The sequence below is a fragment of the Phocoena sinus genome, chromosome 8 (assembly GCF_008692025.1).
Source record: "Phocoena sinus isolate mPhoSin1 chromosome 8, mPhoSin1.pri, whole genome shotgun sequence".
In the NCBI taxonomy this organism is placed as follows: Eukaryota; Metazoa; Chordata; class Mammalia; order Artiodactyla; family Phocoenidae; genus Phocoena; species Phocoena sinus.
The window spans coordinates 81,701,988-81,846,166 of NC_045770.1; positions in this window are offsets into that span (position 1 = coordinate 81,701,988).

Below are 144,179 nucleotides of genomic sequence, written 5' to 3' on the forward strand. Positions count from 1 at the left end.
CAGGGTCAATTTAAAACAGTCATGTCACCACTGCATCAGTTCTGGAACATGATTTTGGACATTATTCCTACTGCATAGCCTCAAAAATCTAGTTTTTATCCTTCTAGGAATCCAGTGAGCTACAAAATATCTTTCAGTAAATTTATTTTTTTGCTTAAACAAGTTTGGATAGTTTTCTGATATTTGTAATAATGATCACTGGTTGAAAACCATTAATCTTGTGTACTATTTATTAGTATTTAGTTTGTTCTAGGCACTGTATTATTTATCTTCATTATCTCATTTAACAGTCACAAAAATAAAAAGAGATGCTGACTATGATTATCCTCATTACAGATGAAGAAAATTAAGCTGAGTGGGATTAAGTTGTCCAAGGCCACATAGCTAGCAAATGCTAGACCAAAGACTGGACCCCAGGTTTGCTTGATACCCACTGCCTATGCTTTTAACCATTGTCCTATAAAAGTTACTGACTGATAGAGTTACATTAATATATTCCAGTGGTACTGTACTTTAAAGACTTACCAGAAGTAGTATATTGTAATAAGTAGTATGATTTTAAATTGATACCTACAAACCTAAAGTCTGAAGAGCTAATTTGCAGATCTGGCTTCTCTCTATCACATGAACTTAAGCCAGTGACCCATCTTTCTGAGCCCAAGATTTCTCCTCTGTAAAATGAGGGGTTGGATCAACTAAGAGTCAAGGTCCTCTACAGCTATGCCATTCCACAGTTCCAGCTAATTAGAAGCCTCTCCTCCTATCCATCCTGTTAAGAAGGAAATGTGTAAAAAAGCTATTAACTATCCACGGAGCTTTGAAGTTGTTCTCACATCCACCTCAGCCCTCTCCTCTCTGTCCCTGGATGGAGTTATATTCTGATTAAAAGTCCAAGGAACTTTTTATGTGCAACCCAGAAAATTTAAGGTCAGTCTTCAGAAGCTGTTGTGTAACTGCTTGTTGAAAATCAATAGTACATGTCCTGTATTCAGGGACATACACACACAAATAAGCACAAATCACGTAGGATGACCTCTGGTCCTTTGATTTCAAAATGGAAATGCCAAAGTGTTATATTTTCTCAATGTCATCTCGTAACAGCAGGGCATTCCATGGGGCAGGCTTTGGACCCAAGTATGAGAAAGGTCACTATTGTTGAATTCCAGGATTTTCCCTGGGGCTCCAGGTGTCACTATTTAGCCACGTTGTCTTTGGCCTTGAGCAACCAATCAATTCCCATACAGCAGTTCCTTATTCATTATAACTGCTATGTCAGCTCTACTATTACTAGTATCTTTATCACCCAAATTAGTTTTCAGGACCTACTGCCAAACTCGGAACTATGAGTTAGAGACTGTGTCATCTCACAGTAGTATTTGGAGATAGCTGACTACTGATAACAGTAAAAATAGTAATACCTATACTATTTATTTCATCTGTGCCAGGTATCGAGATAAGAGGTCTATACACTGGACCACATTTATAAGCATGGCAATCTTATGTGATAGGTACTATTATTATCAGCTTTATTTTATATTTGGAGATAGTGAGACTTGGAGAGACGGAGTAATTTCCCCAGAGTCATATAGATAATATTATAGGCCTGCCTGCCTTCAAGGCCTATGCTCTCGATCTTCTCGTTATGGAGATAATACTACCCACTGAGAATCAGCTTGCCTAAAATATGAATGAAATAAAATCTTGTTTAGAAATTCTAACAAAGTTGCCATGCTCATCCTTTATCCATTACTGGAGAGAGTTTCTTTTTATCTGAGAAGGCCATTTTCTTAGACTGAATTTTAATAGTGGGAGATACATGTGGATGTACCAAAATAGAATGGATAATAGCAATGATGCAAGACCAAAGAGAATATGAGGACAGATGCAGTGATTTAATTTCAAGTCCAGTCCCAGAGTCAAAGGCTGGATTGAGGAGCAAAGGCAAGATCACTTACTAGGTATCCAAAGGAAACATGCCAAGTGAAGAAAGAACTCATGAAATCATCAATTAGCAGCGACAGTTTTTTGTTTGTTTTTTTTTTAAGTAGCTAGAAACTGGTACTTATTGAGGAATTACAGAGTTGTTTAACATAAAATCAAAAGATAGCCTTGTGGGTTCAGGACTGTTTTTGAAGAGCTCGGGTCCCACCTACTCACTGAGGCATGACTCGGTATCTGAAAGGGTGAGCTGGACCACAGCTGGTAAAGAAGGAATAGACAGACTTCACAGTCTGATGAAAAAACATTTATAAAGACCCTTGCAATGTATAACTAAGAAAAATGGGATTCTTAACACAACATTTTAAATTAACTATACTTCAACAAAATAAATTAAAAAAAAAGAAAACTGGGATTCTAAATTGGTCAAGCCCAGATTTTGGCTCAAATACCTAGAGTACAGAAGGGCAAATAATCAGGTTTATAAAACTTCATAGATACCACTATTAAATCCCATTCTGCAAGCAAGCAACTGTCTGCTGGGAACTGCCTGTTGAGTAAGCCCACCCAGGTTGGGAGTGAGGGAGTTGGAAAGGGTGTAAGCAAGGTACCACTTGCAGACACCAGGGTCTGATTGACGCAGATTTCTCCCATTGTACAGCTTATTCATTCCTACTTATTCAGTGGTAAATAATATTCATATATATTTTGGGTTCTGAAAATGTAATGGTGAACATGATAGACAGGGTTCCTACCCTCACTAAACCTACAGTCAACTGGAAAAAACAAGAAAATGAACAGTCAGTGCCAGACAAATGGGATGGGTGCAGGGTACAAGGGGACCTAAACCAGAACTAGGGGGGTTGGCGATGGCTTCCCAGAGAAAATTACACTTCATATGGGTCCATGGTGTAAGTAGGAGTGATTCTGGAGAACAGAAGCAGGGAGTACAGTGCTCTGAGATGAAGGAATATCATCTGGAAAGACCCAGAGTCTACTGAAAGTCTGATAAATTTTATAAAATGTCAAAGTTCAATATGATTGGAGGGTCGTTTACAATGGGAAAGTGGAAAGAGATGAGGGAGGCAAGATTCATGGAAGGTAGCACAAGAGAGCCTTCTAGGCTTATATTAAGTTTGAGCCTTTTCCTGAAACCCATGGGGAGCCATTGATGGGTGCCAAGGAAGGAAATGACACGATCATATCTGCATTTTAGAAGAGAGCTTTGGTTTACCTCTGTGCCATGTTAGTTTGAATGGCACACATTATTGCCCTGAGATAAACTGATGAATACCTTTAGTCACCCAGCATGAGCTAATAAAATTAACTTTCTGAACCTTTGAAGCTGAGGCAATTCCCTCAAGATGATACCATCATAGAAGCAGCTGGGTGCTCTTACTCTTTATTACCAAAATATAATACACAATAACAGTGACTTGGGCTGTCATCAGAGCACAGATGATCAAGTGCTCTATTTAAAAATCCAAACTCTTCATTTAGTTAATTCTGATTCTAAACGAACCAATGGCTCACATAGTTGTTGTTTATAGACAAGAACTGTGCTCAAAATAGCAAAGGAAAAGAGACAACATTAGCCCTTCTGGACCAAAATATTTGATGGCCTTACTCTTTTAAAACAGAACCCCATATAATAATGTATATTACTCATTTTTAAGGGTTTCAGGCACTATTATAAATACTTCCTGGACATCATCTCATTTAACTTCATGATAATTTTCTGAGGTTGATACTAGTATTATTGCTATTTTTTTTTTTTTTTTTTTTTTTTGCAGTACGCGGGCCTCTCACTGCTGTGGCCTCTCCCGTTGCGGAGCACAGGCTCCGGATGCGCAGGCTCAGCGGCCATGGCTCACGGGCCCAGCCGCTCCGCGGCATGTGGGATCTTCCCGGACCGGGGTACAAACCCTCATCCCCTGCATTGGCAGGCGGACTCTCAACCACTGCGCCACCAGGGAAGCCCTGTTGCTATTTTTTTAGATTAGTGAACACAGATTTAATGAAGTTAAATAGCTTCCCGAGGACATGAAGTTAGCAAGCGGCAAAGCTTGTCTTCAAACCCCAGATCTGTTCTGTTGCAAAGCATGTGCTTTAAATCACAATTCAATCCTGCCTCCTTTTTCATAGACTGATGTGAGAAATGTCACAGTGCTAACTTTCCTACCTGGGGATGGAGGAAACCAGTGCAGAAATCTGTCAATTTTAATGCCGGTCCTTTTTGAGCTCAAATGTGAACGTGCTCTAAAGCTTAGTAGGTCAACTCTATTGAAAATTAAAAATATATGCAATTGTTAATCTCTGCATTTCCCACCTGAGCAGGCAAGGACCTGGAAACTCAGACTTTTAGATAGGGATTTTAAGAATCAGAATTAAGAGTGTATATGTGTGCTATAGGGATGGAATATTATTTAGCTTGTATCTTCAGAATGAGAAGAAGTTAGAAAAAAAAACTCAAAATGAAAAAGTACCTAATCAAAAGAGAGACTAGACAAAAAGACAAAATTTTAGTTCAAATTAAAAATGAAACAGTTGGTATCAGCAAGATACCCTGAGCAAGTTCTTATAGTTGGGAAGGCAGAGAGATATTCTGTAGACAATCACCCACACATAGATCCAGGCCCCCTTTATAGAAAACATGAGTTGGTTTGGACTCATCCTTCAGTCATATGCAGGAGATTTACATGTGATGGATTGATAGAAAGGTTTATGATTCACTTCTATATCATGGAAGCCCCTTCCTAGAAGATTAGAATCTTGGGTATGCCAGGACATTTTCTAGAGTCTAGAAAGTCCCATATAATGTAAGAGCCAGTAGAGGAGAATGGTTGAAAACAAAGTCTCTAGAAGCTGATGTCTTAAGTTTGACACACAACTTCGACACTAACTGTGTTCCTACAGCACTTAGTTCATCTTCTTTTTGCTTCAGTTTCCTCATCTATAAATTAAGGATAATAATATTTTAATATCTACATTATAACACTGATATAAGGAATAAATGAGGAAATCCAATGAAATACCTAATATAATTCCTCCTCATCATCGTTGTCATTACCATTGCCATACTTATATCTGTATTCTGTGCTTATCAAGGTAGATCTTCAGAGTACATAATTTTGATAAATAGGATAGAAATTCAAGAGAAAAAAAAATAATACATCTAAAAAGTTCAAGGATCTTGAATAAGGCCAGTGTAACTTAATGTACCGCACAAATGAGAAAGTGCTGAGATGGGGTTGTAGACACAGCAGGGATCTGATCAGGCAGGCCTTGTGATTCTACAACATTCAATTTTATTCCAAGGGCAGCACAAATATCAATAAATGATGTTCATTTCCCAGTGGGGCAGGCAGGCAAGTAAATAGATATGTCAGTGCAGTGTAATGCTGTGGCAGAAATTAGAACATGGCTTTTGGAGCAAAGAGAAGGAAAATGTCACTCAGCCTTCAAGGAGCCTTCCACACTTTGAAAAAAGAGAAGGCACATATACGAAGACTAAATTTTCATAAAAAGAAAGAAAAGAGGCCTTGCTTTTATCCACATCTTATTAGGAGATTTTTCCATTCTTATTGCATACAAAACACTGATAATCTGGTTCACTATTGTAGTGAACAGCAAATTTGGATTATATCCATGACACTAAAGAGTATGTCAGTGTACCTGTTGGTTCCTCCAGCTTTCTCACCAACACATCTCTTGCCACGAAGTCCCTGCTGTTGGAAGGCTCAGAGCTTTATAACCTCTCATATCATGACAGGTTAGAAGGAAACTCAAATCCATTAATGGTCCACTGGGCAGAAATAAGCAAGCAAGCAGATGTAGATTGCAACAATCTCAAAGGAGAAATTAGAGTTGGTTACTTGTTTCCACCGATGAGCAAATGGAGAGAATTGTTTGTGATAGGTCAAGAATTTCTGAGAGCCCCTGAGATGCTGAAGGACAGAAGGCGCCATCTCTAGACTTTTTCTCCAGACTGCTGTCATTCTGAAAGCACAGTTGGCCAAGTATGTTGGCAATATTGGCTGGAAAGTTTATCCCAGGCTCAGACAACAGTGAGTATGGTCCCAGAGCTCAGAGGACTGGCAGGGCCATTATACTGGATGACATCTGGCTCTTGCATTAATGAAGAGCGTTTGAGTTTTTGCCTCTTAGCCAAAGCTGTGCACCAAAGGTATTTAAAAGCTTAATACATTTTAATGTCAGGAGGCAGATAGCTAAACTCCATAGCAGGAACAAGATTCCAAATCAAGTAAAGACATCTCACATAACAATTAAGCAAACACTTTAGTCTTTTCTCTCACCACTTCCAATGAGTCTTCCATTCTAGTCATTTTAGCCTGAGCAGACCTCCACATACGACGTGCATAGTATTACCTTCCATCCTTGACTCTTGCTGGTCACCCCTCCTCTCTAGTTGTCAAAAATCTTATCAATCCTTTCAGATCTAGTTCCAGAGACACCTCATCTATGGAAGAGGCCTGGATTACTCTACCCTGGAGTGGAGTAATTGCCTACCTCAGGACTCCCTTAACCCAGTTGATAGGCCTAGCAGGAAACCTTCTGAACCAGACCCTGGAAGATATAGCTAATACATAGAAAAAGGCAACCATCATAATATATATTCACAAATAATCTTTCAAAGAAAATTAGCCATTTATAGCTTTTTCCATTAAACATATGGTCACTGGTTTGTTTTGTCTTTAGTGAGCACTTGTTAGCAGAGAGGAGGTATAGGTATTCATGTTTTTTAAAAAAAATGCACGGAAGAAAAGCTTAAGCTAATGAAAAGATCTTTGTGACTTTTGATATTTTTTTTTGGAAATGGGAGAAATGTCAACAGTAAGATTTCAAGTATGGGATATCCCAGTATAGCCTATAGAATGTCAGTGTTTGTTCTACACATATGGGGACCCAGTGACCCAGATTCTTTAATAGCCTCTGTTCAGCTCTGTCCAACCATATTTAGTATGCTTCATCCAGATAGGGACCGAGCCTCCCGCATCAGGCAGGGAATGCTGAACTACCTTCATCTTTTGCCTGACTGATCAGCTGGCAGACAGACAGAATATTGGACTTAATGTTTGGCAGACCTGACAAGTTCCACTGGGAAAATATAAGCCCAGTAGAAATATATACATATATGCTGTGCTTAATAAGTCCTAGAAAGAACAGTCCTCTGTAGGAGAGACTAAAGCAGAATCTTTCTTAGAACCCACAATTGACACTCATTTGCTTCTGCGACACATGAGGGCTAGAGCACTGTTATCATAGCAATCAATGGCGAGTGAACTCATGCATTTCAGGACTTTATCTCACCAAAAATATCTTCCCCATTGGCTACAGGTGTGTACACATGACAAAGAGCTGATTGTCCTGCTGTTGGATAGGACAATGTCATCCCTGCAAATGACAGCTCAAATCAGATGCTTTTCTCACCCTTCTCCCCCAGCTCTAGCCAAAACCCAGAAAAAGAGGATCTGATAGGAGGATATCATCAAAGACAAGGGATTTAAATACATATACATAAACACACACACACACACACACACGCACACGCACACACACACACACAACCTGAGCCCTTATCTCAAGAGAAAGTCAGCTGTTTTTTAAAGGCATCTTCTTTAGACTGAACAAAACAAATAGGATTAGATATTTGTATCTTTATCTTTAAACAAATTTTCCTAAAATATACATTCTTTGAATGTGAGAGAGTCAACTAGGAGCATTTGTGCCCACAACAGGAAACTGGCAACATAAAATGTATTCCATAGACCAACAGGATGACTTTTATTGCAATCCATAGCCCTCCCTGCCTTAGGGCTAGAAGCTAGGACCTGTTTGAAGCTTGCTACCGGTTTATCTTTTCAGAAGGCCAGTTAAACATGGAATGTAGAATCTGTGTATCTCCAGCAGCCCTCTTAGCCAGAGTCTTGGCTTGGAACTGATTAAATTAAATCATAAATAAGAAAGCTTCTTTAATGCTAAGTACCAATTCAATAATATATTACCAAGAAAACCATAAGATGATAAAAATTATTGAGAGTTATGGTTAAGATCTTCAGCTCTGTGGGCTCTGTAATCAATAGAGATTCAGTCCCAGGTCTGCTACTTTTTAGCTGTGCAAACTCTGTCAAACTTAAGCACTGGCTGCCTCAGTCGTAAAAGGTGACGGATAATAATAAAATCTACCTCACAGAGTTCTTTTCTCAGGTTTAAATTTGTGATGAATATGAAGCTGTTAACACAGTGTCTGAAAAGGAATAGTGCTTAATAAATTATCAGCCAGGGTCCCATTTGGAAAAACATGGCTCACAGAGGTTATAATAATTTGAGGAAAGTTCAATAAAGGGACAATTTTCAAAGGTGTGCAGAAGGAAATCACAGGACATAATGCAGGGCTGTTCCCATTGTTATTGGGTTGGCCAAATAATTTACGGAAAATCCCGAACAAACTTTTTGGCCAACCCAATATATGGAGAGGAAAGAAGGTACTGAGTTATTTGACACAGAAGAGAGTGAGGAAGAGAGAGCAGCCTTGAGAAGAATTAAAAGCTTTGACAGAGGGACTCTCTAGCCCCAGGAAGTCTCGTGTAGAACTCACTCTTTTCACTCTCTCCAGTCCCTAACTCCGTGCTCTATTCACCAACCCAACTGGAACTTAGAAGGCAAAGAAGCCCATTGATATAGTCTAGAATTCAGCAACTTTTTGTTTTTTCTAAGAGTCAGAGAGTAATTATTTTAAGCATACAAGTCACAGGCTCTCTTGAAAACATAGACACTATGTAAACAATGAGTGTAACCCTGTTTCAATAAAACTTTAGGTAATCAGGCTACAGCTTTTTGGACACCTGATGTAGGTCATACAAATCAGATTCCTGATGCAGAGAGAAGATTGAAAAATAGAGGAGGAGGGCAGATAGAGGATCTCCAGCTCAAACAATGTTAGCTGTTTAGCTTTTGTTATGCTTGCTCCTATTATGAATACCATTTTAACTACATATGGATTGAACATACTGGAGTATTTTCTTCAGCTGTATAGTGGCTTTTGCTTAACCATGACAGTCTTACACAGGTCTACCACAGAAAGCTACAACGAATCAAGGCTATGTAAGCTCCATGAAGGTGGAGACTACATTTTATTCACAACTGTAAATCCTGAGCCTAGTTCAGTGTTCTGGTGTACTGCAGGTGCCCAGTAAATGCTTGACAAATTAATGAATCATAAAGTGTATCAGATGTCCTAAGAAGGATGAGGCCATCATTTTACATTGAAGTATAACATACATATAAAAAAATGCACAAATTTTAAATATACAGGCTCAAATTTTAACAAAGTTAATACATCCATTTAATCACTCAGATGAGAAAAGTCCTTTTCAGATATATGAACTGCAAATATCTTTTCCTACCATGGCCTGTCTTCTAATTTTCTTCAGTGTTTTCTGAAGATCAAAAGTTTTTATTCCAATGTTGTCTCATTTATCAATTTTTTTTCTTTATAGTTTACTTGTATGGCCTCTTTAAGAAATATTTTCTTTCTCCAGTAACATTAAAATATCCTCCTATGTTAACTTCTAGAAACTTGATTGTTTCTCTATTATAAAGAAATATATTCTAAAGAAATTTTCTTTGTGTATGATATGAAGTAAAGGTCAAGATTTAGGCTTTTCTTATGGATATTAAATTGGTCCAGAACCATTTATTGAAAAGACCATCTTTCTACTTATTGCACAGAAATGTCACCTTTGTAATAGTTCAAGTGACTGTATACATTTCAGCCTCTTCTAAAGCTTTCTATTCTGATGCACTGGTCCATTTGCCTAAGTTACCTGTTGTAATTACTGCACCTTTATAAGAAGTATTGACTCAAACTCTTCAAGATTGTTTTGACAAATCTTGGCCTTTTGCATTTCCAAATATATTTTATAACCATCTTTTAAGTTTCCACCAAAATATGGCAAGTATTTTTTATTATAATTATATTGAATCTTTAGACATATTTGAGGAGAATTTTTATTTTTATGATATTGAGATACCCGGTACCTGGATATGGTATATTCCCCATAAATTTGGGATTTCTTTAACATTTTTGGGGGGGAGATTCTTTTATTTATTTGGTTGCACTGGGTCTTAGTTGCAGCTCGCGGGCTCCTTAGTTGCGGCTCTCTTGCTCCTTAGTTGTGGCATGCAAACTCTTAGTTGCAGCATGTGAACTCTTTGTTGCAGCATGCATGTGGGATCTAGTTCCCTGACCAGGGATCGAACCCGGGTTCCCTGCATTGGGAGTACAGCGTCTTATCCACTATGCCACCAGGGAAGTCCTGGGACTTCTTTAACATTTCATAGTTTTTTGGGCTTACACAACTTACAAATCCTTAATCAGAGATGTATCCCTAGGTATTTCGTGTTTTAGGTTCTATTATAAATGTTATCACTTTTAAATGTTCTTTAGTGTCAGATGCTGGTGTATCAAAGCACAAACTTTTTGTATATTGACCCATTGTCATGCAATTTTACTGAATTTAAAATTAGAGACTTTTAGATTTTCAATGTTATTAGTCTGCTCAGGCTACCATAACAGAATATCATGGACTGTGTAGTTTACACAACAGAGGTTTATTTTGTCATAGTTCTAGAGGCTAGAAGTCCAAGATCAAGGTGCCAGCAGGGTTGGTTTCTGGTGAGATCTTGTCTCCTGGTTTGCAGATAGCCATCTTCTCACTGTGTCCTCACATAGCCTTTCCTCCGTGTTCATGGAGAGGACAGTCTCTAGTGTCTCTTCCTCATTTTATGAAGACACTAATCCTATTGAATTAGGGTCCTTCTCTTATGACTTTATTTAACCTTAATTACCTCCTTAAAGGTCCTATCTCCAAATATAGTCACATGGAGGCTAAGGCTTCAACATATGAATTTTGAGGGGATACAATTTAGTCCACTTTGCATAGCAAGATGTATAGTAATAGGTCAAGATCTTGATTCATCAGAGTGAATCACGGTGGCAGCCTTGACCTTCAATTTTTATCTCTGTAGGCCCATGAGACTGTCAAAAAGTTCTGCTGAATGTATTAGCTTCTTAGCAGCAGCTTCCATCTCAGCATCTCACTCTCTTCATTCATGATTCTTAGGAATCAGTTAATGTATCCAGAAAAAAAAATAGCTTAGTGTATCAAGTTCACTCAACACAATGTTTCCTTTTTCTGAGAGCTTAACCCCTCAGTCTACATGCCTTGGTAGCTCTCTGATACGTTGAAATCAATTACATTAATCACTCTATCTAGCTTTTTCAGTTGTTTTTGATGGGTTGGGTTGTAGCCTATAAGGTAGCCCATTATAGCTAGAAGCAGAAATCCATACAAATTTTAATTGAGGAGATGTTAAGAGGAGGTTAAATTGAATAGGAGCTTAATAAGAATTATATAACATAGAGGGAGGAATAAATATTGCAGAGAGGTAGAACAATATTAGGAAAGTTTCAGGGGCAAAAATGAGTCTGTGGTAGTAGAGGGTATGTGTTAGAGACAAGATCTGGCAGGCAATCAATTACTGATAGAGGACCAAATACTGGGCTACATGCTGGTTGAATATAAGGACACAGTGCCTGGCTTCTGGGAGTTTGTATCATTGAAGTAAAGATAATAGATGCTACAAATTAACTATAAAGCAAAGTTTAATAGATATATGCCTTATAATGGTTCTAAAAATTTTAATTCTAAGGTAATTCAGAGAAGGGAAAAACCAAGAAAGGCATTTTAGATGGGACAAGAAAAACAGTTTTTTTGTTTTATGTTTGTGTTTTTTACAAGGCAAAAAGGAGGAAATATGCAGCATATAGGATAAAATAAAGAGAGGAAGCAAAAAGTATGATATAAGGTAGTGGTTCTCAAACTTCAGCATAAACTAGACTCACTCAAAGGGCTTAAAATGCAGATTTCTGGGCTCCACCTCCAGGAGGACTAGATAATTTGCATTTCTAACTAGTTCCTAGGTATGCCCATGCAGCTGATGCTGCTGGTCTGGGAACCACAATTTGAGAACCACTAGTAGAGAATAACTACTAAAATAATTATAAAAGAATGTGTTAATAACAGCTAATAGAGAGGTAGCATTGAATAATAATTTAAAAAATACTTGCTTCAAAGAATTGAAATGTGTTTCATCTGGCTGAAGCAATGGGCATAAATACAGAGTTCTGGCATGTGAGATCATAAGTAATTTGGACCCAGGATTACGAAAATATTTTCTAACTGACTAAGAAATGTGATGGCCATGCAGCTAGTAAGGAGTATAATTACTTTGTAAAGCATTTTTCCTGAGCCAGCATCCTGCTATCTCCATAACTTTGTAAATAGTGTAATTTCCCTATCTAATATGCCTACTAAAATTCAGCCTGATTAGTTTAAGAGCTGTTAGTAGCACTCCATAATTGAATATACTAATAACTGTAAGGAACAAAATTACTATACAGCATTTTGTTATAATCACATACCATATGACTATCATTTTCCATCAACTGCATTCCTAGGATAGAGTTTAGTTGAACCATCACTTATGGTGGAATGCATCTAGGTGAAACAAATTTCCTTAAGATCAGAGGAAATTATTTAATAAAAGTGTCAACTTATTGAAAGGCAAAATGGAATAGCTCTGGTTCAGACATCCAAGGTAAAACTCAGTGGCCATTGTGGATGTGATTTCAGATATGTTCCTGTACTGCCAAGAACTTGAATCTTCCGTGCTGTGTCACACTTGGATACTACCAGGCATTCTCAAAGCAGTGTCTGCTGGTGAAACTGAGCAGGACCCTGTGAGTTCCTCTATCAAGTTTATGATTAACCTCTTTATCTTTTTCTTGTCGAACACCTGTTCTCCTCAAGATTGAGCAGTATCAAAGAAAAGGAAGGAATCCAGCAGGACCTTATGGTGTCTGCCAGGGACAGACCTCTGCCCCATGTCCTCTGCTTTAGGTCCTCTCCAACGTACCCAGATAATAGTATCTCATGCACATTTCTTGAGTTTTTCAGATGCTAAAAACCAAATAGAAGAAATTAACTACTGGATGATCATGAGCACTAACCCCCAGACCTACTTGCACCTAAGGATTGATAAAGTTAACCACCCTGTTACCTCAGCATCAACCAATCAGAGAATTGTGTATGAGCTGATCACATACCCTGTGACCTCCCCTCCCTTTCCTGACCTTTAAAAATGCTTTGCTGAAACCCTTTGGGGAGTTCAGGTTTTTGGGGGGAGCATGAGCCACCCAACTCCTTGCATGACCCTGCAATAAATCTTTCTCTGTTCAAAAGAAAAAAAAAAATGTCAACTTAGAAAAAGTCAAGTTGATATTTAAAACATTACATTTATATGTTTCTGGAAAGTTTAAAAGGAAATATTGCTTTGCAATAAAATTAAAATTGAGGTAAACTTACAAATAATCAACATACTGCTTCTGTGAAGAAAAGGTTATGTTCATTTTAAGTATTGAATAGAAGTTCAATTATGGGGAAAAATTTTCAGCTTCATATTCTTCAGTCTTTGCCTGGAAAAATTAGGTGTCTTCAATAATTATGTGCCCATTTTCTTTAAGTGAGATGCATGTGATTGTTTTAGGAAAGCTAGACATGTCTAAAAAACGTGCAAATACTGACAAGTCTCATCGACTGTCCTTCCAGGCTAGTTTAAGAGCTGGTAATGGGTTAATGTACAGCATGTCTGAAAAGTCTTATATAGACAAAAATCACAGTGGAAATTGCCAGAACTCAGTACTTTAGTACATTAACAATTTGAAAAAAGGTAATGAATCTGAAGATAGAAGAAATGAAAACCTGGGGAAATGTCAATTGTGATAACATCAATAATGAAATTCATTCTATTCAGGTATAGATGAGACTTGGTGAGCCAAGTCTCTCAGCTCTTTAAAATGATTCTAAAAGTCCAATAGTTTTCATCACCTTCAACCTAGGTCAGATCTGCTAGCAATAAAGGAAAGGCAAATTGGATTTCTAAGCTTTAAGCACCAGGTCACCAAATCCCCTACTGGTTCTTGGTTTTTTAAAATAATTGAATGTGTGATTTTATTAAGCAAACATTAAAGACAGAGGAAGTAAAAGACTCCACAAGATGCTGTGTAAAACATTTTGATTTAATCGAAATAGAATGCTCTGCTTTTAATAGTAAGGCAGCAAATTGTTTGTGGTTACCCAGAAAGAATTTGAAGATCCTGGAATTTATTACCTCCTTCAATACTGAGTAAGGCACAATGTGTCCTCTAAGAATGTTTCAGTCTTTGACGATCAAGCAAACACAGTCTTTTGGGCCTCCTGGGGTTGATGGGATACCCCTCCCTAGGGATCACAGTTGAACTGCTACAGCTTAACAAGCTGTCAGTTGACACTTCTGTTACCATTTTCCCACAGGGAAAAACAATCAATCCATAAGATACAGTTCCTTCTCTCTCTAGCCTACCCAGAAATGATAGAGTTGAACTACATGTCTATTAATTGCAACATTTGTAGAATAGCTTTATGCTTTTCGCTCTTAATATCAAAGGCAAATTAAAAATAATAGATTTTCTCTCCACCTCAAACCAAATTTAACCTCTATACCACAAAGTAAACTTATTTTACTAGTATGGAATCCTTGATGGATGCTTTCTGTGTTTCAGAGTTCTTCAATATGCAAAGATGCCATATTCTTACTTTCAAATCAAGATATGGCAAACTATTTCTTTAAAGGGCTGTATAGTAAATATTTTAGGCTTTGCACTGTACATGGTCTATGTCATATTTATTCAACTCTGCCATTCTAATGATATTTAAATTGGAAACAGTCTGACCAAAATTTGATGTCTACCACTGCATTAGGTGACCTAGGGTAAGATATTTAATATCTCTAGGTCATAAATTCATCTGTAAACTAGAATTTCTCAAAGGCTGTCTGGGAAGACTACTGAGTGTCTAGTATGTTCCAGAGACAGTACAACACAATTCTACACAGTGTGTCATCCACCCAACAGTGTCCTGGGAGGTATTATTAGCTGCTAGGAGACTAATCTCATGGGAAGAGATTCAGTGAAATTAGTTCTGGGTCACACAGCTAGCAATTCAGAGCTGGGATTCTGAACCAAAATTTCTAAGATGCCAAAGTCCTTTGTTTCTTCTAATCTGTGATACGGTTACTGAACCAAACTTGGGTCTGCTCACCCAATGCCCAGCAAAGCCAATCTACTGACACCTGGTTGTGCTGAAGGAAAGTACAGCATTTATTGCAAGGCACCAAGCAAGGAGTATGGACAGCTAATGCTCAAGAGATCTGAACTCCCTGATGGCTTTCAGGGAAGTGTTTTTAAAGACAGTAAGGCAATGTGAGGGGGAGGATCACAGGGTGTGTCATCAGTTCATGCACAATTCTCTGTTTGGTTGATGGTGAGGTAACAGGTAACAGGGTGATGTTTCTGGAATCTCAATCATCAACCTTCTTGTTCCAAGCAGTCTGGGGTCTACATGCTGGTGGTCACCATGCAGTTAACTTCTTCTACCTGGTAGGGGTTTTAGCATCTGGAAAATAACTCAAGGATATGGCTCAGGATATTATCTGTAGCCCTTGAGGAGGAACTAAAGGTCCTTGACTTTGTTTTATGGCTAAACTATTATTATTTTGCCTTGTTTGAATATTTTCCTTCGTTTCTGCATTTTTCACTTCTCTGAATAAATTTGTTCTTTGGAACCTGGGGAGAGCCCAGGAGGCTAAAACTTTTCTACAAACTAGAGATGGGGGACACAGAAATGGAGGCTGTCCCTGGGAAGGCCCTGCAGGGTCCTGTTCATTTTCAATATCTGGCTCTTGCTATACTTCCTGTTAGGAATGAGAGAATATGCAAAAACTGACTAGCACATTTTGTGGCTTGTATTAGGCACTAAACAAGTGTTGGTTTTCTTTCCTTCCCTAGAGAGGCAATCTAAGGCTTGTTAATGGCAGCTCCAGAAACATTGCCTGATAAATCTTCCTGAGGAGAGGAGAGAAGGGGGAAGAAAGCTATCAGATAATATCAATAGCCCTGAGTAGAAAATTCAGTAGTTTCTAGCTCTCATGTAAGAGTAGTTTCTGATAGGCAACAAAATAGGGCTTGAGACCCAAAGCCTGGCTGCATCCATGAAGGTTCCACAGAGAATACATGTCCATTAAATTTTCAATTCCAGATCCCATCTCAGGTTGTAGCATTCTCATTACTTTCAGTGGCATCTGTTCAGTATGCCGAGGCATTAACTGTATGAAGTTTCTCTCCTAAGCTTGCATTTGGTCCCAGCAGCCCAGAAATGAACCAGAGTATATGACAAGGCCACTGCCAGAATAGGAGACATCTGCAATCAGGACCCTGATTACTAGACAGTTCTATCTAAGCCCCCAAATACAGCTGCCCATATAGTATCCCTTTACCCTTTCCTTTTTTAGAGAAGACTTTTCAGGGTTCAACATTCCTAGCTAACCAGGATCCAGTGGGCCCCAAAGAACTCAACTACAATGACACAAGCCAAGTGGTCATTTTTATTAAACACTGAGACAAAGATATTGTACCAGTCATGGTGAGCTGGGCTGTGCTGAGCCAATAAATTAGGCCTGAAATTTCAGTGATGTAATAGAACAAAGATGTTGTTTTCTGCTCTTATAAACTCCCATGCAAGTTGGGTGACTGGAAAAGGTGCACTCCAGCAGTGACTCAGAAACCAGGGAGTTTCCACACAAGCTCTTGGATGCTTTGGTCCAGAAGTGATATACATCATTTACACTTATGACCCATCGCCCAGACCTCTTTTTATTGCAAAGGTAAAGGGTAGGGGGTAGAACAGGTGGAAATTCAGTCAGCAGTAAATGTGTGTGCCCAAGACGTGCCCACTGACACACAGGTGGAAATATACCTCCATCCAATGCAAAACCATTTAACACTCTTTCATATTGTCTTTAATTCCATTGGAGGACTACAGTGTATGATGAAACACTATTGAACATCTCATTATGGCAACCATGAATCACCTCAGGCTTGGCTGAATTTGCCCTGGCTCTTGTCCTTTGCCAAATTAATACTTAAGGAATGAGGAATGGCATGTCTGTGCTGTTCCATGAGGCAGACCTAAGACCACTGGATATTACTAGGTGATGGGTTTGTCTTTATCTTAGTGGGAAAAGTTTTGTATTGGGCCTGATCTATGTTTTTATTCATAGTAGAGAAATAAGGAAGGGAACTCTGGGTTGCAGATTAGACTTCTTTCCTAGGAAAATGGCAAGAGGGTTTAATCTGGATATCAGGATCCTCAAAATAGGGCCAGGGGAAGAGAGCTTGCCTTCCATTCTGCTCTGGTATAAAGTTAGGTGAATCTCAGGCTCTTACCTGAGGACAGTGTTAGAGAAAAACAACAAATGATCTTCTAAGCAAGAGAATCAAAGGAGAGTTGAAGAGTCAGGAAGATATCAAGGTCAGAATAGGGGAATCTGGACAAATTGCTCTGATGGGCTAGCAGTTACAGCTAGGATTTTTATTTCTTCAAACTGCATGTGTAGAGTAAGACCATCTGAAGGAGTCAGGAATAGCTGGGCTTACTGAGTAATTTTAATTAAAAGATCTGAGAAAACTAAGAAGCCTCGAGAAGACAAATGTAGGTCACTCAGGGTATGGAGATTAAGGACCATGTCCTTGTCTAGATACACAATTTTATTATAAGTAAAAGAAACTGATCATCCAGCCTATGAAGTTACCTTCACCAGAAGGTTTCTAGTCCTCTCCTTGGGAACATGAGATATTAAATTCCTACAGAGAGTTCCAAAGGAGAAAACAAAAAGGTATCTCTTGTGGGGTAAAAAATTATTATGGGGAAAGCAAAACACCTGTAATTGGCACAGAAAGAACTGTGGCCCTCAGGGGAACAATAGGAATAAGGAAGGCAGCAGCAATACTTAAGATGCAGCTATTCATCTAGAACTAGTCCCACCAGTCTGTTGGGAGTCAATGGTGGTGATGTTGGCAGCATTGCAGAACAATAAGAGAGTAGAGGGAAGGGTTGCTGCTGGATTTGGGTACCCAGGATCCAAACTGAGCTGAAGTTACTTGTATGTCAAGGATAAAGAGTTGACTTCTCCCATCACTGTTATTCCTAGGGCTTACTGAAAAGCAGGAGTCCAGAGGTGTAATTGAATGCTCCTTGAGCTACCAGCAATAGAATGAGTTGCTATGAGAAGTACTGAGATTACTGTTAATGCAAATACTTACCAAAGGGAAGAATGACCACCCACCCAGGTTACTGTAGAAAACTTCCTGCTTTGACTGAGAAATTGTGGAGGACAGCGAAAGTCCCTTCTAACATCTGTTGAATTGCAGAGAGTCTGTTTCTTATGGGGTTTAGTTATGTCAGATGTGTGTGTGTGTGTGTGTGTGTGTGTGTGTGTGTGTGTGTGTATTATTCCAAGATCTGTAAACCCATGGTTGTTTTGAAAATCAAAGTGATAACATATAGGAAGGTTAAACAGGGAGAGATAAACATGCTGAGCACACTGCCTGATGTATTCAGTCAGAGCTTTTATCCTATTTCTGTCCTTGTCATCAGGCACAGCCATCCTATCAAATAGCTGCTCCCAATCCACAATGGCAGTGCTTCTTTCAATGACAGTCTGACCCCAGGTATTGATTAAGAGCAAGGCTTGAGATTAGTTGGCTAAGCTACATTTTGTGTTCACTGTAAAAAGCAACAGGCAGAGACAAAGCTTGTAAACCCCAGTGCACCTCTTGACAGCTGAGCCTCTGAGCTCTCTCTGGAAGCCTGTCCCATTTCTTCTCCAGAAGCACCATGATTCCCTTCCCCACCCCAGCCTAGCACCCCATCTACCACCACCACAGAATAGGAGACCACATGTCATGACTGCCTTTGGGGCTGGGGCCCAACTGCACAGCAGTTCTTTCCCTGCTCAGTTCCAACCCCTGCGCCTGCGCTGTAGCTTCCACTGGCACTCTCTGGTAGGAAGCCTAGTAGGAGAACAAAAATTGGAAAAGAAGGGAAGTAAGCACTCTGTGGATTCTGACTGGCACTAGTGAGCCCCCGCCTCTGGCAGCTTCCAGAAAGGAGAGGAAGAAAGTATGGCTGTGGGGAGAAGCCAGAGGAGCTCTTTGTTCCCTTTATTAAAACGAGTAAAACAGGAACCTAAATGACACAGTTGCTCTCAGAGATGATGCATTAGCTCACTAGCCAAAAGATGTGCTGGGTCACAGGGAGTTCTTCTTTCTCTGCATTCATAAGAACTTAATATCTAACTTCAGCCCCTTGTATTTGAAGGTGCTCCTAAAATTCACTCCTGGCATTTGATCCCTCTCAGGAGGATCAATTAAAGATTCCTAATGTTATTTTCCTTTTCCTAGTTTTCAGGGTACAAAGAGGCAACCAGCCTGCACTGTGGAGTAATAATTGATGAGCCAACTCACTTCTGCCAGAAGCTGGGAAGAATGGAAACAAGCTCAGAAAATAGGATTCAGACAGGAGACGAGAAAGGAACATTGAAGCATCTACTCGGCAGCTGGTTTTTCCATACATCATCTCATTTAGAGCTCACCACAACCCCCTGACATGGGCGTAGCAGTGATTCATTTATACATATACATATATATATTATTTTCCAGATTTTTTCCCTTATAGGTTATTACAAAATATTGAGTAAAGTTCTTTGTGCTCTACAGTAGGTCCTTGTTGGTTATCTATTTTGTATATAGTAGTGTGTATCTGTTAATCTGAAGTTCCTAATTTAGCCCTCCCCCCTCTTCCCCATTGGTAACTATAAACTTGTTTTCTATGTCTGTGGGTCTATTTCTATTTTGTATATAAGTTCATTTATCACTTTTTTTAGAGTCCACATTTAAGCGATATATGATATTTGTCTTTCCCTGTCTGGTTTACTTCATTTAGTATGATAATCTCTAGGTCCATTCATGTTCTAGCCAGTCTTAATTCAGGACTCCAACTCCATAGTTAGTACCTGGGGATAAAATACTTTAACAGTCAGCTATACCCCAAGAGGAAGAGTTTGTTTCGAAAAAATAAAACTTGGAAAAGAAGATGAGGTCATTAGACCACAGTTCATGTGTGTTCCTTGCTCTTGCCAAATTGTTCTCTGTCCAGAGCAGAAGTGACTGTCAGTCAAATAGACCAAGAGAGAAGATTTCTTCTCCACATGGTCTTTAGCTTGTTGCTAAATGACTGTAGTTGGAGAGAAAGTTCTTCCTTCTTTCTATATACAAACAAATGCATGCACACATATACATACATATTAAAGAGTTTGAGAAGGGTAATCAAAATGAATATTATATACTTTCATCACCATCACCATAGTCATTGTTGTCCCAGGACAAAGCCTAACTAAATGCATAAGAACTTTCCTTAACTACCAATTTTGGCAAATATTTTAATTTTCTCTGAAACAGGACTCTCAGTCAGTTCTAAGAACCAGAAGGGAACTAGACTCTTTCAAACATTTTTCAAGTGTCACCAGGCAGGGAAGACTTTTGAGGCCCCTGATAAATGTTTATCTCCCTTCTTTCCTTCCTTCCTCCCTCCCTCCTTCCTTATTTTCATCCTCCCTCCCTCCCTCCCTCCCTCCCTCCCTCCCTCCTTCCTTCTCTCATCTTGCTTCCTCCAGAAAATGTTTACAGAGTACCTACAAAGTGGTAAGTACTAGACAAGACCCTGGGGACAAAACTCTCATCAAAGTCAGATATACCTGTTGAGTGAAACTTTGACAACTAGCAGGGGAAATATGCATTAATCAAGTGATCCCACAAACCACTGTGAGGTTACAACTGTGGCAGGCGTAGTGAAGAAGAGGTGCACAGGGCTTTGAGAAGAGGCATTGGTCAGAGAGACCAAGGACAGCTTCCTGAGGAAGGGACACTTAAGTTGCAATCTAATGGATAAGCAAGAATCAACTTTTCAAAGAAGGTAAGGAACATGCTTCAGGCAGATGGGACAGCATGTGCACTGGTCCTGTGGCAAGGGGGATCATGGCAAGTTGGAGGGAATGAACTGATGCCCAGAGTGGATGAAGGACAAATACAATATGGAGGAAAGGTTTGTTGCAAGATGAGCCTAAAGAGATGACTAGGAACATAAAGGGACATGTAAATTATTGTAAGCAGTGTTCCCTGAAAGCCTCAGAAGCATTCTAAGTAGGAAATGACATAGTCAGGTTTGTGTTTCTAAAACGTTACTTTTACTTAGATGTGAAGAACTGATTCTCTCTGTGGGGTGTCTGTCTGTGGTAGGCAGTGCAGGTAAGCTCTCCTGCCCACCTTGTGCCATGAATTTCTGTTCTCATTGAATTTCTATCACCTCTTTCATCAGCATGCATCCTGTGGTTACAGTTCTCTCTCATCCTTTGATCCCCACATTGGACACTGCCCTGCCTTTCTTGGTCCTCCAAACACTGCTGACACCACAAGGCGGTGTGTAGTATGTTTTCAACTAATGTTTAGTGATTACAGAAGGGATTTTGGCAGAATACAGAAGAGGCAAAAACAATATTGAACATGAGACTTTACGTTTTTAAAGTTCCCTGGAGAATTTCTACCAGGATTGTCTCACTGGCTTTCTTTCACCTTCAGCTTTCTCACTGCTGTCTGGATATGGCACCTTTTTTCCCCACTGCAATCTTTCTCTTCTATCTTCTCCCAAGTCATAGGAACCCCGCCTCCAAGATCCTGTCTTCCCCTCACCAGCCATCAGAGGAGGCTCAAAATTCCTGCTTCCATTTAGTGGGGAACAGAACAAAAGATGGAAGACTTAGTTTTTCATAACAAGCCCAGAGAGAGGTCTTCCTAAGCGAAGAGGCAAATCTCTTCCTAGAAGGAATTCTTCCTCACATAGCCCAACAGTTCAAAGCACAGTTGCCTTTTAAAGTAACAATTATTTTCTGTCCTTTGCATGTGCAGGAGTCATTTGCTTCTATCTTACTCACTGAACTCTATCCGATTATGCCATATCAACACCAGAATGCAAGAAGGATAAGGGATGTTTAATAAAAAATGACTGTAGCAGATGAAATCCATAAGATAAGAAATCAAATGGTCATCATCAAAATGTAGAAGAGAGGAGATAGCAAACATATCCTTATAAGCAAGTAGACAAAATAGGTCTGTGCGTGAACTTAGAGTTGGAAAAAAAACACAAATTTGCTGCAGGAAACTTCAGCTCCCAAAAGACACTGAGAAGTGACAGCATAAACAGCAAATAGAGGCAGAAAGGAAGGTAAAAAAGAGAGATGAGAAATATGAAGGCTGCCAAGATGAAGAGAACAATTTACCAACATGTGTGACATTCCTCTCATAAATTAACTTCATTGATGGGCTTAATTGTTTGAACAAATGGGATGGAGCTATTTTCAGAGCAATTATTTATCTAATCACCAATGCCCTTACAGTGAAGGGAACAGAGAGAAATCATGCTTTCCTGAGCTTCACCATTTCAGTTAAATGTTTACACATTCAAAACTGACACTAAAAGATAAGGGTTCAGGGCAATAGAGTTTAGGTGGCTGCAGGTGGGTCCCTCAAAGAAGAAACTCACCTCCCTGCCCGCAAAGAGCTGCTTCCTTCTATTCAGACCCCTCCTGCATATATATCTATCCACATGAGCCTGAATCAATTTAATTTCTTGAAGATGAATAACTAGGCTCTAGCATTAGAAAGCCTAGGTTCAGCTACTGGCTCCATCATTGCCAAGCTGAGTGACCTTGGCCAACTTACTAATCCTTTCCAAATGTCAGTTTCCTATCCTGTAAAATGGGGACAATAATAATTATTACCTCATAGGCCTGTGATGGTAAATAAGGAAAAACATTGTAACACTTGGAATCATGGCTATCAGTGTTAAAGTATCAGTTTTAGTTATATTACTAATTATTCTTTTTATGAGTGAATAGATGAACTGATGTAGTTAAAGCACAGTAATTCCTCCAGATATGTTAGTCTTATGAGCTCCTCCAAAAGCAGATCGAGGAAACGATTTGAGGGCAGGAGGTTTATGTGGGAGGTACAGGGATGACCTATAGGGAAACAATACAGTGTCCGAGGAGGGAAGACTGTCAATACGAGTCGAGTTAAGCCAGTCATCACATTGGATGACTAAAGCTTAATCCTGCAGGGAATCCCAGGGATATGTTTGTATATCACTTGAAGGTTGAAAGAGTTGGTGTATTTATACATTCACTTGCATCAGTAATTGGTTGAGGGTTCTAATTCCCCAGCACGTCTAGCCAGCTGTTAATTATCAGAACAGCTTCCTGCAAAGAGCCCTCAGGAAAGGAGATGCATACACTGGAAGTTGGATGATGTCCAGAGCACTGACTGGACATCTGAAGTTAATAATAACTCAGGGACTCGAAGACAACAGCTTTCAAAATACAGCTCTGAACTATGGCAGGTGATTTCCTTGTAACCCTAAAATGTAAGTGGCCTTTGAAGTGATCACACTAGGTGTGTTCCAGCCAAGCTGTCACTTAGCAAATGTATTGACCCAAAAGAGAATTATATCATTTTTTTTTCAAAAGTAATATGGGACAAAGTATTGAATATAAGTGTCATTACAATATAATGAAATGGAAATAATTTGGGGTACAGAATATATGTACTTGAGTCTTGGCTATGTTGTTTACTTGTTTATGACTTTTTGACCAACTTATGTTTGGGGGGAGTCTATCCTCCAACTCATTAAACTAGAAACAATATTTATCATTCATGTGATCTTATATTAAAGTCATTTAAAGATGTCAAAATGTTTTACAGCTGTAAGGCATTCTTACAATCAGCATGTCCAGATTACTGAAGCTGACACTTTCAAATAACAAACTTCACTTTGGGGGCTATTCTTGGTGGAAATGTTTGCAAAATACAAATGCCCTGTAAACTATATTTGATAAAATTATTGGATTATTTCTCAGAGCACTTACCCTGCTAGAGCGATGATCTCTAGACTATTATGATATATCACACTAGTTGCTTTCATGTTTCCTTCTCCCTCATGATTATCCCTCCTTATTGCTATTAGTTTCTATGGCAACTAAATAACTAATCTCATTAAATCAGTAACTCAACGTAACACCTAACACCTGAATAAGCTCCAACGAGCTTGAGGGTATGCACCACATAAATAAACATTGCCATATCTATTTTCCTTGCCGCTCAGAGGAATTTCTCACTTAGTTTCAGATTCTTTGCTGTATTTGGATAGTTGAGGATTTCAGTAATCTGATCATTTCATAAAAAGTAGCATTATACTATACACTGACTGTAGCATTAAAGAAGGTGAGGCACCTAGACATTCCTCTGCAAATACCTCGTTCATTCATTCATTCACTCATTCAACAAATATTGCCCTTCACCCTGCCCCGAAGGTGTATCCTGCAAATATAGTAAGGAATCAGACTCTTACCTCACTGTAAAGGAAAATGTAGTTTAGAAATGAAAATAAAGCTTGTACAACTGATTATAATTTTACTACATTCTATATTATTCACTGTGGCATAAGACAGTTGCAGATAAAGTGCTTTGGAGTTTAGAGTTCAAGGACAGAAAAAATACTTCTAGTTTGAGAGATCAACAATTTAATGAAGTAGTTGATATATTAACTGATTCTTCAAGAATAAGTAGAATATGAATTTGGGAAGGTAGAGGGAAAGGCTATCCTAGGCTTAAAAAAAATGCATGAACAAGGGCACTGAGGCAGCTCCTTGGGAGATGTAGAATGTGGAATGGTAAGTGGTCAGTTCGACTTGAGATAGATACATTAAGAAATTTATGGGAAATAATTTTCCTAAAGAAAGCGTGGCCTGAAAGTAGAAGGCATTGAATGCCCAACTAATAGGTGTGGACAGGAACAGCCACTGAATCATTGTGAACAGATGTGGGCAGGACTCATGGCTATACTCAGGGTATTACTGTATTTGGTAGAGTGGGCACAGGCAGGAGTAGGAGAGACCAGTAAGCAAGTGTTAGGAAGAGGGGGGAAAAGCCATGAGAAGAGAGTTATTGCCCACTGGGAAGAAGAAGCATAAATGATGTTCCCTAAGGAAAAGACAGAGGAGGGATGACGAAGAGTCTTGGGACCTTGACAAAAGTCCCAGAGGGACCTTTAGTTTCAGAAGTCCAGAGGGACAATCTGGATCACTCAGCTCCACAAATCATGTCCTTCTCTTGGAAATGAAGTTATCTATTATGAACTCATTCTGCTTTCCCCTTGTCTCTCATCGAAACATTTACCTCAAAATAATTGCTCCTTAGTCATCTCTCAACCCAAAGAACAAGTGCATGAATCATAATTTCTATTTTACAGCAAGAAATAAGAAGGTATGAGAAGTTCTGATATTTACTTATCATTAGAAGTTCAGGGAGAAGTTAAAATAATAACCAAGGATATTAATGAAGAAAAACAACTCTAAACAGAACAACAACAAAAACATGATCTTATTTGAGTTCTAATAAGGTATACGGTAAATAATAGGCACCCTGTGGATGCAACATAGGTGAATTAATAAATGATTAAATGAAGGGGTAAATAAATTAATGAAAGAAGGACATGCACTCTTGAAGCAATGAACAAATGAGCTGTTGGAACAAAGTTCTAGATGTGACAGCAATGTTTCCTCAATCTTTTATATTCATATTTTTTTTCCAAAATATTATATACATAACAAGCCTCAATCCATTCAAGTCCAACTTTATTCAACCAAGTCACGATTATCCATGTGTTATGATGAGCTATTCACTTAACATACATTTGAGCAGCAACTATGTGCCAATCAACGTATTAGGTGTCATGGATACAAAGACATATAGAAGGGTCTTAATCTTGAGAAGTTTACAGTCTGGAGAGACAGTTATTGAATAATAATTATAAACTGTGATAGGAGTTAAACGTGGACATTTTTTCAGGCTGCAATAAGACTTCTGTAAATTTTTAAAATGAGTTCATTTATACTAACTCTTTAATATGTAACTTTCTTTTTTCAGTCGGAGGATGGCAATAATAGTGCTTGACTATTCCATAGATTGTAGGATTGTTGTGAAAGCCTTCTGAGTTTAAAACTTGAGATGCTCCAGTATGAGATGCTTTTATTATTATTACTATTCATTGGAGATTTATGGCACCATTGTATCAACATTTCAGATAGGCTACTAGCAAGTCCTTTCAGATCTAGGAATTAATGAAAGCAGTACTCATTGACCAAAATCTCAGAAAGTTTTCTCCAATTATAGAAGTTGAATGACTACTTTAAAAGGAGAAAATTATTTCACTAGAATTTAAATCTGCCCCCAAACTTTTCAGACGGATGATTTTCTCTGAGAAATGATAGATAACCAGACCTTCAAAATGTGTCAGGCAGTGTAGAGAATAAAAAAAATCGACCACTTAAAACCTAATTATTTAAAATGGTAGATAATAGAACGATCTTGCTCCAGATGAGGACACTTCAATTCTGATTATATTCAAGGGAAGGAGACTTGCAAATCTGGGTTGCATTCCTGTTGTAGCTGCTATGGAAAACTTCTTGGAGTTTATGCACAAAAGCTCATCACCAAGAAAAGCAATGCTCTTTTCTTGGTTGAGTTGGGTCTTACTTGCTATGTGCGGGCTTTCTCTAGTTGCGGCGAGTGTTGTGGTGCACGGGCTTCTCATTGCAGTGGCTTCTTTTGCTGTGGAGCACGTGCTCTAGGCACGCAGACTTCAGTAGTTGCAGCACGCAGGCTCAGTAGTTATGGCTCATGGGCTCTAGAGCGCAGCCTCAGTAGTTGTGGCACACGGGCTTAGTTGCTCCATGGCATGTGGGATCTTCCCGGACCAGGGATCGAACCCGTGTCCCCTGCATTGGCAGGCAGATTCTTAACCACTGTGCCACCAGGGAAGTCCCTGAAATGCTTTTTAAACAACATACTTTATCAACTGAGAATGAAATTCACCTCTTAACACTGATAAAGGGCATAGCATGAGTACACTTGTAAGAAGCAGGAAGAGGTGGATTAGGTCTCCAGATTGAACTAGTAAACTCGATTGCATATTGATTGGGTTTATCATTCATGCTATTAAATTATCACAGTGAAGTGAAAATTAAACAGAAAGAGCAACTTCTTCCTCTCTTATTGTCAAACACCATCCATCACAAACACATTATATGTTGGATCTGTACCTGGTAATTATCCTGAAACTGATGAATCTTTGAAGTTGGAACCAGAAGGAATCTTGGAACTTGTCCTCTCCATCATGCCACTCTCTCCGTCCTCTCCTCCACTTCATGAATGAAGAAAATGCCAACAAGGAAAGTGGAGTTACTGTCCCAAGGAATCAAGGAGAAGAAACTACAGGGCACCAAGCTTCTACCAAGTGCAAGACACTATCTATAGGTGCTTTGTGTCCCAAATCAGCTTTATCAGGCTGAACCCCTGAGGTCAGGAACTGTCTGAATTTTTGCTTTTCTTTTATTCTCACTGTGTGGCATAGCACCTGACACTTAGTAGCTGCTCAATAAAGATATATGGCATGGATGAATAACTGTTAATTAAAGACAAAGCTACAGAGCAAGCCAATGGCAGCATGTGGTCTTAGAGTCCAGTTTTCCTGCCACACAGACCTAGATGCATTTCATGGTACCACAGAGCTGTTCCCAAGTGTTGGTTTGCAAACTCAGGAGCTTCCCGGGTGAAAATATCCCCCATACACGAAGGGCATGGAGAGACTGAAGAAAGAGGCAGACCACTCCAGACTGGTAGGTGGAACATTTAATAGCCACTGATTGACAGGATCCAGCTCTTGGGTCAGCCGGTGGCCACGCTCTCTCAATGACATCCTCCAATACCAAGCTTTATAACTGGGTGTTTGCTACCAAGGATGAGCCTTTTGAGAGGTGTGAGTCCTATTAAATTTACTGTAAGGTAAATATGCACCAAAAAGATGCCTGTCTTATTTCAAGTTAAAACTTATTTTCTAGATTTTTGGTGATATCTTGTAATTGTCTCTCAACATTTCTTTTGAAGCTACACTTTCCAAATAGTTTGACCAATGTAAAGTCAAGAATCACAAACAATCCAGTCTAAGCACCATGCCCACAGTGGTTTAGCAAATTAAGAGACAGTCCCCAAAAGAATATCAATAAGATTAAATAACCCCTAATATCTCATTCAGCTTTAACATTCTATAACATTGTTTATATTAAAAGTTTTGAAAAAAATGAGGAAAATAGAATCAGGAAAATAATGCATGAGGATTTATTCATTATTCATGATAGTAGTAATAATAGGAAGCTGTAATTACATAGCATATAAAATTTACACAGCAAACTTATATAAATAAGATTATTGTGATGATTAAAAAGTACACAGAGCTACTTAAAACAAGACCTGGCACCTAAGGAGAATCAAAATGTTTGCTATCCCCATTATTATTATTTATCAAGGTAATAATCACATTTGGAATTTCAAGTTAGTAAACCACAGGTAAAAGAATCAGATGGACTGGATCTGAAAATTGGTTCCTCCACTTTCTAGCTGTGTGATCATGAGAAACCTACATAACAATTCTGAGTTGCAGTCTGCTCAGCTACAAAATGAGCGTAATAACCCATTCTCACGGTTGACACGAAGGCTAAAAAAGATGATAAAAGAAATACCTAAACTTGTGCTTGGCAGTATAAGGACAAATAAGTGTTGCTCTTTCAATAGTTTTATGATTGTTATTATTAGTTAATCACAACATTTATATAGTAGTTTTTACTAGCTCCACCCTATTGAAGAGGAAACTGGAGCTTATAGAGGGAAAATAACTTGAACAAGTTCCTCTTAATGGATAGGACTGGAATGATGATACAGATCTACTGAGCAGTCCAATTTCAACTTAGACAAAACTGCATGGCAGAAAATAGCCTTCTCTTGCCACCACTTGTGGGTGAAAGCTCATGGATCTGTGTAAACTGCCTCAGCTAATACCACTGACATTTTTGTTGGAGATTTCCAGAGGCACAGTGCCTTAAACAAGCACTTTTCAGAAGTATGTGTTATGGAACAAAACTCTCTGTTATACTCAGGAAAAAAAAAAAGGAAGGGGGATGGCGTCGTATCTCAAATTGAGAATTGCTCCATATCTTATTCACGTGTTGTAAATTCACAATACACATTAGCACATCAAAGGAGTCCTGCACGAGATACTTAAAAATAAATTACACTGGGGCTTCCCTGGTGGCGCAGTGGTTGAGAGTCCGCCTGCCGATGCAGGGGACACGGGTTCGTGCCCCAGCCTGGGAAGATCCCACATGCCGTGGAGCGGCTAGGCCCGTGAGCCATGGCCGCTGAGCCTGCGCGTCCGGAGCCTGTGCTCCGCAACGGGAGAGGCCACAACAATGAGAGGCCCACGTACCACAAAAAATAAATAAATAAATAAATAAATAAATTACACTGTATTTAATCCCACATTTAATCTCAAATCCCTGAACTATTTGAACCCAGAACACCTATGAGCTGCCACGGAACCCACTTTGGGAAACGTCACCTTCCATGACGCTAGGACTTATAGATACATTGGCAAAATATTGAGATAGATAATAAAGAGTACGGCAGATCTTTACTTTCCTCTCAAATTCCACAATGTATATAGATACCTGATCTATCTGCACATGATTATCTTTGAGATTATTAAAAGCTTTGTTAAAAGTTTTGGGCGGCAAAAGTGAGAATGAGAGTTAAAATGAAATACTGGACTAATGTCAGAGAGTCTAGGTTCTCATCATCTCATCATAATTTTATAACTGCAACTTTGTAGCTAACTCGGGGTAAAATCCAATCCTTGCCACTTAATAGTCATGTAGACTTTGGGCAAGTCTCAGAGCTCTACAAGCCTCCACTTACTCATCTACACAATGGGGATAATAATGAATGTGTTTGATGGTTGCTACCAAGATGAGTGTGAAATGGGGCTAATATCACCTACACAGAATTACTATTGTAAGGATGATGATAATACATGAAAAGTGCCCATCAGAACCAGAGCATGGTACATATCCAATAAATTTTAGCTGTAACTTTAGCATCTTTCATCTTCACTTTTTTTTATCAGTAAACTGGAGTTGATACAAACCTGCCCATCATTCAGGGTTGCCCCCCACTCCTTCATTCGCTTATTCATTGTTTCTTTTTTCTTTCATTTATTAAAAATTTGCTAATTATCTGCATACATTGGGGTAAGCACATGGCAGAGATGAATATGATGTATTCCTGGCATTCAAAGAGCATACAACCCAACAAAGAAGACAAATGGGCATAGCATACTCACTACAGAAAACGTTTAAGGTTATAAGAGAGGTGTGTGAGAGATACAAGGGATGCACAACAAAAGGGGGGAAATTATTCCTGCCATAAAGGGCGAAAGGGAAGTTGAGAATGTTTCAAAGAGAGAATCATCTTTCAGTTGGACTATACAGATTGAAGAGAAGTTCATAAGGCAGAGAAGTAATCATTAAAATTGCTATTATTTATCAAGCCCTTAAAATATGCAAGGCATGTGGAGATTTATAAATCCAAGTGGCAACCAGGGCCTAGAGTGGAGTCCCCATCTCAACCACCTTAATAGGCATATTCTGGGAGGTGAACGGTTGCTTCATCCCTAAGTGCTCCCCATAAGAGCATTGACATCACCACGCCTTTGGTCTTGACAATTCATTGTTCTCACTTTGGGCTTGTTTTAATTCTATCCCAATCTATACTTTGACAAAGATTTTCAAAAAAACTGTATGGCATCTGAGGAAGAGGATAATTATGAAAACAGGATAATTTCTTTACTTCTCTGTGCATTTCCTAATGCGTTGTCTTCATTAACACACCTTTTTGAATTATAGTTGTCTCTACTATATGCTACTTTAGATCATTATTCTAAATTTTAGCATTTTTCAATTTTAAACTAAAAAAAAACAAACCTACATTCTCTCTTTAAACTATGCTGAATACACAGTTCATATGTTGTTGTTTTTTGTGTTGTTGTCTTTGGTTTCTGAGAAAGGAGAATGCCCTCTTTGTGCTAGGTACGTGTAACACTAATTTTAACTAATGTCTTCCACTTCATTAAGACTGAAATTACATTGGCTTCCTTGGAGTATTCCTTGAAGGGAATTAAATTTCCAGGGAGTTCATATTCTAAAGTTCCCTTTTGGTTGTGATTCTTGAGTCTGCTGTATGTTGGTTCCCTGGTCTGAGTCTTACCTCTGAACCCACCTAACTCTCCACACTTCCTTTCCTTGCCAGGAAGATTTGAGGGTCATGGTGAAGAACTCACATAGGAAATAGCAAATAACTTAGCCAGGTATCAAGGCACTCACCTGAACAAAGGTCTTTTAAATAATATAGCTTATTGTCCTTAAAAGACAACTGCAGGGCTTCCCTGGTGGCGCAGTGATTGAGAGTCTGTCTGCTGATGCAGGGGACGCAGGTTCATGCCCCGGTCCGGGAAGATCCCACATGCTGCGGAGCAGCTGGACCCGTGAGCCATGGCCGCTAAGCCTGCACATCCAGAGCCTGTGCTCCGCAACGGGAGAGGCCACAACAGTGAGAAGCCCGCGTAACGCAAAAAAAAAAAGACAACTGCATTTATAACTAACACTTTCTCCTTTCTATTAATCTCTTCTTTTTGTAATATGAGGAACTGAAGACAACTTCTTATTTTCCAACTTATTCATGAATTCTTTTGACAAATGTTGACTGAGGACCTACTATGTGCCAGGTGTATTTCTTGGCACTGGTGATACTTTAGGAACAAAGCAAACTACCTACTCTGAACCTTAGGGGTTTTTTTTGTTTTTTTTTTTCATTTGTAAAGAAGGTATTCTGCCCATTTTTAAATCATGTTGTTTGCCTTTTTGGTATTTAGTTGTATGACTTGTTTATGCATTTTGGATATTAAGGGCAGAAGAGCTGAAGAGAAATATTTCCAAAGAAGATATACAGATGGCCAACAGACACATGAAAAAAAATGTTCAACTTTGCTAATCATCAGAGAAATGCAAATCAAAACCACAAGTATCACCTCATACCTGTCAGATAGCTATCATCAGAAAGACCACAAATAACAAATGATGGCGAGAATATAGAAAAAGGGAACCCCAGTACATTGTTGGAGGGAATATAAATTGGTGCAGCCACTATGGGAAACAGTATGGAGGTTCCTCAAAAACCTAAAAATAGAATTTCCATATAATCCAGCAATTCCATTCCTGGGTATATACCTGAAGAAAATGAAAATACTGATTTAAAAAGATATATGCACCAGAATGTTCATATCAGCATTATTTATAATAGCCAAGATACAGAAGCAAGCTAAGTTTCCATCAACAGATAAGTGGATGAGGAAGATATGATATATATAAATGAAATGGAATATTACTCAGCCACTGAAAATGAAATTTTGTCATTTGCAAAAACATGGATGGACTTGGGGGGTATTATGCTTAGTGAAATAAGTCAGACAGAGAAATAAAAATACTGCATATTACCACTTATAGTGGAATCTAAAAATAAAGAAATGAATATAAAAAACAGAAACAGACTCACAGATATGAAGAACAAACTAGTGGTTACCAGTGGGGTGGGGCAAGGTAGGTACAGGGGATTAAGAGGTATGTACTACTATGTATAAAATAAGCTACAAGGATATATTTACAGCACACAGAACACAGCCAAAATTGTATAATATGTTTAAATGGAGTATAATCTATAAAAATATTGAATCACTATGTTGTACACCTGAAATTAATATAATATTGTAAATCAACTATACTTCAATAAAGAAAAAAAACACATTTCCCTGTTGCCTTCTATTGTAACTTAAGTGCTTTGGTAATAACAAAAATTTATATCCAGCACATAATAAAAATCAATCTTAATTTTAAAAAAAAGAAGTGAAGGTAGAAATAGCTACTTTTAATATTTGTTGTAAGGGTTAAATAAGATCTGTGAGTAAAGCACACAATAAAGTGTCTGACATATTAATAATAATAATGATAATCACCACCAAACTCAACAATAACATTAAGGGGAACTTTAGACTAGGGGAGAAACACTGGGGGTAAACATTCCTTACATTCTACCAGTGGTGGCAAGGTGATTATGATTAAGAGACAGATAATAAATAACCAAAACGATATTACAGAGTATGTAAATACTAAGAAGACAAAGCATGGGGAAGTTGATAGGGCATGGGAGAGCTGCATGACAACAAATTGTACAATGAAACATGACATGCCCAGGAAGTACTTATAACTACCATTGTAAAAAATCAAGAGGACAGAACGCTTATAGGGACAATCTTTCATGCTTGGTAGAGAGTTATAGCAAAGAGTAGTTATAGGGGGATTTAATCTTTCATATTTTTCTTTTGGGATAAGTTTGCTTTCTATGAAAAAAGATAATTCACTCTAAAATTGAATGATGCAATTATCACGATGAGTACACATACACTGACAGACTCCAAAACATACACCAAATTTGAGGCGAGAAACCTGCTAGCAATTGCAATCTTGCAACCTCAGATACAAGGTTTTAGAAATCTATGTGATCATGGATCCAAAATGGCAACCTACCAAAGAAAGGCATGGCCCATCTCCTTCAACAGCTTTTGGTGCCAATAGGAACAACAATAATAAAACAGCCACCAACCCTCCGTTTCTTCCTAGAAGCAATTTCCTTCTGGTCCATTTGCACCTACTATAGTATTTGTAGAGCTAGAGAGAATTGACAGACTGGTTCCCTGGACCCAGGTGTGCTTTGAGAATGAAATCTCTGCCCACAGGTGGGAGTTAAGAACAGAGCAGAGAGGTGGGTAGACTGTTCATCTGGATGAGACTCCTGCTGGTATTTGCTAGCCAGAATATCTTCTCCTCAGCTTAAGGAATGGAGGTGAGGAAGGGGGTTAGAAGGATCTGGTGTTTCACTAGATAAATGAGCTGGCTGCAAAAATGCACTAGCATGCCTGTGAAAAGAGTTCAAGCATACAACCAAGACAGACCAACAGGAGGCTTTCTCCTGAGTGTGACATTTTGGCTGGGCCCCTAACAGTGCCCCCAAACTTTCTTCCTCTTGATTTCTCTCTCTCATTCCTCACCTCCATAGGTTCCCTTGAAAACTTGCTCTGAGGTCTACTATGTCCTTCGCAAGGGAATATAGGAGTCAAATTCAGTAACTTAGATGACTTATCAGTAAGTCCCTTTCACTTTCCTTCCACTGTGACCCAGAATCTCAGCCCTAGGAAATAAACTCTTATTTTTGGCTACAATTCCCTTCTTAGACCACATTTTGAGGAATCTTTTCCCATCTTTCTCCCCAAGCCTGAGCTTCACCATTGTATCATTGCTGCTGTATGATTAGTAGAAGGAGTAGTAGTAATATTTATGTGTCAGACATTTATTATGTGCTTTATACATATACTCTTCATTTAATCCTCACAAGAAATATTCAGGGTAGTTATTTTCACTCCCAATTATTTTTTACATATGATAACTAAGGAGCAGGAGATAACTAACCTGCCTAAGTTGAAGAGCTAACAAATGGAGGGGCTGAGATTTACATCCAGGTGTGTGCAACATAAAGCCAGTGTTTTAACCAGAATCATATTTTGATAAACACCATATTGACTACTCTATTTTTCTATATTATTATTTCCAGTTCTTCCTAACATATAGGGTCATGCTACATGATCTCTGATCTGACTCCTGCCAAGTTCCCTCATGCTTGCATTACTACACATTGCTGCCCGTTGAGAATCCTTATTGTGGTAACCTGTTCCCCCTATAGACCTTGAACGTGCCTTCCTAACATCTCCCAATGGTCAAAACCACAGGTGCTTACTGCTCTGGAGAGCATATATTCTGCCCTCTGGACTCTCCAACTGTGCAGCTGCAGCATGTTCACAATGGTATCTATTTCCCATTCTGGTCCCTGCCTATCCTTCCTATTCTGCTGCCTGCCAAGTTTATTCATCATCCATCACATGGCATAGACAACGTTGACAGCTACATTCAAGGACAGGGAAAAGTCATTTTTCTCTAAGCAAGGCCAGAGAGAAGCCACATCAAGTAATCTGGAGGTATATACTTCAAAAGGTAAGATTAACAAACTCCTTTATACCTAAGCATAATTTCGATTGTCTAGTTTTTTACTTTTAAAAAAAAATTTATTGGAGGGTAGTTGACTTACAATGTTGTGTTGGTTTCAGGTGTACTGCAAAGTGATTCAGTTATACATATACTCGTTCTTTTTCAGATTCTTTACCCATATAGGTTATTAGAGAATACTGAGTAGAGTTCCCTATGCTATATAGTAGGTCCTTGCTGGTTATCTATTTTATGTATAGTAGTGTATGTTCAACCCAAGCTCCTGATTTATCCCTCCCCCCTCCCACGTTTCCCCTTTTGTAACCATAAGTTTGTTTTAGAAATCTGTGAGTCTGTTTATGTTTTGTAAATAAGTTCATTTGTATCATTTTTTAAATTAGATTCCACATATGAGTAATATCATGATATTTGTCTTTGTCTGACTAACTTCACTTAGTATGATAATCTCTAGATCCATCCATGTTTCTGTAAATGGCATTATTTTGTTCCTTTTCTATGGCTGAGTAATATTCCATTGTATATATGTACCACATCTTCTTTATCTATTCCTCTGCCAATGGACATTTAGTATGCTTCCATGTCGTGGCTATTGTAAATAGTGCTTCAGTGAACATTGGGGTGCATGTATCTTTTCTAATTATGTTTTTCTCTGGATATATGCCCAGGAGCAGGATTGCTGGATCATCTGGTAGCTCTATTATTAGCTTCTTAAGGAACCTCCATATTATTTTCCATAGTGGTTGTACCAATTTACATTCCCACCAACAGTGTAGAAGGGTTCCCTTTTCTCCACACTCTCTCCAGCATTTATTGTTTGCAGTCTTTTTGATGATGGCCATTCTGACCTGTGTGAGGTGATACCTCATTGTAGTTTTGATTCGCATTTCTCTGATAATTAGTAATGTTGAGCATCTTTTCATGTGCTTTTTGGCCATCAGTATGTCTTCTTTGGAGAAATGCTGATTTGGATCTTCTGCCCATTTTTTGATTGGGTTGCTTGTTTTTTTGACATAGAGCTGCATGAGCTATTTGTTTATTTTGGAGACTATCACTTGTTGGTTGCTTTGTTTTCAAATATTTTCTCCCATTCTGTGGGTTGTCTTTTTGTTTTGTGTATGTATTCCTTTGCTATGCAAAAGCTTTGAAGTTTCATTAGGTCCCAATTTTTTATTTTTGTTTTTATTTCCATTTCTCTAGGAGGTGGGTCAAAAAGGATCTTGCTGTGATTTATCTCATAGAGTGTTCTGCCTATGTTTTCCTCTAAGAGTTTTAGAGTGCCTGGCCTTACATTTAGGTCTTTAATCCATGTTGGGTTTATTTTTGTGTATGGTGTTAGGGAGTGTTCTAATTTCCTTCTTTTACATGTAGCTGTCCAGTTTTCCCAGCACCACTTATTGAAGAAGCTGTCTTTTCTCCATTGTATATTCTTGACTCCTATATCAAAGATAAGGTGACCATATATGCATGGGTTTATCTCTGGGCTTTCTATCCTGTTCCATTGATCTATACTTCTGTTTTGGGGCCAGTACCATACTATCTTGATTACTGTAGCTTTGGAGTATAGTCTGAAGTCTGGGAGCCTGATTCCTCTAGTTGCGTTTTTCTTTCTCAAGATTGCTTTTGTTATGCAGGGTCTTTTGTGTTTCCATACAAATTGTGAAATTTTTTATTCTAGTTCTGGACTCACTGATTTTAAAACATATAACATGTAAAGCAAATTAGCATATTCCCTGCAAAATGCATACTTTTTGAAATATATTGAGGAAGCAAAAAGTGGTAAGAAATAATATTTAATAACATTTCTTACATTCTATACATATTTCTAGGCACTTTTTTTTTTTTTTTTTTTTTTTGCCGTACACGGGCCTCTCACTGTTGTGGCCTCTCCCGTTGCAGAACGCAGGCTCCAGACACGCAGGCTCAGCAGCCATGGCTCACGGGCCCAGCCGCTCCACGGCATGTGGGATCTTCCCAGACCGGGGCACGAACCCATGTCCCCTGCATCGTCAGGCAGACTCTCAACCACTGTGCCACCAGGGAAGCCCCTAGGCACTTTTTATATATTACTACTTATATTGGAAATCACTATATCTGGGTTCTGTTTGAAGCTACCAATGACCTGTGTGTAGTATAGGGCAAATATGGCCACAATTCCTCTCAGTCTGAATATGCCCCCCTCTACATTGTGATGTTGCCACTCCTCCCATAGAGAGTGGGAATCAATTTTTTTTACTCCTTGAATTTTTACTGGTCCTGTAACTTGCTTTGACTACTACATGTAACAGAAGTGATGTGGTGTGAATTTCAAACTGAGACTTAAAGAGGCTTGATACTTCTACATTTGTTCTCTTGGAATTTTGAAAACATTGTGCTGTGAAGAAGCCTGGGTTGAAAAATACGATGGAGAGAGAAAGGTCCAGATGTTCTGGCCACTCCAGTTGATCCACCAGCATATTGAAGTTGCATGAGTGAGGTCAAGAAAAAGCAGCAGAACTACCCAGTCATCACAAAAAATCATGATAATTAATAAATTTTTGTTGTTTAAAGCTACTAAGTTTGAGTGGTTTGGTATTTTTTTTTTTTTTTGTATGGAGCAATAATAACTAAGAGAAATTGGTGTCAGAAGTGGGGGGTGCTCACATAACTAAAACTTAAAGCACGTGGCATTGGTTCTCAGATCAGACAACAGGCAGAGAGACAGGACTAGAAGAAGGGAGATATTTAGTGGAGGCTAAAATATACCTGATATACGCAAAGAAACTGCTCTCACAGACTCAGACAAGGGAAACCTATATTTTGTTGTAGGAGATTTGAAAAATCTGTCTCCTGTGATAGCTTGGAAGACACAAAATGCAACTAAAGAATTTATGGCTCTGGCTAAAGTTTCAGGGCAGTGTGTTAAATATGTCAACTGGCTTTTCTTTTTAAGCTAACTATTTAAAATTATGATACTAGAATGATGAGCTAAGAAAGAAATTCTGCCTTATGCAAACAGAATTTAAAAGAAGTATAAAGAAGCCAAGACTTTCTGGGTTGGAAAATAAAACTATTTTATATTTCTGGTCTCTCCAGGTGATAAAATCTTCTGAAAGTAAGCAATGACCCCAAGGTAGAGATTAAAACAAGAATATTGTTCTGAGACCCTTGGTTGAGACCTCAGAAAGATTTGAGGTGGTGGCTATCAGACACTCTTGGAATCTTAAAAGATGTGTTTCCATAGCAGCCTTATATGCAGCTCAAGGTAGAGAAATGTCTGTCGCACAAGGAGCTATACACATGAATTTTGGGGTATAGAGTTAAGTTCAATCATATTTATAAAAAATCCACAAAAATTTTGCATGTCATTTACCAGCTTGGACTAAAAGAGATAATTCAAAATGAAAAGAGGCCCATAGTTCCCCAAATTCTATAAGCAGGAAGCAGGATGATTAAGCCACCTAGCTGTAAATATAGAATATTAATTATATTTCAGTGGGCATAGACAGGAGCCCAGAGGTCAGAGTCAAGAGCAGAAGAGAACAGAGAATCAAGGAAGCAGAAGTTAATTCTAAACTAACCTAAGAATATGCTCTTTCCCATGAATAGAAGAACCCAATAACATGAGCCCCTCAAGTTTGATGCTGCAACTGGAATGAGACACTTGGCAGACACTGCTGTGGAACTGAATATATTTTGCATGTGGGAGAAATGTGAATGATTTGTGGCCTGCAAGCCAGAAATGTACCAAATTTACTAGTAAATTGTGATGAGTTGTAAAAGATGGCCACCCACTTCCATTCTTAATACACAAGCCTCTTTGCAATATGACTTTGCCATTTATCTCATCAATATGTAAAATCTAATAGAGAACAGATTTATGGTTGCCAAGGGGAAGGGGGCTGGAGGAAGGATGGATTGGGAGCATGGGATTAGCAGATGCAAACTATTATATATAGGATGGATAAACAAGGTCCTACTGTATAGCACAGGGAAATATATTCAATATCCTGTGATAAACCATAATGGAAAAGAACATAAAAAAGAACCTATATATGTGTATAACTGAATCACTTTGCTGTACAGCAGAAATTAATACATTGTAAATCAACTATACTTCAATTTAAAAAAAAATATGTGGAGTCTACATTTGACCTCTTGCATCTGGGCTGAACTTGCAACTAGCTTTCACCAAAGAGTGTGGAGGAAGCCATTCTAAGCAAAAGCCTCATCAGGCATTGTAGCTTCTTTCCTTTCATAACCTGAGACCACCATTCTGTGACAAAGAGCAGGATGAAAGATCGTGGGGGTACAAAGAGGTTGGTCCTCTGGGCTGTTCCAGCCCTCCCATCTGATCCATCACGTAACTGTAGCTGCATGATATCTGCAGAAAAACTACCCAGTCAACCTGTAGAACCATGAGAAATAACAAATTGGTCTTCTTGTTAATCCACTAAGTTTTGGGGCTTAGTCTAGTGGTTTATTATACATCTACAGGTAATTGAAACATTATGTGATACAGTGTGAAAGAATGTAGCTTGCCTTTAATCTCTAACACATTTGTGATAGGGAAACAATAATACCAATTCTACCCTCTTTCCAGGGACATTGAGGTAGTTAAAGGTGATCCTGAGTATTTGAATAAAGCTGAGTAAAAATGCTTTCACTATGCTGCCTCATATCTTTTATATTCAAGGAATATTATTAGTTTATATGCAAGGAATTTTATTCAACTGTATTAAAAAATCTTGGCTACAAATTTCCCAGAAGAAATATCTAAATCAATAGTTAAGAAAGTGGAGAGACCCTCAAGATAGTAGAGGAGTAAGACATGGAGATCACCTTCCTCCCCACAAATTTATCAGAAATATATCTACATGTGGAACAACTCCTACAGAACACCTACTGAATGCTGGCAGAAGACCTCAGACTTCCCAAAAGGCAAGAAACTCCCCACGTACCTGGGTAGGGCAAAAGAAAAAAGAAAAAACAGAGACAAAAGAATAGGGATGGGATCTGCACCAGTGGGAGGGAGTCGTGAAGGAGGAAAGGTTTCCACACACTAGGAAGCCCCTTCACTGGTGGAGACTGGGGGTGGCTGGGGGGAAGCTTCGGAGCCACAGAGAAAAGAGGAGCAATAGGGGTGCCGAGGGCAAAACAGAGAGATTCCTGCACAGAGGATCGGTGCCGACCAGCACTCACCAGTCCGAGAGGCTTGTCTGCTCACCCGCCGGGGCGGGCGGGGCTGGGAGCTGAGGATTGGGCTTCGGAGGTCAGAACCCAGGGAGAGGACTGGGTTGGCTGTGTGAACACAGCCTGAAGGGGGCTAGTGTGCCACAGCTAGCCGGGAGGGAGTCCGGGAAAAAGTCTGTATTTGCCAAAGAGGCAAGAGACTTTTTCTTGCCTTTTTGTTTCCTGGTGCGTGAGGAGAGGGGATTCAGAGCACCACCTCAACGAGCTCTAGAGATGGGTGTGAGCTGCGTCTATCAGCGCGGATACCAGAGACGGGCATGAAACGCTAAGGCTGATGCTGCAGCCACCAAGAAGCCTGTATGCAAGCACAGGTCTCTATCCACACCTCCCCTCCAGGGAGCCCGTGCAGCCCGCCAATGCCAGGGTCCAGTGATCCAGAGACAATTTCCCCAGGAGAACACACAGCGCGCACCTCAGGCTGTTGCAATGTCATGCTGGCCTCTGCCGCTGCAGCCTCGCCCCACATTTCGTACCCCTCCCTCCCCTGGCCTAAGTGAGTCAGAGCCCCCTAATCAGCTGCTCCTTTAACCCCATCCTGTTTGAATGAAGAACAGATGCCCTCAGGGGACCTCCATGAAGAGTCAGGGCCAAATCCAAAGCTGAACACCAGGAGCTGTGAGAACAAAGAAGAGAAAGGGAAATCTCTCCCAGCAGCCTCAGGAGCAGCAGATTAAATCTCCACAACCAACTTGATGTACCCTGTACCTCTGGAATACCTGAATAGACAACAAATCATCCCAAAATTGAGGCAGTGGACTTTGGGAGCAACTGTAGACTTGGGGTTTGCTTTCTGGATCTAATTTGTTTCCAGTCTTATGTTTATCTGAGTTTAGTATTTAGAGTTTATTGTCATTGGTAGATTTCCTTATTGATTTGGTTGCTACCATCCTTTTCTTTTTTTATATATATAGATACATATTTTTTCCTTTTTCGCTTTTTTTGAGTGTGTATGTGTATGCTTCTTTGTGTGATTGTGTCTGTATAGCTTTGCTTTTACCATTTGTCCTAGGGTTCTGTCTGTCTGGTTTTTTGTTTGTTTGTTTTATTATAGTTTTTAGCACTTTTTATCATTGGTGGATTTGTTTTATGGTTTGGTTGCTCTCTTCTTTCTCTTTTCTTGGTTTATTACTTTTCAATTTTTTAACTTTTAATAATTTTAAAAATAACTTTATTTTATTTGATTTTTTCTTTCTTTCTTTTGTCTCTCTTTTCTTCTAAGCTATGTGGCTGACAGGGTCTGCATGCTCTGGCCGGGTATCAGGCCCATGCCTCTGAGGTGGGAGAGCTGAGTTCAGGACATTGGTCCACCAGAGACCTCCCGGCTCAATGTAATATCAAACAGCGAAAGCTCTCCCAGAGATCTCCATCTCAACTCTAAGACCCAGCTTCATTCAACGACCAGCAAGCTACAGTGCTGGACACCCTATGCCAAATAACTAGCAAGACAGGAACACAACCCCACCCAATAGAGGAGAGGCTGCCTAAAATCATAATAAGGTCACAGACACCCCCAAACACACCACCAGACATGGTCCTGCCCACCAGAAAGACAAGATCCAGTATCATCCACCAGAACACAGGCAATAGTCGCCCCTACCAGGAAGCCTACACAACCCACTGAACCAACCTTACCACTGGAGGCAGACACCAAATATAATGGGAACTATGAACGTGCGGCCTGCGAAAAAGAGACACCAAACACAGTAAGTTAAGCAAAATGAGAAACACAAAGCAGATGAAGGATCAAGGTAAAAACCCACCAGACCAAACAGATGGTGAGGAAATAGGCAGTCTACCTGAAAAATAATTCAGAGTGATGATAGTAAAGATGATCCAAAATCTTGGAAATAGAATGGAGAAAATACAAGAAATGTTTAACAAGGACCTAGAAGAACTAAAGAGCAAACAAACAATGATGAACAACATAATAAATGAAATTAAAAATTCTCTACAAGGAGGGCTTCCCTGGTGGTGCAGTGGTTGAGAGTCCACCTGCTGATGCAGGGGACATGGGTTCATGCCCCGGTCCAGGAAGATCCCACATGCCATGGAGCGGCTGGGCCTGTGAGCTATGGCCGCTGAGCCTGTGTGTCCGGAGCCTGTGCTCCACAATGGGAGAGGCCGTGGCAGTGAGAGGCCCGCGTACTGCAAAAAAAAAAAAAAGAAAAAAGAATTCTTTACAAGGAATCAATAGCAAAATACCTGAGGAAGAAGAATGTTTAAGTGACCTGGAAGATAAAATAGTGGAACTAACTACTGCAGAGCAGAATAAAGAAAAAACAATGAAAAGAATTGAGGACAGTCTCAGAGACCTCTGAGACAACATTAAATGTACCAACATTCGAATTCTAGCGGTCTCAGAAGAAGAGAAAAAGAAAGGGACTGAGAAAATATTTGAAGAGATTATAGTTGAAAACTTCCCTAATATGGGAAAGGAAATAGTCAATCAAGTCCAGGAAGCACAGAGAGTCTCATACAGGATAAATCCAAGGAGAAACACTCTAAGACACATATTAATCAAACTATCAAAAATTAAATACAAAGAACAAATATTAAAAGCAGCAAGGGAAAAGCAACAAATAACATACAAGGGAATCCCCATAAGGTTAACAGGTGAACTTTCAGCAGAAACTCTGCAAGCCAGACGGGAGTAGCAGGACATATTTAAAGTGAGGAAAGGGAAAAACCTACACCAAGATTACTCTACCCAGCAAGGATCTCACTCACATTCAACAGAGAAATTAAAACCGTTACAGACAAGCAAAAGCGAAGAGAATTCAGCAGCACCAAACCAGCTTTATAACAAATGCTAAAGAAACTTCTCTAGGCAGGAAACAGAAGAGAAGGAAAACACCTACAATAATAAACCCAAAACAATTAAGAAAATGGTAATAGGAACATACATATCGATAACTACCTTAAATGTAAATGGATTAACTGCTCCAACCAAAAGACATAGACTGGCTGAATGGATAAAAAAACAGGTCCCGTATATGTGCTGTCTACAAGAGACCCAGTTCAGACCTAGGGACACATACAGACTGAAAGTGAGGGGATGGAAAAAGATATTCCATGCAAATGGAAATCAAAGAAAGCTGGAGTAGCAATTCTTATATCAGACAAAATAGACTTTAAAATAAAGATTATTACAAGAGACAAAGAAGGACACTACATAATGATCAAGGGATCAATCCAAGAAGAAGACATAACAACAGTAAATATTTATGCACCCAACATAGGAGCACCTCAATACATAAGGCAAATGCTAACAGCCATAAAAGGAAAATCAACAGTAAAACAATCACAGTAGGGGACTTTAACACCCCACTTTCACCAATGGACAGATTATCCAAAATGAAAATAAATAAGCAAACACAAGCTTTAAATAACTTACTAAACATGATGGACTTAAATGATATTTTTAGGACATTCTATCCAAAAACAACAGAATACAATTTCTTCTCAAGTGCTCATGGGACATTCTCCAGGATAGATCATATCTTGGGTCACAAATCAAGACTTGGTAAATTTAAGAAAATTGCCATCATATCAAGTATATTTTTAGACCACAAAGCTATGAGACTAGATATCAATTATAGGAAAAAATCTTTAAAATATACAAATGCATGGAGGCTAAACAATACACTACTAAATAACCAAGAGATCACTGAAGAAATCAAAGAGGAAATTAAAAAATACCTTGAAACAAATGACAATGAAAACATGATGACCCAAAACCTACGGGATGCAGCAGGTCTAAGAGGGAAGTTTATAGCAATACGATGTTACCTCAAGAAACAAGAAAATCTCAAATAAACAACCTAAACTTACACCTAAAGTAATTAGAGAAAGAAGAATTAAAAAAAAAACCCAACGTTAGCAGAAGGAAAGAAATCATAAAGATCAGATCAGAAATCAGTGAGAAAGAAATGAAGGAAACAATAGCAAAGATCAATAAAAGTAAAAGCTGGTTCTTTGAGAAGATAAACAAAATTGATAAACCATTAGCCAGACTCATCAAGCAAAAAGGAGAGAAGACTCAAATCAATACAAGTAGAAATGAAAAAGGAGAAGTAACAACTGACAATGCAGAAATACAAAGGATCATACGTGATTGCTACAAGCAAATATGTGCCAATAAAATGGACAACCTGGAAGAAATGGACAAATTCTTAGAAAAGCACAACGTTCCGAGACTGAACCAGGAAGAAATAGAAAATATAAACAGACCAATCACAAGCAGTGAAATTGAGACTGTGATTAAAAATCTTCCAACACACAAAGCCAAGGACCAGATGGCTTCACAGGTGAATTCTATCAAACATTTAGAGGAGAGGTAACACCTATCCTTCTCAAACTCTTCCAAAATATAGCAGAGGGAGGAACACTCCCAAATTCATTCTACAAGGCCACCATCACCCTGATACCAAATCCAGACAAAGATGTAACAAAGAAAGAAAACTACAGGCCAATATCACTGATGACCATAGATGCAAAAATCCTCAAAAAGTACTAGCAAACAGAATCCAACAGTACATTAAAAGGATCATACACCATGATCAAGTGGGGTTTATCCCAGGATTGCAAGGGTAATTCAATATACACAAATCAATCAATGTGATAAAACATATTAACAAATTGAAGCAGAAAAATCATATGATCATCTCAAGAGATGCAGAAAAAGCTTTTGACAAAATTCAACATCCATTTATGATAAAAACCCTCCAGAAAGTAGGCATAGAGGGAACTTACCTCAACATAATAAAGGCCATATATGACAAACCCACAGTCAACATCGCTCTCAATGGTGAAAAACTGAAACCATTTCCTCTAAGATCAGGAACAAGACAAAGTTGCCCACTCTCACCACTATTATTCAACATAGTTTTGGAAGTTTTAGCCACAGCAATCAGAAAAGAAAAATAAATAAATTGAATCCAAATTGGAAAAAAAGGAGTAAAACTGTCACTGTTTGCAGGTGACACAATACTATACATAGAGAATACTAAAGATGCTACCAGAAAACTACTAGAGCTAATCAATGAATTTGGTAAAGTAGCAGGATACAGAATTAATGCACAGAAATCTCTTGCATTCCTATACACTAATGATGAAAAATCAGAAAGGGAAATTAAGGAAACACTCCCACTTACCACTGCAACAAAAAGAATAAACTACCTAGGAATAAACCTACCTAAGGAGACAAAGCACCTGTATGCAGAAAACTTTAAGACACTGAGGAAAGAAATTAAAGATGATACAAAGAGATGGAGAGATAAACCATGTTCTTGCATTGGAAGTATCAACATTGTGAAAATGACTATACTACCCAAGGAAATCTACAGATTCAACACAATCCCTATCAAACTACCAATGGCATTTTTCACAGAACTAGAACAAAAAATTTCACAATTTGTATGAAATACAAAAGACCCCAAATAACCAAAGCAATCTTGAGAATGAAAAACAGAGCTGGAGGAATCAGGCTTCCAGACTCCAGACTATACTACAAAGCTACAGTAATCAAGACAGTATGGTACTGGCACAAAAACAGACATATAGATCCATGGAGCAGGATAGAAAGCCCAGAGATAAACCCATGTACATATGGTCACCTTATTTTTGATAAAGGAGGCAAGAATATACAATGGAGAAAAGACAGCCTCTTCAATAAGTGATGCAGGGGCAACCTAAGTGTCCATCAACAGATGAATGGATAAAGAAGATGTGGCACATATATACAATAGAATATTACTCAGCCATAAAAAGAAACGAAATTGAGTTATTTGTCGTGAGGTGGATGGACCTAGAGTCTGTCATACAGAGTGAAGTAAGTCAGAAAGGGAAAAAAAATACCCTATGTTAACACATATATATGGAATCTAAAAAAATAAAATAAACTGGTTCTGAAGAACCTAGGGGCAGGACAGGAATAAAGATGCAGACGTAGAGAATGGAGTTGAGGACATGGGGAGGGGGAAGGGTAAGTTGGGAAGAAGTGAGAGAGTGGCATGGACATATATACACTATCAAATGTAAAATAGACAGCTAGTGGGAAGCAGCTGCATAGTACAGGGAGATCAGCTTGGTGCTCTGTGACCACCTAGAGAGGTAGGATAGGGAGGATGGGAGGGAGACACAAGACGGATGGGATAGAGGGAGATATGTATAGCTGATTCACTTTGTTATAAAGCAGAAACTAACACACCATTGTAAAGCAATTATACTCCAATAAATATGTTAAAAAAAATAGTTAAGGAAGTGGTAAGTAACTCAGGAGCAGGGGAAGGAAGGAAGAAAGGGAGGGAGGGAAGAAAGAGAAAGAAAAAGAAAAGGATAAAATTAAACTATCAACAAAAACAGAGGCCTTAACTGAAATAAATAGAAAAATTGCTTTTTTTTTAAACTAAATTACAAAGTTTGGGGTAGGTTAAATTTCAGTGTCACAGAAGCACAGATATAAGTGTTGGAAATGTTTTAAAAGACATGGAGTTTAACTTCCTATACAGAACTCAGGCAAGTAAGTATCTATGCTTGGTTGAACACATTCAGGAATGAATAATTGGCTTTCTCCATTAGTAATATATTTCATTTTCATGAAATTCAAAATGTTAGATTTTTCCTCTTTTGCATTGAAATCTGATGGTTCACACATAAAAAAGTCTCATCAGAGACTTTCTTATTTTTCTAAATCAGAGGTCTCCATACACTGGCTTCAATTAGACTGGTCAGCATCTCCTGTGGTGCCTGATGAAAATACATAATCCTAGTCCATTTACACTGATCTACCTAATCTGCATTTCAGAGTGGGCACCTACATCTGAATTTTTAACTTGTGCCCTGTTACCAATGCCTGAGAATCTCTGCCTTATGCTCTAAGCTCCTCAAACAAAAGGAAAAAAAATCCTATTTGTCCTTGTATCCCCAGCCCTTGGCATAGTGCCTGATATATACAGAGACTTAATGATTTTTTTGGAAAGATGAGTGTTTGAAAGAGTAAATGATGAATAAATGACATATATAGTTCTAAGATTTGAATAATGCCATGTCCTATCAATCACTGTTTCAATTTATATATCCACTTTAAATGGAGCCAAACCCAGATACAGTTTAAAACTACCCGGCATGAACATATCTGAAGATTTATTCATTTGCCCTCATTCTCGCTAAGTTCACTGATCTTCCTTCCCAGATTCTGCCACCAGCTCTGCCTAACTCTAGTCAGGGACGTTTTTAGACAGTATATGGCCTAACACTCTGGTCCCAGTTCCTGGCACATGATAGGTGGTTAACACACAATTGTTGAAAGATTTTGTCTTGAAATTTTTGCTGGTCTTACTTATTGCTTGTTTTAATACGAGTACTTAGGCCTCTGTTTCAACAACTGAGATTTTAGTTAATCTTTTGCCCTGAAAAACTTTCCACTGCCGACTTGTCAATCTTTTATCAAAATCTTCAGATAGGACCCCTGAGCCAAACATACCCAGTTCAGTGCTGACTTTCTTTGAACTGCTACATGATTCCCTTGTAGCCACCTTCCTAGCATCCAAATGGTGTGTACTTTTACATAGCCCACATCTGTGACCTATCCGTCAGCCTCTCCTGAAAGTAATCGCTGGTCTGATCCTACTGTCTACTCCTATTTCCTCAGAATACCATGTCCTAACTCCGTCCACCATTCATAAGTCCAGTTTCAGATGCTGGCCTCTTGATGGCCCAATTCTTCCAGTAAAATGGAATATCATCACATTCTAACTGGATGCTTTTATTCATTTCCAGTCCATGAACCAGAGAGTAATATGCCTTGCAATTGCTAGGGTATCATTTCTCTAATTTGATTTGAGAGCTGAGAGTTTAAACTAATTACATCCCCTTTTTCCTTTTCAATCGTGCTTGGAATTTTGATTCTGCCAAAAATGGACTTGAAAACAGCTCTGCTATTCACACCCAAAATGGTACACCTCTGAGTAGCAATTTCATCTGTAAAATGAGAACAATACTAGTGCCTCCTCATTGGATGGTTGTTGGAATTCACGGGGATAATGTGTTTTGCACAGTTTCAGGTACATAGTAAATGCTTGATAAATGGTGGTATTATTAGGACTGTCGGTATAGCTCCTTTCCAGGAGACCATCATCTTATATATGGCAACAGGGTGTTCAGAAAGTGTGGGCATTTTTCAGTATCCTCTAAGATAAGAATGTGTCTGGATTGTCTCTAGAGCATAGTTCCTCTTGACTAAAAATAGAACACCTTCTGCTTTATGTCAGAAACCGTCATTATTCCATTAGCAGCTTTGCTGAAAGCCACAAACAGCTCAGCAGAACCATTGTGTCTGCAGCTTGCTCTTTGACCCCCGAAAGGACCACAGGGGCTGAATTTCATTCCACTTCCTAGAACATCAGACCACACATCCCTTACAGCTCTCTTTGTCCTTTATATCTCCTACCCCATTAATATATATATATATACATATTCACTCCTTCTAGTTAGGAGGAAATCACAGAAACTGACATGTCCATGCTTATGATAATTGATTAATGAATTCATTCATTTCAAGGAAGTGACTAGCTTATAAACAAATATACTGAAAAACAATTTATACTGGTTGGGAAATGTTTTGGTTCCTCCATGGAAGCAGAGAGATGGGTGACAGCCCAGGCAACCATGGATAACTTGCATAATATCGAGTAAATACTAATATTTGTCCCTGATACAAAGTCTAATTCAAAAGGGAGCTGCTTCCATTATTTCCCCCTAAAGTAAGAAAAAGAAATAATCTAAGAAAAGAAAAGATTAAGAAAAGAAGTAATTTCTTTGACTAAGAAAAGAAATAATTTAAGACAATAATGGTAAAGTACAAATAATGTTGATAAAAAAAATTGCAGCTTACATTTACTAAGTGCTCACAATGAATCACCCATAATATTAAGGGATTAACATGTACTAATACACTTAATTTGGAGAAAACTTAAGAGTTAAAAATTATCATCCCACTTTATAAAAGGGGGAAATTGTGATGCTGAAAGGTTGAGCACCATGCCAAATGTCTCACAGCTAGTGGGTGACAGAGCCAGGACCTCAACACTAAGAATCTAGCTCCAGAGCCATAGAATAAGCTTCCATAATGCTCAAGAAGAAGAGTCAATAAGCTTTTTCTGTAAAGGGCCACAGAGTGAATATTTTAGGCAAAGATGTCTCTGTTGAAACTAGTCACCTCCACTGTTATAGGGCAAAAGAAATCACAGACAATACATAAATGAATGAGCTTGGCTGTAAATAAAACTTTATTTATTTAGCCAGCTCCTGGTCGATACAACCAGTACACTGAGCTTCATTCTTCAAAGTGACCAGCAATTTCTCATGAATTTGACACTAAATGGGTTTCATTCATACATGAAGGTTCTGTCTCCCCCACTCTCTTGCCAGACTTCTCCTCTGGCCTGAGGCAATGAAGGCAATTCTTCCTAAAGGAAGAAGTTGTAAAGTTTACTCTTGCTCCATATGGAACTAACAGAATATAAACCAGTGATGAGCAGACTTTCAGCCTGGACAAAGCTGGGACAGAGTGAATGCATTTTCTCCATCACCTGTCTGTTTACTCTTTCACATTTTTTTTTTGTGAACAAAGGAAGGGAAAATAAGCGAATAAATGTTCTTTTAAACTGAAATCCTTACGGCCATCCCAGCCGGAGGGTAAAAACAATTCTGACAAACTCTTTCAACTCACTGTCAGTGGTTGTACCAGAACTACTGAATAATGAATCGATCACTATTTATTACAGGGTACCACCTCCTTGTAAGTAATTAGTCAGTACTAAGGGGAGAAACTCTCTCGTTCAGTGAACGGATACCAGAGCCAGACCACCTGGTTTCAAATCGTGGCACTTGCTAACTATATGACCTTGGGCAAATTAACTCACTTTCCTGTGTCTCAGTTTACACTAAAAAATATTAAGGAACTATGGATTGATTTCATATCTTAGAAAAGGGTCCTTCTTTTTTATTAAATTTATTTTACTGAAGTATAGTTGATTTACAATGTTGTGTTAATTTCTACTGTACAGCAAATGATTCAGTTATACACACACACACACAATACTTTTCATATTCTTTTCCATTATGGTTTATCAGAGGATACTGAATATAGTTCCCTGTGCTATACACTAGGACCTTGTTGTTTATCCATTCTATATATAATAGTTTGCATCTACTAATCCCAACCTCCTAATCCATCCCTCCCCCACCCCCTCTATGCCTTGGCAACCACAAGTTTTTTTCTCTATGTCTGAGTCTGTTTCTGTGTTGTAGAAAAGTTCATTTGTGTCATATTTTAGATTCCACATATAAGTGATATTATATGGTACTTGTCTTTCTCTGTCTGACTTATTTCACTTAGTATGATAATCTCTTAGGTACATCCATGTTTTGGCAAATGGCCTTATTTGATTCCCTTTTTATGGCTGAGTAGTATTCCATTGTGTGTGTGTATGTGTATGTGTATATATATATATATATACACACACACATATATATATATATACCACATTTTCTTTAACCATTCATCTGTCAATGGACATTTAGGCTGTCTCCATGTGTGACAAGGGTCTTTCTTGAGTGTTATTGTGAATGAGACACAGTCCCAGCTTTCAAGGAGCTTAAAGTCTAGTAGTCATTAAAACTTTGAGCTATTTCAAGGAAGTTTTAGGAAATGATGCTCTATTACATTAAAATATTGTAAGCATAGTTGCCTTAATTCTGTTTCTTTTCCTTCTTATATACCACAGGCATCTTTCAAAACCTTCATGTATATACTCCCAAAATATGGTCAGGAAAACATAAGAAGGTATATCTTAAGTGGAGTAAGGACTAGAATATGATGATTCTAGATTGAAATATGAAAATAAAAGCTAGAAGACCAAATATTGGGGAACTGCAACACAAAATAATGATTTTCTTGGACTGTAATGAAGATTGTGACAGTGTGATAGCCTCATAACTCTCAATAGTTCAAATACTGTTGAATTATATTCTAAGTGAGATTCTAAGTGAGATTGCACCCAGGTGGAAGTGGAACCTAGTAGTATTTAAAAGTTTTTATTTGTGATGGTGCTTAAGAATTATGTCATGTATGGCTATCTTCAAAAATTCTATAAATAATAAATACTGGAGAGGGTGTGGAGAAAAGGGAACCCTCCTACACTGTTGATGGGAATGTAAACTGGTACAGTCACTATGGAAAACAGTATGGAATTTCCTTAAAAAATGAAAAATAGAGCTACCATATAACCCAGCAATCCCACTCCTGGGCATATGTCTGGAAAAGATGAAAACTGTATTCAAAAAGATACATGCACCCCAATGTTCATAGCAGCACTGTTTATAATAGTTAAAACGTGGAAACAACCCAAGTGTCCATCAACAAATGATTGAATTCAGAAGATGTGGTTGGTGTGTGTGTGTGTGTGTGTGTGAGTGTATACTCACACACACAATGGAATATTACTCAGCCATAAAAAAGAATGAAATATTGCCATTTGCAGCAACATAGATGGACATAGAAAATATCACACTAAGTGAAGTAAGCCAGACAGAGAAAGACAAATATTATATGATATCGCTTACATGTGGAACCTAAAAAGTAGTACAAATGAATCTATATCCAAAACAGAAACAGACTCACAGACACAGAAAATAAACCTATGGTTACCAAAGAGATAGGGTAGAGGGAGGGATAAAATAGGACTATGAGATTAACAAACTATTATACATGGAAGAGGTAAGCAATAAGGATTTACTATATAAGACAGGGAATTATATTCAATAACTTATAATAACCTATAATTGAAAATAACATGAAAAATATATATATGTATAACTGAATTGCTCTGCTGTACACCTGAAACTAACACAGTATTGTTAAATCCACTATACTTCAATAAAAAAGAGGCTTCTAAATGCTAAAATAGAAAAGAATTGTGTCACTTACAACATGTGCAACCTTGAGTAAACCTCAATCTCAGTAAGTTGGTTTTCTCATCTGTAAAATAAGTATTAAAATAATAATGGCTACCTCATTGCATTCTTATACAATGTTAATGAGACAGTGTGTTTAAACTGCCTAGCATGGGGCTAGTTCATAGAATAAACTCAAAACACAGTGTTTATCATTATCCTATCTTCCTCAAGTATTCATAAAAATCTGCTATCCAGAGTCTTTGTCACAAAGGGTTATTTTCTACATTATTCAAACCACTTGAAGTACTAAAGGAGGCATATGGGGGTCCATTGGATACTGTGGCAGCCTTGAAATATGCATCGCAGATCTCCTGCTGTGGGGAGTATAATTGATTGACAACCCCAGCAGCTGCCCTTATGGATTTATCCCCACAGTCATGCCAAGGCCCCACTTCCTGTGGGTTGTTCCCAGTCAACAGCTGAGCATGATGGGAATACTAATGCAGCTCCATCCTACAAGGCCCAGGGTTATTTTATTTAGCACGTGTCTCCGACTCAAAGATTCCCCACCAATGTGGCCTAAATTATCTTACAACTTCCTCCAAACTGAGACTCCTCCTGCCTTGTCCTCCTTCCTCGCTCTCTCATTCTCAGGTGACAGACCTGCATAGTAGTGTGAGGCCCCCTTTCTCCATTGGCTTCCCCTCCCTTTTTATCCTTCACAGAGTTTCCCCCCAAAACTCTGCAGTTTCATCCCATCTTGACAGCTGCTTCTTGGAAGACCCAAACTGACACAGATACCCAGAATTTATTTATACAGATCCTGACCTGTTAGGATTTACCTACCTTACCTTCACTCCTGGTTCTATTTTTCAACCTTGTTCTATTGATTCTTCAATATAAACCCAATCAATTAGACATATGATACAGATTTTTCAAGCCACTCAATTCTGCTCTACTTCCCAGCTACGATATGATCTCCTTTCCTCAAGTCTGTGCTTCTACAGCTTTTATCAGCAATACCATTTCCCTTCACCCAGGCCCAAAACAGTCCACTGTGAGCACTGGTCCTTCCCTTTTGGCTGACTGCCCAGTGACTGCCAAGGCTCTCTAGGAAGTCTCTCTTGACCTCACGGTGACTTTTGAAAATGGTTTGTGTAAGTGAGGTAACAGTCAGGATCTACCTGATTTCTCAATGGTATGTATTAAAAAGGAGACCTAGAGAGACAAATTCTGTATTTCTAGATTTAAGAAGAATCTTAGAAATTTCTTTTTTCCAGATGTGGAGTCTAAGGACAAAGATACCAAGTGACTTTCTCAAGGTCATACAAGGAACAGAGATGAGATAAAAAGGAGTACTGTGTCCCTAAAGAAATAAGGAGCATCTGTAGCACATGCAGCAACTCTCTGAAGATCTCCAGCCCCCAGAAATGAAAGAAATGGAAAGATATTTGAAGATGACATGTGGGGACAAGAGTTCTAAAAGAGGAAAGAGTGCATGCTTTTAAGGAGTTTGGTGCAGAGAAAAAAAAAAAAACTGCTAATAAAACTATGATTCAGAATAATGTCCTAGATAGTCAAGTACTTAACAAATCAATTTTAGTAATCAAGGGTTCTTGCTTGGACATTTAGCTAAGGGTTCAAATATAATGATGTGTGTTCTGATAATCACCACAAGCAAATTTAGCCACATTGGTCTTCCAGGTAAGGAGAATATAATTTAAGTTAATGGATGCTATCTTTTCCCTAACAATAAAATTGGATCACTTATCTTCAAAATGTTACTTTTTTCCTATAAACAGTAATGAACAAAATGTCTTTCTTTTTTCTGGGGCAAGGGAGAGGTTATCTTTTAGTCTTTGCCATATTCAGTTCTATACTTCAATATGAACTACACACAAGCACCAGGAAATTTTTCACCACAAGTGGACAATATGTTTAATTACTTGATGTTACACTGGTTATTTTTATTTCTTAGATCAATAATCTACAAACCCTAACAAACATCACACATAGTGATCAGTAAAAATTTTTGAACACCATCTCCTTAAAAATATACATTGGTTTATTTATAAATTATGTGCAGGTACTATACTGGTTGAACATATTATGCTTATAATACATAAGCCAAAATAGTACTTTAAAGAAGAATGAAATCATAAATATTAATGCAAAGTCTAATATTTTTCGTTCTCTCCCTCACAGATCATTTTGAATACCCTGCTTTTTAGACCACTGGTTTATTTCATGAAAGTAAAAATAAAAATTCTATTTCATCAAAACAAAATTCCATTTCATTTTCATCATATTTATATTTCTATAAGAATGCATTCAAACCCTTTTTTCTCCTATTCTAGCTCTTGACAATTTCTAGATTACCTGTATAGTCTATATATCCCAACATTTCCCAATATCAAGGCTTATAAACAGGTGGGCAATAGTGAAAATTAAACCCCTAAATATACTCTGTATGAAGTAAACAGTGCTTCTTAAATATCTGAAATCCAAAGTGCACAGGAGGGGAAATATGCCATCTGATCTGCATGTTTCCTACCACTCTTTTTTTTAATCTCATACCTGTCCTGCTTCACTCATTAAAAATGGTCACAGGGGCTTCCCTGGTGGCGCAGTGGTTGAGAGTCCGCCTGCCGATGCAGGGGACGCGGGTTCGTGCCCCGGTCCGGGAAGATCCCACATGTCGCGGAGCGGCTGGACCCGTGGGCCATGGCCGCTGGGCCTGCGCGTCCGGGGCCTGTGCTCCGCAACGGGAGAGGCCACAACAGTGAGAGGCCCGCGTACCGCAAAAAAAAAAAAAAAAAAAAAAAAAAAAAAAAAAAAAAAAAAAAAATGGTCACAAAGTCTTTGACATGCCCACCAACCAAAGGTGAGTCTATTTCCTCCCCACTTGAATCTGGGTTAGTTCTGTGATTTGCTTTGACTGATAAAATTCAATGGAAAAATGATGCTGTATAAACTTATGATATATGCAGCTTCTATTTTCACACATTTTCCTTTAGATTTCAGATGTCACTCTGTAGGAAACCCAAGCCATATGGAAAGGCCGTGTGCAAGAGAACCAACACACTCCAGTCAAAATCCCAGCCATACCCTAGCTGGCAGCCACCACTACCTGTGAACTACATTGGTAACTAATCTTATATTCCAACTGATTCAAGCCTCTGGACTATCACAGCTGCAGCTGATACCATATGGAGCAGAGAAACAACCCTAATGAGCCCAATCTATCTATAGAATTTTGAGTGGCAATAAATGATTGCTATCATTCTAAAGCCACCAAGTGTTGGGTGATTCGTTACACAACAAAAGATGACCAAAGCGCACGTTATCTTTAAATGGCAAGTGAATTTGTAATACATTCCTGATGCTAATTTTTAATTCCAGTGGGATTGGTCTATTAATGGGTTTTTAACCTGACTTCACCTGTGCATTCTCCACGTCTTTGCTCATGATACAGGTTTCATGCTTATGCACCTATGCAAATTCTATCCATCTTTCAAGGCACAACTGGTTACACATTCTAGTTACCATGCCCTAATTAAGTAATTGTGGATGAATTGTTTCATTTCCCTATGCCTCTCCTTGTTTGTAGAATATGTATAGTAATAATAACTATCTCACAGGGTTATTAAAAAGAGTAAAAGTCACACTGCATGTAAAGGGCTTAACACAGTGTCTGGCTCACAGTATTTAGTGAAGGCTATTTATTATTGAAACCTTCTTCAAGTATTTAAATAGACTTTATCTTCATTCATTCCAGTGTTGTTTACCTGAGCAATTCCTCATAGCCGTGACTCTGTTCCCAAAGATGAGAATGAATTCCTTTCCATCCTTTCAAATCTCAGCTCTAATAGATCACTGAAGAGAGAGTTTCTGTCAAAGAACTAAGGTTTATCCTTCAAAGTGGAAATATTTTGGTCAGGTTAAGCTCTGTAAACAGTAGAAAGTCAATGGATATTTGTTGAATTAATGAAAGAATGAACAAACCAGAAGGCACAGCTGATGTTCACCCCAAAATGGAAACAACAATCATTTCAGATGCTCTATGCTTTATAATGTGTCCTCAACACGTTACATTTTATTCACAAATTGGACTATTTAACCACATTTGTTATTTAAGATGTACCCTGTGTTATGCCATCTAATGACATGTATAATCCGTAAGTAAAATAAAGGAGTTGAATTTCTTTGAGTCCACTGTCTAAGAAACATTCTCAGAATCCATGAGAGCCTCAGGGTTATTTAATGATGTTCTATAGCCTAAGAGGAGGCCTAGAAGATGCTAGTATTTAATGCAGTTTCTAAGTTTTGGACCTCACTCATATCACACTTCCCATTGGATAAGAGGTCTAGACACACCATTGCCCTGGAAAATGAAGAACAGTAGAGGAGGTGACTCCGGAGGGGAGAGGCTAACACACAGCCAAGTAGAGTGCCAAGACAACATAGGGATCTCCTGTTTATGGATAGTAATCCACTCCTGAAAATCATACGTGCCTTGGAAAAAAAAATCCAAACAAAACAAAACAATACCTAGAAAGTCTTCCCATTATTTTATGTAGGAAAAAAAGATATTTGTTATGCTTCAACCCAAATCTCTCAACATATTTCTAAATATGACTAAAACACACACAAAAATGCCTTTAGGGAATTAACAAACTATCATGTCAGGATATAAAATACATGGAATATAGGTCTGTGGTTATCAAATATTTAGCACAGTAATTTTTTAAAATTGCATTTAATACAGTAACACTTCAGTTTTGTTGCAATCATTTTCTCATTTGCTTTGCTTACTTCCTTACAATTTTTATGAATACTTCCTTGTATTTGGGGGCGGGGGGTCACATAGTACAATTATTTCTTGGCAAATCTTGGCAACAATAGGAAAGACATTCAGGACAAATGCCCAGTGGCAGAGAATGTCTCACCTTGACTGTGACACTGGGATGCCTTTCTCAGCATCAGACACATCCAACCTATATGTCCCTTTGTCGACACTCATCATAATTTATACTTTTCAAAATGTTTATCATGACTTTGACATTCTACTAACTGTTTTCGGAGTATAAGTCAAGGCTTTTCATAAATATCATTTGTCTGAAGTGTTATATTGAACTCTGGGGACAAAAATATAAAATTTCTGATGCAAACATAGGGTGAAAATGTTGCAGTTGAGAGTTTTGTAAGCTCCATGAAGTTTGGATATTAAAAACTAAGGGACCTTATTCCATCAGGAAATATTAACTAAGGAGGCACTCAACAGGGCATACCTGTACAATACTGCTTAGAGCTATAAGGAGATAATGTCTGTACTGAAAAATATATAAATTAATGTGAACTTGTTTTGCTTCCCAGCATCAATTTACCCTACTTTAATAAGAGCAATCTTATTTCATTTTAAGGAACCACTCCTCGCTCATTGTTAGTCTGTATGATTTGAGTGGGGCTAACCATACCTTCTGGCCCCTGGACAGGCCAATCATAACACATTAAATCTATGGTCATGATTCATATTCATGGATAGAGATGTAAATATATGAGCCAAGCCAATACAATGATATTCAATTCCAGGTTTGTTCATTTGTTTGTTTAAGAGTGAGGGAGATAGTGGAATTTTTCAAAATCCTTTTTTTAATTTTTACTGGATTGCTAAACTATGAGTAAGAAACTGGAGATACTTCGGGGAGAGAGGCCATCTAGGAATGGAGTCAACATAGAGAAATGTAAAACCAAGATGAGGTATCATCAGTCCAGCTATATCTAAAGTCATTTACCTCTGGAGTTTTAGGTTATGCATTCATTTTTTTCCCCACAATCCACCCTGATTTAGTATATCAGGCAGAATACATAAGCAAGACTGTGGTAACGAGTAAATGCCCAACAGAAGAAAGATTTATTTCTCACTCACACAAACTCTGATTTGGAGCAGGCAACTCTCAAAGGAAATTCTTCTCCATGCAGTGACTCAAGGATCCAGGCTGATCCATCATGTGGCCTGAACAATCACTGCCAAAGGGGAAGAAACTGCATGGAGTAACACATTCTTCTTAAGTACTTTGGTCTAGAATGTTACACTTATGCCTGCTCATGCTTCATTGGCTAAGACTAGTCATATGTTTTTTTTGTGAAGACATGTGGGAGAAGCAAGTAGTGTGAGCAATATTAGTTTCCACAAAATTGTTTTTGGATATTTTTAACCAAGTGTCCTGAATTAGAAATTTTTTTTTCCATAACTCTATACTGGAAAGAGGATTGGCAAACAAAGGTATCAGGGTGAAATGTGGTGCAGAAGATGAAACTGAGCCTCTTTGGAGAGAGTATGCCCTGTACAAAATACTGGATAAACGCCTAATATGACTCATTTGATGGATACACACTAGCACCATTCATCTTATCGTTTTCCAGAAATGATATTATTTGCTCAAACAACATAGCATTATGTACCTCACCCCAACATCCAGTAATCGCCCTCTTTTAGCTCTGCATCCTAGCATCAATCACACTTTGTAGTTGAGAAATGACAATGGCAACTTGGGCTCAGGTGTCAGGTACAGGGCTTAGAGCTTTCATTCCTCTTGATCAGCTCCTCCATCAACTTTGTTACCACTCTTAGCAGCACTACGAGTGTCTCAGCCACCAAGCCGAGGTATTATGCAGTTTAACCTTTTCAGCTCCATTTATTCAACAAACCTTAACAGTATTTCCTTTTCATTCTCACTGATAGTACTCAGACCCACGCCGTCATCATCTAGCTCCTGGTTCAGTTCAATATCCTTCTTTTCAGATCTCTTGATATTAAGCTTGCTTCTCTCTGACCCACCTGGATAACCCTACCAGTTCAATTTTACACAAACAGCCACAATGTATTCCTTCATATTATTTTATTGATTTCCCAGTGGGTCTCTGTTTTCTACCAAACCCAATGTAAACTTCAGTTTCTCATTTATTAGTATGACCCCATCCTTTCTACCAAGCTAACCGTGCATTTGTTCCAACATTTATCTGTTATTCTAGAAAGGCTCTCACCAAACAATCTCATGTGAAATATTCTCAGTGGGGTTGACTGTCAGGCCTAGTAGTTCTTCAGAAGAAACCTAGTTTAGAAGAAAAAAAGTCTGTGATCATGGATCATGAGTCCAAGGAAATATTCCTAGCAGTAGACTTGGACTGCAACATGAAAAATCAGCAATCTAAATGTTCATGGATATGGTAAACTCATCCATTAGATTTAAAGGGGTCTATACTATATATGAAGATATTCTTGTAGAAGTCTCCAGGACAATGAACCATTAAAAGAAAAAAACCCTCAAGGTCATATCTTGAATATAATTAGACTACTGAATCAAACTATTTAAAAGGGTACACTTTATGGTAAGTGAATTATATCTCAATAAAGCTGTTATTAAAATAATTACATCTTGATTTGGTTACATCTCTCAGTGTCAGATGTACAAGCCATAGTAGTATTTCTCAAGCTTTAGTGTAGTGTTTGTCAAACTTTTTTCCCAGGTTTATTGAGATATAAATGACAAAAAGCCCTGTGTAAGTTTAAGGTGTACAGTATAATGATTTGACTTACATATATTGTGAAATGATTACCACAGTTAAGTTTAGTTAACACCTATTATTTCATACAGATAACAGAAAAAGAAAAGAATATTTTTTTTATTTCTCAAACTTTTGTAAACTGTGACAGCTTGTTTACTTGCAAAGTCCAGGGTCCTACCTACAGAGATTATGATTTCATGAGTGTACATCAGAGTACAGAACTTTGCACTTATATTAATCAGTCTAGGAGATTCTGTATGTATCCTATGGCCTACACTTTAAAATAACAATAACACTGTTCTACACAACAATCAGTCCTAGGAAAAAGCTGACCATGGCTGGAGGAGTTGTCAAAGTGCCAAACACATTGTTCAGGGGAAAAGTCAAGATTTTATGAACTGGAATATAATCAGAAAAACAAAGACACATTTCATTCAGACTGTCCAAATATGGCAGATGCAGTGGTTAGGGGAAAGTTGCAGTTCATTGACTATAAAAGTACTCCTAAGCTGACCTGAGGGATTCAAATGATCAGGCTTAATAACAGGTTTAATTCAGCAAGACTACCTTAGGGACCCTTATTCATAGGTATGATAAGATGATAATATACCATCCATTTTGGATTGAATCACTCAGCAACTGGGATAGGAAGCTGCAGGTCAAAGACATCAGGCCTTGCACTTAGAAAAGGCTGGAAATTCAAGGAGTGACTAACAATACAAACACCCACGCTCGTTGCTGCTTCTCTACACCAGGAGGCTTTACATATCGTGTTCTGACTGGGTGGAGTGCCAGAGTGATGGAGGAATTAGAGAAAGGGTATGCCTTCAATGTTGATTCTGGGTATTCACGAGCTGCTGACCAGCATAATTTGTGATTTCAAAGGCAGGTTTGAGAGCAGATGTGTTCTAAGGGGGCACAAAGGGATGCTTAGAACTTACTAAGAAAGAAGAAACTTTTTCTCTAGGAATGACACGTGACGAGTAGTCTCAGAAACTAGGAAACACAGAAATATGGGTTCAGTGAAAGGGAATAAGCGGAAATTTTGTTATACCAAGCTGTACCTTTGAGGCCATAATTTAAGCCATGGTTTTAATCAAAGTCCTCTTAAAAGTCGCTATTCAGTATATGACATAAGATCTCATGCCTTCTAGCTATATTTTATTCCTTTTATCAGGACTTTATGTCAAGAATCATCTATTATGCATAATTTAGCCCTAAACTGTTTCCTTTCCTTTCCTAATCCCTCATGTATTCATTTAGTAAACATTTACTAAACTCCTTATTAGGCTAAAATGTCAAGGAAAAGCTCTTATTCTCAAAGGGCTGAGAGTCCAATGTGTCTTAACCTTTTATAGTTTAATCTTTTGGTCAATGACTGAACCATATCTCCCAGCTGTGTCCACTTTAACATCCATTACAACCAGACTCATTTTGTCTTTGAATACGTTTTTGCTGATTATCAAACACATTTATTAACTGACTTCCTTATGAAAATATTCTAGGCACCACAAATTACCTTATGCCTCAGGATGACAAGGCTTTATAATCTATAACACTGGGGATGCCAATATCTACAATTAGTCTGAATCTTTTCACTGAGATGAAAAATTGGTTCCATTTTTAAAAGTTATCTAATACTTGGGTTTTTAATATCGAACAAACTGCCTGGAGTGGTTCCCAGAGAAAGGGAGTCTGTATAGGTACCAGACAGGCTTTCAGAGATCCAGTCTGAAGGAATGTCTAAATGTCACCATTTCTACATGAAGATGAGATTCAATTAAGTGGGGAAAAGGTTAAAATGGGAGAAAAACTATCAGTGAATTAGTTGTTTGACATAAGTGTTCTAAACAAGACAGCTGGGAGATGGAATCTTTAACTTTTCAATCAACTTTAGAAAAACAAGGTGCTAAATTGGCTGCCTTGACTCATTACAAACACCAACAGAAACTAAGGAGCTGAAGTCATATTTACATAAGTTACTTATTCACTACCCTAGCAATTTATTCACCACCCTGAAATTGGTTGTGACTATCAACCAATTTCAGCATGTTTCATGGCCATCTGAGTAATGTCAGTTATGGAGCAAATAGTGGAGTTTGAGAAATAGTGACAGGAACTTTACTTTTAAAAATAAGTGTTGTTCTCTCTCACTTTTATAGTTATCATTATATTTGAACCTGGGATTTCCTAGCAAAGAAAGAGAAGATTTAACTTCCTATGAGCACTAGGCTTATAGACTGAGAAAACATTTGAAATGTCTTTGGTAGGTCATCTGGATACAGCACTGTAGGCTTTATTTCCCAAGATCATTAAACCTATCAAATTAATAAGACCCAGAGTCTCAAATACGAGAATTATTTAGTCAAATTTCAACTTAACAATTATTAAGATAATGGGCTGTTACATCAAAATAATATGTGAAATGAGACAAGTTTAAGAAAAAAAATAGTGTCTTTTAAAATCATTATCCAGACTTGGTGGATTTCCTTGGTTAATATAAGAGGAATATTTTAAATATTTTAAATGAGGTCCTGTAGCTATGTTCTATTTAGGAGACTAAAAATGTCTCTTCGCAGAGATTATTCATAATTCATCTCAAAATTATGAGGAACTACAAATACTATATATATATATATAGTATATATAATATACTATTATCTATAGTTGCAATAATTTTATGGATAAATGTCATGACTTCACTAAAACAAATCTAAGTTCATGCTGAAACCCAGCTAAAGGATTGCTATGGGACAGGGTAAAAGGTGTCTTTGAAGAGTCTCTCATGACCAGAGCTTGCCTGGAAGGAAGAGAAGCAGGATAGAGTTTTATAAGAACTTATGCATGAAAATGGGTCAGCTGAAAGAGAAACCATGGTGACTGAAGAAAAGTGTAAGAAAAAAGCTGGTGTATGAGAAATTTGTGATGTCATATGAAGATGGGACTGTCAAACTGAAAAGTGAGAATCAGCAAATGACCAAGACAGATTGAGACTGAGTCAAATGTGTATGTTGCCAGCAGTGGAGGGAAAAGCAAATTCTTAGTCCGGATATCCCCTCTGGTTCTAATGTACTAAGAGCCAAAAAGCTACCATGAGCAGCCAGTGGAGCAAAAGTGCTGCAGAGGTCAAACCTATCAATAGCACATTGCAATGTTACCTTGCAACTGCATTTCCTTGGCTGTTGCTACTCCAGCTTCTTAAGTAAATAGATGCCATCTCAACAAGAAGGACTATAGGTGGGGAGAGGGGCGAATGAAATTAGAGCCTTATGTCAGTTCAAGAAGCAAATGCCATGGCAGAGTTAGAAGTACAAAATAGGGATTTCCTTGGTGGTCCAGTGGGTAAGACTTCGTGCTCCCCATGCAGGGGGCCCGGGTTCGAGCCCTGATCAGGGAACTAGATATCATCTGCATGCCACAACTAAGAGTCCACTTGCTGCAACTAAGAAGTCCACATGCTGCAACTAAAAGATCCCGCATACCGCAACTAAGACCCAGCACAGCCTAAATAAATATTAAAAAAAAAAAAGAAGCACAAGATATTTACTGGGGGAAGGTCAGTGAACAATAAAGGGAAAAAGGAAGAGGAGTAGACGGGGACTGCCTTTAGACTGGTTCAGCTCTGACACCTAGGGAAGGAGAGAGGGAAGGAAGGAAAATGCAGTAGGAAGAGCTTCATGTTGCACTGCAGCTCTGAGAAAGTCTCAGCCAACTCAGAGGAGCCCAGAGGAAAAATACCCATTAAGAGTCCTGCACTGAGCATAAGTGGCCAGAGTCTAGTACCCCTGCTGGGCTCAGTCACTGGATGGAGGGATCCCGGCCTCAGTGTGAACAAGGTAGCATAGTCCAATAACAATATAGATGGAAGCTATCAGCTACTCAGTCCTCACAGGAGCTTCTCTCTTAACATATTTGAGCAGCAGATCTCTGTTGCTGTCACAGTCCACCCCTCACTCTGCAGAGATCAATTTTTCCATAAAGTTCTAAAGCATTTTCTCCATTTTTCCTTTGACCCTCTCTTCATAAAAGGAATAGAGAGGTTAGTGGGATGAGCTACATCCTCCATTGTTGCAGTTGTCTTGACTGCAACTGGTGATGGTCTCCAACCTCTACTATCCATTCTAAATTCCCTTCACCTTCACTTACCACCTCTGCAAGTCTTGATAGCTCACCTGGTATTACCTAAACCTTCATTCCTAAAGGGTCTAAATCCCTGGTAATCATACACATCTCAAGTGAGGAGCATTTCACATGATAATTCAGTCATAACTGTATAAGGGAATACCAAGAGGAAACAAGTAGATCATCTGAGTTCCATATATGTTCTTTTCTGCCCCAAGGTATAAAAGAAGCCTATTTCCTCCTGCTGATCAGGATCAACTGCCCTGGCCAAGATGGTAACTTTTCTCATCTGCTGGCCCCTTTTCACGAGTCCAGAGTTCTTGGGCAGCAGCCATGGCTTATAGTTGAATGAGATCTGCTCTTTCCCCTGGCAAGAATGTTTTTCCTTTGGGGACTAGGATCTCTAACCCTACATATCCCAGAGTTTCAGGGATGAGAAGTATAAAGTCCTTGGTAGTTGCAGAATCTGATGACCAAAAACTATCTTAAAATAGAAATAGACAAGAGATCTAAGGATACATTAAACTACAGCATTCTACCAGACCACTCTCTCCTGTGCGAGTCTATTTCCATTATACAACAGAGATCTTAGAGAGGGACCTGAAATAGCAATTTTACATATCAAACTGGCAAAACCCATCATAAGATAGACTTCTTCTCTGAGCCATTTCAAACATATATTATGAAATAAATAGTATGAGTTTTTTTGAAGTCTCTATTTTCAAGGGCTGACTGTGACACTCATGACCATCTCTCTGCCATCAGTGCTCTAAAGGGATGATATACATAAGAACAAGATATGTTCTTTGTTCCATTATTATTTGTCTACCTATACCCTCATTTTCCCAGGGAAAAATTGACACTTGCCCAACTTACTGGTCAGCTACCTCCACCTTAAACTTGATGAAGGACTTTCATTCTCAGGGCATCTGTACACTCTTCCTCACCCAACATGTACCTCTCTCCATGGCTTCTGTATTCCCGACCCCTTCTGAGGGTCCTCCTCCTGGCTGATGTACTAAATATAGACTTCTCTGTTCTGAGCCTCACTTACTAAGAAACAGGAAAATGTTTAACACTCCAAGCCTAAGGTATTTTCTCATTCTTAAATCTGTGCATGCAAAATGTTTTTAGTGCCTCCTCCATGTCTAGAGTAGGAAAAACAGAAGAAAGAATAGAAAACTTAAACTTGAAGTGAGGTTGTATGACTTTGAGCTCTGCTTCAACAAGTCAAATCAGCAAGAAATTGAGACAGTTACCCAGTCTTTCTGATATACTTTTTCACTTGTAAAAAGGAGAAAATAGAGACCAACCAGAAAAATATTTTTCTGAAAACAAAATGAGATAAAGGATGTGAAAGTCCATGGTAAACTCTGAAATGGATTACTCATGAAATGAGGTCATTATTAATAATAATAATGTTATATTCAGTATGAAGAAGTGTATCACCCTTAATCAATCTCCATTTTGTCAAAACAAAATAGTCGGAAGCAAGTTGAAGGAAGTGCACTTTTTTGAACACTTTAAATTGCACAAAGGATCCCCTACTCAGCATATTCTAAGAACTTCATCCTTCTCCCTTACTATATGATCTTGGCCATTTACAGTTTACCCATTTTTTTTTTACATTCTATTTTTTTAACATCTTTATTGGAGTATAATTGCTTTACAACAGTGTGTTAGTTTCTCCTTTAAAACAAAGTGAAACAGGTATATGTATACATATATCCCCATATTTCCTCCCTCTTGTGTCTCCCTCCTACCCTCCCTATCCCACCCCTCTAGATGGTCACAAAGCACCGAGCTGATCTCCCTGTGCTATGCTGCTGCTTCCCACTAGCTACCTATTTTACATTTGGTAGTGTTTGTATGTCAGTGCTACTCTCTCACTTCATCCCAGCTTACCCATCCTCCTGCCCGTGTCCTCAAGTCCATTCTCTATGTCTGCATCTTTATTCCTCTCCTGCCCCTAGTTTCTTCAGAAAGTTTTTTTTTTTTTAGATTACATACACATGTGTTAGCATACAGTATTTGTTTTTCACTTGCTGAATTACTTCACTCAGTATGACAGACTCTAGGTCCATCCACCTCACTACAAATAACTTAATTTCATTTCTTTTTATGGCTGAGAAACATTCCATTGTATATATGTGCCATGTCTTCCTTGTCCATTCATCTTTCAATGGACTAAGGTTGCTTCCATGTCCTGGCTACTGTAAATAGAGCTGCAATGAACACTGCGGTACATGACTCTTTGAATTATGGTTTCTCACGGTATATGCCCAGTAGTGGGATTGCTGAGTCATACGGTAGATCTATTTTTAGTTTTTTAAGGAACCTCCATACTGTTCTCCATAGTGGCTGTATCAATTTACATTCCCACCGACAGTGCAAGAGGGTTCCCTTTTCTCGACACCTGCTCCAGCATTTATTGTTTATAGATTTTTTGATGATGGCCATTCTGACTGGTACGAGGTGATACCTCATTGTGGTTTTGATTTGCATTTCTCTAATGATTACTGATATTGAGCAATCTTTCATGTGTTTGTTGGCAATCTGTATATCTTCTTTGGAGAAATGTCTATTTAGGTCTTCTGCCCATGTTTGGATTGGGTTGTTTTTTTGATATTGAGTTGCATGAGCTGCTTGCATAATTTGGAGATTAATCCTTTGTCAGTTGCTTCATTTGCAAATATTTTCTCCCATTCTGAGGGTTGTCTTTTCGTCTTGTTTATGCTTTCCTTTGCTGTACAAAAGCTTTAAAGTTTAATCAGGTCCCATTTGTTTATTTTTGTTTTTATTTCCATTTCTCTAGGAGGTGGGTCAAAAGGATGTTGCTGTGATTTATGTCATAGAGTGTTCTGCCTATGCTTTCCTCTAAAAGTTTTATAGTGTGTGGCCTTACATTTAGGTCTTTAATTCATTTTGAGTTTATTTTTATGTATGGTGTTAGGGAGTGTTCTAGCTTCATTCTTCTATATGTAGCTGTCCACGTTTCCCAGCACTTATTGCTGAGGCTGTCTTTTCTCCACTGTATATTCTTGCCTCTTTTATCAAAAATAAGGTGACCATATGTGTGTGGGTTTGTCTCTGGGCTTTTTATCCTGTTCCATTTATCTATATTTCTGTTTTTGTGCCAGTACCATACTGTCTCGATTACTGTAGCTTTGTAGTATAGTCTGAAGTGCGGGTGTCTGATTGCTCCAGCTCCGTTTTTCTTTCTCAACATTGCTTTGGCTATTCGGGGTCTTTTGTGTTTCCATACAAATTGTGAAAATTTTTGTTCTAGTTCTGTGAAAAATGCCATTGGTAGTTTGATAGGTATTGCATTGAATCTGTAGATTGCTTTGGGTAGTAGAGTCATTTTCACAATGTTGATTCTTCCAATCCAAGAATATGGTATATCTCTCCATCTGTTTGTATCATCTTTAATTTCTTTGATCAGTGTCTTATAGTTTTCTGCATACAAGTCTTTTGTCTCCTTAGAAAGGTTTATTTGTAGGTATTTTTTTCTTTTTGTGGCAGTGGTAAATGGGAGTGTTTCCTTAATTTCTCTTTCAGATGTTTCATTGTTAGTGCATAGGAGTGCAAGATATTTCTGTGCATTAATTTTTATCCTGCTACTATATCAAATTCATTGATTCGCTGTAGTAGTTTTCAGGCAGTGTCTTTAGGATTCTCTTTGTATAGTATCATGTCATCTGCAAATAGTGACAGCTTTACTTCTTTTCTGATTTGGATTCCTTTTATTTCTTTTTCTTCTCTGATTGCTGTGGCTAAAAGTTCCAAAACAATGTTGAATAACAGTGGTGAGAGTGGGCAACCTTGTCTTGTTCCTGATATTAGAGGGAATGGTTTCAGTTTTTCACCATTGAAAATGATGTTGGCTGTGGGCTTGTCATAAATGGTCTTTATTTTTTTGAGGTAAGTTCTCTCTATCCCTACTTTATGGAGGGTTTTTATCTTAAATCAGTGTTGAATTTTGTTGAAAGATTTTTCTGCATCTATTGAGAGGATAATATGGTTTTTATCCTACAATTTGTTGATATGGTGTATTACATTGTTTGATTTGTGTATATTGAAGAATCCTTGCATTCCTCAGATAAACCCCACTTGATTATGGTGTATGATCCTTTTAATGTACTGTTGGATTCTGTTTGCTAGTCTTTTGTTAAGGATTTTTGCATCTATGTTCATCAGTGATTTTGCCCTGTAATTTTCTTTCTTTGTGACATCTTTGTCTGGTTTTGGTATCAGAGTGATGGTGGCCTCATAGAATGAGTTTGGGAGTGTTCCTCCCTCTGTTATATTTTGTAAGAGTTTGAGAAGGATAGGTGTTAGCTCAGCTCTAAATGTTTGATAGAATTCACCTGTGAGAATCAGGCTCCCTGACTTTAGACTATACTACAAAGCTACAGTAATCAAGACAGTATGGTACTGGCACAAAAACATAAATATAGATCAATAGAACAGGATAGAAAGCCCAGAGATAAACCCACGCACATATGGTCACCTTTGATAAAGGAGGCAGGAATGTACAGTGGAGAAGGGACAGCCTCTTCAATAAGTGGTGCTGGGAAAACTGGACAGGTACACGTAAAAGTATGAGATTAGAAAACTCCCTAACACCATACACAAAAATAAGCTCAAAATGGATTAAAGACCTAAATGGAAGGCCAGAAACTATCAAACTCTTAGAGGAAAACATAGGCAGAACACTCTATGACATAAATCATAGCAAGATCTTTTTTGACCCACTTTTTAGAGAAATGGAAATAAAAACAAAAATAAACAAATGGGACCTAATGAAACTTCAGAGCTTTTGCACAGCAAAGGAAACCATAAAGAAGACCAAAAGATAGCTCTCAGAATGGGAGAAAATATTTGCAAATGAAGCAACTGACAAAGGATTAATCTCCAAAATTTACAAGCAGCTCATGCAGCTCAGTAACAAAAAAACAAACAACCCAATCCAAAAATGAGCAAAATACCTAAATAGACATTTCTCCAAAGAAGATATACAGATTGCCAACAAACACATGAAAGGATGCTAAACATCATTAATCATTAGAGAAATGCAAATCAAAACTACAATGAGATATCATCTCACACTGGTCAGAATGGCCATTATCAAAAAATCTAGAAACAATAAATGTTGGAGAGGGTGTGGAGAAAAGGGAACACTCCTGCACTGTTGGTGGGAATGTGAATTGGTACAGCCACTATGGAGAACAGTATGGAGGTTCCTTAAAAAACTAAAAATAGAACTACTATACAACCCAGCAATCCCACTACTGTGCATATACCCTGAGAAAACCATAATTCAAAAAGAGTCATGTACCAAAATGTTCATTGCAGCTCTATTTACAATAGCCAGGACATGGAAACAACCTAAGTGTCCATCATCGGATGAATGGATAAAGAAGATGAGGCACATATATACAATGGAATATTACTCAACCATAAAAAGAAACAAAATTGAGCTATTTGTAATGAGGTGGATGGACTTAGAGTCTGTCATACAGAGTGAAGTAAGTCAGAAAGAGACAGACAAATACCACATGCTAACACATATATATGAAATCTAAGAAAAAAAAACAAAAAATGTCATGAAGAACCTAAGGGTAAGATAGGAATAAAGACACAGACCTACTAGAGAATGGACTTGAGGATATGGGGAGGGGGAAAGGTAAGCTGTGATAAAGTGAGAGACTTGCATAGACATACACTACCAAACACAAAATAGATAGTGGGAAGCAGCCGCATGGCACAGGGAGATAGCTCGGTGCTTTGTGACCACCTAGAGGGGTGGGATAGGCAAGGTGGGAGGGAAGGAGACACAAGAGGAAAGAGATATGGGAACATATGTATAAGTATAACTGATTCACTTTGTTATAAAGCATAAACTAACACACCATTGTAAAGCAATTATACTCCAATAAAGATGTAAAAACAACAACAACAACAAAATTTGCCTGTGAAGCCATCTGGTCCTTGGCTTTTGTTTGTTGGAAGATTTTTAATTACAGTCTCATTTTCAGTGCTTTTGATTGGTCTGTTTATATTTTTTATTTCTTCCTGGTTCAGGTTCAGAAGGTTGTGCTTTTCTAAGAATTTGTCCATTTCTTCCAGGTTGTCCATTTTACTGGCACATATTTGCTTGTACTAATCTCTCACGATCCTTTGTATTTCTGCAGTGTCAATTTTTACTTCTCTTTTTTCATTTCTAATTCTATTGACTTGACTCTTCTCCCTTTTTTTACTTGATGAGTCTAATGGTTTATCAATTTTGTTTATCTTCTCAAAGAACCAGCTTTTAGTTTTACTGATCTTTGCTATCATTTCCTTCATTTCTTCTTCATTGATTTCTCATCTGATCTTCATGATTTCTTTCCTTCTGCTAACTTTGGGGTATTTTTTGTTCTTCTTTCTCCAATTGCTTTAGGTGTAAGGTTAGGTTGTTTATTTGAGATGTTTCTTGTTTCTTCAGGTAGGATTGTATTGCTATAAACTTCCCTCTTAGAACTGCTTTTGCTGCATCCCATAGGTTTTGGGTCGTCGTGTCTCCATTGTCATTTGTTTCAAGGTATTTTTTGATTTCCTCTTTGATTTCTTCAGTGATCTCTTGGTTATTAAGCACCGTATAGTTTAGCCTCCTTGTGTTTTTAATTTTTACAAATTTTTCCCTGTAACTGATAACTAGTCTCATAGTGTTGTGGTCAGAAAAGATACTTGATACAATTTCAATTTTCTTAAATTTACCAAGGCTTGCTTTGTGACCCAGATAGGATCTATCCTGGAGAATGTTCCAAGAGCAATCGAGAAGAAAGTGTATTCTGTTGTTTTTGGATGGAATGTCCTATAAATATCAATCAAGTCCATCTTGTTTAATGTATCATTTAAAGCTTGTGTTTGCTTATTTATTTTCATTTTGGATAATCTGTCCATTGGTGAAAGTGGGGTGTTATAGTCCCCTACTATGATTGTGTTTTGTTGATTTCCCCTTTTATGGCTGTTTATGTAGTGAGGTGCTCCTATGTTGGGTCCATAAATACAATTGTTATCTTGTCTTCTTGGATTGACCCCTTGATCATTATGTAGTGTCCTTTTTTTTCTCTTATAATAGTCTTTATTTTAAAGTCTATTTTGTCTGATATGAAGATTGCTACTCCAGCTTTCTTTTGGTTTCCATTTGCATGGAATATCTTTTTCCATCCCCTCATTTTCAGTCTGTATGTGTCTCTAGGTCCAAAGTGGGTCTCTTGTAGACAGCACATATACGGGACTTGTTTTTGTATCCATTCAGCCAGTCTATGTCTTTTGTTTGGAGCATTTAATCCATTTACATTTAAGGTAGCTATCTATATGTATTTTCCTATTACCATTTTCTTAAGTGTTTTGTGTTTGTTATTTTAGGTCTTTTCCTTTTCTTGTGTTTCCTGCCTAGTGAAGTTCCTTTAGCAGTTGTTGTAAAGCTGGTTTAGCAGTGCTGAATTCTCTTAGCTTTTCCTTCTCTGTAAAGGTTTTAATTTCTCCGTCGAATGTGAATGAGATCCTTGCTGGGTAGAATAATCTTGGTTTTAGGGTTTTCCCTTTCATCACTTTAAATATGTCCTGCTACTCCCTTCTGGCTTGCAGAGTTTCTGCTGAAAGATCATCTCTAACCTTATGGGGATTCCCTTGTATGTTATTTGTTGTTTTTCCCTTGCTGCTTTCAATATTTGTTCTTTGTATTTAATTTTTGATAGTTTGATTAATATGTGTCTTGGCATGTTTCTCCTTGGATTAATCCTGTATGGGACTCTCTGTGTTTCTTGGAGTTGAATAACTCTTTCCTTTCCCATATTAGGGAAGTTTTCAACTCTAATTTCTTCAAATATTTTCTCAGTCCCTTTCTTTTTGTTTTCTTCTTCTGGGACCCCTAGAATTTGAATGTTGGTGTGTTCAATTTGTCCTAGCGGTCTCTGAGACTGCCCTCACTTCTTTTCATTCTTTTTTCTTTATTCTGCTCTGCAGTAGTTATTTCCACTATTTTATCTTCCAGGTCACTTATCCTTTATTCTTCCTCAGTTATTCTGCTATTGATTCTTTCTAGAGAATTTTTAATTTCATTTACTGTGTTGTTCATCATTGTTTGTTTGCTCATTAGTTCTTCTAGGTCCTTGTTAAACGTTTCTTATATTTTCTCCATTGTATTTCCAAGATTTTGGATCATCTTTACTATCATTACTCTGAATTCTTTTTCAGGTAGACTGCGTATTTCCTTTTCATTTGTTTGGTCTGGTGGGTTTTTATCTTGCTCCTTTACCTGCTGTGTGTTTCTCTGTCTTCTCATTTTGCTTAACTTACTGTGTCTGTGGTCTCCTTTTTCCAGGTTGCCTGTTCATAGCTCCTGTTGTTTTTGGTGTCTGCCCTCAGTGGCTAAGGTTGGTTTAGTGGGTTTTGTAGGCTTCCTGGTGGAGGGGACTAGTGCTTGTGTTCTGGCAGGTTAGGCTGGATCTTGTCTTTCTGGTGGGCAGGTCCACATCTGGTGGTGTGTTTTGCGGTGTCTGTAACCTTATTATATTAGGTGGCCTCTCTGCTAGTGGGTGGGGTTATGTTCCTGTGTTGCTAATTTTTTGGCATAGGGTGTCCAGCACTATAGCTTGCTGGTCTTTGAGTGGAGCTGGGTTTATCGTTGAGATGGAGATTTCTGGGAGAGTTTTCGCTGTTTGATATTACATGGAGCTGGGAGGTCTCCTGTGGACCAATGTCCTGAACTCGGCTCTTCCACCTCAGTGGCACAGTCCTGAAAACCGGCTGGAGCACCAAGACCCTGTCTGCCACACAGCTCAGAAGAAAAGGGAGAAAAAATAAAGAAAGAAAGGAAGGAAGGAAGGAAGGAAGGAAGGAAGGAAGGAAGGAAGGAAGGAAGGAAGGAGGAAGGAGGAAGGAAAAAAAATAAAGTTATAAAATAAAAAATAATTATTAAAAATTAAAAAAGATTAAAAGTAATATAAAATTTTTAAATGAAAGAACAAAAGAAGAGAGCAACCAAACCAAAAAACAAATCCACCAATGATACAAGCACTAAAAATTATACTAAAAAATAAAAATAGAAAGAAAAAGGACTGACAGAATCCTAGGAAAAATGGTAAAAGCAAAGCTATACAGACAAAATCACACAAAGAAGCATACACATACACACTCACAAAATGAGAAAAAGGAAAAAAAATAGATATATTGTTGCTCCCCAAGTCCACGGCCTCAATTTTAGGATGATTTGTTTTCTATTCAGGTATTCCACAGATGCAGGGTACATAAATTTGATTGTGGAGATTTCATCTGCTTCTCCTGAGGATGCTATGAGAGATTTCCTTTTCTCTTCTTTGTTTGCACAGCTCCTGGGGTTCACCTTTGATTTGGCCCTGCCTCTGTAGGTCACCTGATGGCATCTGTTCTTCTCTCAGAAAGGACCTGGTTAAAGTAGCAGCTGATTAAGGGGCTCTGGCTCACTCAGGCTGGGGGTATGGAAGGTTACAGAATGCAGGGTGAGCCTGCAGTGGCAGAGGACAGCGTGAGGTTGCCACAGCCTGAGGCACGCCATGTGTTCTCCCAGGGAAGTTGTTCCTGGATCACAGGACACTGGCAGTGTCAGGCTGCACAGGCTCCCAGGTGGGGAGGTGTGGATAGTGACCTGTGCTTGCACACAGGCTTCTTTGTGGCTGCAGTAGCAGCCTTAGCGTTTCATGCCCTCTCTGTTGTCTGCGCTGATAGCCACGGCTCGCACCCGTCTCTGGAGCTCGTTTAGGTGGTGCTCTGAATCCCCTCTCCTCGTGCACCCTGAAACAATGGTCTCTTGCCTCTTAGGCAGATTCAGAGTTTTCCCAGACTCCCTCCTGGCTAGCCTCCTGGCTAACCTCCTGGCTAGCTGTCGTGCACTAGCCCCCTTCAGGCTGTGTTCATGCAGCCAACCCCAGTCCTCTTCTGGGATCTGAACTCCGAAGCCCGAGACTCAGCTCCCAGCCCCCACCCGCCCCCGCGGGTGAGCAGACAAGCCTCTCAGGCTGTTGAGTGCTGGTCGGCACTGATCCTCTCTGCAGGAATCTCTCCGCTTTGCCCTCTGCACTCCTATTGCTGAGCTCTCCTCTGTGGCTCCAAAGCTTCCCCATACCCCTGCCCGCCCCCCCACGTTTCCTTCAGTGAAGGGTCTTCCTAGTGTGTGGAAACTTTTCCTCCTTCACAGCTCCCTCCCAGAGGTGCAGGTCCTGTCCCTATTCTTTTGTCTCTGTTTTTTGTTTTTTCTTTTGCCCTACGTGGGTATATGGGGAGCTTCTTGGCTTTTGGGAAGTCTGAGGTCTTCTGCCAGTGTTCAGCAGGTGTTCTGTAGGAGTTGTTCCACATGTAGATGTAATTCTGATGTATTTGTGGGGATGAAGGTGATCTCCACATCTTACTCCTCCACCATCTTGAAGGTCGCTTCCCCTAGATTGTTTATTTGAGATTTTTCTAGTTTCTTGAGGTGATATTGAATTGCTATAAACTTCCCTCTTAGAAGTGCTTTTGCTTTGTCCCATAGGTTTTGGGTCATCATGTTTCAGTTTCATTTGTTTCTATGTATTTTTTAATTTCTTCTTTGATTTCTTCAGTGAAATCTTGGTTACTTAGTAGTGCACTGTTTAGCCTCCACGCATTTGTGTTTTTTACAGTTTTTTTCCTGTACTTGATTTCTAGTCTCATAGTGTTGTGGTCAGAAAAGATGCTTGATACGATTTCAATTTTCTTAAATTCTCTGAGGCTTGATTTGTGACCCAAGATGTGATCTATCCTGGAGAATGTTCTGTGTGCACTTGAAAAGAAATTGTATTCTGCCACTTTTGGGTAGAATGTTCTATAAATATCAATTAGATATATCTGGTCTATTGTGTCATTTACAGCTTGTGTTTCCTTATTTATTTTCTGTTTGGATGATCTGTCCATTGGTGAAAGTGGGCTGTTAAAGTCCCCTACTATTATTGTGTTACTGTCAATTTCTCCCTTCACGGTTGTTAGCATTTGCTTTATGTTTTGAGGTGTTCCTATGTTGGGTACACAAACATTTATAATTGTTATATCTTCTTCTTGGATTGATCCTTTGATCATTATGTAGTGTCCTCCTTATCTCTTGTAACAGTCTTTTTTTAAAGACTGATAGGAGTATTGCTACTCCAGCTTTCTTTTGATTTCCATTTGCATGGAATATCTTCTTCTATCCCTTCACTTTCAGTCTGTATGTATCCCTAGGTTTGAAATGGGTCTCTTGTAGTCAACATATATATGGGTCTTCTTTTTTGTTTTTTGTTTTTGTTTTTGTTTTTGTGGTACGTGGGCCTCTTACTGTTGTGGCCTCTCCCGTTGCAGAGCACAGGCTCCAGATGCGCAGGCTCAGCGGCCATGGCTCACGGGCCCAGTCGCTCCGGGGCATGTGGGATCCTCCCGGACCGGGGCACGAACCTGTGTCCCCTGCATCAGCAGGCAGGCTCTCAACCACTGCGCCACCAGGGAAGCCCTATGGGTCTTGTTTTTGTATCCATTCAGCCAGTCTATGTCTTTTGGTTGGGGCATTTAATCCATTTACATTCAAGGTTATTATCGATATGTATGTTTCCATTACCGTTTTCTTAATTGTTTTGTGTTTGTTTTTGTGGGTCTTTTTCTTCTCTTCTGTTTCCAGCCTAGAGAAGTTTCGTTAGCATTTGTTGTAAAGCTGGTTTGATGGTGCTAACTTCTCTCAGCTTTTGCTTGTCTGAAAAGCTTTTGACTTCTCCATTGAATCTGAATGAGATCCTTGCCAGGTAGAGTAATCTTGGTTGTAGGTTTTTCTCTTTCATCACTTTAAGTATATCCTGCCACTCCCTTCTGTCCTATAGAGTTTCCACTGAAAAATCAGCTGATAACCTTACGGAGATTCCTTTGTATGTTATTTTGGTTTTCCCTTGCTGCTTTTAATATTTTTCTTTAAATTTAATTTTTGTTAGTTTTATTAATATGTGTCTTGGTGTGTTTTTCCTAGGTTTTATCCTGTATGGGACCCTCTGTGCTTCCTAGACTTGAGTGACTATTTCCTTTCCCATGTTATGGAAGTTTTCAACTATAATCTTTTCAAATATTTTCTCAGACCCTTTTTTTTTTTTCAGTACACGGGTCTCTCACTGTTGTGGCCTCTCCCGTTGCAGAGCACAGGCTCAGCGGCCATGGCTCATGGGCCCAGCCACTCCACGGCATGTGGGATCTTCCCGGACCGGGGCATGAACCTGTGTCCCCTGCATCGGCAGGCGGACTCTCAACCACTGCGCCACCAGGGAAGCCCTCTCGGGCCCTTTCATTTTCTCTTATTTTTCTGGGAACCCTATAATTCGAATGTTGGTGTGCTTAGTATTGTCGCTGAGGTCACTGAGATTGTCTTCAATTCTCTTCATTCCTTTTTCTTTATTCTGCTGTGCGGCAGTTATTTCCACCATTTTGTCTTCCAGCTCATTTATTCGTTCTACTGCCTCAGTTATTCTGATTCCTTCTAGTGTATTTTTCACTTCAGTTATTTGTTGTTCATCTCTGTTTTTTTTTTGTTCTTTAGTTCTTCTAGATATTTGTTAAACATTTCTTGTATTTTCTCAATCTATGCCTCCATTCTATTTCTGAGATTGTGATCATCTTTACTATCATTACTCTGAATTCTTTTTCAGGTAGCTTGCCTATTTCCTCTTCATTTATTTGGTCTTGTAGGTTTTTACCTTGCTCCTTCACCTGTGACATATTTTTTTGCCATGTCATTTTTTTTTTTTTTTAAGTGGGACTGTGCTCCTGTCTTACTGGTTGTTTGGCCTGAGGCTTCCCACACTGGAGGTTGTAGGCTATTGGGTAGAGCTGGGTCTTGGTGCTGAGATGAGGAACTCTGTGAGACCTCACTCTGATGAATATTCCCTGGGGTCTGAGGTTCTCTGTTAGTCCAATAGTTTGGACTCGGAGCTTCCACCGCAGGAGCTTTGGCCTGACTCCAGGCTCATGAACCAAGATCCCACAAGCCGCATGGAGTGGCCAAAAAAAAAAAGAGAGAACAATAACAAAGTAAAAAATAAAATTAGACTAGGAAACTAATAAATATGTTAGAAAGAATATAAAAATAAAAATATAGATTAATCAACAACTGAAAGGTACATCAGTACCACAATATTAAAAAAGAGGAGGGGAAAAAAAAGGGGGGGGGAAGGCCTTGGCTGTGGAGGGCGGGGCCTAAGCAAGGGTGAGGTTTGGGCAGTGGGTGGGCCTAAGCAAGGGTGAGGTTTGGGTGGTGAGTAGGGACCTATGCTCAGGACCCACAGGGCTGGAAAAGGCCCTGGGGGCTCTGGGGGGTGGGGCTTAGACTCAAGGAACAGAAGGGGCCCAGGTGTGCCCCCCACTCCTGGTCTCAGAATGCAGGGGAACTCACCTGGGGGCCCAACAGGCTTCCTGGGCTTGAGTGGATGGGGCAAATGTCCTACTCTCCTCTCCTGATCCTCCAGTCTGGGAGGGCCCCTCCCACCTGCCTCTCCTGATCTCCCCAGCCTCAGGGGCACCGATCATGTCTGGCCTCCAATTATCCACTTCCCTCAGTCCCCCTACATCATACCAGTTCACTTTGGGGTTCCTCCCCCCTCCTTGGGCATCAGAGTCCTCCACCAGTGGCTGGCAGTCACCCTAGTTGTGGGGAGACATTAACTCTGTGTCTTCGCACACAGCCATCTTCAAGATTTTGCTTAGCCATGTTCTTTCATCTATCATCAGGATTAGTAACTCCTGTCTTACTCATTTCTGAAGGTAATTGTGAAACCTCATAAAATAATAAAATTAAAGCATTTTGTACACTGTAATGTGACAAACACATTACATGTTTTGTCTTTTTCACCTTCTTATTGTTTTAGATAGTGCTTTTAGAAATCTGTCTTAGCTTGGTCTTCTACTTAAAAATTCTTAAAAACAGTATCCAGTGAGTCATATGTATTGAAATTTGGTATTAGAAATAGTTAAACACATTTGATTGCATCTCTCTTTGTCCCTATGTGCTATGTCATTTGTATGTTCCAGATCAGAGTTGGCCAAAAGAGGAACTCGTACATGATTTGGAAGTCATGCCAATATTCCCTTGAAGTCGTTGCAGTCAGACCAACATGATAAGGACAAATGAAGAGGTACCAGGTAAATCCAACCTTGTACATGTTCTCTGATGCTCCACATCCAGCTAGGGCCTTACTACAGGCTCCACTGGCTCCACTGACCAATAGCAATGTCAGCCCCAACACTAGAAACTTGGCTATAGATCCACAAAGGGTAACTTCACCTCCACAGAAGTGAAAGCATCTTCCAAGACAGCAATTTCCACAGACTCCTTAAAGTCCTCCTTGTGCTGTCCACATTGGCTCTGACCTGTCCACTTGCCACAGGTCAGTATCAGGCAAATTGGTTTGTGACTCTTACTTAAACTCTTTTCATACCTCTACTTCCTCATCTCCTTCTCCATTTGTGTAAGTTCTAATTTTTATAATAAATCTCCGATTTCCATGAAACTTATAATGGCTCTCTTTGCTGACTGGTACAAAGATGCTGTAATTCCCATTCCTGCTGCAAACCTCTGACAGATTTGATAACTAGCCAAAGCTAAATATGTCAAAAAGTATAAAAAATATAGTATCATTAGCTTAAAACTGATAGGAACTTAGTTATTTTTTTCTTTTGCTATATGGGTTTTATTATTGATAACACTTAGTAGCCAAAGTAAGATTTAATGCCCTTGAGTGCTCTGAAAAGACTTAGAGATTCTTGGGTACAAAGGACCTTAGAAGCTACTTCATCCATGTCCTTACAAGGTAGATGAGGAAAATAATTTCCAGAGATGTCAACTTATTTGCCTAACATCCCTTAGTGTCAATGACTTGCCATTCTGTTAAATGCAGATTTCTTAAGCTGTTCCCTTAACTGATCATAAGGAATGCAAACCATCTTACTCAGTGAATCCATGTCATGCAGAATGTCTGTGTCTGTTTTAAACAGCTTCCTTTTCTTATCCATGATCCTATTCCTTACTCTTTGCTCCACCTTCCTTTTGTCTCCACAGCTACCAGCTTCCGTTCCATGCCATGTGAATTGCATTGCTCTTGCCTTACCCAAATATATACTAAGATTTCTTCTCCTCACCTCATTTTGGCCTCAACTAATAAAATAAACAATCTCCCATTTTGGCCTTAACTAATAAACAATCTCCTAGCCATATCAGACATTTGGTGCACCTCTTATAAAATGTGCTTTTAGTAATATCCATTCTGTGTTATCTTTGCTCACAGGTTGTATTTCAAAGATAATGCAACAGGAGAGAGTTGGCACAGATTGGGTTTTTAGTGAACCAGACTATCAAATGAATGGAGCACTGAAAACTATTCAAGCGGTGGAAATACATTTCATTATAGCGCAATGTCACTGCATGTCGATGAGCACACACCTGAATACAGTCATTAGAAATGAAAGTTTCAGAGGCCTGAAATACCTGTAGGCAGCCTTTTCTTAGGTCAGCACTGGAAAGTTTTAGAAATGATGCACTGCTCCTTCAAAATCATTGGTAATACAGTGGCCTTCTCCAAAATTAAATCTTGTCTGGCCTGAGAAAGAAGATATGTTTCTCAAAACACCACCTGTCTTCTACTTTTTCCTTTGCCCAGAATATTCTCAGGAGAGTTTCTATTTATTATAACTAGATGTTGGTAAATTCAGTCATGTATCTTAACAGTTTTGTAAACTACAAATTTAGTTTTACATTATTTATTCTGACAATTCTTCCTGACTACCTCCTATATGCTGACTTGGTGGAAAATGTTGGGGGTATAGTATGAAAGTTCATTCAACTCTAAATTTGTGAGAGTGGGAACCTTGTACTTATTCATTGATAATATACTCTACAGTTCATGCCCTGCTCAAGATAATTACACTATTTGTACTAAGTGTGATAACAGTGATATAAATGCAGAACTGGGGAAGCTGATAGGAGAAAAAGTCAAATTGATATTCTGATTCAGGAGTCCCACTATAGAAAGTGAGTCAGGTGCCTTTTTGGACAACTGAAGAAATAAACTCATCTACAGTGAAACAGTGATGAAGAAGGCCATGTCTGATCTCAGTCTAGAAGGGCAAGAAAGGGGGAAGAATGTTCAAATGTAAAAAGACCCAGATATGTTGTACAAAATGCTACTTTCAGCATCTGCCATTACTCATGGAAATTTCAAAACGTCAGAAAGAGGAGCTGAGATTCCTGAGAAGTGAGTGCTTTGCTAAAAACTTAGGGGGGCTTTCACAGAATGACTAGAAGGCTTTGTAGTCTTCTTTGGATATATTTATGCTTCTTTCAAACAGATAGAATAAGAACAAAAACTGGCAAAGAGCCAACTAAACAAGCCAACAAAATAAACAGCACTTCATTACCTAAATCCCTATTGGCTTTGTCAATGAACAAGGGGTTAAATATAAAAGGAACTGGTAAAGTAGCTACAGATTTGTGTCCTGGCAAAAGAGACAGATAGCAAATAAGCAAGTTTTACTAATGGGCTGCTGTAGCATTTTGTATATTTATAATAAGGTCTAAAACTACGGAATCTGCTGGTAAATGATAAACATCTTAAATTCAGTTAGAAAATCAAGAATATCTAGAGTAGTAGGAAAAATATAAAGCTTAAATCTAAAATTAAACTCACGAGTATAAACAATTCAAGCAAGGGCCAGGTGTTGGATGCAAAGTCAACTAAAATTTTAGCGACTTCAGTGTTATTTTAGCTAGCAGGAATCATTTCAGGAGGCTGGAAGGCACAGCTTGCCATACCCAAGAGATTGAGCTTACATCCCAAGCTTAGAATAGAACCTTTCCTGGTTATGCTGTTGGTATTTTAAGAAACATGACAGCCCCATCTGCCATCCATATGAGAAGTCACTCTTTCTAAGATGTCATGAATTTATGCCTGTAACCCCAAACTAACAGGAAAAGGAAATATCATTCTCCCCCATCTCCTTCCAAGAAAGGTTTAATGTGCAATAGTCTAGCACTCTTTCCAAGAAGATAACCAAAGATTTTCTTCTACAAATATATATCAAAGTATGTCAATATCCAAAGAGTACAAGAGGTAAAAAAAAAAAAAAAGGTAGCAATACTCACAATGACTATTTTTACCTTAAAATTTCCTTGCCAAATCTTCACTAATCACTTGACATGCATTATCTCTTTTAAATCTAATCCTTACAATGACTCTCAGAGTTTAGTTACAGCTATAATCATTTAGCAGATGAAAAAAATCCTTAGAGAAATTAAGATACAGGTTCAATCAATCAACAATGATAGCAAAGTTAACAGAACTAGGATTCAAGTCCACATTTTTCTGATGCCAAATGTCATGATCTTAACTATTCTGACATAGTGTTTCTATAAACATGTTACTCCCTTGATTACAATCTTTTGACAGCCCCTCATCACCTGTAGCAAGTTTCCTCATTCTGCCATAAATTGGCTCTAGACAGAATTCCGGGTGTCTATAAACATGGACGAGAAAACAATAACATTTTCATTTTTACCAACCCCTTCACTTTGGCATCTCCTTCATTTACGAATGTAGGCAAAACACTATAGCAGCATTAGTAGTACCTCCAACTTTGTCAATAATAGAAAGCACAGATATTTTCATACCACTTAACAGTTGCAAAATATCTCAAAATATTATTTATTGCCATCACCATTTTTGTAATTATGTTAGTTGTTAGGCCTGCCACTACACCTCGTCATTTACTGTACTCATAAAGAAACAATATATATATTATTATATCACAATTTAAAAACTATTTTGGTTCAAGCTAAATGCCTTCCTTTGAAATCCTAATAGTCTTATTTTATATCACTTAAAAATATCATTCTGATGAGTCTGTAGGCTTCACTAGACTACCAAAGAGTTGCATGGCACACAAAATTTAATTTAAGAAACACTGCTCCATAGGATATGATTCAAACACTCTTATATGGCCTCCAAAACTTTTCATGGAGTCTATCGGACAAAGAGCATTTCCTGGCCCAAGCTGAGCCCATAAGAATCTCTTGTAATGGTTTCTGAGCTGGAATTGAGGATTGAATCAGCTTCTCTCTGGGAACATAGTTTTGAAGTTGTTAAGCTGTGAAGTCTTTGGTGGCTGTGTTTCTCTCATTGAAGTCAAAGAAGCCTCTATGTGTTAGGGGAGAATAAAGCTAAATAAATACATCCATAAGTAAAGTTACATCAGTAGGTCTTAGTCACCTCTATTGTCTTACTGTCTGCCCCCAGGCTCAATTTAAAATTCTTCTAAATTGATTAACTTCATGCTTTCTATCTCCTTCCAAGATGACCCTGTTTATCATTAAGATGCACACCCAGGTTAATCTTTAACAATGACTGTGTTCACATCACATCACTCCTCAAAAAACTTCCATGACTGTCCATTGTGGACAAATCAAAGTTCAGACTCCTTCAGTGGATGTACATTCAAGAATTTCCATGTAACAGACCCACCTTGCCTCTCCAACTTAGTCTCAACTTCTTCCTCTCCTTCCTTTTATTATAGCCAAACTGGATCAATCACTATTTCTTGTTTGTGGCTCTTTACTTTCCTCCCTCTGTGCTTTTAATTAAACTCTTCCCTGTACCTGGGATGCCTCTTGAATCTTCACATGTCTAAATCATACTTACTTGTCAAGGTCTGGCACAAATGTAACCATCCTCACCCCATCCTAATATCTGATTCTTCCCAGTAGAAATAACATTTATTTTCTGAACTTTATTTACAATCCACCTATCCCATCCACTGGCCATTTACCCTATTCTATCTAATTATATAATTATTTCATATATAAATTTTCTCCCATAATAGTAATAGTAGTAAGAACAATTGAGCATTTAGCCTATGCCAAGGAATGCTACCAAGGAAGTTGGATAAACACTTTAATTGGATTGTCTTATTTAACTCTCACAACAACCCTGTGAGTTAAAAACTATTATTGTACCATTTTACAGATGAAGAAACTGAGGTAATAACAATTAGAACACTTACAAAAGGGTGGAAATACTAGCTCTCAAAACTAGGCAGCCTGAATGTAGAACTCACCGTCAGCCATGCTCACTACTCTGCCTTCTCTCTTAGACTGGAAACAAACCAAAGACAGTTCTGAGTTTGGTACAGCTTAATAGCCTACACAGTGCCCAACATCGTGCTCTGGGTATAGACTGTCCTCAATAAAGATGTGGGTGAATCATTTTTAGATATTTACCTAAGGATCACAGTATTTGAGACAAAAAGAAACTTAGAAAAAAAGTTTAGTTTCTCTTTCTAAAAAACATTTTACTTCTTTTTAGAGTGGCATCATCAGCTGTGAACTTAACTTTTTCATATTTACTAAGCTAAATAAAGTATGTAACATGATGGCTACACGTAATAGTTGTTCAGTAAACGTTAGTGGTAATTATTGAGGGTTTTTCCCGCTGTTATTGCTTCCATTGCCACAGTGAGTTAGGAAGGAAGGGTTAGGCACTGTACATCAGAGGATACTGTCTTTAGCAGGCTGAACAACATGGTGAAGATTATGGTCTAGTTGGTTTCAAAGCCAGAACTGAAACCAGTGGTTTTTCATTTTTAGCCTGGTGCTTAAACCAGCAGAGCTCACATCTCTCACCTAATCTCAAGAATCACATCGGCTTCTTTAACAAAGACTAGAAATGAAATCCATTCATTACTGGCCTGTGACATATTTAGTAGCATTCAGAAACTCAATTTCTATGATAATCTTTATTCATTTATTTAAAACAGAAGTTGTAATGAAAAAAAATTGAAGCTGATTTATGTACTTAAGTAGCACCAGAAAATGCAAGATGTTATGCAACTTCAATTTTTAAAATAGCATTTTCTTCCACCTCAGAATCACAAGCTTAGGAAAAATAACCAAACTTTGTTTCGAAGTCCCCGGCGTTTGTCATTTCACGGCAAATTTTAAAATGCTTAAAGATAACATCTTTGATTCATTCTGGCTGGGAAGATGAAGCCCATCTAATAACAAATGCTAGTGTTCCAACTTCAAAAGATATATACTGCTAAGTCATTCTCTATTTATCATTTATCGTCTGAGTAATAAAAGAAAAATGTTGCACAGACTATATGGACAGAAGAGGAAAACTTAAACAGCTCTATGCAACAGACATGCCTTTCTCTAGAGACAACTCCAATTATCTTAACTGTAATAAGAAGTTAATTGTTAGTAGCCTTCCCTCTGCCAGCTTTCTTCAAGTTCAGTCCCCAAACAAGCAGATTGCCTTCAAAGTAAATAGAGATTCATTACAGGAATGGGGGAATGCGAGTGCTCAAGCTGGAAGCAATGACCCAAGGGCTTCATATTCTATTCAATCTCTGACTTTCTACAGAGACTCTAAACAGATGACAAATTACTCCCAACTTGAATTCAACAACTGTCTACTCTCTCCACCTCGGCCCCATTGCCCTCCCCTCCCCTTCCCTAATACGATGCTCTTGCACTGTACCCTACCTCTATTAATAACACCGTGATCTATCCGGCCACTGTGTCCCTTCATGGTCCCTACAAAGATTTCTATTCAACTGGGCTGGCCTCTCGTCTAATACCTGCCCAGATGCTAAGGAATTTGGTCCTTTTCATGCTATTTTTTTCTACTACTTCCCCACCAGAGGTGGCGAGTTCAGCTTACCACTTTCATGTTTTGTTAAAAGCAAAAATAACAATCCCAATCACTGTGCCATGCAAACTGGAGGAGATCTATTCCTTTAGGGAACTTGTTGCAACAGGAATATCACATTCATCAGCAAGAATATGGCCTCAGCTTGTGACGGGCCTGGCAAACTGTCAGACCTCAACTCGCATACCCTCTTTCGCTAAGCCTTTATTTTCGACCGGCATCTTTCCAGTCTCTCAAGCAGAGCTGAGAAAGGGAACTCAGAACTGGAGTTCTGACAGCAGCATGTCATAGAGTTTTATCGTTCATGTCAAAAACAGCTGCTGCCACTTTTATTATCTGGGTCAGTTTTATAGTTTCCCAAGTACTAGAAGAACACTGGTTAAAAGGGCTCCTGGCTACTTTTGGCTGTTCTCTTCGACCTCCCATACAAGTACTCTTCTAATAGAAGGAGAGACAGAGAGAGAGAGACAGAAAAAGAGAGAATGTGATGTAAGCCTAGTTTTTGACTAGACTTCAGGTGGCAAAGAAATTCTAGAATGACTGCAGATGAGGCCATATCAACTGGAAAAAGCCTTTTAGATTAAGACAGTGCTCTCCAAAGGGAAGGCAAAATCATCCATTAAGGAATGGAAGAAATATTGGAACTTCTTTTCCTATTTTTTAAAATCTCAGTGTTTCAAATCTTTATCTTACATACATGTTTTTATATGTACATAGAATATTAATAAGGTGGCAAATTTACGTAATTTGTTTTTAAAAATTTATGTACAAATATTGGTGGAAGTCCAAGTATGTCTTACCTGTATTGGTGTGCTATCAAGAATATTTGGAAACCACTAGATTATTACATTACCCAAATAACAGAAACACATTTAGAGGTACAATAACATCCCAGCTATTCACTTTTGTTGAGTCATTTGCCTGTATCTCATGGACTCAGGGTCAAAGCCATGTTTTTGCTTCAATATATAGTCTAGTTTACAAGAGTAGAGGGCAGAGTTGTTGGCATTTCCATCCATAAGAATACTCTTGAAATGTAATCTTTAGATTTTTACATTCCTCTAAACCAGAAACCTCATAGTCTCCCTAAAACTCTCCCTCCTCACAAAAATACTAACTACTCACCAAGGACTGCTCACTTTTATCCCTAGATACCGCCTCAATCTTTCCCTCCACTCCATTTGCCCTGCAGCTGTGCCACCATCCACATTGTGAACAGTGGGTCTTCTGGGATTGATTACACAGCACACGGCCTTGACTTGTATTTAGTGATTGTGTCTATGTTTACTTCCCTAACTTGGGTACTTATCACTTCTCTTCTCACTGACTGCCATTGCCCTTGCCTTTTATTGTCTCCCTTCAAACAATCTTTCTTAGGGCATATTTGATCAGGACCTACACACGTATTTCTAAAAGTCATCTGTGGTTTACCATTGCCTTCAAAATGAAGTTTGAGCTCCTTTGCATGAGATAGTACATGTATTCTCTCATCTAAAACCAGGTTCATCTCCCAGCATTCCCCTTACACTTACAATCCTGAAATCCTGAATTTGCTGTAGTGTCCCACACATATCTCATGCTTCTTTGGATCTCCATGTTTTTGTGAACTAACTTCCAACTGCCTAGGATGCCCTTCATTCCCTACTCTCAACCTCCATTTGCCTAGGTAACTCTGTTCTTTCTTCAAGCTCTGTTCTGTTCTCAAAGAAGAAAACTTACTTTAACTTTCACACTTGGTTCATACTTTATACTATTAGACCTCTATCACTTTGTTTAATTTATTAAATTTATTCTCACCATGTCATATTCATATGATCTATGTGTCAGCCTCTTCCCTAGACTGGGAGTTCTTTGAAGTCAAGGACCTTCTCTTATATTTTTGCATTCCCAGTGCCTAACACATCCCTTGGTACTGAGCTAGTTTATAGCTTATACAAGTGGGTAAGACTACAAGTAAAATAGAAAAAAAAAAAAAAGCCCTTTTATCATTTAAAGTATTCCCTAAAGAACATGGATTCTAGTAATTCAACATATCCTTGTTCTGCTGCACGTTTATGGGTTTGGGTTTGCAAGTTTTGCTCAGAAGCTGAGAATAACTGTATTTCTATGCACAAGAGAGGGGAAATGTTAGATTATCCCAGAGAGGATAATCTGGGAAGGATGAGGAGAGGAGAAGACACAGTGAGAGATGTAAGCAAGCTGGCAACATGGTAGATAACTGAGTGTTGCATGAGGAGGTGCCTCCCATTCTTCACCCCACCCCTGCATCTTCAGCTCATATTACTAATTCACAAAATCTGTGGCATGAATATACATCTTGTGGAAACTGGAGAAAAGGATAAGGGATAAGCATATGCGTATGGAAGAATGAGGAACAGAGAAGAGCCTGAGAGCAAATGTCCACGGAAATGAGTAGCAATCCTGAGAAATTCAGATTCCACAGGCATGGAATTAGCCAGGATCGAAACTGAGTAAGTTTAGATCTCTGAGAAGCAAAGGAGCCCTGGCTAACATCTGGACACACACACACGCACACACGCACACACACACACACACGCACACACGCACACACACACACACACACACACACACACACACACACACACGGAAGACGTAATGCACAGTCACAGAACTCTATGCATTTGAAAAGACTTGCCAGGAATCCATTGCAAGGGTCTCTAAGTAAACAATGCAATACATGTAAAAAGTAAAACAAATAGAGCATCATTAAATTCTAGAGAGGACAGAGATAATGCTGAGCCAGGTTAATCAGGAAAAGCCTTTTTGGAAAAAGCAAGAATGAAACTGGGATCTGTAGGATCTGGAGAAATGAGTTTAACTGGACATAATTTAGGAAGGGAATAACCACAAGTGCAGAAGCAGTAATTGAAAAAAAAAAAAGAATCAATCAATCTGACTAGGACCGAGGGTATACTTGAGACAAATAATATATTTTCATCAAGAAATGTAGCATCTCACCTCTTTGAACTGGTATCAAATAGCTTAACATTCTGACCAAATGCTTTCATTCTGCTATCAATCATCTCATTACCAATTTTTATGCTCTAAAAAACAAGCCATTCTATTAAGAATTTTCAGGAATAAGAATACTCTGAGCATCTCTGACTAATAATTTCATATTCCTCTATGGCCCTTTACTAACCACAGCATTTGAATTATTTTGACAAAAACAATTCTTTCTCTTATTATTTATATTGTCAAGACCAGCCCTAGCACTTTGCACAGCATTAAATTCTTTCCAAATCCTCGATATCACGGAGGCTATTTCTCACCCTGGCATCTAGAAGATGAGGTAACTAGATGATGTTTTGTAAAGTTCCGTTAAAATTATGAGGAATTGTACCTGCCACTTTATATTCATTTATACCACGGATACTTACTGTTTTTATCAGATAGACTAAGCTGAATTTTCTTGTTTTCATAGAGGGCAGCAGTTAAGAGTCTCTAGAAAAGGACTGCCTGGGCTCAAATCCTGGTTCAACTCTGTACTGAGATATCTGACCTTAGGCAAGTTACTTCATGTGTCTCTGCAACTCTGCATTTGTAAAATGTTGATGCTAATAATAGGACCTCCTAGTCTGTATGGATTAAATGAGCTAATGTAAATGCATGTGTATTAATTACAATTATGTTCAGCTCCGAGAAACAAAGACCCAGAGAAAGAAGTTCACAGGTGGTATGGTGGCTCCACTGTATCAGGGAGCTCTCACTCTCTCCTTACTCTACAGTGTTTAGCTTCTATTCCTGTGATCGTTTCATTTCCCTAAAAGCTGTGAAGCCTGGAGATTTCACATTTCAGGAAGCAGGAGGAAGAGGCAGAGGACAGAGTATCACCTGTAAGGACACTTCTTGGACACCCCACACAACAGCCTCACTATCTTCTCATCAAGCAACACTTATCACATGATCTACACGTGAAGGACATTAAGAAAGGGGTAGAAGGCAGTTATCATAATCTTTACAGATTTTGCATTAGTTTCTTTTAAAAAAAAAACTTACAATCAACAGATTTTCTTATCTACACCCTCATTGTCATAAAACTAGAGTTATACACAGACTTCACTCAGAATCCCAATTAGTCACATGATAAAGTCAAAGATTTCATATGTCATTGAAACCATATATCCATTTTCTGGGTCCAGTTAATGCCTGTCTCATTTTCATTATGTCAGTACTATATAGCATTAATATGAGCCTAAAAATATATATGTGCTTCAGAATGACCCTCTGCAAATATCACTTTGGAAAAATATGAAGACTACTTACTTGGGAAAAACAGATGTATTTGTTGTCCTAAGCTAAGAACTTTCAAGTTTATCCAATTTTCATATATGGTGTTTATTCAGGGTTTAAACTAGAATATCCTAAGTTCTCAGTGTGGTAAATAGCCAAAAGAAAATAGGCGTGCTTATAAATGATTAGCCTGCAAAATATCATGTTAACACTCTTCCTGAACAAACACAAAAATCTATGCTTCCAATTTGTTTTTCTGCCCAATAAACTCAATTACTTGGGATGTGATTAAGGTACCATTACTTCAATAACACTGATGCATATACTTAGTCACATGGATCACATACTTAGAATAAAAACTTGCCAGAAGTGAATTGTTGGAAGAGTTGAGGGCTCAAAACAGCAAAATCACTCATAATTCAGTCAATAATACCTTCAGGAATGAAGGCACCGGTTCCAGTAGAGAACAGAGCTATTCTGAATATTACATGGTTAACTCTGCTATTCCTTTTTCTAGGAATAAAACGAGTTTGCAGCACTGTATTGGACAAGAATTTGGGTTCCTGTTCAAAATGGCTGGAAATATCCAAAAATAGACTTTTATAACCATATGCTCCAAAAGATAGTTATCGCATCAGAAAACTAACTACAGTGAGGGTTGCTGAAGTTTCAAGGGCTTACCATAGATCTGTTAGTGTCTGATAGAAATAAGTTTTGAAAATTGGGGGTAGGGTACTAAGAACTATAAATAGAACTAAAATGGGTGATAACTATGGATATTTTTGCAAGGCAGCTTTAGGAAAGCCAAAGGAAGGCAAAGTAAACTGTATTCAAGCCAGGACTTGCAATCCTGAGTTGGTTTCTGAGAAAAAAATGATATGCATGTAAAAGGGCAGTAAAGAGAATTGATAAAACCAACCTTTATTGATATTTTCTGTTGTGTTCTTATGTACTCTGTCATGAAATACCTAATCCTGTAAACAAAAGATTTTGAAAAACATACTTTGCTGCACATGGTTATTTCTCCCTAGCTATTTTGGCTGAAAAGATGGGGGAAAAATAATTGCCTAATTTTTGTTCATTTAAAGAAAACAATCTAAAAGTATAGCAGGACCTAGGAGACAGGGGTCAATTGATTTCTTTACAGAAGAATATAAATAATGGCACATAGGATCAAATTTTTCTTCTAATGTGTACAGGTTCTGTGTTTAAGATACCTATCAAAACACAGTGCGTGGGAAGGATGAATTTTCTTGCCTGTGGTTATATCTAGTGGTGAACTGGAGCTGCTAGAATTGGTCAGCAAGAGCCAAGAGTTAAATGTTCAGGAATTTTGTCAACTAGTTTTGAAACACAGCTACCACTAAAAAATTGTTATAAAACCTCACAATTGAAAAATTATAATAAAAACAAAGGTCATAAACACTCAAAACTTATCATTTCCTAATTATCTTTGCTATACTTTACTGTTAATTATGCTCTTGAGGTTATTTACAGCTATTTTATCTGTATGATGGAAATACTATATAATAGTAGATTCTGTGCATCTCTTCCAAATGCCACGTTCAGTGACATTACAATGGTAGCTTGAAATTGGCTATTCTGGGAGTATTTACACCACAGAAACCATCAAATGCTATGAATTAAAGGTTGATTTATTGTTTTGTTGATTGTCTAGACTCAAAGTGATGGAAAATATTAATAATAAAGATTAAATTTAAAGTGGATCATGTATCTAGCTGTTATATTATGAATTTCCACCCGAAACAAGGAAATTTTCTTCTGGTATTCAAAAATTATTATTCGAAACAGCAAAGAAATCGCTTGCATGATTGAAGAATGAATAAAGTTGCAACCAACATTTTCATTGTTTCACTTTCATCTTACTCATTAAAGTAAATGAAAATATCAATCAATATTCATGTTGGGTCTACACTCATTTATCAGTCACAAGTGACACCTTTATCAAATCTGATAGTAATCAAGCATTTATTTGTAGTCTGATTCTGTCAGATTATTGTTGAATTGCAACCATAGGTAGGCTGCAGATAGAAGAATTTAACAAAACTAGCGAAATCATTTAGAATCAATTGATTATATGGAATTCACAATACAGAATATTGTTAATTTCATTATTATTTGTAAGTTTTGTGCTTGCAGCCTTAATATCATTAAAGTTTGTTATAAACTTAAGTACACATATATAAGCATGCTTTTTTTAAAATCAGAGAACCTGTTGTTAAACATCTGCAGTACACCACTGTTAATATCTAGGTTATATAGCATTCCTCTAAAAGTATATCACCTCAATAACAGTGTGGCTTTGTGCTCTAAGAATTTAAGCAATCCATTCTTGAATCTATTTATATGTTAACTTGCATTTCTTTTTGCCCTAAGTGTTAGCAATTATTATGGTGTAAGTTATTACTTTTCCTGGGTTGGTTGAAAACTTCAGGTACAGTATTTAAGAATGTGATGAATTTATATTCATCCTACTCATATTCTGCCCATTTGAGTCCATCTATCTCAATCACGTCTCCTCTCAGCTTCCATTATTTCAAAATGAAGATCCTTCACCTAACTGATTGGGGCTCTCTGCCTTTGCTTGTTTCTGTTATTTAGAAATCTCTTAGAAATCAAAGATCATGATACGCATCATTCACTTGATCAAAGTGTTTTCCCAGATTATCCACTAAAACTTTCAAAACTCAGAATCTAGAAAGCCCAGAAAAATTTATGCCAACATCAGAAGCATCAATAACAGGGGGTGAGTTCCACTCTCAATCCTGTGCCAGAGACTACAAATGGCAGATGAATAAAAGAATCAAGATCAAAACAGAAATGAGACCACACTGGGAATGGAAAAAGAAAATAATAAGAGTACTGGATTATGGTCAAGAAAGCATCCCTGTGCCTGCAGACTAGCAGTAATAGTTTTCCAAATTGAGGTGATCTATAAGTAACCGGCTGTAAGTAGAGGATTCTTTTATTTTTAAAATATTAGTAACACCTACAACATACCATACACTGCACTAGGTACTAGGGGTATACAGTCAGCAAGACACGCTTAGCACCTGTCTTCAGGGAGCCTACACTCCCTGATTTGGGAGGGATAACTTTGTCATTTGGCTTCTCAGGGAATCACACTTGTTCTCTATTTCCATTGCAGTATTTGTCCTTTCCTTGGCCTTCAGAGCTGTACCATCCAAGACCATTCTGAGAAATATCGTGATTTCAAACATTTATACAAATTTATATTACTATATCCCACCAAATTAGTGTTATACTCATTCACTCCCTAGTTTTTCTTACTTCACCTCTTCATTAGAATAGTATGTAGGGCTTTACCTCATTCACCTCTTTCACCTTACTCTCTGACCACATATTTTGTTATTTTCCCACTCTTTCATTCCACTCCAGCCACACTGGTCCCCTTGCTGTTCCTCTGACATGTGAGGCACAGTCCACATTTAAGGAATTTGTGCTGGATATTCCCTATGCCTGGAAAGTTCTTCCTCATAGATATTCACATGAGTAACTCCTCTACATCCTTCAAATCTTGGTTTAATGTCACTTTCTTAATAAGACCTGCCCTGACTACCTGTGATGGCTATTACATATGTCAACTTGACTAGGCTATGGTGCCCAGTTGTTTGGTCAAATTCTAGTCTAGATATTTCTGTGAAGGCATATTGTAAATGTAATTAACATGTACAATTAGTTGACTTTAAGTAAAGAAGGTTACTTTTAACAATATGAATGGGACTAATACATAGCTGAAGGCCTTAAGAGCAAAAACTGAGGTTTCCAGGAGAAGAAAGAATTCTTCCTCAAGATTGTAAGATAGATCCTGCCTGAGCTTCTAGCCTGCTGGCCTGCCCTACAGTTTTCACTACTTGCCAGCTCCCACAAACAAGAGAGCCATTCCTTAAAATATATTTCTGTTTCTCTGTCTCTCTCTCTGTCTCTCTGTATCTCTCTGCCTGTGTCACTCTCTCTCTGTGTATGTGTATGTATATATATATATATATATATATATATGCATATATATTCATATATTCCATATTTGTGTCTTTCTCTCTATTTCTCTTTATTTGTATAGATAGATAGATGTAGAGATAAAGATTTAAGATTTTAAGGAATTTTTAAGGAATGTGCATGCGTGCGCATGTTGTATGTGTACAGAACCAATAGGAGAACCCTGAATGATACACAACTCTACTTACAATTGCACTCCCTGGAACTTCCAATTCCCCTTATTTTTCTATACTCATTTTCCCCCATAGAATTCTTCACATTAAAACAAATCCTCAATTTACTCTTTTTTTAGTGTATTATTTATTGACTATCTCCACCCACAGTAGAAAGAAATACTATAAAGGCAGAGAATGTTGTCAGTTTTGTTCACTGATGTGTCTCAGTGAATAAAACCAGCCGAAACAATGCCTGACACATGGTGGATGCTGAACAAATATTTCTTGAGGTTTGTCTTCCAAAGAATAATGTACAAGACAAAAATTATGATAATTATTTCTATGACTAAAAAAAATTTTGCCACCATTATCTGAATGTTTAATAATATTATTATTAACAATTCCTATAATTTATAATAATATTTCATGTCTATAATAATTCCTATAAGACATACTATAATCTCATTTTTTGTGTGTACATCATTTAAAATTATAAGAACCCTAACAAGTAGGTGCTATGATTTTTCGCAGTTTTCCAATGAGGATCCTGATTTGCAGAGAGATTAGATGACTTGCCCAAGCTCATATAGCCCACAAATGGAAGCATTCAGTACATGGGCTAAGACTCATGTAGTCTTCCTCTGGACGCCATGCTCTTAATTTCTCTGATTCTGGGAACAATTTGAGGTATTAAATTCTCCAAATTACTTCACATGACTGGAAAGACCAACAAAGTTAAATGTGGCCAAGTTATATGTAAAAACAGCAGGGTCGTGCCCTAATATGACACACCTCAAATGTATACTCTTCTAGTAATTTGTCTTGCTTTCATTCTGCCCTAAAGAAACACTAGGGTTTTATTTTAGCAAGACTTTTATCTTTCCACTCAAAGCCTTCCACTGTTATAAATAGTTCATCTGTATTTTAAAATGATGAACTATAAATCTTCCTAATAGCCACGCATATCTCCTCAGAAGACCCTTCATACTGCCTGCATTTTATTATTACAATTTGTCAGATTGGTTGGCAATTGAGAGACTCGTTTTTATCTATCAGTTATAATATGTTTTGAAATAACACACAATTTAAGCACATATTCATTGATCATCTTTTCCCAATTTTTCTGTAGTAAAACTCATGTGACTCTGAAATCAAGTTGCTTTACAAACTTTCGGGAAATAACCAGAGAATGGATGTGAAGAGAAATAGCTTCCACTAAATGTTTGATTCAAAGATATGCCCATTAAAATGAGGCCCCAAGAAATGTCTGTATCTGAAATAAAGTGATCATCATGTACGAGAGAGCTCACAGTGGCTGCTGGTCTTCTTGAGCACACTTAAAAACTGTGAATGTGATTGAATTTTTTCCACAGGATATATATACCTCAAAGGATATTCAGGCTACATATGATAATGGAATTTTCTTCTGCTTTTATTATATCAAGATCAGACATTTTTCTAATAATAATCTACCTCTTTATCCCCTCTTATAGGGAATCAATCTTAAGGAAGGTACAAGCTCTAAATGATATGCAGGCTTCAAATTCCAGAAAACCACTGTATTATTTTGATTGCAAATGACTGAAGAGTAAACTGACTTGGACAAAAAATAAAAATTATTGTTCTATAGAACGAAAAGTTCAGGAATAATCAGCAACATCTGAATCCAGATGTTCTCCGTTCCTCAACATCGCTTTCTTCTCTGTCAAATTTATTCCCAGAAGACAACTTATACTGGAGTAGGAAGTTGGCCACCACTTAGATCCAGCTTTGCCTCTTCATAGCTTATCAACTTCACTTGGGATGAGTGAAAAAAAATATTAATTTTTTCTTCTGAATGTTTTCGGATATGACTTTTGGATTTGAATCCCACTGACCTAGTTGGTTTTGCTTACCCATCGCTCACCCGATCCGTGAAGCCACTGAGCTAGAACATTCTCATTGACTAAGCCTTTGTCAGATGCCAACCCTCAAAACAGGATTGGGGAAGATCAGCACCACCCAAAAACATAGACTGACAGTGGACAAGGGGTGTATCCTATCTCACTATTCACTAAAATAGCTCACTATTCATTCCATGTTCTTTAAGAAACAGAATATCAAACACAACCAAAAACCACTATTAAAATAGAGAAAAAATTGCTGCTACCTCTAGTCTGTAATATGTTTTTCCTGAGAGGCAGCCGGGCAAAGAATGAAAATCAGTGAACTGGGAATCACAAAGCTCAGGTACAAGTTCTGGCTCAGCTACCATCTAAATAAATGAATTTCTATAAGTCTTACTGCTTAATAATTCAAGTTCTAGAAACAGCATTCCGAGAATCAAATCTGTAACACGTTCTAGGTAGTTGGCCTTGTGTAATGTTACGGATTGAATTGTGTTCCCAAAAAGATTTGTGGAAGTGCTAACCCCGGGCACTTGCGAATGTGTCCTTATTTGGAAATAGGATCTTTGCAGATGCAATCAAGTTAAGATGAGGTCATTAGAGTGGACTTTAATCTAACATGACTGATGTTCTTATAAGAAGGGAAAACAGAGATAGACAGAAACAGAGAGAATTCCATGTGATGACAAAGACAGAGATTAGAGTGATTCATCTACAAGCCAAGGAACACCAAAGATTGACTACCACCACCAGAAGCCAGAATGAGGAAAAGGATTCTCCCCTACAGGTTTTGGAAGGAACACAACCATGTCAACACCTTGATTTTGGACTTCTAGCTTCAATAATTATGAGAAGGTAATTTTCTGTTGTTTTAAACCACCCAGTTTGTGATATTTTCTTACAACAGCCCTAGAAAACTAACATAGGAAATATTCCTAAATTGTTTAAGCCCTAGTTTCCTCAAATACGAAATGGGAGGATATGATTACCAGCCTCATGAGATTATTGGGACAATGCATATTGAGAGTTTAACGCTGGGCCTAGCACAAAACAGGTACTGAATAATGGAAGATGTTGTTTACTCTAACTGAAGGCTGTCAACACGATTAAGAACTCACCACTCACAACATCATATGTTTCAGGGGGTCCTCATAAAAAACTGCTAGACAGAACGGGGATTCTTATTGCTATGTTACATATGAAGTAACTGAGACTAAAATAAGTTCAAAAAACTTGTCCGAATTCACACAGCTGCCGCATGATGGAGATGGGGTTCAATCTGAAGCATTCTGAATATTAGTGGGAATTTCTTCACCCATAGAAATGTATGTCTCAGAGTAGCATGGGTCTCTTTATCCCGTGGGGTTGAAGGTGTAATATTACTGAATACATTTCATGTGCATCACTTTTCTAGGTGAATTATAATCACTAATACACTGAATGCTATAACAACCACCTAGGCAGCTGAAGGCCCATTCTTGGGGAGAGGAAACTGAGATTCAGAAAAGAGAGTTATTTACTCAAAGTCACACAATTTGTAATAATAGAAGTAAGATTCAAAAACCTAGATGCCTTACACTTCTCATTTCATTTCCTCCTACAGTCCATCAAACACAAAGGGCCAACTAAGATTGTGTGCATGCTGTTTGTAAGGAAACACAAAAGATCCCAAATAGCCAAAGCAATCTTGAGAGAGAAAAACGGTGCTGGAGCAATCAGGCTCCATGACTCCAGACTATACTACAAAGCTACAGTAATCAAGACAGTATGGTACTGGCACAAAAACAGAAATATAGATCAATGGAACAGGATAGAAAGCCCAGAGATAAAAGCATGCACATATGGTCACCTAATCTTTGATAAAGGCAGCAAGAATATACATTGGAGAAAAGACAGCCTCTTCAATAAGTGGTGCTGGGAAAACAGGACAGCTACATGTAAAAGAATGAAAATAGAACACTTCCTAACACCATACATAAAAATAAACTCAAAATGGATTAGAGACCTAAATGTAACGCCAGACACTATAAAGCTGTTAGAGGAAAACATAGGCAGAACACTCTATGACACAAATCACAGCAAGATGCTTTTTGACCCACCTCTTAGAGAAATGGAATAAAAACAAAAATTAAAAAATGGGACCTAATGAAACTACAAAGCTTTTGCACAGCAAAGGTAACCATAAACAACACAAAAAGACAGCCCTCAGAATGGGAAAAAAATATTTGCAAATGAAGCAACTGACAAAGGATTAATCTCCAAAATATACAAGAGGCTACTGCAACTCAATATCACAAAAACAAACAACCCAATCCAAAAATGTACAGAAGTCCTAAACAGATAGTTCTCCAAAGAAGATATACTGATGGCCAACAAATACATGAAAGGATGCCCAACATCATTAATCATTAGAGAAATGCAAATCAAAACTACAATGAGGTATCACCTCACACAGGTCAGACTGGCCATCATCAAAAAGTCTACACACAATAAATGCTGAGAGGGTGTAGAGAAAAGGGAACCCTCTTGCACTGTTGGTGGGAATGTAAATTGATACAGCCACTATGGAGAACAGTATGGAGGTTCCTTAAAAACTAAAAATAGAACTACTATATGACCCAGCAATCCCACTACTGGGTATATACCCAGAGAAAATCATAATTCAAAGAGTCATGTACCACAATGTTCATTGCAGCACTATTTACAATAGCCAAGACATGGAAGCATCCACCGATAGATGAATGGATAAAGAAGATTTGGCACATATATACAATGAAATATTCCTCAGTCATGAAAAGAAATGAAATTGAGTTATTTGTAGTGAGGTGGATGGACCATTAGAGTCTGTCATACAGATGGAAGTATGTCAGAAAGAGAAAAACAAATACCATATGCTAACACATATATATGGAATCTAAACAAACAAACAAAAAAGGTTCTGAAGAACCTAGGGGCAGGACAGGAATAAAGATGCAGATGTAGAAAATGGACTTGAGGACATGGGGAGGGGGAAGGGTAAGCTGGAACGAAGTGAGAGAGTGGCATGGACATATATACACTACCAAATGTAAAATAGTTAGCTAGTGGGAAGCAGCCACATATCACAGGGAGATCAGCTCAGTGCTTTATGACCATATAGAGGGGTGGGATAGGGAGAGTGGGAGGGAGAGTCAAGAGGGAGGGGATATGGAGATATATGTATAAATATAGCTGACTCACTTTGTGATACAGCAGAAACTAACACACCATTGTAAAGCAATTATACTCCAATAAAGATGTTAAAAGAAAAAGATTGTGTGTATGCTGTTGGCTGTGCATAATGGTAGCATAATTTATCACAAGCCGTTTGGACAATATGATTCAGTTTTTCCAATATTTATTTGGATATGTTAAAGTAACCTTTACTTCCTTTTTTTTTTTTTTTTTTTGCGGTACACGGGCCTCTCACTGTTGTGGTCTGTCCCATTGCAGAGCACAGGCTCAGGACGCGCAGGCTCAGGGGCCATAGCTCACAGACCCAGCCGCTCCGCGGCATGTGGGATCTTCCCGGACCGGGGCACGAACCCGTGTCCCCTGCATCGGCAGGTGGACCCTCAACCACCGTGCCACCAGGGAAGCCTTTTTTAAAGACCTGCTTCTTGCCTTCCCAGCACTGTTAAGAGACTGACAACTTGTCACAATATTTATCAGGACAAAATGATATGAATATAAATGGTGCTATCTTCTTTAAGAGACAACTTCTAGATGCTTCACTTGTAGTTCCAGTTTTTAAGCCCTGGATCTTTTCATGACACTTGGTTCCACCCAGAAGCATTTTTTTTAAATAATTAATTAATTTACTTATTTATTTTGAATTTTATTTTATTTTATTATACAGCAGATTCTTATTAGTCATCAATTTTATACACATCAGTGTATACGTCAATCCCAATTGCCCAATTAATCACACCCCCACCCCCACCACCCAGCAGTTTTCCCCGCTTGGTGTCCATATGTTTGTCCTCTACATCTGTGTCTCAATTTCTGCCCTGCAAACTGGTTCATCTGTACCATTTTTCTAGGTTCCACATATATGCGTTAATATACGTTGTTTTTCTCTTTCTGACTTACTTCATTCTGTATGACAGTCTCTAGATCCATCCACGTCTCAACAAATGACCCAATATCATTCCTTTTTATGGCTGAGTAATATTCCATTGTATATATGTACCACAACCTCTTTATCCATTTATCTATTGATGGGCATTTAGGTTGCTTCCGTGACCTGGCTATGGTAAACAGTGCTGCAATGAACATTGGGGTGTATGCATCTTTTTGAATTATGGTTTTCTCTAGGTATATGCCCAGGAGTGGGATTGCTGGGTCATATGGTAATTCTATTTTTAGTTTTTTAAGGAACCTCCATACTGTTCTCCATAGTGGCTGTATCAATTTACATTCCCACCAACAGTGCAAGAGGGTTCCCTTTTCTCCACACCCTCTCCAGCATTTGTTGTTTGTAGATTTTCTGATGATGCCCATTCTAACTGGTGTGAGGTGATATGTCTTCGTAGTTTTGACTTGCATTTCTCTAATAATTAGTGATGTTGAGCAGCTTTTCATGTGCTTCTTGGCTATCTGTATGTCTTCTTTGGAGAAATGTCTATTTAGATCTTCTGCCCATTTATGGATGGGGTTGTTTTTTTTTTTAATATTGAGCTGCATGAGCTGTTTATATATTTTGAAGATTAACCCTTTGTTCGTTGATTCGTTTGCAAATATTTTCTCCCATTCTGAGGGTTGTCTTTTTGCCTTGTTTATGGTTTCCTTTGCTGTGCAAAAGCTTTGAAGTTTCATTAGGTCCCATTTGTTTATTTGTGTTTTTATTTCTATTACTCTAGGAGGTGGATCAAAAAAGATCTTGCTGTAATTTATGTCAAAGAGCGTTCTTCTTATGTTTTCATCTAAGAGTTTTATAGTGTCCAGTCTTACATTTAGGTCTCTAATCCATTTTGAATTTATTTTTGTGTATGGTGTTAGGGAGGGTTCTAATTTCATTCTTTTACATGTACCTGTCCAATTTTCCCAGCACCACTTATTGGAAAGACTATCTTTTCTCCATTGTATATCCTTGCCTTCTTTGTCATAGTTGACCATAGGTGTGTGGGTTTATCTCTGGGCTTTCTATCCTGTTCTATTGATCTATGTTTCTGTTTCTGTGCCAGTACCATATTGTCTTGATTACTGATAGCTTTGTTGTATCATCTGAAGTCAGGGAGTCTGATTCCTCCAGCTCCGCTTTTTTCCCTCAAGACTGCTTTGGCTATTAGGTGTCCTTTTTGTCTCCACGCAAATTTTAAGATTTTTTTCTTCTAGTTCCATAAAAAATGCCATTGGTAATTTGATAGGGATTGCATTGAATCCGTTGATTGCTTTGGGCAGTATAGTCATTTTCACAATATTGATTCTTCAAATCCAAGAACATGGTATATCTCTCCATCTCTTTGTATCATCTTTAATTTCTTTCATCAGTGTCTTATAGTTTTCTGCACACAGGTCTTTTGTCTCCCTAGATAGGTTTATTCTTAGGTATTTTATTCTTTTTATTGCAATGATAAATGGGAATGTTTCCTTAATTTCTCTTTCAGATTTTTCATCATTAGTGTATAGGAATGCAAGAGATTTCTGTGCATTAATTTTGTATCTTGCAACTTTACCAAATTCATTGATTACCTCTAGTAGTTTTCTGGTGGCATCTTTAGGATTCTCTATGTATAGTATCATTTCATCTGCAAACAGTGAGAGTTTTACTTTTTGTTTTCCAATTTGTAATCCTTATATTTCTTTTTCTTCTCTGACTGCCATGGCTAGGACTTCCAAAACTATGTTGAATAATAGTGGTGAGAGTGGACATCCTTGTCTCATTCCTGATCTTAGAGGAAATGCTTTCAGTTTTTCACCATTGAGAATAATGTTTGCTGTGGGTTTTTCGTATATGGCCTTTATTATGTTGAGGTAGGTTCCCTCTATGCCTACTTTCTGGAAAGTTTTTATCATAAAAGTGTGTTGAATTTTGTCAAAAGCTTTTTCTGCATCTATTGAGATGATCATATGGTTTTTATTCTTCAATTTGTTAATATGGTGTATCACATTGATGGATTTGTGTATATTGAATAATCCTTGCATCATTGGGATAAATCCCACTTGATCATGGTGTATGATCCTTTTAATGTGCTGTTGGATTCTGTTTGCTAGTATTTTGTTGAGGATTTTTGCATCTATATTCATCAGTGATATTGGTCTGTAATTTTCTTTTTCTGTAGTATCTTTGTCTGGTTTTGATATCAGGGTGATGGTGGTCTCACAGAATGAGTTTGGGAGTGTTCCTCCCTTGGCAATTTTTTGGAAGAGTTTGAGAAGGATTGGTGTTAGCTCTTCTCTAAATGTTTGATAGAATTCACCTGTGAAGCTATCTGGTCCTGGACTTTTGTTTGTTGGAAATTTTTAAACACAGTTTCAATTTCATTACTTGTGATTGGTCTGTTCATATTTTCTACTTCTTCCTGGTTCAGTCTTGGAAGGTTATACCTTTCTAAGACTTTGTCCATTTCTTCCAAGTTGTCCATTTTATTGGCATAAAGTTGCTTGTAGTAGTCTCTTAGGACGCTTTGTATTTCTGTGGTGTCTGTTGTAACTTCTCCTTTTTCATTTCTAATTTTATTGATTTGAGTCCTCTCCCTCTTTTTCTTGATGAGTCTGGCTAATGGTTTATCAATTTTGTTTATCTTCTCAAAGAATCAGCTTTTAGCTTTATTGATCTTTGCTATTGTTTTCTTTGTTTCTATTTCATTTATTTCTGCTCTGATCTTTATGATTTCTTTCCTTTGCTACCTTTGGGTTTTGTTTGTTCTTCTTTCTCTATTTCCTTTAGGTGTAAGGTTAGATTGTTTATTTGAGATTTTTCTTGTTTCTTGAGGTAGGCTTGTATAGCTATAAACTTCCCTCTTAGAACTGCTTTTGCTGCATCCCATAGGTTTTGGATCGTCATGTTTTCATTGTCATTTGTCTCTAGGTATTTTTTTATTTCCTCTTTGATTTCTTCAGTGATCTCTTGGTTATTTAGTAATGTATTGTTTAGTCTCCATGTGTTTGTGTTTTTTACGTATTTTTCACTGTAATTTATTTCTAATCTCATAGGATTGTAGTCAGAAAAGAGGCTTGATATGATTTCAATTTTCTTAAATTTACTGAGGCTTGATTTGTGACCCAAGATGTGATCTATTCTGGAGAATGTTATGTGTGCACTTGAGAGGAAAGTGTAATCTGCTGTTTTTGGATGGGATGTCCTATAAATATCAATTAAATCTATCTGGTCTATTGTGTCATTTAAAGCTTCTGTTTTCTTATTTATTTTCGTTTTGGATGATCTGCGCTTTGCTGTAAGTGAGGTGTTAAAGTCCACCACTATTATTGTGTTACTGTTGATTTCCTGTTTTATAGCTGTTAGCAGTTGCCTTATGTACTGAGGTGCTCCTATGTTGGGTGCACATATATTTATAATTGTTATATCTTCTTCTTGGATTGATCCCTTGGTCACTATGTAGTGTCCTTCCTTGTCTCTTATAAGTATATATTTGGTGTCACTATGGACATCATACTACATGATGCTGCATGATAATCCTGCATGGTTCCTATTTACTGGACATAACAGTGCACCAGGTAGTATGCTAAGTGCTTGGCACACATTAGTGTATTTAATCCTTGCAACAATACTGGAAAATAGCTAGGATCATCCCATTTTCACAGGTGAGGAAACTGAACTTCAGAAAGGGAAGTGATAGAATTTCAAACAAGGTCTTCCTGAACTCAAAGTCCACGCTGTTAATGAATGTTCATGACCTCCTAGCAATAGTTTTACTCCAAATAATTAACAGAATTTCCGTATGGCCTCTCTTTCAGTCAGCTGGAGATTTGGACAAAATCTGTTCTAACTAAACACACAGCCTCACAGTGGTCCCTCTGAAGCTAATTCCCAAAACGGGCTCAACTCCCACCCTTCTCTTACATTTAAGTTTAGGCCAAACTATTTATTTATTAGAACAGGAATAATTTTCCTGCACCTTTAGTGACAAGCAGAAACATGCTCAATGAGGATCTATCAATTCACCTTTTAAAGTTTTATTTTTTTCAAGTTCATTCTTCTCACCCCTGACTGATCTCAGTATATTTTTTAGTATTGATTCAAGACATAAAGATCAGAACTTAGAATAAATTCTGAGAATAAAAAATATAAATAAAGAAAACAGGTAAATGAGCCTTTTAATGAATAGAATATAATAAACCTCTGTGGGTATAATCTTGCATAGTACATACTCAAACCAAGAGAAGGATATCTCTTTCCGGGGAAAGGTGGAACCTCAGATTGTTTCTAGCTGATTGTCTCATTGCCAGCCCCAAAACCTGACTCTCCTGCACCTAAAACGTGACTGGCAAAATATGTGTGAAGCAGTGGCTTTAGAGAGTATGCTAGAAAGGGCCATTTTGTGCATTTGACTGTGCTTTCTCATGCTTTTAGATAATGTATTAGGCCTTTCTTAGTGGAAAAATAGGTGGATGGAAACGACTACATCCAAAATTAGATGTATGGAGTCCTGGTAATGTAGTAGCAGTAGAGTAATTTTCACTAGGCAGAGCTCAAATCTGTCACTTGCAAGCAACTTATAGGAAGCTTTGGTTGAGACTTAGTTTTTTTTTTTTGTGGTATGCGGACCTCTCACTGTTGTGGCCTCTCCTGTTGCGGAGCACAGGCTCCGGACACGCAGGCTCAGCGGCCATGGCTCACGGACCCAGCCACTCCACGGCACGTGGGATCCTCCCGGACCAGGGCACAAACCCGTGTCCCCTGCATCGGCAGGTGGACTCTCAACCACTGCGCCACCAGGGAAGCCCCATCATTAGCATTTTTGATGACCCTAAACATTATCATCTTTTTAGAAAGATATTGGCACCTCCTTACATAAATAAATCAGTGTTCTCTACAGATACACAAGGTTGACAGCCTTAAATGTCATGAATAGAGGAGCAAGGCAAAGAGAAGATGCATTCCACAGCTCATGATGTCACGATTTTAACTTTACACAAATACAAAAATTAATTATTGTTCTTTTTCTAAGATAGGTTGATGCTTTTATTTACCATTTTTTGTTTGTTTGTTTTTGTTTTGCTTTGTGTGTGGTTTTTTTTTTTTTTTGGCGGTATGCGGGCCTCTCGCTGTTGGCGCCTCTCCCACTGCGGAGCACAGGCTCCGGACGCGCAGGCTCAGCGGCCATGGCTCACGGGCCCAGCCACTCCGCGGCATGTGGGATCTTCCCGGAGCGGGGCACGAACCCATGTCCCCTGCATCGGCAGGCGGACTCTCAACCACTGCACCACCAGGGAGGCCCACCATTTTTATTTTTTATTAGTAAAATGTAATGTATCTGTTGGAGACAATGTGCAGAATTCAGAAAAAATGAAGAAAATAAAACTACCAACTACCATCAACACTGTTAATGCTTTGGAATTTACCTGGCTAGCTTTTTTTTTTTTTTCACATGAGTACACATCAATAATCATCCCTTCTCCAAATTTAAATCACATTAGACATGCTGTTTCATAACAGCCTACTTTATTTAGTACAGTCATAATAATATTTCATGTTATTAAATATTGTACTACAACATGAGTTTTTAATATCTGTAGAACAATTCTTGAAGGTATGCATCACACTGCTTAAAAATTGGCTAAATGTTTGTTTCTAATTTTACAACTATAAATAATTCTATAGTGAATATCCTTATATGTAAAACATTTCCCAAATCTATGTCATTAAAGGACATGCAGTCCATGGCAATCATAGCTTTCTTGGGTTTCCTGTAATAACATAAAGATGGCAAGGGTCAGTCTGCTTTGCTGAAATTCACTAGGAACATCTTCAGGATGTCTGCCCTATCCCTGGATAATCAAGTACAACATCTTAGGGCCAACTCAAGGGAGTAAATTTTCTAAATTGCTTATGTCCAGTAACAGTATTTTTCTAGTCCCTCTCTTAATTCAGTTTCCTACCCTCAGAACACACACACTGGTAACAGAGGGAAAATTCAAGCCATGGTTCAGAGAGGCACCAATGAAATAACTCTTGGTATATTTTTTAGTGGTCCCATCTGGGGCTCATTCCTCACCTTTAATTCCTTTAGTACAATCCAGTTAACCCTGTAGCAACCTCCTGGCACCAAGTATTTGACCACTTATCAAAACTAGAGAAGAATTAGAAACCAAATAGAGAAAAGATAAGAGATCTTATTTTTAAGTGTCTAAAATAGTTTAAAAGCCAAACCAAGCAATGAAAAGATTCAAGATGAAAAGTGAAGGTAGAATTCTATCATGATGATGGCCGCAATCCTAGGAAAGGAAATGTAGGTGTTAATGAAGGCCTTTTCCCTGTCCCAAGCTAAGAGAGCTAAGGTAGTGAAGTACAGATCAAACTGCTGAGCATTAATCCCATAGACCTGGGCAATCAAGTCCCTACTCTGGGGTCCCACACTTTGGAGAGCCTTCATCTGGGCCTCCTTCGCCATGCCTCTGCGGTAAAGTCCGAGGGTTAAGATGATGTGCTCCCCCCAGAATCTGAGCGCCCACCCTCACCTTCTGGACCATATTCTGGGTACTTAGGATTAGGATTTCCATGCCAGAATGGCCAAAGTCTCACTTCTAGGGCCTGTGTTCATCCTTTTCCAACAGACCTTACTGTCAACACATATACCCTTAAGCCTGAGGGGGGCAAAGAGGTATATTTTTAGGGTGATGAATGGTGTTTGGATATGAGTTCTGGAGTGTCCACCTGGATGTGAGTGAGGCCCTTTATGGGGCAGAAAAATAAGAGAGAAAGGTGCAGATGGGAGCCTCCATGTACTATCGGCCCAGGCTCTGCAACCTTAGGAGGAACTTGCTCCTCTGGCCCCTTAATGGTTGGTGCCCAGTATATTTATGTCATGTTCCATTTCAGCATCAGTCTTTTTAAGCCTGGGGATAGTTCTTTAGGGATGAGCCAATTAAAATGTATAGATGTGATATACCTTTCAAAATCAACTTTTATGAAACAAACTGCAAAACTGCAGTGCCCTCCCCCTTTTGGAGCTATAACTAGGGTCCTATAGATGAGATGTGACGTTTTCAAAGGTGCTACAAAATTGCCATTGAATTCAACATGGGAAAGGGATGCCCACATTTTAGAAAGTTTCAACAAGCTGTCTTGCAGCCACTTACAGGCCTGACGCTTTATCTCTGTCCCAAGATAATTTCACTGTGTGCCTGCCTTCGACTCCTAGAAACAGCCATTCAGTTTGCATTCCTCCCTCTCCAGGCCACTACAGGTCTGTTTCACAAGGGAGGTGCGGTTACTTCCCCAATAAAGATATGTTCAAGTCCTAACTTCCAGTACCTGTGAATGTGACCTTATTTGGAAATAGGGTTATCGCAGAGGTAATCAAGTTAAGATGAGGTCATACTGGATTTGAGTGGGTTCTAAATCCAATGACTGCTGTCCTTACAAAAAGTGGAGAGGAAACACAGAGACCCAGGGAAGAAGGTCATGTAACTGCAGAGGCAGAGATTGGAATGATGCAGCTACAAGCCAAGGAAGGCCAAGGATTGCCGGAGACCCCCAGAAAACAGGAAGAGGCAAGGAAGGATTCTTCTGTAGAGCCCTCAGAGGGAACGTGGTCCCTTGGTTTCCAGACTTCTAGCCTCCAGAACTCCGAGGGAATAAGTTTTTGTTGTTTTATGCCACCAAGTTTGTGCCGGTAACCCTAGGAAATTAACACAGCAGCTACCGCCATTCTCTTCTCCAATCTCCTGGAGCAGCAGGCCTCTGCCCTACCCCTACCTCCACTTTTCAACTCTGCCAAGGGGCACTGACAGGTCTTCTTTTGTTAAAGGTTTTACTACTAATCACTCCAAAGAAATAGGCCAGGATGAGAGGCGGGCCTTCGGGAGAGTGGTATGTGGCCCAGGCACCAAAATTAGCGAACAAAAAAAGAAATGGGAAGGCATTTTCTAAACACCACTCACTGGGCTAAGTGTGTGTCTGCTTTAATCCACTGAGTCTTCACAACAATATTATTAAACCCCTCTATTAAGACGAGAAACCTACATCTCAGAAAGTGTAGGAAGTCACTTACACTTAAACACACTGTCATCCAGCTAAAACAGGAAGAGCCAGGATTCAAACTGAAATCTGACTCCAAAAAGGCTCCAGAGAACTTTCAAGTTGTATTAATCCACAATCAGTATTTGTCTTTTTTTCCTGTACTTTGTTAAAAAGCATCTGTTCTATCTCAAGATCAGGCATTACTCTATTCATATATTCTCTTTTTATGACTTAGTTTTATATTAAAATATTATTTATTTATTTTTAGTAAATAAGGAATGTGTGTGGTAAACATTTCTTACATATATTCTTTATTAACAATTCTTGTTATATATACATATACATAAATATGCATGTTGTGTGTGTGTGTATGTATAAATAAATAAATCTCCCTCCCCCTCACTGACACAACCACCCAGTTCTCTTGCCTAGAGTCACTGTTATCAGTTTCTTATACATTCTTACCAGAATACTCCATGAATTTACACATTTACACATATAGATATCATTGCTTTTCTCCCAAATGGCTGCACAGTATAGATCTGGTTCTGCATCTCCTTGAGAGCATTTTGGTCCTAGCCAGTCATAGAAACCTTCTAGTCCTTGTAATGTTCTTCTGTTTCCTAAAATATCACCAAGCATTCCACATCACCTTTCTTTTCTTAGTCTTCCTTCTTTCCTTGATGTCCCCCGTCCTACTCAATGCTGTTTAGTTCTATCACATAATTGTTGAAAAAAAAATTATGTTAATCAGAACATTCAATAAACCAGAACTCCTCTCTAGCACGCCCCAACCCTAACAATACCTTATCATGATCTAGGTAAAGAAAATTCTACTGCTCTAGATGGAAATGTTTTATGAATTGAGTGTAGGGTTCAGGGATTTTTTGTTTGTCTATTTCTTTGTTTTGTCTTTGTAAAAGATTTGCCCTGATGATACACAAGGCAGATTGCTCTCAAAGGGAGCCCAGATCCATCCTGGAAAAATCTCTTTGTTGTTTTTCCATCCTAAAATAAGCTAATCCACGTTGGTACCAGTAGAGCAAAAGAGATTTACTTTGTTTAGAGGTTCAGGAGCATAAAGTTGTTGCTCCATTTGATTTTTTTAAAAAACATTTACAGCAATTCACCTGATTCACATTTGTATTTTCTTTTTTTTAACATCTTTATTGGAGTATAACTGCTTTACAATGATGTGTTAGTTTTGGCTTTATAACAAAGTGAATCAGTTATACATATACATATGTTCCCATATCTCTTCCCTCTTGCGTCTCCCTCCCTCCCACCCTCCCTATCCCACCCCTCCAGGCAGTCACAAGGCACCGAGCTGATCTCCCTGTGCTATGCGGCTGCTTCCTACTAGCTATCTACCTTACGTTTGGTAGTGTATATATGTCCATGCCTCTCTCTTGCTTTGTCACAGCTTACCCTTCCCCCTCCCCATATCCTCAAGTCCATTCTCTAGTAGGTCTGTGTCTTTATTCCTGTCTTACCCCTAGGTTCTTCATGACATTTTTTTCCCTCATATTCCATATATATGTGTTAGCATATGGTATTTGTTTTTCTCTTTCTGACTTACTTCACTCTGTATGACAGACTCTAGGTCTATCCACCACATTACAAATAGCTCAATTTTGTTTCTTTTTATGGCTGAGTAATATTCCATTGTATATATGTGCCACATCTTCTTTATCCATTCATCCGATGATGGACACTTAGGTTGTTTCCATCTCCGGGCTATTGTAAATAGAGCTGCAATGAATATTTTGGTACATGACTCTTTTTGAATTATGGTTTTCTCAGGGTATATGCCCAGTAGTGGGATCGCTGGCTCGTATGGTAGTTCTATTTGTAGTTTTTTAAGGAACCTCCATACTGTTCTCCATAGTGGCTGTATCAATTTACCTCCCCACCAACAGTGCAAGAGGGTTCCCTTTTCTCCACACCCTCTCCAGCATTTATTGTGTGTAGATATTTTGATGATTGCCATTCTGACCTGTGTGAGGTGATATCTTACTATAGTTTTGATTTGCATTTCTCCAATGATTAGTGATGTTGGACATTCTTTCATGTGTTTGTTGGCAATCTGTATATCTTCTTTGGAGAAATGTCTGTTTAGGTCTTCTGCCCATTTTTGGATTGGTTGTTTGTTTTTTGATATTGAGTTGCATGAGCTACTTGTAAATTTTGGTTAATCCTTTGGTTAATCCTTTGTCAGTTGCTTCATTTGCAAATATTTTCTCTTATTCTGAGGGTTGTCTTTTTGTCTTGTTTAAGGTTTCCTTTGCTGTGCAAAAGCTTTTAAGTTTCCATAGGTCGCATTTGTTTATTTTTGTTTTTATTTCCATTTCTCTAGGAGGTAGGTCAGAAAGGGTCTTGCTGTGATTTATGTCCCAGAGTGTTCTGCCTATGTTTTCCTCTAAGAGTTTTATAGTTTATGGCCTTACATTTAGGTCTTTAATCCATTTTGAGTTTATTTTTGTATATGGTGTTAGGGAGTGTTCTAATTTCATTCTTTTACATGTATCTGTCCAGTTTTCCCAGCACCACTTATTGAAGAGGCTGTCTTTTCTCTATTGTATATTCTTTCTTCCTTTATCAAAAATAAGGCGACCATATGTGCATGCTTTTATCTCTGGGCTTTCTATCCTGTTCCACAGATCTGTTTTTGTGTCAGTACCATATTGTCTTGATTACTCACATTTGTATTTTCAGTATCACATAGGAAGTTCATTTGTTCAACTTTGCCAATATCTTCCAGCCAAAGACCACTGGGAATGCACCTAGAGTTTAACAACTTGGGTTTATTGCAACTTGTTGTAGGGAGGGAGAACACACACCATAGAGAACCACAGGGCCTCTGAGTAAAAGGATTTTTGCAAACACAGATTTAGCCTTGTGGCAGGTGATTTTAGGAAGCATGTAAGGAGGGAGGACTTTGCTTTGGATTGTATGCATCAGGAAGCAGGGGTAATTCTATGATTGAGCATCTTACTAAGTCTTATCTAGAAGGAGGAAGACTAGACTGAGACTTAAAACTATTCAATAAAGAAGCAGCAGCCACTCATACTGGCCAGGATGAGGAAATGTTTGGTCATTTTTGTGGCTTGGACAATGCACGTGTTTTGTCTTTGTGCAGACACATTTACAGAGATGACTTGTTTTTGTCTTGAATCATAACGATCATAGAGTGGTTTTGTCAATGTTGATGTTCTGAGAAATTGTTTCTGTTCAACAGAGGAACCCCAAGCCGAGATGTCTGTGAGTGCCAGGCCAGCTTGTAGAAACATTAAGTCCTAGCTGACAGTGCCAGGCCAGCTCCTGGATATCACAGGCTGCTTATCTCTTTCTCATTCTTCCCCTTCTGACCAAGGGCAGATGAAGTTAAGCTGCAGGACATTCATCCATAATACCCACTTTTTCACCCTGGCCAAGATTTTGCTGAGCAGGAAGCTGTTTAGAGAATGCAGTCTATAGTTGGACTAGGGTTAGTCTCTCCTGCTCCTCCTGTTGCAGGATGAATGGTTGAATCCTCTGATGTGTCAAGGGCTATATTCAGGTTACATCAGCCAAGGGAAACACAAGTCAGCTATCAGAAACAAGCCTTGAAACCAGGGCCTAGATTATAAATCTCAAGCAATGAATCCAGCTGGGTAGCTTTCAGAGAGCTGCATGATTATTTTTTTTTCTTATTTTAATCACAAGCTTATTTATTTGCCTTGTAGTATATAAGTATAGCAAGAAGTGCTTGTTATAGCATGAATATTCTGTTGGTTAGGTGAGAGCAAATCAAGGAATATGTGGTTGTCCATTAACAACTCTTAATAATGAATTTGGACTTGTTTATTGACCTCTCAGAGGAGCAGTTGTATGCAAGTGAAATTCTGAAAGAAAGCAAAAGTGATAATGGTAATAGTAACTCTGTACTTACGTAAATGAATCCTCAAATAAATTCTCTGCTGTATTATTTATCTCCATTGCATAATTATAGAAAGTCAAGCATGAAAAAGGAAACTTCCCCAAGTTCATATCAGTAAAAAAGTAGAAGAAAGAGGACTCAACCTCAGGTCTGTCTGACCCTATAGCCTGAATCCTTAGCAATTAATTACTCTCTATTGTCACCAGACTTCTGGAATCAACTCCAATGATATATTCCTTGAGTCACATGCCTGGGAAACTGCTGTGATAAAGCAATCTTTCACTGCCACTCTCTGTACTTGCCTGTCTGTAGCACCAATGCTTTGATAGTTCATGGGAAAAATATCAGAAGTACCATGTAATTGGGCAGTTTAGGGGGAGGGTGGATGAGAAATTGAGAGATACCATGTGGTTACTCTCATTCCATTGATGTCATCTTGCTTCTCCATAGACTGATATAATAAATATCCATTTTGGATAGATTGCATGTATTGGACAATAATTCAGAAGGTAGATATTTGTCCTTTTTCTCCAGTAAGTATGGCTATGGAGCTTTTGAATGGTTATTCATTTCACCCACTTTTTAAAATACTATATTTTAAAGGTTTGTTTTGTTAAAATGTTCCCACTGAAATGTAACAGAGTAAGCTGTCAAACTCCCAACAATACACCATATCATTTAACTTAGCAAAGTGTGTTGATGGATGACCCCAACTAATTAGAAAGATGACTTGAAGACCATACCCCAGTATGGTCTCAGTATGGACTCAGAAAATCCACCTCAACTATTTTTTTCCGAGTTAATTATTGGTTTGGGAATACACATCCTATTTTGAGGACCAAATTCCCCTTTCCTGGAATAAAAACCACAGAAATCTATATCAGTGTTAGATTTTTGTGCCCATGGTTCTGATTAAACTTTTCCATTTATACATATTGCCTCCTTACTCATATATACCACATTTGAAATGCAGAGTTGCATAAAAACTCTTGTCTACCTATTTTTTACCTTGAAGCCTAGAACATCACATAATTATTTTTAAAACAATTTAAAGTAGAAAGCTGCTCTATGAATATGTATTCTTCATTTCATGTAATAGGTAGGATACTGAAAAACTGAATGTCAAAAAATAATGTCTAGGAAATTGAATCACACTATGAATATCTTATTGTATTCAAAATTGTTCCATTATAGAGTTGCTTTAAAGCCAAATGTTGTTTTAAAACTTTCTACCTTATCTGTACCTAAAGTTCATATGTTCCAATCTCAAGTTTTCCCAAAGTAGGCAGGCCAATGCTGTTGAACAAATTAAAATTCTGGGGAGAAAAAAAAGTATAGTCTCAATATTGCTTACATAAATACCAAGTATGGTGATGCGTAATCTAGAGAAAATGTTATGCAGTGCAGTTATGCAAATGCATCAAAATTCAGGGGTTATTTTTATTCTCTGGAACTTTCTAAGAAATTGATGACATTAAGTGTAAGTTAACGGAAACTTGTGGCCTTTTTAGCTGAACATAAAGTTCTAACCAAATCCAGCATGGAGATAATCCTGGCCAAAATATTGTGGGCTCTATGAAGCAATATGTTTATCCTAACTTTATATTTAAAGTCATGCTCATATCTTGGGAAATGAGATCCAGAAATCAGATCTTGATCCGTTCCAGATTAACTATGGCAAAGAGCTTATTTTGTTTCATATATGCTTTCATGCTTGAGATGCATTTAGAAGAGGAGAGATAGAAAAGGAGGAGAAAAAAGAAGGGGAAGGAGAAAGAAAAATAAAAGGAGAAGAAAGAGGTCCAGGAGAAGATAAGGTCAGCTCACACTGATCTAACAGAAAGTGGAATAAAAGACCAAAGAGGAATCAAAATTTGTTCTACATCCAGCAGTTCATGTGATTTCTAAATTTGGCAAACCTGGAATCATGACTTCTCTCTATAGTGAAATCTCTTCACACTCTGAGGCTCCTCACAGAAAACCTTCTGGAAGGTAGGACTATTCATATTTCACTCTCAGATGTTCCTGCAAAATATTCTGCAAATTTAATTACAGCTTCCTAGTCATGAAGATAGGTACGAAGGACTTTTTAAATGCCATTTGAGAAGATGCTCAGGAGATCACCTTAGTAATTTGTTTGATGTCACTATTTAGGGGCAGTGCCCATTTTCAAAAGACTGCTTCAAATCCCGTCTTCTACAGTACTCATCTCTGATCACCTCAGTCTAAAATCACCCACATTTCTATGTTCCCATAAGAAACCTGTTGTTATTTATTCCAGTAAAGTCCCTACTGATTCTTACAAAATACAATTCCCATTTATTCCTGGGTTACTTAAGGATTCAGGTCCTGAAGCCTTATTGGTGGAGTTGAAAATCTGGACCTGTTTCCAACTAGCCATATGGTCTTAACCTATCAGTTATCTGAGATTTCATCAGTTATCTCAACTACAAAATGAAGATAACCCTTATCCTCATGGTTCTTGTATAGTAAAGGTGTTAAAACATCTAATGCTCTTAGAAGAATGTCTAGCACATGGTAAGAGTAAATGAGTGTTAGCTATTATTGTTACTACTACTACTATTATTATTATTATTGTCTCTGGAATGTATCATATACTGCCTTTCAAAATATTTTGGCTAATTTTAGTCAGGACTATAAGCCCCACAAGTGGCAAGAATCACACCCTATCCTTTGCAGCCACACACTGCCACAGTTCTTTGAGATTTAGAAGTGCTCACCAAACATGTGTGAAACAACTGCAAAACAGACTTATCACTGAGAACACTAACTCTGTGGATTAAGTTTCTCTTTCATGAATAAGTTATAGGCTCTTGGAAGTCAGGAACTTCATTCATTTTTGCTCATGTAGCACAGGGCTTAGCAATACATATAGTAGACAATACATATTGTTCAGTGAGTTAAATTCATAAACACTAGAACATATGCACCATAGGTGGAAGTAGTCTGTTTACCATCATATCTTTATCGATTCACACAGACTTGGGACAAGAAGGTACTCAAGAAATATAGATGAAGAAATATATAGATGAAGAGTATAGTTATTAATGCTCAAGGGCTTTAAAGATTCCTTCAAGTAAGCTCTGCGAATAGGCAAAAGTCCTGAAAAAGAAATTAGTATCCAAAATGGACATCACCCAATATCAAGTGAGTCGAACACAGGAAACATGAAACCATATTTGGATAAAAATGACTGACACGACCATGAAACAGGGTTATGAATGGCCTCAAGTAACATTCAGTCCTACTTCTCCTGGGGTGACCTACCACGTCTGCAGGAAACTACTATGAAGTTGCCCCAAACAAGTCCCTTTCCCTGGTCCTTTGCATTTGCAAAGCCCAAACACTAATCTATTTCTCTAAAATTATGGCCCATAAATCTAAGGTCTTGGCACAAGTGGAGCAGTAAGGGAAAGATTAATATCCTCATCCTGCTTTTTCCCTTTTTCAAAATGAACACTGGGTTCAGCAGTAACAAATACCAACCTCTGATTTCCCTTCTGAGATTTCCAAATCCACAGGCTCACAGTTCTCTCAAGCAGAAAATAACTTATTTTCTCTGTGTTGTTATCTGTCTCTTTCATTTTGGTTTGCAACTCCTTGAGTAATACATTGTATAATTGACCACAGAAGAGAAGGAGGAAGGGAACTGTGTGCAACCAGAAGCTTTGGGGCCAAACTGGACCAGTGATTGCAAGGGGATAGTTTCTAGGCAACAGAGTCAGTCCCATGGTCATTTTATAAAGAGTTAAGTTAATTGCCTAGTGGAAAAAGAATTACAGTTTATAATCAAAATATTTTGGGGAGGAATAATGAGAACAAAGATACTTCAGCTTTATCTTACGTCTCTCTCTACTCATAATAGCAATACACCAAGAAATCAGTCAACTTTTTGAGTATGTCAAGTGTGCTGAGCATGGTGCTAGGTATATATCATTTGTTACAGGGAGAGAACGTGTTTAAGACATGGACATGATCACTGCCAGTACTATGATATATGATGAAACACACATACAAAAACACACACACACACAATTGTCTTCTGGGTTAAAAACAGAAAAAAACAGAAATAAATAACTAGACATTATACCCATACTGTCATATATTGTATGATTCTTCCTAGGTATTTATGCTCCCTCTCTCTGTAATAGGATGACATGTCCCTGTCCCATTGGCATCAGGCTTGGCCACGTGACTTGCTTTCACCAATAAAATTGAAACAGGAAGCAATGAATGTCACTATTGCATTTTCTACCATTGTTTTCTTCCAGTGCCACAAGCCCAGATAGGGACTGCTCTTTTGGCCTGGATCCTGGTGTGAAGAGGCACAGAGCAGAGCCACAGTTCACATGTAATGTTAGTGAGAAATAAAATCTCTTTTTGGAAGGCAGTGAGATTTGGGACCACTTTGCTACTGTAGCAAAACCTAAACATAAACGGACTAAATACATACCTTGAAAGATCAAAATATCTCATACTTTATCATTTTGTTCCAGCTCCTTCCCTACTTCATATATTTTGTAATGTTATTCTCTTTTTGTTATGCAAAGTCAAAACCCTTAAGATAGAATTCAAGATTCCACAGAGTATAGACCCTGACTCCTCTTTAGCCTCATCTCCTGCCTTCCATTCCACACAATGCAGCCATACATAGATTATAGCCATATCTACAATCCTTTCATTTCCCCAAGATTTTTAAACTCTGTACTTGGCTCATAAAATCCCCCCTTGGAATTCTATCCATCCCCATACTCTACTTTCACTTTTCTGCAAGGTCAATTTCTACTTATTTTCAACCCCTTCTTCTTCTCCCTTAAGCCCCCTCTGATCCACCTGAATGATTACTCTCTAATTCTTGTCACCAATGTAACATTAGACTTCACTGCAATTACTTTTTGACACTCCTGATACTGGGAGTTCCTTGAGAGCAGACTGCTATGCTTTAGAGATCTTTAGATCTCCAGCACCTAGTAGAGAGTCTGACATATAATAGGTATCTGATAAATATTATGGAACTCATGGATAAATAAATGGTTGAATGAGTTAATGGTCTTCTGTTTTCCTTTTACACTGGCATGCGATTTTTAAAAATTCTTGATAAATGTCTAAGAGGAAGAGAAAAAGTAATGATTTAAGTGTGTTAAATTTGCTCTGATATAAAAATGTTATTATCTCCTTACTAGTATCTCCTCTCATAATAAAAGGAGTGTTTATACCCATGTAATAAAAGATGAAGTACATGCTAGGCGGTATCATCTCAACTGGAGATTACTCCTTTAGTCCCTAATTTGGCTTTAATTTCTATATTAATGGTGATATTTACTTGAGTACCTGCAGGATGTTGTGTCAATCTTAGAGGTTTCTACCATATTTATTTTTACATATTTTCCAGTATGACATCATCCTAACCCCATAAGTATGTTCTTCACTTCATCTATGTAAACACTAGAACCCCAGAATAACCTTAGAAGGTTCCATTCGGTACATCTTTCCATCTTAACTCAGGACATAAATAAATATCCCATGCTTCTCAACCAATTGAAGCTGTATTTCTGGCCAAATCATATTGCTTTTGTCCTTTCCTATTAGAAATACTCAGTGCGGCTTAAAAGCAGAAAACCTGAATTTAAGATCCAACTCAACTATAAGCTGGTTATATGACCCAGGTTGTGTCACTTTTCCTTCCTTATTTTCAGTTTTTGCATTTCTGAAATGGGAGTGAAAGAGAGGAAGAAAAATGAAATTTCTTTTACATTTCAGCTGTGAGAAACAAATTAGCATAAATTAATTCACTTATAAATTTAGAGGCAAAAGAGAGAACCCTGATATTCAGATTTTGAATGAACTAGCAAACTACCAGAAAAAGCTTGAATCTTCCTTAGTACCTAAAACTGAAATCTACAAAACAGGCTGTAAAATCAGATAGACTTGGGTTGGAATTTCAGCTCTATCTTTTCTTGACTGTATGATCTTAGGCAGTTGCCTGACCCATCTAGGCTTCAGATTTTTCATGAATAAAGGGAGGATAAATTGTTTCATCTTCCAGAATGCTTATTCAAATCAAATGTCTCCATATCTCAGTTTATGACTTCTTTCTTCTGATTGTTCAAACCAAAATTTTGGAGTCATCTTTAATTTTTTTCCTCTCTCGTATTCCACATCTCATAGCTATGAATTTATCATAAATCTTTTTTTAACATCTTTATTGGAGTATAATTGCTTTACAATGGTGTGTTAGGTTCTGCCGTATAACAAAGTGAATCAGCTATATGTATACCTATATCCCCATATCCCCTCCCTCTTTTGCCTCCCTCCCACCCACCCTATCCCACACCTCTAGGGGGTCACAAAGCACGGAGCTGATCTCCCTGTGCTATGCAGCTGCTTCCCACTAGCTATCTATTTTACATTTGGTAGTGTATATATGTCCATGCTACTCTCTCATTTCGTCCCAGCTTACCCTTCCCCCTCCCCGTGTCCTCAAGTCCGTTCTCTACATTTTCATCTTTATTCCTGTCCTACCCCTAGGTTCATCAGAACCATTTTCTTTTTAGATTCCATCATAAATCATTAATGCAACCATTTCTAATAACCTTCAATAGACCACTTAATACTCACAAAAACCTTATGAATTAATAACAGTGATGATACTTATGATACTAATGATAAAGTTAATGCTTAATACTTATTTGTCAGGCACTGTTCTAAAGAATTGGGCTATATCATTTTTTTTTTAGTTTTTAAAATTAATTAATTAATTAATTTATTTATTTTTAGTCGCACCAGGCGGCATGCCAGATCTCAGTTCCCTGACCGGGGATGGAACCCATGCCCCCTGCAGTGAAAGCATGGAATCTTAACCACTGAACCGCCAGGGAAGTCCCTGGGCTATATCATTTAATCCTTCTAACAACATTGTGAAGTATTTTCATTCACATTTTACAAATGAAGAAACTGAAGGACCAAGAGTTAAGTTATTTTGCCCAAGGCCTTAGAACTAGTAAAAGGAGATCTGGTATTTGAACCCAGGCAATTTGGCTCCACTACTCTCACCCTGGATGCTGCACTATCTTCCAGATAAACACAAGTCCTTGGAGCCCTAGAGCAAAGAGAAGAACACTGAAACTCAAGCCAAGGCTGCACACTTTCAAAGAAACGCTGCCCATGAAATCAGGAAATACGGGCTTGGATTCCAGTATTATTACTTTCTATGTTACCACGTGTATTTTCTGAATCTGAGATTTAATTTCCTCATTCAGACTTGGAATTTTGGTTTTCATCTAGAATGTTTGCTAGGTGCCACTCCAATATCCATTCCCCCTTATTCCTTCCTAGCAGTGCCCTGAATTTCTCAGCTATATGTATGGGAAAGGCATTAACTGAACTCTGATCCAGGCATGGCCCTATATCTATAGGAAAGGACCACCCACGAGGAGGTGTGACCTTCAGTAGAGAATCACAACGACTATCAACCCTAGTAGGTAGCAAGCTGAGAGAAAAAGTCCCCAACTTCACTTTTTCCTGCCCATCAGTTTCCTGGTGAACCCAAGCGGAAACCAGTAGGCAACAGAGACGAAGGCTACAGTCCATGAAGATCAGTCTCCCAGCACAGAGGCAGAGAGCAGGATAGAAAAGAATGGGGAGTGGGTCTGAAGGGACAAATGAAAAAGATCCAGCATAATTTAATTGTCAGTATAAAGTCTGAATGTCTCGGAATGCCGAACCTCCATCACAAGAGGGAAAGGTAAGAAGAAAAGTCAAGAGACCCCTGGAAAATGAAAATCCATACCTTAGGATATTATAAGAAAACACATTTCCTTTCAACTTAATTAATAAAAACTGATTTGCGTTATAATGGCAAAGAGTTCTTTCAGCATTATTAAATTTTTACTTCTCAGTCTTGGCATTTGCATTCTTAGCCGTCTTCACAGCTTTGAATTTTGCCAGCAGCTCACCTCAGTCAGTCCTTATTCTTGTTTATTGAAAGTCTTTTCCATCTGGACTAAATCACATCTGTCCCAGCAGTTGCTGTTCACATAAAATAGGGGACCAAGCAAAGAATGAACTGATAATAACTCCTCCTTGAAGAAAATACCTGGAGTTTCCATAATTCGTTTTCTTGATAAAAATAAGTCTCTTCAATTTTCCCCCACTTCTACTGTCTACAGCTGCCTGCATTTTCAGTCAAACCACCATGTAATACTTGCTTTCAAACTTACCCTTTAAAGTGTTTTCTCTCTGATACCATGATCATTCTTACTCTAGTTTATTTTATCAATAATTAAAGTGTTTCAAGCTTTTCATCCAGCCAACCCTGTGAATTACCTTTTTTTTTTTTTTTTTGGCAAGGGAGTGGGAATTTAAGGTTTGCTTTAGAGTTTCACGAAACAGAAAGAACATTTCTTTCCCTATATAACTCCTTTGCCACTAAACCGGAAGCAAGAATGGTCCCAAATTTATCCTGGGAGACCTCTATTCTGTCCAACTTGTACACCCTGAAGATTCAAGACAATCTCTGCTGGACAGGAAGGAGTTTACATGGGAAGTCTCTGCACAATGATTCCTTCCAAGTACATTTAGTGACAAATTGTCTTTAAATTTTAGAAGCTGAAATTTCAAGATCCAATGGGATTTGTCTCAAAAGTATATAAAATTGCAGTCGCTACACGGGGCAACAATTTAATGCCCCCTAAAGAAATGGAAAAGATGAAAATAAGGTTGCTATTTGAGAGTTAAACTAAATAATCCTTGCAAAATGCATCAAAGCAGAGTTATGCAGTTATCACAGAGAGGCAAAACTGGATGTCAAGAGTAAAAGTGCAATGTCTACCGCAACTATAGTAACATGAACAACTAATTAGAAAATTTTAAATTCAATGCACAGTATGTCAGATACTACGTAAAGCACTTGCCATTATTATTTTATTTAATTCTAACAAAGCCCTATGAGAAAAATGGTATCATCGTTCTCCCGTACTGATGAGAAGACTGAGACTTAGGGCCATTAAACAACTTGCTTGTTCACCCAGGTAGTAAATGAGCGTTGGGACTTGAACCTTTAAAACGACTGCAGTCTATATGTCCAATCTGAGAGGAAGGACAGAGGATGGAACCTCTGGTAGGCACATGCTGGTAGATTTGTGCAAGGCAACACAACCGTGAAGTAAATACCCATCCCCCCAGAAGGCACTTGTGGAAATAGACACAGCACCTGTATTGGGCTGAAGTTATTAAACATAGTAATCTCAGAGCTGGCTGCCTGACCCTGATTCCAGGCTTACCAGTGATACTTAATCACTTAGTTTCTTCTGTAACTTCCCTACCGGAAAATGATGTGTTGCATCTAATGGCATTTGAATTATTTGCTGCAGACTCTTATAAGCTATTAGTGTGAGTTTGTTTTATATACCTTCAGAAACAGGACATTAACAAGTTTGAATTTAAGGACCTGTGAAATGAGCATCTATATTTTTTATCTTCCTGGGTCAGGAACCAACTTCTACCACCTCATGACTGAGGAGATATTTCATTCCTCTCCCTCTAAGCATGGATTTTGAATGGAAGTTTCCAAACTTCTGCAGATCAAATCTCCCTAGCCACAGTCAGCATCTGGCCCACAGTGGACCTATCATAATATTTAATCTACAAGCCAAATTGTGAGTCCAGAGATGCACACCTACAGCAAATGGAACATATCCCTAAGACTGTTTAACCTGGGATTAGAGGGAGTGCATTTCATGCTCTTTCCTAAGATGGTACTGTATGACTTTAGAGCTATGGGCAGCCACGGTCTCCATCATGTGGGAACAAACCAATCTATAGTAATAAATAAAAGTGTACATAGAGAAAACTGGAGAGGAAAGAGAGAGAAAATCAATTTATTATGGATGACAGTTGTTTCCTGACCCTGCTACAACTGCTACTCTGCCCTCAGTTAAGCAAGGTTTCTAATTACCCTCCTTTTAGGCCAAAGCTAGCTCACATTTGGTTTCAACCCAAAGAGTGATGACTAATATGTATGTTAATTTAAAGACCAAACATGGACCAATACAGCCAGGACCACATATAGTTGTATACTCTTAGTCAAGGTGAGGATGGAACTTCCCTGGTGGTCCAGTGGGTAAGACTCCGAGCTCCCAATGCAGGGGGCCCAGGTTTGATCACTGGTTGGGGAACTAGATCCTGCATGCATGCTGTAACTAAAAAGTCCGCAGGCTGCAGTGAAGATCCTGTGGGCCACAACTAAGACCTGGAGCAGCCAAAGTAAGTAAGTAAATAAATAAATAAATAATATATTTTTTAAAAGTGAGGAGCAGAGGCCAAAATCCAGTCATGCAACTTGGTATGAGGCAGTGTCCACCCAGCGGTAGTGACTTTTTAGAAATTTTCATAAATCACCCTAATCACAGGCTAATGTTGGCCCTGAGCGAAGTCAACAAAGTAAGTATCAACTTGCAAATCCTCTTGGGAGCCAAGTATACAGAGAATACCCAGACCTTACCTGATTTCTTCTAAATTAAATGTCCCCATGAGTGTGTGACTGAGAGATGTCAACATTTGAGGATGATGTACCAGACCACTACACACACGCATATACAGGCCCACTCCAATCTCAGTAAATCCCAGATGCTGCTTTTTTGTTGCTAAGTGAGAAAATTTAGCCAGTTTTCTTTCTCAATAATTATGAGAAGAAAGCATATTCTAATATGATGAAAGTTCTCACAGATGTAGAATGTTTAACAAACATTACAGATTCAGCTGACAATTCCTGGGTTAGATATGATTTTCTTGTAAGTTTCAGGAGTTCACAAGTACATGTGAACACCCATACCAAACTCCCCAAGCAAGCCACATGATCCATGCAAATGCTCAGTCACTTGGATGTGATATTCAATGTTTCCAAGTCCACAAGCTATACTTATCCTGTTTCCTGGGTATCTTAAAAGAGTTCTGTTGTTGTCATTGTGGTGAGTAAGCCAGCCATGTCATAACAGCCTATCACCACCAGCCACCACCCTTAAACTCATCACAACTACCTTTCATATTCTCTTGACTATTATTAGGGAGCATAAAAAGAAAACTGGGCTGTTGGCTTTTCCATTTACCCAGTGAGTCACTTTATCTCTAAGCCATATAGAGAATTGTAGAAAGGATGATAATTTAAACATTGATTGCATTAACAAGCAACCAAATGGGGAAATAGGCCACAGTTCTTATTATGCATGTCAGTCAAATCTCTCACCAAACACCATCACTGGAGCTCCTGAAACAATAGCTGATGATATCCACTTACATTTCCATCCATTTGGATTAATCACTGATGATTTATTCTTTTAGTTAAAAGACCGTGAAACATAATGACTAAGAATACAGGCTTTCTAGTTGGTACATGACCTTGGTAAAGGGATTGAAATTCTCTGGGCCTCAGTTTTCTCACTGGTAAAGTGATGATAATAGTGGTACCTATACTATAGAACTATGGTAAGTATGATAATACATATAGAATGTCAAGAATCATTCCTAACATATGGCAAGGACTCAGTCAGTTTCAGCTCTTAATAGTTTGCACATATTTCATAAATATTTAAGCTTTATCATATGTTGGGTATTATATTAAGAAATGAAGAAGGAAAATATAAAAATGAAGAAGGCTCTAGAGAAGAGTTCTCCCTTGTCTCTTCCAGCTTCTTGTGGCTGCTGGCAAACCTTGGCATTCCTTGGCTTGTAACTGCATCACTCCAACCTCTGTCTCCATCATCACACCTTCTTATAAGGGCACCTGTTATTGGATTTCAGGCCCCCTGACCTCATTTTAATAAATTACATCTGCAACAGGCCTATTTCCAAATAAGGTCATTTTTCTGAGGTTCTCTGTAGACATGAGTCTTTAGGGACACTATTCAACCTAGTAAGGTACTTAATAAATATTTAACTGCATGAATAAATGTATTAGTTCTGATTTTGAATCGACCAAAAACGCCTATTGTTGTAGGCAGTCTAGAAAAAAAGTAAGGCAAGAAACCAGAGTGGCTGAGATTCAAGTGTGTGATTCTTAGCGGGAAAAATCTCTTTACATTTGACCTTGGTTAGTGGCAGTCAAGAATGAGCTCAGAATCTCCCCAGACTGAAATGAAGGGTCATGTCTCCCTTGTCTCTCCACACATAAACACAAAGATTTGAGAGGTTTAGCTGGAATTAGAAAAGAAATTGTCAGTTTGTACGTAGGCTTTAAACTAGACTTTCTGGTCATGAAAACTGCATTAATTAAGGAAATTTACTTTGAGCAAAAAAAGTATATACCAACTCTTGTAGCCCACAGCAATTAAATGAGGACACTGGGAAAGCTTCAAAACAACCATTTACTTCACTTTGGTGGGAGCAACATTATTCTACTGACCCAAACCTTCTGTCTACAATTACAAAGTTGGAGAGCTAGTTTACAGTATAGATTTCTCAATATAGACTCTCAAAATACATCCTACATAGGTGTGTGCATGACTAGTAATTAGTCATTGCTTTATCCACCTTGTGAGCCAAAGTAGGATAGATACCATAGATAAATAAAACATTAGTCAATGCAGAATGGCTAAAAATGGGCTTAACTAAAGGTTGGAAGTAGACTGGAGCTGACTCCATATCTGCCAGTCACCTATTATTTCTCTCTCCGTGTGTGTGTGGGCTCCATGGAAGATACAGTTAATATTCTGTGCCAAAATAAAAAATAAGTATAATCTAGATAATTCTCCACCAGGAAAATAACCATTTACTTTGTTTATTCTCTATGTAAAATTTCATCTAAAGAGGATTTTAAAAACTCTAGTCAAAACAAGTATTAATGGGTATTAAAATTTATTGATCATCAGGGTCCTGGTAGGTACTTTCCTTTCTATTCATGCTTTGTCGTGTATTTTTTTCCACAAGCATTCATTTCTATATGCAAGTCAGAAACCAACATCACACATCATCCCCATTGCCATAGCATCTGGTGTATTCCAGTAGCCAAAAATGTCTGCTTCAAAGGAGGGAGTTAAATGTCCCTAATGTGTATAATTGCTCAATATAATCCTCAGTTAACAGAGGTAGAGAGGAATTTCTTCCCGAAATAAATAAGTCATTAGCTTATACTGCACCTTAGTTTATACTGCAACTTCACAAATTAGCATCATCCCATAGTTCAGGGTATAGAAAGGGACTGCGCTTGACCTAAAATAATATTCAGCTGGAGGTTAAAGAGGAACAAGAATCGTATCATCTCTTCTGTGCTGCTTCTGCTGCTGAGACTCAATTGCTGAAGGCAGATTGATCTTTCAGAAGCAGCAGGCAGATTGCTCTGAGTTTTGGGAACCAGTTCCAAACACACACTCCTCTGATTGAATATTACCGTTAAGATAGCATCCTCTGGGGCTATGTCAGCAGGCGTTGCAAACTTGACCATTTCAGCTCAGTGATCTCTGATCTATTGATCAGAGAGGCTGGGCTGGAGTTGGGGGTGGCGGGGTGAGGGCAGAGGATGGAAGGCCCCCAGACCTGAACTAAGAGAGAGAGAGAGAGAAGGATTGGATTCTCTTGGGGAAATAATATGGATTTATAGTATAATATATTAGTCCATCCCCTTAATGAAAGAATAATTGGATATAAAGGGTCTTAAAAAAGTAAACCATATCTATCATAAAAATTTTTACAAAAAATAAAAAGTGTCTTGCATCACTAACAACTATCATACCCTCAGAGACACAAAAATTACTAACATCAGGGCAAAAGTGCACATAAAGACATTCTCAAAAGTATCTATCAGATGAATGCATGCCTGCATCAAAAGTACAAAGGAATTTCTCTTTGTGCTTCCAGAAGTGTTAAGGGCACTTGTTTTCAGATCAATTCCTTTTGAAAGATGTTTAGCTACTTAATAAATTGTGCCAATCCTTATTAATTTCTCTCTGCCTCTGCTAAAACCTTAGGCTCTGACTCTTGGATTCTACTAGACAAATGTATCCAGTTTTCACATGATTTTATTATAATAAAAGAGCTTTTCTTTTTCTGAAAACAAAAATGCTCAAATAGCTTTTGCCACTACTATACAGAACCCTAGGCTGAAGACTTTTGTTGTATCTACTTTACCAAATCCTTCATCATTATCCTCCTTCTTATGCCGAAAGTGGTTTGTGCAAAAATGGGCAGCGTTGGAAGAGCCAATACTTTTATGCTTTTGGACAAGGTTTTATACCAATAAGATGTTTGGGCAATCAGATGATGAATGAAATAATATCCGGGATTTATGTAAAGCTTATCTTAAAGCTGTTCCCTAAGTTAAAATCCCTTGGACTCTGAAGCCATTCAGAGTTCTCCACCGTGAAGTCCCACGTAATGATCTACTCTTTAGAACCTTGATAAAAGAGGGCCAACCAATTTCATCAATTCATTTGCCTTGCACTTCAATGAGTGACAATGAGATAATTTTTAAAATTCCCCAGCAAAATATTTGTCAACTTCTGATGCTCTAATTTCATGAAAAGACTAATGATGGAGACCCAAAGAGATGGTTGGACATCTAGTTCTCCTCAATCACATCTTTTTAAAGCTTCTAGTCCTGAACTTAGGTACTGGAATCCAAGAAAGCTAGACTCACTTTATCTGTATGACTTGGGCAATGGTCACAGCCTTTCAGAAAAATTAAAAATCAGACTTTGCAAATAGCTACTGTTCCAGTTTTAAGGGCTATTTTGTCCTTTATCTCATTTTCAGTTGTACATTTTAAAGAAAGAAGGAAAGACATCATCTTACCAATTGTCTGTGTACTGGGTTTAATGGCATCCCCCCAAAATACATGTCGACCCAGAACTTCAAAATATGACCTTATTTGGAGATAGGGTCTTTGCAGATGGAATTAAGTCAAAGTCATACCTCATTACAGTGGGCCCCAATCTAATGACTGGCGTCTCTATAAGAAGAGAAAACAGAGACGCAGAAACACACACAGAGGAGGCCATGTGACGATGGAGGAAGACAGTGGAATGATGCATCTAAAGCCACGAAACACCAAGGATTGCCTGCAATCAGCAGAAGTGAGGAAGAAGCAAAGAAGGCTCCTCCCCTAGAGCCTTAAGAGAGACCATGACTCTGCCAAAACCTTGATTTTGGACTTCCAGCCTCCAGGACGGTGAGAGAATATATTTCTGATCTTTTGAGCCACCTAGGGTGTGGTACTTGGCAACAACAGCCTTCAGAAAATAATCTAGCCTGTGATTATATCTCTATTTTGTAACCCTCTCCATTCAAGTCACACCAGGGATTCAAAGATGGAGCTAATTTCATGGTTTCTCTATTTAGGAAGAATCTGTCCCCAGCAATTCCAGAGCCTCCCTCCTTGCCATAGTTCTTTCCTCTTACTGAAGAATGCATCAAAGGTAGTAATCTCTAGTCTCCTGAGAGGTCAAGTGTGGAGGGAATTCTGAAATCGAATCCCCATAATAGTACTATTATTTTTATTATAAGATTATCCCACAAATTATTAGTCTCTTAATTAACTCCAAGTCAATAAAATAGAAATATCTGCTGATCTCAGTGATTGTGCCCATCAATGGGTAGTGCCAGGTCTTCAGCAGCTCAAAGCAGAAGAAGTAGGTAGTTTCTTTCCTTAGTGGCAGTTCCCAAAAGTAGTGGCGGGGGTCTTTATCATCATGGTTTACAGCAGCCTCTCCTCCAGGTGGGGTGGTTGCAGTGACAGACGGAATCTAATGACAGTAAGTTTTGCTCTTAGCAAAACTTAGCAATGGTGGTAACTGCCAGACAGAAGGGTTCCTAACGTTGATTTCATTCTGTGATTTTTGTAGGTTCTCTGGTGTATTTCACTTCCTCAAATAGTGCCTAAGTCTTTTAACAACTAGACATCACAGTGCAACTATCTCTGTATCACTTCCAGAGGCTGCAGGATTTTTGTAGACCACAAGGGTGATAGGAAATCGCATTGATGCACATAGAATCATCTGGAAAGCTTTAAAATAGAGATTTCTACACTCCACCCCAAGACATCTGTAAAGGGCCTGAGGATTGTGTTATTTTTATGTGGTAGGACAATCCACGGTCCAGTGTTTGAGAGCCTTAGCTCTAATGGCAGCCTAGAGTGTTCCAAGAAACTAATTTGATATACGGAAGTGAGTGTCAGTAAGAGCTCACAGGTGCACTTCTCCTAGCTAGCTTCTTAGCCGGTATCCTCTCAGTTTCTTGAGCACACCAAACTCCTTTCTCATCAGGACCTTTGGCACTTCCTTTGTCCTTTCCCTGAAATAGTTTTACCTTTCAGCAACATGTTTCTGCCTCCTTCTCATCATTCGGACCTTAGCTCAAAGGTCCCCTTCTCCGACCAGCCATTGAAGGTAATGCCTCCTTTCTACAGTTATTCTCCCATTATCCTGTATTACTTTCTTCACATCACTTACCTCTAGCTGAAATTCTCTTATTTCTATATCTCTTTCTTGGATTACTGTCATTTTCCCTCACTGCACTATGCTCATAATGAGGGCATGACCCTGGCCCATCTTGGTCACAGTAGTAGAGCCAGTATACAAAAAGTGGCTGGCACAAAATAGAAATGGAATAAATTAAATGCATATAAAATGAAAGTAACATGTTTTTCACATTTCTTGATATCTAATTAGCAAAAGAACTCAGCTCAACAAACAACAGTGGCCATGATCCTGGATAACCTCTTAGTTTCCTTTTGTTAAACCTTTAAGGGAAGCCCAAACCTCTAATTCTCTTCAGACACTAACAACACAAATCACTACAACTCAGAAGTTTCCAGTATAGAGCTCCTCCCTTGTTATAATCTGAATCCAATTATCCAGAATACTCGATAAAAATCCCTCTTTATGCAATCCCCAGCCATCTTATCCAGATTTATACATGTATTAAAACTGTATCCCATAAAACAGGACTAGCTATTGTACAATTGCCCACAACCAATGTACTAACTAAATTCTATTAGTAACTCTGGGTAATGTTAGCATTAAAATGCCCTGAAAAAAAGCACAAAACAAGACATTTATTCAAAGGAAGCCCTAAGTCTTTTGTACCCTTTTTTTCTTTTTTTTTTTTTTTTCATACTAGAGCCTGGAAGTGTTCACTTCCTGGGGAGTAATTCATAAAATAAAGAAATGACTCCTTGAAATATGGTCTACCTAGAAACTCAAAAGCAAAGTTCTCTAGCCCTGCCACATTTTAAGTTAAATCCAGAATGTCCATGGTGTTTCTAGTAAGGTGATTTACTTTCCTTCCACATGTAGTACAATAAACATGTTTGCTCTGGAGAAAACAATGTTGGTACCTCACATTCAATCCAATTCAGCTCCCCAAAAAGAGGTCAAGTGAGGCTCACCAAACAAATATCAAAATCCTTGAAAAGTACAAACTTCAGTTATAGGTATGATAAGATACAAGCAGTCTGCAAATAGCATATTATAAACATACAAATTTATTATGCTTTTTAGTTCATCTTTCATTACAGAACTACTAACAACGTACTCTTCTTACAGATTCTCTTTGCAAGAAAACGGACTTATAAAATATGAAATTTAAAGCAAGTAAAATTGAAGTCTTCATAAGCCAAGAGAAGAAAATTTACCCATTGTTACTAGAAGGAAGAATTAATATTTATTGTGTAGCTACTACATATCAGCCATTTCACAGGAAGATTTACTTTTGTTATTTTTATTTAGTGCAAACCACCCTTACTGTAGATATTATTAGCTCTGTTTTTAGATGGGTAAATTGAGTCTCAGAGATGTTAGCAAATTATTTAGAGAGAGAGCTTGGAACGTAGCTATGGCTCCAATGCCCATGCTGTTTTCCTTTTCCCATGTTGATTTTCTCTGTGCTAATGCCAACATATATTATTAGAAATTTGAACTTAAATCTGCTGTAAGAACTTCATGAAGACTGTCTTAGTCAGCTCAAGCTGCTATATCAAAATACCATAGACTAGGTTGCTTAAACAATAGACATTTATTTCTCACAGTTCTGGAGGCTGGGAAGTCCAAGATTAAGGTGCCAGCAGGTTCTGTTCTTGGTGAAGGTGCTCTCCCTGGTTTGCAGACAGTAGCCTTCTCCTAACGCCTTGCAATATTACAGCACTATTTAGCAAGTTTCAAGACTGTTTCTTGACATGATCTCGCCCCAATAAAGATTCTGTTTAAGTTAAAGCACTTTCTACCTATTTAATCATTTGATGTATTTTGATCATTCACAATATGAATATTATTCTTTTAGCTCAAATCTCTTTTAATACTTTTTAATGCTCTGGTCACTGCTTATCTTTCTAAAACACTTCCAAAACAATACCAATCCTCCCCTGTGTTTACCACTTTGCTTCCTTCTTCCTTCCAGCTAAAGTTGCTTTGGTTTGCTGTTTCTTATTTGAAGTTTGTTTTTTTGAATCCACATACCAACCCCATTACTACACCTAAGGGATGGTTTGTACTTTTTTCTTTTTTTTTAATCCCAAATATGACTTTTTCAGGTCTTTGATTTGCTCCCTTTGCTTCTGCCCTGACTGAAGTAAGCTTCACTCTTTGGAAGCAATGGTCTTTGATCCTGACTGGATCAGCTCCCCCAAACCATTTAATGAGATGTTGGATTTTAGATGGAAACAGAAAGAATAAAAAGCCAATGACTTAAAGGAATAATGAGAGAGTCAGAAAAAGGTTGCTTTGTCCCTAGTATAGCCATCAATTAATATTTATTCAGTACCCTCTGGGTCATGAGATGGAACTAGATAAAGTAAAACTTTGATGACGAGCTAACTGAATAATTAGAAATCTGTTAAATTTTACCTTTAGAATCACAGATAGTTAGAAGCAGAGGAACTTTAGAGATAATTTACTGCCACTCCGCCATAAAATGACCAGAGAGGCTAAATGACTGGCCTAGGAGCATAGGTAGTTAATGCCAGAACGGCCATGTGAGCTTAAATGTTTTCCAAAAGCATTGTGATCTGGGTGAATTCTAAGAAACTTTTACAAAATGAACAGGCAGTCAGAACAAGTCTGTAGGTTACAAAGGTAAGGTCAAAGATTTGTGAAATAGGAAGTCCAGGGAAGAAACATCATCATCCCCATTTTATATTTTACTGGTTAAAATATGGATTCAAATCTCTGCTTCATTCACTAGGTGAATTATTTGTGACCTTGGGTAGATTACTTAGCCTATGTCTCAATATCCTTAGTATAAAATAGATTCGATAACAATAATGTCAAAAAAACTTAGAGTAATGATTAAGATAATGTACATATGTTGGTTAGGGATTGCATTTGGCTGCCCATACACAAAACACAATTATAAAAGTTTAAACAAATAGAAGACATTTTTTTCCATAAATTAAAAGTCTAGAGATAGTTATTCTAGGGTTGGTACAGAGACTCCAGAATGCCCCAGGATCCTTCTATCTTCTTGTTCCATCATCCCTTATATGAGGTTTGCATCCTCATGGCTGTCTGATGAAAGCCAGAGGGTTGCTCTCCCCCAGGCTCATATCTGCATGGCAGACAGAAAACAAAGAGGAAGTAACAAAGGAGTGGCAGAATTTTCCCAGAAATCCATAGCAGACTTCTTAATCTAAACCTGTTGACAGAATTCTGTTACATGGCTGTTCCTAGTTTCAAGAGAGGCTAAGAAATGTAGTTTTTAAACTAGGCACATAATTTAGGATTCTGTTAACACAGAAAAATAGAATAGGAAAGACAATTGACCATGTCTCCTCCAACAGTTAAAGTATTTAGTGCAATACTTGGCATATAGTAAGTGCTTAAGAAATGTGAGATATTATTAGCATTCTTATCATTAAAAAAGAAACCGAGGCTCCAGGTTAAATAGGAGTGCCTACCATCTCCCAGCACTGCGATGAAGAGTTCTGCTTATGTTATTTTATTCAGTGGTCACCACAACCTTATGAAGTTAATTTTGTTTGGCATAACAATAATATTTGGACATAAAGAACATTAACACTTAGAGAAAAGTGAAAGATCTTGTCTAAGGTCTGACAGCTAGGGAATAATTGAGCTGAGATTCAAATGCAAGTTCATTTGACTCTAGAGACCCACTCTCTATCCATTCTGCCACTCTGTGACACCATTTTATTTTTTTTGTCAAGAACGGTAACACCATGGGCCTTGTACTGTTTCCTCATGTGATCTCTTTGGGGCTTGACTCAACTATATTGGTCATCTTCAGTCTGGGCCATTTTAAGCTGTGAAATGTGAGTATAAGTTATTGGAAAGGTACTGAGGGCAATGTGAGATAGAAAGCACAGGGAGCAGATCCGCAACAACATTCCTAACAGACATCTGACTCATTTGGAGCCTGCTCCACAGCACACGTGGCCCCCGCACACTCGGTACCTTAGAACTGAACAATGCACTCCCACACCTCACTCCTGAGATGATGTGTGGGGTTCTTACCGCCAGTAGGAGACCAATAGCACTGCACAATGAGTCACGTGGTGGACTTGTTGCCACATCTATCCCACAGAACTCTGAGTGCTTCTGGGTTTCTGGAAGACCTTTACAAGGTAGAATTTCTCACTTCCTTCCCAGACAGGATGAGTACTTAGCGGCACATCTTTAACCTCCCTGAAACTTCTTCAGAAGGTTTTCAGCATTAAACAGGTGGGAACCATGCTCCAACACTTTATGATAATTTATTCCTGACTATTACATAAAAAGGTTTCAGACTCAGTTAAATCAATACCCTCACCGCCACTATTTGCAAAGTACCCGAATAATAGGAAAGCTGACACATGATTCGAGGGGCTTAATAATATGGAGGAGTGTGAGAATACTCCCCAGTAGTCTACAGATGTGGATAAATATAAAAATTAGTGGTTTGAAGAGACTGGGGGGAAAAGGATTGAACGAAAAGACCAGAATGCAGATCAGATGAGAGGAAGATCTTTTATAGGCTTCTTGCTTTGGAGCTGGTGGAAAAGTTGAAGTGGGTGATTATCTTAGTAGACCTTTCACTAATATGGGCACTGATATCCCCTACAGCTTCCATGTTCTAGGTGTTGGTACTTTTATGTTTGGAATAACAGAAGCCTCCTCAAAATAGCTGATGCAACAAGGAGGATTTATTATATCTATTATTTATTCAAAAACTACTTATCCAGGCCTCCAATGTGAAAATCTTATTCTACAGTGTTGGAAAAGAGTGGTGAACCAAATGGATGAGGTATTTGTCGTCACATGATATATTCTAGTAGGGGAAACATAATAAAAAAAAAAAGTCAAACATGTAAAGCTCATTAGCACCCATTTATGGTGCTAAATGCTATGAAGAAAATAAAGCAGAGTGACCTGGGGTAAACACCATGACAACTCAAACTCTTAAGGGAAGGTTTCTACTAGGAGATGACATTCAAGCTGAGACCAAAATGACAAGAGAAGTCAGCTATTTTAAGACCTGGAAAAGAGTATCCATGAACTCAAGAGTAGAAGTATAGAATCCAGAACCAGGAACTGAAACGTCATCAGAGACTGAAAAGCCTTCAAGAACTAAAATAGCCATTCTCTTAAGGGCCTGTCACTGCTTCTCCCTGTGTCATCCTGAATTTACTCTCCATAAACGAGCTTCATCAGCACTGCTTGACAAAGCTTCATCCAGATAATTTCACAAACCCAAATTCCAAGGATAATCCATTTGGTCTAGCATGGGCCAGCTGATTGCCCTTGATTCAATCTGTGACCAGTTGGGCAGATTCCCAGCCTCTGTTTTTTTGTGAAGCAGGGTGACAAGAGGACAAAGTTGGTTCTCTAAAATGGGGGTATGGAGCTTAATAAAGTGGATTTGCTGAGAATATTCTATTCTTTAAATCTCCAATGGTTCATCTAATTATTCACTCATTCACTCACTTACACAAGTTAATATATGATTAAAGAGCCAACTAACTATATACCTATTACTCCATATCTGGATACAGAGAATGGAGTGAGGAGAGGAAACGTATATAATTGGGAGACAAATATGGAAGAATAGGGTCTGTTAGGAAAGATAAGTCATATAAAGGAATATCTATAATATAGAGATAAAAGTATCATAAGAGGCACACAAATAGAGCACTAAGGTATTTTAGCACAGACAGAAAGATACATACTTTGATCCATAAATTATATATTTGGCCCTGTCTCAGAGTGATGACGAAATTAAAGTTCGAAGCCATTGGCAGGACTGAATCTACCACTGCCTTTCTATGACATCCTGCAAATTTCCATCGGAAACATGAGCATAGCAGGTAAAGTGAAGGGTTCTATCAGGAAAAGTGTTGGAAGGCCAGAAGGCTAAGTGCTGTATCAATAATAAATGTACGTGAATGCTTTATGGGTTGTGATTAAACCAGGCTTAATAATAGGGCAGGCTCTTCAGAAAGACAATTATCTTTGCCAGGACACAACTGTGCTCGTAAGAATGGAGCTGAGGTTTTCTTGGAGGGTTATACCGGTACAGCATTTTATACTTCCTCAATCACATTTCATGATCAAAATTTGAGTCTAAAAATTAACAATTGCATTAAAAATTTTGGAATCGAAACTTTGCTGCTCTGGAGCATGGACATAAAGTTTCTTGGCCCCCTTTCTAGGAGAAAATAGATCTAAGCTGATGTTTAAGTGTCTACAATATGAAGAATCGTCAGTCACTCTATATAGATGTAATAGGATGTGAAATGTAATGTTTTTCCGTTCTTTTAAACTTCTACAGAGGCCTCAACAGTTGAAGACAATACTATAGGCAGCAGGCCACATAAATCAGGTTATGTTAAAAGATGTGATACTGCCTATTCAATCCTTAGTTCATCAAGCACCTTGGGGTTGAAGGTTGAACGTGTGGAGGGAGAAGACTACTTGGAACTAAGCACTACTGTGCTGGGTGTAAATGCTCTCAACCACCAACCATTACCCTCAATATGGGAAGAGTATGTCTCTTCATCTAAAGCTAAATGAGGACAGTTTTAAAAACATTCAAGAGCTTGGCTGTGGTTCAGGTGGCCTGTAGTGGCAGAGTAAGGAGGAGACAGAGGCCAAGGAGAGAGTTGTACGTGACCATGCAGAAGAGACTTCATTTTCAAGCTGCATCTGCTGTTGGAAAGGCTCCTATAAGGAGAAACCTTGAAGAGCCCAAAAAGGGCCCAAGAAGAAAAGCCCCCAGCTTTGGCACTACTGAACACAGACATCAAAACAACCAGACTATGCCTTCTTAAGACTCCTTGCCCCAACCCAGCAATGTTTGACTTTGGAGGAATCCCCCAATACTAGCAAATAAATGGGGAAAACGACGAAGAAATAAAAAAGGCAGAATCAACCAGATTCCCCTTCCCTTTAGTGGATAAGTGCAAGCTGGGGGAAGTGATACACTTAAAATTGAGTAAGAGTTTTTTTTAGACTGGGCTTGACAGTCTTACTATCTGAAAATGACCAGAAGAGTTATGAGCTATGCCTGAGACTTCATTCAGGGAGGCAGTATGCTGTGGTTTTAAAATGTACCCACAAATTCTTTGATACTCCTACCTTCAAGTGGTAGAGTTTAATTCCCTTCCTTTTGGATGTGAGCTATACTTAGTGGCTCCCTTTTAAACATAGAATACGGTGGAAGTAATGGTGTATGAATAGGTCATAAAGGGTAGGGCAGCTTCTTCCTTGCTTTCTCTCCTGGATCATTCATTCTAGAGGAGGCCAGCTGTCATGCCATGAGGACACTCATGCAGCCCTTGTCTGGTCTGTACCTATTTGTAATTTTCATATGGAAGCCAAAGCCTTTGGAGCTAAGTCAGGACTGGCTTTGTGCACAGTTTCACTTCTGGGGCATCGAAGAGGCTGCAGGATCCCCCATAAGTCTCTAACTCAAGGTTTTATCCTTGATAAGATGAACTGACCCTAGAAGGGAGAGGTGATAAAGATAGTCTTATTACCTATTAGCCAACTTGTACTGCTTCATATGTGTCGGGTTTGTCCCAATTGGCAATATTGACATCTTGGACTAGATAATTCTTTGTTGCAGGGGGCCATCCTGTGCATTGTAGGATGTTTAGCAACAGCTCTGGCTTCTATCCATTAGATGCCAACAGAAACCCCATTCCCAGTTGTGACAACCAAAAATGTCTCCCGATAGCACTAAATGTCTCCTAGGGGCAAAATTTCTCCCAGCTGAAAAGCAGTGCCTTCCTGTGGCAGAAAACCCAGTTCAAACGGATTATAGTGCCAAAGAAGCTTACGGGTTCACACGATGAAAAAGTTTAGGTGTAGAATCTGCCTCAAGAACGGCTGGTTCCAGAGTCTCAAATGACATCACTTAGACTCTGTCTCTCTCCCTTTTCCTGAAGCCTTCAGTATTATGTCCCTTTTCATGCAGGCCCTTGCTATAAGATTATTGTCAAAATTTTTAAATTGCATCCTTCACTTCTGAGATCAATAAGAACATTTTTCTCTATTTTTAAATAGTTCAAATTTAAGTGTGAGCCTCATTATTCTTAACTGAGTCTTAGGCTTATCCCTAAACCAACCATTGTAATAATTACGTGACATATACTGGGGTCTGGGTTATAAGCCCACCCCTAAATTGGCATGGGGTCAACCTTAACCAGTCCCATGTATTGAAAATAAGGGTGGAATGTTCTCCCTAAAGCAAAGTTGGATCTGTTACAACCAGAGGACTCTGGTGGGAGGTGAACGCTTGGATGCACAAACTGAGGTTGACTCTTCAGGTGACCTTTCCCCAGGATGCATTTGGCTTGCATCCCTTTCATGGTGAAAAAAATAGGCAAATCTGGCCTCCCAAGTTTCACCCTGACCCCAGGCTCCCTCATTAAGAAGCATTAGTCACAAAGCCTTGGAGAATCAATAACACTAAGGAATTGAGACAGCACATAATTCATCCCCTTGGAACCTTTTCAAAAATATCACCTCACTGTTGCAGAGGAGCATTTCTTTGCCTACTATAAATTAGAAAAAATAGAAGAAAAAAAGACAGAGGAAAAAATCTGAGCTGCCTGACAATCACCTTCAGCGTGCAACACTCACACTGCAATCACACCCACATCCCCGTGCCAGCACTCTAGCAACCACGGGCGTGCGGGCTCACAGCACCCTCACACACCCTCCACCTCAGAGTCAGCCCACCAGGCTGACAATCACACTGGCACCTCAGCACAACCAAAGCCTCCTTCCTCCACACGCCGTCATTTCCTAGGTTACCAGATCCCCAAGCCCAGTGGGGCTGCAGAGAAGGGAAGAAAATGCCCCAGAGACAGGCAGCAAACCTAGCTGCACAGAAAACCTGGACTATGTAGGTAAAGAAATCCTTCCAACAATCCTTCCCAGAGGGCTGGCTGCAGGTGAGGATCCTACCACTGGCAATTCACCCCCGGTCCCCTTTCTGAAGCGTGAGATGCCAGAGGCATTGACCAGATCAGTAACCAATTTACAACCCCTAACCAAGAGCCATGCTTGCTTGTGCCTGAGTTACAAGACAAAGTAAAGGCAGCCATTACTGAGAGAGAGAGGAGTAGAATGGAGACCGTGCCAGGAATTCCAAAGAGCAGTCCTCCCCCAGGGAGCTGGGTGCCAGGCTCTGTGGGATGGGCAGGAGACATAAATAGCATTTCTCCTGAATCCCTGTGGGGCCGGTAGTGGGTGGGCAGCTGGAACCCTCTGTGACCCAGTTAGAAGAAAGCTTTCCAAGGGCTGGAGCTGGCCTCGTGTGTAATGAATAGAATAGCAATAAGTGATGATATTATTTCCTCAACTGCAACATGAGGATAACGATATTTAAATTTGCCCTCGGGGTAGTGTTGTGAGGATTAAATGTTGTGAAACACACAGAGCTCATGGAATAGTGCCTGGCTTATAGTAAAATCTTAATATTTGCTAATAATAATAATCAGAGGCAGCATGGCATAAGTTAGAAAACTAATCCTACCACCTACTTGTCCAATTCAACCTTGAGTATCATCTCTGAGCTTCAGTTTCCTTAGCTGTAAAAAAACCTTATTTCACGAGTTATTTTATGAGAATGCATCATATAATGTATGTGAAATTTCCTTAGCACAGAATTGCCTAGGAATATCATCATCATCATTGTCACCACTGCCATCCTTCATACTTTTTTCTTAATAAAACACTATTATATTCATCAGCTCACTCTCCCTCCTTCAATGCTGTGTAGTATGTTGATGAACAGGACAGGCATTACTGTCACTTTCCAGATTAGAAAATTGGGCCCCAGAAATGTTAAGTGACTTGTCTATAACCAAACAGTTAGGAGGTGGCATGTGGGATACATGCAGCCTTTGGATTCTTAAAATCATGCTCGCTGTTTTTGCCACAGCACCTCCTAAGCAGAGTGAGTCACCAAGAGATCCATGACAATAATTGCAGCTGTTGTTTATTGAGCGTATATTAGGCTACACGTCCTGTTCTAGATACCTCCCAGGCTCTAAAAGGATGAACACAGAAGGATTCTGGGATTTCTTGTCAACCAACCCTTATAGGTGCCCTACAATCTATTTTAGGTGCACATTTCTCCAAATATCACTTATCTGCAAACTGCACGCTTTCTAGCAAACCCACTCTCCATCTAATCAATATCTGCACCTTCCCATGCATTATTAAAAAGACTCAACTTCTGCATCGCCTTCCAGAGCTTTCTTCTTGCCTCCTCCACTCTCCTCCCAGCCTTAAAAAAAAGACTCCTTCAACCTCACAGCTAACCGGGTGAGTCATGGGGGAGGAGGCCAGCTTTCTTCATCTCTCCCCGAAACAAGAACCTGTTTTGATTTTGCCACCCCATGTACCAGTGCATTAACAGAACAGGGAGCTATTCCCAGGAAGACCACAGCAGCAGGAAGACCTGCCCCGTCCATGCATCAGACAGGTCCCAAAGCCCTCCAGTGTCTAACATCTCCCTTCCTCTCCAGAGGTAATGTTACACTTTTTGTGCAATCTAGATTGTTCTACCATTCAAGGAGTTCTTCATTTTTCTCGATAAGAACACTGCTCATTAAATGGTCTCTTTTGATATTAACGTGGGTGTCAAAACGTGGGTTTGTTTGATGAATGCCCTAACACATAAGCAATTTCTAAAGCAAATGTTAAGAAAGAAAATTAAACAGTTGGGAACCGACTTGTTACATAGTTTAATTGTACAAGGCTGGTGAGAAAGATCTATCCTTAAAGCATCAGGTTTGACAAGATAAGGGAAACACAGAGAGGGATTTCAAAGGCACACAAATGATACTAAGGTTTGATATTGCTCATCTGTCACAGATATAAAATGAGTCATATTTATCAGAGGCTTTGCGGAGAAATGAGAGGTGGATATCTATCCCTACACCAGAATCAAGCAGTGAAAGATTGTTATTTGCTTAAATGCTATGTTTCACAAATTGGAGAAGTAGTTCTCATTTTGAATGGTGTCTGTTAGTCTCCTACTTAGTTCAAATTCTCTGACCAGAGTTTATAAGTAAGAATAAACTTTTCAGTGGTCAGAAAAGGATAATTTTTTATATGGGTTTCAGAATCAACTCCTAAAATTTCTTTTCTCTGCTTGACTCGCACCTTGACCTGGAGATCACCTCAGCCTCTAAATGAATCCCAAATTTGTGCTGCCTGTTTATATTCCTCATTTAAGGTTAATGTTAATCAGTTAGGAATGTTTCTGGCCTCTTAGACTTATGCGAAGTGAAAGTTTATGTATGACCTTGTTGTTCAAGTTCTACCAGAAACCAGCCATTGTGACTATGGGCAAACCATTTTCACTCTCTGGGATACACTCACCTCATTCATAAGCAAAGGCTATTGACTAGATAATTGAAATGTCGACAGGAGCATACAAAGATAATAAGCACAGAAAGACTCTTGGGGAAAACTGAGAGTCAGGGTTCTGGGTTTTAGGAGGCAGTCAGTTACTGGCTTCAATAACTTTATCAGTAGATAGAAGTTTTTACTTCACTCATTAATTCATTCAACAAACACTTCCTGGGAATCTGCTATGTCCCAGGCATTGCTCTAGACAGGTAAATTTAAAAATACAATTTAAACTAGGAATAGTGTTGTGAAAACAATAAAGATCTCTATTGCCAGCAGTAAGGAAGAAATATGAAAAAACACAGCCCAGGCAAGCTCAGGGTCTTCCTTCCCAATGTTATCGCCTCCCATTCATGAAATATGAATAGATTATTGAATAGAGAAAAATAAACGTGTTAATACCAGTTGCTTCATGACGAAGTAAAGAAATAAAATGAAGAAGATAATCAGTAAACTGAAACTTGAATTGCGCTTAATAAGCCAAAGAGAAGGCGAAGCTGTTCTAGAGCAGGTGCCAACATGGTGCTCACCCCCGCATTAAGCAGGATCCTCAAAGGGAAAAAAACTGTCCCCAATGCGTAGTACTAGCTGGCTCTAGGCAAGAAACAAATACAAATATCCCTAGAACATCCCTAATTTATGCCCTAAGGGTTTTACATGTTAAGTTCAACCAAAGATGATCTATTTGACCTCAGTTAAAATGATAACTACAGGATAAAAAAATATATGAAAAATTTAAAGAACTAAAAAGACAAAATAAAGGATAAGTAAATAATGAAATACTATCAAAATGAGGGTTAGATTTTTCTTTTAAAGGAGTCAAATGGATTTTTCTAGTTATTCAGATGATGAGCTAGGTTATTCAGCCCAACCCTTTGCTGAAATTAAAAGAAAAAAAATTATACTGAAATCTCCTTAAAGACATTTTTAATCATTGAAAAGATATAAAAGATTTACAGAGCCAAAGTTTAAGCCAATATTTCTCCAATTGCGGTCCACCAATGCCTACGGGACTAACCCCAAGACCCATTCAGAAGATCTAGAGGTCAAAACTATTTTAATAATGATACTAAAATGTTATTTTCCTTTTTCACTAGGTTGACATTTGTACTGTGGGTACAAAAGGAATGGAGGGGTGGGAGGGGGAGGGATGAGACTGCTGGTAACTTAAACCAAATCAAGGCAGTACCCTCCAATATACAGCTACTCAGAGTACTGGAATTTAAAAAGCCAGTTTCACTTAAAAATACCCTTAATTGGGTACTAAAACAATTTTATTAAATATTGATCATTGAGTACATCTTTTTAATATTTTGTGATGAAATGGACAGAACACATAAAGCATTTTTGCTGCATACTAAAGTATAATGTTTTCAAGAAGAAAAGCACATGTGTGATTTGAGTTATGAGCTCTACCAGATGCTTTTTTCATGGATCACCATTTATACTTGAAAGAACAACTAACAGACATACTATGGTTATTCAGACTTGGGTGTTTTCCAAGAGTTTTCTTGAAAATGAATGAAACAAGCCTGTCATTTCAAGGAACACAGATGACAACATTTCTTGCCAATAATAAAATATGAGCTTTAAGCAAAGACTAACATTTTGGAATTCTTACATCTACTACGATGAGCCTGACAGCTTTCCTTTACATAAAGACTTTCCTGATGATATCACTGGTGATATTAACAAACGTTTTTTCAATTAGTAGACTTCATTTTTTTAGAGAAATTTCAGGTTTAGAGAGAAATTGAGCAGGTATTACAAAGAGTTTCCATATTCTCCATCTTCCCTACACAGTTTCTCCTATTATTAACATCTTGCAATTGTGTGGAACATGTGTTACATTGATGAACTGATATTGATACATTACTATTGAATATTAACTAAATTCCATAGCATGTATTACTGTTCACTCTTTGTGTTGTACAGTTCTACGTGTCTGGACAAATCTGTAATGTCATGTATGCACATTATAGTATCATAGATAATAGTTTCACTGCCCTAAAAATGCTCTGTGCTTCACTTATTCATCCCTCCCTCATGCCTTTTTAAAATCATCTCTGTAGCTTTGCCTTTTCCAGAATGTCACATAGTTAGAATCACATAGTAGGTAGACATTTTATACTGCTTCCTGTCACTTAGCAATATGCCTTTAAGTTTTCTCCATATCTTTTTATGGCTTAATAGCTTATTTCTTTTTATCATTGAATAATATTCTATTGTTTAGATATATCACAGTTTATATATCCATTCACCTATTGAAGGACATCTTGGTTGCTTCCAATTTTGGGCAATTATGAACAAAGCTGTTGTAAACATTTGTGTTCAGGCTTTTGTTTAGGTATACATTTTCAATTCATTTGGGTAAATATCTAGGAGTGTAATCACTAGATCATATGGTAAGACACTGTGTTTCACTTTGCAAGAAACTGTCAAACTCTCCTCCAAAGTAGCTGTACCATTTTTCATTCCCTCCAACAACAAAGGAGAGTTACTGTTGCTCTACATCATTGTCAGCAATTGGTGTTGTCAGGTTATTAGATTTTAGTAATTCTAGTAGGTATGTGGTGGTATATCATTGTTTTAATTTGAAATTCCCAAATAACATATGATGTTAAGCATCTTTTAATATGCTTATTTGCCAACTGTTTATCTTCTTCAGTGAGGTGTCTTTCAGATCTTCAGCCTATTTTATAATTGTGTTGTTGCTGTTTAATTGCTGAGTTTTAAGAGTTCTGTGTGTATTTTGGATATAAGTCCTTTATCAGATACGTGTTCTGCAATATTTTCTCCCAGCCTGTGGTTTGTCTCTTTATTCTCTTAATTGTGTCTTTTACAGAGTAGAAGTTTTATTTTTAAGAAGTCCAGCTTATGAATTTTCTTTCAGTAATCGTGCTTTTGGTATTGTATTTAAAACCTCATTGTCAAACGGAAGTAAACTAGATTTTCTCCTATATTATCCTCTAGAAATTTTATAGTTTTGCATTTTACATTTAGGCTTGTGATCTACTTTGAGTTAATTTTTGTAAAGGGTGTAAGATCTGTGTTTAGGTTCCGTTTTTTGCATGTGGAGGTCCAGTTGTTCCAGCACCATTTGTTGAAAAGACTGTCCTTTCTACATTGATTTGCCTTTGCTACTTTGTCGGAGATCATTTGTATGGGTCTCTTTCTCAACTTCCATTCTGTTCCATTGATCTATTTGTTTATTCTTTCACCATAACCACCTGTCTGTATTACAATGGATTTAAAATAAGTCTTGAAGTCAGGTCAAGCCAATTCTCCAATTTTCTTCTTGTTCTTCAGTAATATGTTGGCTATTTGGGACACTTGCCTTTCCAAATACATATAAATTATTCCTTTAGAATAAGTTTGTTGATATCCACAAAATAACTTACTGGGATTTTGATTGAGATTTCATTGAATTTATAGATCAAGTTGGGGAGAATTAACATCTTAATAATCTTCCTATCTATGAACATGGACTCTCTCTCCATTTATTTAGACCTTTGATTTCTTTCATTAGTTTTCTAGGTTTCCTCATACAGATCCTGTACATATTTTATTAGTTTTATGCTTAAGCATTTCTTCCCTTTTTCGGTGCTAATGAAAATGGCATTGTGTTTTCAACTTCAAATTCCAACTGCTCATTTTTGATGTATAGAAAACCACTGACTTTTGTGTAGTAACCTTGTATCCTACAGCCTTACTATAATTGCTTATTGATTCAAGGAGTTTTTGTGGGGTTTTGTCCTTCTTTTTTTTTTTTTTTTTGCCATTTCTTGGTATTTTCTACATAGACAATTGTGAACAAAAAGAGTTTTATTTCTTCTTTCCCAATCTCTATGCCATTTATTTCCTTTCCTTCTCTCATTGCATAACTTGGTCTAGTCTCCAATTATTTACAGAGCAGGCTGTAGCATTGATGAAGAATTGGCTAAAATACATCTTATTCCCAACCAGGAGAGATATAAAACCTTTACTGTGATAGTTAAATCTTTTGTAAAATTCATTTATTTACTTTTGATACAGCTAGCTGGAAAAGTTTGTAGTATATATGCAGCTACAATGGAACTGAATCTTAAGAAGGAATCCTCTCGATATAAGAGGAGGGGAAACCTTCAAGATGGTGGAGTAAGACGTGGAGATCAACTTCCTCCCCACAGACACATTAAAAATACATCTACATGTGGAACAACTCCTACAGAACACCTACTGAATGCTGGCAGAAGACCTCAGACTTCCCAAAAGGCAAGAAACTCCTCATGTACCTGCGTAGGGCAAAAGAGAAACAGAGACAAAAGAATAGGGATGGGACCTGCACCGCTGGGAGGGAGCTGTGAAGGAGGAAAAGTTTCCACACACTAGGAAGCTCCTTCACCAGTAGAGACCGGGGGTGGGTGGGGGGGAAGCTTTGGAGCCATGGAGGAGAAGAGGGCAAAGCAGAGAGATTCCCACATAGAGGATTGGTGCCAACCAGCACTCACCAGCCTGAGAGGCTTGTCTGCTCACCCGCTGGGGCAGGAGGGGCTGGGAGTTGAGGTTCAGGCTTCAGAGGTCAAATCCCAGGGAGAGGCCTGGGGTTGGCTTTGTGAACACAGCCTGAAGGGGGCCGGTGTGCCACAGCTAGCCAGGAGACAGCCCATGAAAAAGTCTGGACCTGCCTAAGAGGCAAAAGACCATTGTTTTGCGGTGCGAGAGGAGAGGGGATTCAGAGCACCGCCTAAATGAGCTTCAGAGACAGGCATGAGTTGTGGCTATCAGCTCAGACCCCAGAGACAGGCATGAAACGCTAAAGCTACTGCTACAGCCAACAAGAATCCTGTGTGCAAGCACAGGTCACTATCCACACCTCCCTTCCCGGGAGCCTGTTCAGCCAGCCACAGCCAGGGTCCCGTGATCAAGGGACAACTTCCCCAAGGGAACACACTGCATGCCCCAGGCTGTTGCAATGTCATGCTGGCCTCTGCCATCACAGGCTCACCCCACGTTCCAATTATAACTATCGTACCCCTCCCTCACCCTGGCCTAAATGAGCAACAGCACCCTAACCAGCTGCTGTTTTAACCCCCTTCTGTCTGGGTGGGGAAAAGATGCCTGAGGGAGACCTATATGCCAAGGTGGGGCCAAAACCAAAGCTGAACCC